Source organism: Oncorhynchus mykiss, chromosome 6, assembly GCF_057628025.1.
Source record: "Oncorhynchus mykiss isolate SJ-2025 chromosome 6, ASM5762802v1, whole genome shotgun sequence".
NCBI classification, from domain to species: domain Eukaryota; kingdom Metazoa; phylum Chordata; class Actinopteri; order Salmoniformes; family Salmonidae; genus Oncorhynchus; species Oncorhynchus mykiss.
The window spans coordinates 24,069,078-24,180,630 of record NC_143027.1 but is presented as its reverse complement, the minus strand read 5'-3'; the positions used below and the strand labels follow the sequence as shown (position 1 = coordinate 24,180,630).

General features: G+C 42.7%; 6 protein-coding genes and 1 pseudogene across 12 annotated transcripts; 4 read left to right on the top strand and 3 right to left on the bottom strand.

Annotated features, from left to right (window-relative positions):
- Window positions 1-3,676: 3,676 nt before the first annotated feature.
- On the bottom strand, window positions 3,677-42,196 carry LOC110525573 (rasGAP-activating-like protein 1). The gene is made up of 21 exons (XM_021605789.3): window positions 42,057-42,196; window positions 41,688-41,744; window positions 39,686-39,799; window positions 39,171-39,232; window positions 32,787-32,916; window positions 30,956-31,037; window positions 30,692-30,832; window positions 30,423-30,514; window positions 29,656-29,773; window positions 29,068-29,221; window positions 26,382-26,446; window positions 26,016-26,128; window positions 21,541-21,733; window positions 21,239-21,376; window positions 20,582-20,720; window positions 16,116-16,291; window positions 11,967-12,104; window positions 11,667-11,802; window positions 6,528-6,648; window positions 6,137-6,210; window positions 3,677-5,993 (listed from the first exon to the last, which is right to left on the bottom strand). The coding sequence occupies exons 1-21, from the start codon at window positions 42,164-42,166 to the stop codon at window positions 5,845-5,847; spliced, it is 2,502 nt and encodes an 833-aa protein (XP_021461464.2). The 5' UTR covers window positions 42,167-42,196; the 3' UTR covers window positions 3,677-5,844.
- Window positions 42,197-43,414: 1,218 nt separating this feature from the next.
- Window positions 43,415-49,844, top strand: LOC110525317 (protein DGCR6-like; annotated as a pseudogene).
- An 881-nt stretch (window positions 49,845-50,725) lies between these two features.
- Window positions 50,726-62,485, top strand: LOC110525572 (cationic amino acid transporter 4). Its single transcript, XM_021605788.3, has 5 exons — window positions 50,726-50,887; window positions 52,059-53,115; window positions 53,312-54,030; window positions 57,572-57,680; window positions 59,628-62,485. The coding sequence occupies exons 2-5, from the start codon at window positions 52,134-52,136 to the stop codon at window positions 59,843-59,845; spliced, it is 2,028 nt and encodes a 675-aa protein (XP_021461463.2). The 5' UTR covers window positions 50,726-50,887; window positions 52,059-52,133; the 3' UTR covers window positions 59,846-62,485.
- An 18,946-nt stretch (window positions 62,486-81,431) lies between these two features.
- On the bottom strand, window positions 81,432-85,421 carry LOC110525569 (coiled-coil domain-containing protein 157). Of its 4 annotated transcripts, none has more exons than XR_016496572.1 (11): window positions 85,277-85,416; window positions 85,019-85,175; window positions 84,886-84,928; window positions 84,181-84,710; window positions 83,964-84,041; window positions 83,679-83,848; window positions 83,353-83,529; window positions 83,010-83,178; window positions 82,633-82,723; window positions 82,341-82,438; window positions 81,660-82,170 (listed from the first exon to the last, which is right to left on the bottom strand). XR_016496572.1 is itself a non-coding variant. In XM_021605786.3 (11 exons), exons 4-11 carry the CDS (start codon window positions 84,431-84,433, stop codon window positions 81,915-81,917), a joined length of 1,353 nt encoding a protein of 450 aa, XP_021461461.2. In that variant the 5' UTR covers window positions 84,434-84,710; window positions 84,886-84,928; window positions 85,019-85,175; window positions 85,277-85,416; the 3' UTR covers window positions 81,660-81,914. The 4 variants fall into 4 exon arrangements, 3 of the variants coding, with proteins under 3 accessions (XP_090093454.1, XP_021461461.2, XP_090093455.1); XM_021605786.3 differs by having other exon boundaries at window positions 82,633-82,784; XM_090237329.1 differs by having other exon boundaries at window positions 82,633-82,784; window positions 83,010-83,157.
- LOC110525570 (coiled-coil domain-containing protein 157) lies at window positions 85,273-85,524 on the bottom strand. Its single transcript, XM_021605787.3, has one exon. It carries the CDS (start codon window positions 85,522-85,524, stop codon window positions 85,273-85,275), a length of 252 nt encoding a protein of 83 aa, XP_021461462.1.
- A 168-nt stretch (window positions 85,525-85,692) lies between these two features.
- Window positions 85,693-95,511, top strand: LOC110525567 (splicing factor 3A subunit 1). 2 transcript variants are annotated; one of them, XM_021605784.3, is made up of 15 exons: window positions 85,693-85,953; window positions 90,892-91,001; window positions 91,099-91,306; window positions 91,451-91,702; window positions 92,063-92,137; window positions 92,245-92,395; window positions 92,528-92,727; window positions 92,895-93,009; window positions 93,149-93,456; window positions 93,615-93,866; window positions 93,974-94,181; window positions 94,337-94,491; window positions 94,652-94,753; window positions 94,889-94,960; window positions 95,061-95,511. In XM_021605784.3, the coding sequence occupies exons 1-15, from the start codon at window positions 85,906-85,908 to the stop codon at window positions 95,160-95,162; spliced, it is 2,358 nt and encodes a 785-aa protein (XP_021461459.1). In that variant the 5' UTR covers window positions 85,693-85,905; the 3' UTR covers window positions 95,163-95,511. The 2 variants fall into 2 exon arrangements, with proteins under 2 accessions (XP_021461459.1, XP_021461458.1); XM_021605783.3 differs by having other exon boundaries at window positions 85,696-85,953; window positions 91,445-91,702.
- Window positions 95,512-95,540: 29 nt separating this feature from the next.
- On the top strand, window positions 95,541-108,927 carry LOC110525568 (TBC1 domain family member 10A). Of its 3 annotated transcripts, none has more exons than XM_021605785.3 (9): window positions 95,541-96,385; window positions 98,522-98,621; window positions 99,846-99,953; window positions 100,040-100,146; window positions 100,286-100,400; window positions 100,642-100,707; window positions 100,837-101,026; window positions 101,239-101,393; window positions 102,164-108,927. In XM_021605785.3, exons 1-9 carry the CDS (start codon window positions 96,204-96,206, stop codon window positions 102,791-102,793), a joined length of 1,653 nt encoding a protein of 550 aa, XP_021461460.3. In that variant the 5' UTR covers window positions 95,541-96,203; the 3' UTR covers window positions 102,794-108,927. The 3 variants fall into 3 exon arrangements, with proteins under 3 accessions (XP_021461460.3, XP_090093459.1, XP_090093458.1); XM_090237333.1 differs by having other exon boundaries at window positions 101,239-101,439; window positions 102,164-102,400; XM_090237332.1 differs by lacking the exon at window positions 95,541-96,385 and adding an exon at window positions 97,156-97,292.
- The last annotated feature ends 2,626 nt before the right edge of the window (window positions 108,928-111,553 follow it).

The window sequence follows — 111,553 nt, the reverse complement described above, 5'->3', positions numbered from 1 at the left end:
TGCACTTCAATTAAAGGTGTGCCTCTGGGATATGTGACGCTAGCGTCCCACCTGGCCAAAAGCCAGTGAAAATGCAGAGCGCCAAATTCAATAAATTACTATACAAATCAAACTTTCATGAAATCCCCCATGCAAGATAGCAAATTAAAGCAACACTTGTTGTGAATAGTGCCAACACAAATGGTCCTTTTGTTCGATTAATCCCGTCGATATATATCCAAAATGTCCATTTATTTGGCGCGTTTGATCCAGAAAAACACCAGTTCCAACTTGCGCAACGTGACTACAAAATATCTCAAAAGTTACCTGTAAACTTTGCCAAAACATTTCAAACTACTTTTTTATTACAACTTTAGGTATTTTTTAATGTAAATAATCAATAAAATTGAAGATGGGATGATCTGTGTTCAATACAGGAGGAAAACAAACTGTAGCTAGCTTTCTGGTCACGCGCCTCTATCTAACAGTACACTTCAAGTTACTTCAAGTTACCCTCGTTCAAGATGGCCGTACTTCTTCATTACACAAAGGAAAAACCTCAACCAATTTATAAAGACTGTTGACATCCAGTGGAAGCGATAGGAACTGCAAGAAGGTCCCTTAGAAATCTGGATTCCCAATGAAAAACCATTGAAATGAGTGACCTCAAAAAACAAAATCTGAATGGTTTGTCCTCTGGGTTTCAGTGTTTACAGTTTTAGTGTTTCCTATCCAGATCTACTAATACTATGCATATCTTATCTTCTGGGGATGAGTAGCAGGCAGTTGAATTTGGGCATGCATTTCATCCAAAATTCCGAATGCTGCCCCCTATCCTAGAGAAGTTAAAAGGTAATATGTGACATGTATTTCCTTCTTAATGCTTTTGAGCCAATCAGTTGTGTTGTGGCAAGGTAGGGGTGGTATACAGAAGATAGCCCTATTTTGTAAAAGACCAAGTTCATATTATGGCAAGAACAGCTCAAATAAGCAAAGAGAAATGACAGTCCATCCTTACTTTTGGACATTAAGGTCAGTCAATCCGGAAAATTTCCTTACCTTTGCTGCAGAGGATAAGTTCATTAGTGTTATCAGCCTTAGAAATTGCAGCCCAAATAAATGCTTCACAGAGTTCAAGTAACAGACATCTCAACATTAACTGTTCAGAGGAGGCTGCGTGAATCAAGCCTTCATGGTTGAATTGCTGCAAAGAATTGCTGCAAAGAAGCCACATTAGTGGAACACCAATAATAAGAAGAGACTTGTTTGGGCAAAGAAACATAAGCTTTGGAAATTAGATCGGTGGAAATCTGTCCTTTGGTCTGATAAATCCAAATTTGAGATTTTTGGTTCCAACCGCCTTGTCTTTGTGAGACGCAGAGTAGGCGAACGGATTATCTCCGCACGTGTGGTTCCTACCATGAAGCATGGAGGAGGAGGTGTGATAGTGTGGGGGTGCTTTGCTGGTGACACTGTCAGTGATTTATTTAGAATTCAAGGCACACTTAACACTTAAACAGCATGGCTACCACATCATTCTGCAGCGATACACATCCCATCTGGTTTGCGCTTAGTGGGACTATCATTGTTTTTCAACAGGACAATGACCCAACACACCTCCAGGCTGTGTAAGGGCTATTTGATCAAGAAGGAGAGTGATGGAGTGCTGCATCAGATGACCTGGCCTCCACAATCACCCGACCTCATCCTAATTGAGATGGGACGAGTTGGACAACAATGTGAAGGAAAAGCAGCCAACAAGTGCTCATCATATGTGGGAACAACTTCAAGACTGTTGGAAAAGAATTCAAGGTGAATCTGGTTGAGAGAATGCCAAGAGTGTGAAAACCTGTCATCAAGCTGTCATTTTTTGCTAAACAGGTAGGGCTCAAAACAGGTGGGCCTGCCCTGAATGACGGGTTGCACTGAGGCTAATTCAATCGTTATGGAGAGGGGAGCGCAGACCAAGTTGTAACAGTCTGAACCCGATTCATGGTGCAATACTTGACTGCGTCATCACACAGTTCCATGGTTAGTGCAGGGTATAGTCTACTATAGCCTACTTTTGTACACCATTCTCCCTATTATAATTATATGTACACTAATCTTCCAACATTACCATGGGTTAAAGAACAATGTGGGAATTATCAGAATGAATCAAACCACAGTTTTCTTTCTTTCTCTGTAAAGTTTTTCCAAACCTGTTTTTCTTATGATTCATAAGTACTTTCCTAACCCTAAATAATATCAGAGGATTTTTTATATATCCCAATTGGTGCTGAAACGGAGACGAATAAGCGTATACAGTATTCTTTTGAGTCTGTCGACAAAATTCTATCTAAGAGGTACACCATATTTAAAGGGATGGCTTAAGATACATTTACAGAAAACCCTATTGAATTAAAACTAATCTGCTGGGAAGATTTTCAGCAGGTGAATTACATTTATTCAGCGTGAACAAGGGAACAGTGCCTGCAAAGCATCATCAAAACGTAAGCCTGAATACCAACTACTGAGAAGTGTGTGTGAAGGAAAGGCGTAACTTCCTAAATCGGAATCAGGTCCATAGAATATTAGCTAAAAAGTATTGTGGAGCTCTGCACCTAAATATAAACAGTACTGGCACCCAAAATGAGTACCGGCACCTATTTCAGTCCAAGTCAAGCACTGAGTATCTCCAGACCCTCCAAAACCTCTTATAAAAACACGACTGATTGTAAATTCAAAAGGTTTTTCAGTGTATGCATGAACACAGATTCAAACTAAGTCGTAGCGGTAACATTACATTTTACTCAATATTTCCAATACAGTTCACAGTAATACAGCTGATGTTACCACCACCATCTGTAACCATCCGCTTTGTGCATGCAATCATTTTGTGTCAGCAATATAAAATGTAAGCTCATTTTCTAAATTTGCAGCCCTCATTCAGCAAATAACAAGTCAACGAGCAACAATCAATATTTGTCTGGATTTGAACTTGAGAGGCTGCTTAATGAAATTCAGCGGAATTCAACAGTGGTCTATAATAACCTTCTAAAGATAGCCAGCCAAGTTAAATACAATTTACTAAACAGATTACAATAATAGGTCAATAATCTACTCGGATATCAGTAACATATAATTTGATAACAGTGTAATTGTAACAATCCAATACGCTTGGCTTTTCTTTCTTGAATCGACAAGACTGATCAAAAAAACAAAAAAAACTTCCTTGTCACTAATTTAAAGAAAGTACTACTAAATTAAAGACAGTACACAACTTACCATGGCAACAAATGCAGTTTAGCATTTGAAACATCTCCCACACATTTTCAATGGTGCACTCCATTCCACGCAACTCAACTCACACACTTGGAGTTTGACAACTCAGCAATGTGCAAGAACACACATCTCTACTCCTCTGAGCTTAGCTCAAAACCAGCAAACTGAATTTGGTCAAAATTGTAGGAAATACATACATGTATACAAAATATAAGGTATGGCTAAGACAGGATATGCTCAAACGGCTGAGTCGACATCATTAGCTCTCTACAGAGGGTGATGGGACCCTAACTAGAGTAGAACAGAAATGATCTACACATGTTCAATTCCATTAATTACAAAAGAATGACAGTTACTGTATGACACATCACTCAAAATCAGCTGTCTTAAAATGACTTCAAATACAATGACCTGAGAACAGTAAACATGCCACTTGATCTACTGTTTAATATTGTCAGTAGTACTGCTTCAAATACATGTTTTTACCAATTAACTAATCAACTGTGGACCATGTAAAATATGTTTTTCATATCAAAGCCACAAATTTGAGTTTGAGTTACTTCCCATAAATCCACGGAGCAACAGCACCAAACACAAGCTTCACTATGGCAACAGTGAAAACAATATACTAATAGCAAACAAGTGACTGTTCAAGCAATTATGGCGTGTGTGTCATTGTATTAATAAAAACCACTTACTTAGAAATCTCACAGGGCATTACCCTCATTAATATGAACACCAGCACAATCTTACTACAACATTGTGGATGTTATCAATTGAAATATATAAATTAGAGAGTAAAAAACCCATAAATAAAAGCAATATCAAAATAGCATACATTCAGGTAGATCCATCTAAAACTAGAGTAGATTGCATAATCGTCCTCCAAGGTATGGGTCGTTACATGAAAACAGTGCCTTTTGGATCCCCTTGATATTCTAATTAGAAATTGTGCACCAATATTGAATTTAAAAGCCTATTATATTAAATGAAGTACCATTTAATATAGACCACATGGATAATTCAATAAATCCTATTTGTTTTATATGAATAAATACTTGCTAAAGTGCCAAAATTCAGCACTTTGGCATGTCCCTCCGTGCACCCTCTGTGACTTCTATGGAGGTCCCTCCGTGCACCCTCTGTGACTTCTATGGAGGTCCCTCCGTGCACCCTGTGTGACTTCTATGGAGGTCCCTCCGTGCACCCTCTGTGACTTCTATGGAGGTCCCTCCGTGCACCCTCTGTGACTTCTATGGAGGTCCCTCCGTGCACCCTCTGTGACTTCTATGGAGGTCCCTCCGTGCACCCTCTGTGACTTCTATGGAGGTCCCTCCGTGCACCCTGTGTGACTTCTATGGAGGTCCCTCCGTGCACCCTCTGTGACTTCTATGGAGGTCCCTCCGTGCACCCTCTGTGACTTCTATGGAGGTCCCTCCGTGCACCCTCTGTGACTTCTATGGAGGTCCCTCCGTGCACCCTCTGTGACTTCTATGGAGGTCCCTCCGTGCACCCTCTGTGACTTCTATGGAGGTCCCTCCGTGCACCCTCTGTAAATCCTATGGAGGTCCCTCCGTGCACCCTCTGTGACTTCTATGGAGGTCCCTCCGTGCACCCTCTGTGACTTCGAGGAAGTTTTTTACCCACTTAACCCCAACATTTCTCCACATATTCACCATCATTGTAAAGCCCTAGTTATTGTTGCTCTGAAAATGTCATTTCTGAAGATGATTATTTATTAGTGTTACCCATAGATAGGCTAGAAATGTTGTAACAACAAATACATACAAATGGGAAGCCTGCATTCAATTGCCACTCCCTGTTCCATTCCCCCTGTCAAAAGGGGATTTATGGCTGATTTTAAGATGAAATTCGCAACCCTGTTACTTTATTTGACATTTAAAAGGCACTTACTATAGTAATTGTTTTAATTGAACCTCTTGAGATGGGAAAACGTGTGCTCTTTATGACAGAATGCTAAAATGAGGTGAAATCCAAAGTTTTTTTTTTTTTTTTACCAAGTTACACTTCTTAAAAGGCACCGAATTGCTGGAACGACCCATATAATGATTTGAATATAAACAAAATTATTCACATTTAACAGACGCTGGATGCAGGGCATGCACTGCATTCCTTGATAGCCATACAATAATGCAGTACCACGGAATGACACACTCCATGCGTGCCCCTGCTTCAGCTCAGTTCCACATAACAGTTTGTTTCCTGCTCAATCAATAAGAACCCAAGCTTTGGGAGAGTAGCAGAAGTTTATGTGGCAGTTCATCTGAATGCAAGACCTGTGGCAATCAGTTATTTCACTAGATAACTTCTCCGCCACAGCTGAAAACCAGTGTGTGTGATATCAAACATCCCAGGAAAAGGATGTTACAGAATGGGTATCCTCTTCATTCTGGCTTATGAAGAAGTGATCTGGATGAGAAGAGAGTTCCTCTAGACATCACATGTAACAGACAACATGACAGGGAGCAGGGAGAGGCTGCCTTCCTTCTGTGGTCGCTTAGTTTTCCTACTCCATTGAGTCTGATACAGGACGCTGCTCTCCCCTTCAGACCCGGGCTCAGGCCCCAGGGAAGGCCCAATCTAGGGGGTCAGGATGAGGCTACCAGCCTCCACTCTTTCCTGCCGCTGGAAGGTGGCATGGGCCTGCTCCAGATCCAGAACCACTCCAAGTAGCCGAACCGCTGCAGCTTGCCTGTGCTTCAGGAGCTCCACGCTACAGTCTGCTCCATCTGGGGGAGAGAGAGAGATTTGAAGCAACGTGAATGCTTTAAATGACAGTACAAATGTCTAGGGAACCAACCTCTCTGACAGCTAAGGTGTTAAAACTGATCGAACTGCATATTAAAAAGGCACTGCTTTGACAGTCTCTCACCAGGGAGCAGCCCAGAGTTCACTCTATTCTCTTCCTCTGTGGTCATCTCAGCCTCCACCTCCACATACTGTTTCCTGTTAGCACACAGCACAGGACAGCACAGGGCACAGCACAGCACACTCACATTAACACACTGATCAACATGTTTAACAAAGTATGAAAGCATTGTGTGAGAGAGGCAGAACATAATCCACACTGATGTGTTCCTGAGTGACAGGCTATATTCTAATGAATAAGAGTAGTCCTAGTGTTACAATGTAGACCCCTTATGACAAGTAAATGAACTGCACCCTGTCTGTCTGTCTGTCTGTCTGTCTGTCTGTCTGTCTGTCTGTCTGAGAAGGTTTATCATAGCCTCCAAATGTCTCATGTCAAAGTGTATTCCACTGACCTGAGCTTGTCTCTTCCCTGAAGAAGCTGTTTGTAGATGGTCTGGGTCTCTGCGTCTGGATCTAATGGGTCACTCCAGTCGCCCAGAGTCACTGCAGAGTGAGTGCGACTGCAACCTGAAGCTGAACAAAAGAGAAGGGCCATACAGTGTATTCACTTTTCTAATTTCATATATAAAATGTTTCACCTTTATTTAACCAGGTAGATCAGTTGAGAACAAGTTCTCATTTACAACTGCGACCTGGCCAAGATAAAGCAAAGCAGTGTGACAAAAACAACAACACAGAGTTACACATAAACAAACGTACAGTCAATAACACAACAGAAGAATATATGTACAGTGTGTGCAAATTTAGAATAGTAGGCAGGTAAGGCAATAAATAGGCCATAGAGGTGAAATAATTACAATTTAGCATTAACACTGGAGTGATAGATGTGCAGATGATGATGTTCAAGTAGAGGGTGCAAAAGAGCAAGAGGATAAGTAACAATATGGGAATGAGATAGTTCGGTGTGCTATTTACAAATTGGCTGTGTACAGGTACAGTGATCGGTAAGCTGCTCTGACAGCTGATGCTTAAAGTTAGAGAGGGAGATATAAGACTCTCCAGCTTCAGTGATTTTTGCAATTCATTCAAGTCATTGGCAGCAGAGAACTGGAAGGAAAGGAAGTGTTGGCTTTGAGGATGACCAGTGAAATATACCTGCTGGAGCGCGTCCTATGGGTGGGTGCTGCTATGGTGACCAGTGAGCTGAGATAAGGCGGGGCTTTACCTAGCAAAGACTTATAGATGACCTGGTGCCAGTGGGTTTGGCGATGAATATGTAGTGAGGGCCAGCCAACGACAGCGTACAGGTCACAGTGGTGGGTAGTATATGGGGCTTTGGTGACAAAACTGATGGAACTGTGATAGACTGCGTCCAGTTTGCTGAGTAGAGTGTTGAAGGCTATTTTGTAAATGACATCGCCGAAGTCAAGGATCAGTAAGATAGTCAGTTTTACGAGGGTATGTTTGGAAGCATGAGTGAAGGAGGCTTTGTTGCGAAATAGAAAGCCGATTCTAGATTTAATTTTGGATTGGAATGCTTAATGTGAGTCTGGAAGGAGAGTTTACCATCTAACCAGACACCTAGGTATTTGTAGTTGTTCACATATTCTAAGTCAGAACCGTCCAGAGTAGTGATGCTAGTTGGGCGGGCGGCTGCGGGCAACAATTGGTTGAAGAATATGCATTTAGTTTTACGAGCATTTAAAAGCAGTTGGAAGCCACGAAAGGAGTGTTGTATGGCATATGGATCGTTTGGAGGTTTGTTAACACAGTGTCCAAAGAAGGGCCAGATGTAAACAGAATGGTGTCGTCTGCGTAGAGGTGGATCAGACAATCACCAGCAGCAAGAGCGACATTATTGATATATACAGAGAAAAGTATCGGCCCGAGAATTGAACCCTGTGGCACCCCCACAGAGACTTCCAGAGGTCCGGACAACAGGCCCTCCGATTTGACACACTGAACTCTATCTGAGAAGTAGTTGATGAACCAGGCGAGGCAGTCATTTGAGAAACCAAGGATATTGAGTCTGCCGATAAGAATGCGGTGATTGACAAGAGTCGAAAGCCTTGGCCAGGTCGATGAAAACGGCTGCACAGTACTGTCTTTTATCAATGCCGGTTATGATATCGTTTAGGACCTTGAGCGTGGCTGAGGTGCACCCATGACCAGCTCAGAAACCAGATTGGATAGTGGAGATGGTACGGTGGGATTCTAAATGGTTGGTGATCTGTTTATTAACTTGGCTTTCAAAGATTTTAGAAAGGCAGGGCAGGATGGATATTGGTCTATAACAGTTTGGTTCTAGAGTGTCACCCCCTTTGAAGATGGGGATTACCGCGGCATCTTTCTGATCTTTGGGGATCTCAGACGATACGAAAAAGAGGTTGAACGGGCTAGTAATTGGGGTTGCAACAATTCCAGGGGATAATTTTAGAAAGAGAGGGTCCATATTGTCTACGCTAGCTGATTCTTTCAGAATATCAGCTGTCTGGATTTGGGTGAAGGAGAAGCGGGGGGGGGGGGTTCTTGGGCAATTGCTGCAGGGGGTGCTGAGCTGTTGGCCGGGGTAGGGGAAGCCAGGTGGAAAGCATGGCCAGCCGAAGAAAAATGCTCAATGACATGATTGATTATTGTACATTTATCGGTGGTGACAGTGCATCCTATCGGTGGTGACAGGAGGTGCTCATATTCTCCATGGACTTTACAGTGTCCCAAAACTTTTGGGAATTAGTGCTACAGGATGCAAATTTCTGTTTGAAAAAGCTAGCCTTAGCTGACTGAGTACAGTGCCTTGCGAAAGTATTCGTCCCCCTTGAACTTTGCGACCTTTTGCCACATTTCAGGCTTCAAACATAAAGATATAAAACTGTATTTTTTTGCGAAGAATTTGACAAGTGGGACACAATCATGAAGTGGAACGACATTTATTGGATATTTCAAACTTTTTTAACAAATCAAAAACTGAAATATTGGGCGTGCAAAATGATTCAGTCCCCTTAAGTTAATACTTTGTAGCGCCACCTTTTGCTGCGATTACAGCTGTAAGTCGCTTGGGGTATGTCTCTATCAGTTTTGCACATCGAGAGACTGACATTTTTTCCCATTACTCATTGCAAAACAGCTCGAGCTCAGTGAGGTTGGATGGAGAGCATTTGTGAACAGCAGTTTTCAGTTCTTTCAACAGATTCTCGATTGGATTCAGGTCTGGACTTTGACTTGGCCATTCTAACACCTGGATATGTTTATTTTTGAACCATTCCATTGTAGATTTTGCTTTATGTTTTGGATCATTGTCTTGTTGGAAGACAAATCTCCGTCCCAGTCTCAGGTCTTTTGCAGACTCCATCAGGTTTTCTTCCAGAATGGTCCTGTATTTGGCTCCATCCATCTTCCCATCAATTTTAACCATCTTCCCTGTCCCTGCTGAAGAAAAGCAGGCCCAAACCATGATGCTGCCACCACCATGTTTGACAGTGGGGATGGTGTGTTCAGTGTGATGAGCTGTGTTGCTTTTACGCCAAACATAACGTTTTGCATTGTTGCCAAAAAGTTCAATTTTTGTTTCATCTGACCAGAGCACCTTCTTCCACATGTTTGGTGTGTCTCCCAGGTGGCTTGTGGCAAACTTTAAACGACACTTTTTATGGATATCTTTAAGAAATGGCTTTCTTCTTGCCACTCTTCCATAAAGACCAGATTTGTGCAATATACGACTGATTGTTGTCCTATGGACAGAGTCTCCCACCTCAGCTGTAGATCTCTGCAGTTCATCCAGAGTGATCATGGGCCTCTTGGCTGCATCTCTGATCAGTCTTCTCCTTGTATGAGCTGAAAGTTTAGAGGGACGGCCAGGTCTTGGTAGATTTGCAGTGGTCTGATACTCCTTCCATTTCAATATTATCGCTTGCACAGTGCTCCTTGGGATGTTTAAAGCTTGGGAAATATTTTTGTATCCAAATCCGGCTTTAAACTTCTTCACAACAGTATCTCGGACCTGCCTGGTGTGCACGCCCAATTTTTCAGTTTTTGATTTGTTAAAAAAGTTTGAAATATCTAATAAATGTCGTTCCACTTCAAGATTGTGTCCCACTTGTTGTTGATTCTTCACAAAAAAATACAGTTTTATATCTTTATGTTTGAAGCCTGAAATGTGGCAAAAGGTCGCAAAGATCAAGGGGGCCGAATACTTTCGCAAGGCACTGTATATTGGTTCCTGACTTCCCTGAAAAGTTGCATATCGCGGGGGCTATTCAATGCTAATGCAGAATGCCACAGGATGTTTTTGTGCTGGTCAAAGGCAGTCAAGTCTGAGGTGAACCAAGGGCTATATATGTTCTTAGTTCTCAATTTTTTGAATGGGGCATGCTTATTTAAGATGGTGAGGAAAGCACTTTTAAAGAGCAACCAGGCATCCTCTACTGATGTCCTCTACTGATGGGATGAGGTCAATATCCTTCCAGGATACCCGGGCCAGGTCGATTAGAAAGGCCTGCTTGCTGAAGTGTTTTAGGGAGCATTTGACAGTGATGAGGGGTAGTCGTTTGACCGCGGACCCATTACACATGCAGGCAATGAGGCAGTGATCGCTGAGATCCTGGTTGAAGACAGCAGAGTTGTATTTAGAGGGCAAGTTGGTCAGGATGATATCTAAGAGGGTGCCCATGGTTACGGATTTAGGGTTGTACCTGGTAGGTTCCTTAATAATTTGTGTGAGATTGGGGGCATCTAGTTTAGATTGTAGGATGGCCGGGGTGTTAAGCATATCCCAGTTTAGGTCACCTAACAGTACGAACTCTGAAGATAGACCGGGGGCAATTAAAACACATATGGTGTCCAGGGCACAGCTGGGGGCTGAAGGGGGTCTATAACAAGTGGCAATGGTGAGAGACTTGTTTCTGGAAAGGTGGATTTTAAAAGTAGAAGACAAAACTGTTTGGGCACAGACCCGGATAGCATGACAGAACTCTGCAGGCTATCTCTGCAGTAGATTGCAACTCCGCCCCGTTTGGCAGTTCTATCTTGTCGGAAGATGTTATAGTTAGGGATGGAAATTTCAGGATTTTTGGTGGCCTTCCTAAGCCAGGATTCAGACATGACTAGGAAATCAGGGTTGGTGGAGTGTGCTAAAGCAGTGAATAAAACAAACTTAGGGAGGAGGCTTCTAATGTTAACATGCCTGAAACCAAGGCTTTTACGGTTACAGAAGTCAACAAATGAGAGCGCCTGGGGAATGGGAGTGGTGCTGGGGGCTGCAGGGTTAACCTCTACATCACCAGAGGAACAGAGGAGGAGTAGGATAAGAGTACGGTAGAGACTATAAGAACTGGTCGTCTAGTGCGTTCAGAACAGAGAGTAAAAGTAGAAGATTTCTGGGCTCGGAAGAATAGATTCAAGGCATAATGTACAGACAAGGGTATGGTAATCTGTCTGTGAGATTCTAAGTCTCAGTGAGCAAATAAATATGTGCTGGTGTTAATAGTGCACATAAATGTGAGATAAAAAGATAATTATGAAGTGTTAAGGAAGCACTAACATGTTAAGTGTGGTACTTCAACAAAGATTCCTACATAAGTCAATGTTTTAATTACTTGCGCGATCAGCCTGTAGGCAGCAGGTCCACTTGCCACTTCGGTACACCCCTGGGTGGAAGGAGGGCAGCATGCGCCTGTTGTAGATACTGGCCTTCCTGATGGCTGACAGCCACTGGTTCAACTCATTCACATTCTGCAGACACAGACAGAGAGACACAACACTCAGGTCAGTCCCAGCATACGCACAAACCACAAAGAACAGTGATGAAAAGAAAGCACCACAAAGTCAACCCAGTCAAGGGTCAGTAGTGCTGTGGTCAGTAATAGTGTGGTCAGTGACTGGAGGTCTGTCAATACCTTGCACTGGGTATAGATGGTGTGCATCTGTCCATCGTTGTCCTGGGTGACGACCTGCAACACATGCTGCTGTTGGAAGGCATTCTCATCCACTCTCTCCACAGCACACACACACTGGATGGGGATGGAGGAGCGCACCTGCAGGATGCACAGATAACACAGTATCAGTATGCACACTAGAGGTCGACCAATTAATCGGAATGGCCGATTAATTAGGGCCGATTTCAAGTTTTCAGAACAATTGGAAATCGTTATTTATGGAGGCCGATTTTGCCGATTAAAAAAATATACAGATTTTTTTACACCTTTATTTAACTAGGCAAGTCAGTTAAGAACACATTCTTATTTTCAATGACGGCCTAGGAACGGTGGGTTAACTGCCTTGTTCAGGGGCAGAATGACAGATTTTTACCCTGTCAGCTAAGGGATTCAATCTTGCAACCTTACGGTTAACTAGTCCAACGCTCTAACCACCTGCCTCACGAGGAGCCTGCCTGTTACGCGAATGCAGTAAGAAGCCAAGGTAAGTTGCTAGCTAGCATTAAACTTATCTTATAAAAAACAATCAATCATAATCACTAGTTACATGGTTGATGATATTACTAGTTTATCTAGCGTGTCCTATGTTGCATATAATTGATGCGGTGCGCATTCGTGAAAAAGGGCTGTCGTTGCTCCAACGTGTACCTAACCATAAACATCAATGCCTTTCTTAAAATCAATACACAGAAGTAAATATTTTTAAACCTGCATATTTAGCTAAAAGAAATCAAGGTTAGCAGGCAATATTGACCAGGTGAAATTGTGTCACTTCTCTTGCGTTTATTGCATACAGAGTCAGGGTATATGCAACAGTTTGGGCCACCTGGCTCTTTGCGAACTAATTTGCCAGAATTTTTGAATTATGACATAACATTGAAGGTTGTGCAATGTAACAGCAATATTTAGACTTATGGATGCCACCCGTTAGATAAAATACGGAACGGTTCCGTATTTCACTGAAATAATAAACTTGTTTTCGAAATTATAGTTTCCGGATTCGACCATGTTAATGACCTGTGTGTTATTATGTTATAACTAAGTCTATGATTTGATAGAGCAGTCTGACTGAGCGATGGTAGGCACCAGCAGGCTCGTATTTCTGTGTGTTATTATGTAATAATTAAGTCTATGATTTGATAGAGCAGTCTGACTGAGCGATGGTAGGCACCAGCAGGCTCGTATTTCTGTGTGTTATTATGTTATAACTAAGTCTATGATTTGATAGAGCAGTCTGACTGAGCGATGGTAGGCACCAGCAGGCTCGTATTTCTGTGTGTTATCATGTTATAACTAAGTCTATGATTTGATAGAGCAGTCTGACTGAGCGATGGTAGACACCAGCAGGCCGGTAAGCATTCCTTCAAACAGCACTTTTGTGCGTTTTGCCAGCAGCTCTTCGCAATGCTTCAAGCATTGCGCTGTTTATGACTTCAAGCCTATCAACTCCCGAGATTAGGCTGGTGTAACCGATGTGAAATGGCTAGCTAGTTAGCAGGGAGTGCGCTAATAGCGTTTCAAACGTCACACCCTCTGAGACTTGGAGTAGTTGTTTCCCTTGCTCTGCATGGGTAACGCTGCTTCGAGGGTGGCTCTTGTCAATGTGTTCCTGGTTCGAGCCCAGGTAGCGGCAAGGAGAGGGATGGAAGCTATACTGTTACACTGGCAATACTTAAGTGCCTATAAGAACATCCAATAGTCAAAGGTATATGAAATACAAATTGTATAGAGAGAAATGGTCCTATAATTCCTATAATAACTACAACCTAAAACTTCTTACCTGGGAATATTGAAGACTCATGTTAAAAGGAACCACCAGCTTTCATATGTTCTCATGTTCTGAGCAAGGAACTTAAACGTTAGCTTTCTTACATGGCAACAAATTGCACTTTTACTTCCTTCTCCAACACTTTGCTTTTGCATTATTTAAACCAAATTGAACATGTTTCATTATTTATTTGAGGCTAAATTGATTTTATTGAAGTATTATATTAAGTTATAAGTGTTCATTCAGTATTGTTGTAATTGTCATTATTACAAGAAAAGAAAAGAAATTGGCTGATTAATCGGTATCGGCTTTTTTGGTCCTCCAATAATCTGTGTCGAAAAATCATAATCGGTCTAACTCTAAAGCACACAGCTCCAAATCAAATCAAATCAAATTTTATTTGTCACATACACATGGTTAGCAGATGTTAATGCGAGTGTAGCGAAATGCTTGTGCTTCTAGTTCCGACAATGCAGTAATAACAAGTAATCTAACTAACAATTACAAAACTACTGTCTTGTACACAGTGTAAGGGGATAAAGAATATGTACATAAGGATATATGAATGAGTGATGGTACAGAGCAGCATAGGCAAGATACAGTAGATGGTATCGAGTACAGTATGTACAAATGAGATGAGTATGTAAACAAAGTGGCATAGTTTAAAGTGGCTAGTGATACATGTATTACATAAGGATACAGTCGATGATATAGAGTACAGTATATACGTATGCATATGAGATGAATAATGTAGGGTAAGTAACATTATATAAGGTAGCATTGTTTAAAGTGGCTAGTGATATATTTACATCATTTCCCATCAATTCCCATTATTAAAGTGGCTGGAGTTGAGTCAGTGTCAGTGTGTTGGCAGCAGCCACTCAGTGTTAGTGGTGGCTGTTTAACAGTCTGATGGCCTTGAGATAGAAGCTGTTTTTCAGTCTCTCGGTCCCAGCTTTGATGCACCTGTACTGACCTCGCCTTCTGGATGATAGCGGGGTGAACAGGCAGTGGCTCGGGTGGTTGATGTCCTTGATGATCTTTATGGCCTTCCTGTGACATCGGGTGGTGTAGGTGTCCTGGAGGGCAGGTAGTTTGCCCCCGGTGATGCGTTGTGCAGACCTCACTACCCTCTGGAGAGCCTTACGGTTGAGGGCGGTGCAGTTGCCATACCAGGCGGTGATACAGCACGCCAGGATGCTCTCGATTGTGCATCTGTAGAAGTTTGTGAGTGCTTTTGGTGACAAGCCAAATTTCTTCAGCCTCCTGAGGTTGAAGAGGCGCTGCTGTGCCTTCTTCACGATGCTGTCTGTGTGAGTGGACCAATTCAGTTTGTCTGTGATGTTGCACTCCTGTATTACTCTTTGTAGGCAATTTTCTGATGCAGGCAAATACACATCAAAGGAATCATTCAGTTATCAGCTATTCCTCAGGGGAGTTTAGGCCCGGCTTCAAGTGCCACCCTTATGGGTACAGTAGATAGAGTATGTCTGCTTTCATCCTTCCTCTACTTTTTATTGAGCATTAAGCAATTCAAGACCATTTCACAAAGAAAAAGGACTGAAGAGAAAAGAGTGGTGGAGAGATGGAGAAGAAAGTGGGAGAAAGCAGGGCAGGAGAAAAATGTCAGAAAGGCTGCTATAACGTACAGGTATAAATCAGCCGCTTCCATGGGAAGCCTGCCTCACTCAGGCTAGAGCACAGTGGGAGGGGATATGGTCCACAGTTGGATTTGCAATGTTAGTATGAATATCCACAGCCTTCAATGAACCTAGCATTTATTCCAGCCACACAAAGGAAGAAGTCCGCTCAAAGAGAACCCTCTTTCACTGGCCTTTTCTCCACATCTCTCTTCCTCTGACCCCCCCCCCCCCCCCCCCCCTATTTCTATCCCTCTCTTTCGTGCCCCCCCCCTCTCTCGTTCTCTTTCTCGCTCGCTCTCTGCCCCTCTCTCTTCCTTCCCCTTCTACCCCCTATCATTCTCTCTCCCTAATCCCCACTCCTGTCCTGGACTGGCTAGGCAAATGAGAGAAGCTCATTATCAAAAGACTGGGCATCACATGATAATAGCCTCCCTACTAATGATGTTCTCATACAGAGAGAAACACAAATAAGGCAGACGAGTGATTCAAAGGCTTTTTTTCATGAGGCAGGATGACGATCAAACACCCTTTGAAGGGTACAGGAGCCAATTCATCACCAGAGGAAATGGTGTTACCTTGTTATAATGAGTTACTTTCAGAGGACTTAATGTTTTCTTGTTTGTCTTTATCTGATGTAAAAGAATGGAGGAATTGCCAATAGAGCTGGTTATGGGTAGGATTGTGTATGTATGGTCAGACCTGCCAGGGATCCGGGGTCTTGGCATAGGACAGTGTCTCACTGCTCAGCCAGAAGTATCGCTTCTTGAAGGAAAAGCGGGACAGGAGCTGGGGGCTTTCGGCCTTGTGCTTCTGGAGATAGCCCTCCTTCACTGTCACTGAGGGAAGGAACACAGCCCTCTGGGGCACCTCTGACACTGCAGACAGACAGAGGGAGAAAGAGAAAAGAGAGGGGAAGGAGAGGAAGAAAAATATGGAACAGGAACAGTGATGGAGGGGAAGAGAGTGAGAGAAAGGAAGAGAGAAATAAGATGGGTGAAAAGGGGAGCACAGAAACAGAAGTTCTACGTTTTATCGATATGTCCACAAGGTAGAGCTGTAGCAGTACAGTTATGGTTAATGTGTACATATTGTTGAATTACATTACAGCACATGATGCATTATCTCGTTGTACATCATTGTTTGTGTCATCTTGCCTCCCTTGTCACCCTTGTGTTCAGCACACCCGTGTTCATTTTGTCAAAAATAGTGATAAAAATGCTTGGACTGAAACAGGTGCTGGTACTCATGTTGGGTACCGGTACTGTTCATATTTAGGTGCAGGAGCTCCACAATACTATTGAGCTAATATTATATTAGGTGAAACAGGAGCTCGCGCAGTAGAACATTTGAGGTGCAGGTGCCAGATCCCCCCTTTGCGTGAACACGCACACACTCAATTCTTCATTGCTGCGACTTGCTAGTTGAGATTTCTGCTCTTCACCCCGTTGTCAGTTTAGCCTACATTTCACTGATCTTAGTAACACATAGCATTTTTTATTTGTGTCCTTCAAGGCAGCCATCAATGATCACGTTAGTCTGCATTTCATTATTTATTTTTTTGGCGGTTTGATCGAGGGGTAGGCAACAGTAATGTCTGCAGTTTTCAGGTTGGCTATTTGTTTCAAATGCATTAGTCTATCAATAAATATCTTTGCCAAAATTCGTCATCTCTCCCATGTCTTATTCGACTAGTAGTTGTTCTGAAATGTTTAATGCTTGCCTACATTTTACTCCCTCCTCTATGTTTAATATAACACACACACATTCATTATTAATTCCGGTTGCCTATCCTGACGTGAAGTTGGTTCTGTAGAAAGTATTTGACTCTGATGTGTGCCACAGAAAGTATTTGACTCTGATGTGTGCCACAGAAAGTATTTGACTCTGATGTGTGCCACAGAAAGTATTTGACTCTGATGTGTGCCACAGAAAGTATTTGATTCTTGTCAGAAAGTTAATTAAGGAAATTAGAAAGGTTAGGGTTCGGCAAGGCCATTTTCTTGCCTGATGAAATGTAGGCAAGCAATAAACATTTCAGAACAACAAGTTGAATAAGGCATGGGATAGATGACGAATTTTGGCAAAGATGTTTATTTATAGACTAATACACTTGGAACAAAGACTATTACTGACTAAATATACACAGAATAAACTATAAAAAAAAAAATTCTTCAGTTGACTAAAATGAGACGAGACAAAAAATATCTCTGTGACTAAAATCAGACTCCTAAGTGGACTGGACAATAATATTTGGAGAAATTGAGAGCTTTTCAGTGATAAGCACAAGGAATATTAGCAGCACAGATGCGCCGCGCAGTTCTGTTCAACAATGGGAGGACCGCACACATCAGCTGCTTAGGAGCAAGCGATGTGTGGGAAGACAGGCAGACAGGCTCTGCTCCTGCTCCGATTATACACATCGCGCAGGCGACTCTCTTGCTTCCCTATAGATAACTAGTCACCACCAGCCTTCTAGTCAGCTACCCATTGCCTGGTTGGGAAAAGCTGCTTTAAGTGAGGGTTGAACATATGCTTGGCCTATCATGAGGGTGTCTGTGTGTGTTAGAAGTAACATTAGCGGAAAGGCTATGGCTAACCTTGGGTATAGGCAGTTATCATGAGTTGTGGGGGACACATATAGAACGTGGTGTAGCAAAACAGACTGTCTTTGTTGGAACTCAAACTTAGCAATAATAGGAACCAGATGTGTGATAACGGTATCTAGGGTACGAGTACATAGATATTCTACACAGCAACAGTTACATCTATCAATTGGAGCGTCAAGAGGCTGGGACCAGCCTGTGTGCCAACGATAGGCTGAGTAAGTTTAAACCACACTTGGTCTCTACTCTGACAGGCCAGCTCGGAAGCAGGAACTACTTCTGTCAAAGTATTAAAGAAGATACCGTTAGGGTGTTGTCCAGTTCTCTGTTTGCCCTGCGAGGTGTGACAGAGAGCCCGTATATACGAAATCCGCATTTACCATTTATTGCTTGAGTTAAATAAATACTTGAAGGAAAATTGATGACTCTGAATTACACTTTATCCCGATACCAGATTAGATTGACGCAACCCTTTACATTTAAGAAATTAAAAACCACACTGGGTTTAATAGTAAAACAACAGTCTATGTTTTTCTATCCCTTGAGTATCCCACTTTCCCCACTGAATTTCATAGCCAGGTTCTGTAACCAACGTAGCAAAGTCTCCCTCTTTTCCTCAGAGAAAACGGCTTGATTCTAGCCCTTACCATTCAAACGATATGACCCATAATATCAACGCTATGATTTTTTTCTTTCTATCGTGCATTGGAGAGCCGTATTTTACATCCATTAAGCACATTGCAGGCTGTTCTAAACGAGGCTACTTCCGGACCGGACTGTTAATAATTTGTTTAGGCTACACCTTGTTCAGTCATGTTACCTCATTAGCTAGCTATGGCCAACCTGGGACACGTTCAGCAGGACTCAACCTTTTGGAACGTTCAGATATCGTATCTCTATATAGAACAAACATGCCTCTAATATGTTGAATATGGAATAACTCTATTCATGGGTTTTATCTGGCCCTGTAACATTACTAGTAGCCTATATGTAAACATTTGGAGGCACAGAAAGAAAAGGGATAGCAAACAATTGATTGACTAAATTCCTCTTGCCACTACACTATATCTGACTGGGTAAATAACTTTATTTAGATTTAATGTTAACCCAGTGACTCAAACCTGAACACTTGGACCAGGACTCGAGCACTGGGACTTGGACTTAGGGATTTAGGGACTTCGGGAGCACAGGCGTCTTGAGACTTGATTCGGACTTGAGGTTCAGTGACTACTACATCACTGGGCAAAACAGTCATTATCTCCCATTTTACTTGTGGACACCAATGTGGCTGCAGTGTCTGTGGAACCTTGATAACAATGGCAATGACGTGACTGAATGACGGAGGTGCAACCCATCCGGACGAAGGTGCAATCCTTCGGCAATACTTTGCGGAACCATCTGGTGATTGTGCAGCTCTTTTTCTGCACTTGCTTGTGTCTGTTTGTTTTGTATGTAATGTGCAATATCTATTTACTATGAATTATTTCATACAGTATTTCTGCTGTTGGGAAGAGAATAGGAAGTTATGCAGAAAAAAACATGTTGGTAGGACAAGGCTATGTATGTTTTTGCCACTATAGGTTGAGGCAAATGTGTTGTGACTAAAATTAAAGGGCATTTTGTTGAATAAAATGGCCGACTATTTTAGTCATTTTAACAATAACTAATAACTAACAATAACAATTATTCAAATTACAAAAATGTGACTTAATGATATTTTAGTCAAAATGACTAAGACTAGACTAAATCTAAAACAGAGTGCCAAAATGAACACGGGCACACCCTCAGACAGATGGAACGATACAAATCCACTCCTGCATAACACATTCACATCAAGTGTATTAAATGTCAAAGTGGCCTTTTAGGGAGAGCCCAGTGGCTGAGATGACATGGAGATTGGAATATGATATTCCAGAGGGATAAGATGGATCACAACAACAGACTCGCTGACAAGCGACGTTTAAAAAAGTGCATAGGTGTGCTATGTATACAGTGTGGTGTGTAGGGGTGGCGAGGGCTCCACAGTTCAACGCGCAGCCCACCGCTCTCCATTTTAGTCCCAGTATCAGCTCCCAGCTGCCTATGAATATTTCACCACTGGGTTTATTGTATCTATTGATACCAGCAATAACTGGCCTTGCCATATTGGCACCTGGCAGGTTAGCCTGCCAGGATAGGAGCCCAGCCAAGCTCTGCTCCCCCCCTCCCCCCAGTGGCTCTACCTTATCGCTGATCTCTACGGTTATCTGCTTGCTCTTCAGCAGGCTACTGATACATTACTACTAGGGCCTAGAGTTTCCCCCTGGTAAGGTGACATGGTGAGGAAAAACTCCAGGTCTTATGGGGACGCAGGTAGTCTAGTGGTTAGAGCATTGGGCCAGTAACCGAAATGTCGATAAATCAAATCCCCGAGCTGACAAGGTAAAAATCTGTCATGCTGCCCCTGAACAAGGCAGTTAACCCACTGTTCCTAGGCCGTCATTGTAAATAAGAATTTGTTCTTAATTGACTTGCCTAGTTAAATAAAGGCTGAATAAACAGTGTCCTGCTGGTGCTTCTTACCGCTATCAATGTCGATGAGCTTGTCCAGGAAGTCTTTAACAGAGGCCACGCTATAAAGGATGATGGGATGCAAGGGCTCCATCCACAGCTCCTTACCGTGGCCCAGCTGCAAACCCAGGTTCCCCACACTCTGCACTGCCTGGCGCATAGAGAAACACAGCCATGTTCACCCACCACTCTCTACTGTAACCATAACTTACCATCTGTGTCAAATGGGCAGGGAGTGCCGTTATCAATTCTGATATTAAATGAGCAGCACAGTATCATCAGGATGTGCTTATGGTTCCTGTAACAGACTACTACACCTCTCTCTCTCTATGTGTCTCTGAGTAACATCAAACATCCCAGTGAGCAGGCTTGCTGTGAGGCCCTCTTTGTCCTGCCCACACCTGGCATGGGAACCTCTCTGAAGGACCCCTCTCTGAAGCTCTGCTTTGAACCCAAGCCTGGCCGCACACAGATGTAAAAATAGACCATTCTCTGTAGAGGACCCATAGCAACAGGACTTCAGCACCACGGACAGCAACTCTATTCTCCACAGCTGTTTCACTGTGCGGGACTGTGTGGCACTGTTGTAGGATAAAAACTGTTTGTGCATGTGTGTGCGTATGCGTGTGTGTGTGTCCGTATGAGTGTGTGCGTGCAAGGGCACAGTACCTTGGCCAGTAGTAACAGTGTCCTGCTGGTGCGTGTATCTGCATGCTGGTCCCTCAGGTGAAAGAGCTTGGGTGTGAGGATAGCAGGGGCAAGGAAACGCAGGAAGAAAAACCCACTGATGGCCAGATACTTCACATCCTAAGGGGAGAGGGCCAGGAGGGAAGGTGTGCAACAGAGATGAATAAAATAAATGCACTGACAACATCCCCATGTCTATTCACTATCCAGCAATGAAAACACGTCTTCATCTAGGTGACCTTTGTAGCTGAATTTGACCCTTGACCTCTGGGTTTGAAACAGACCTCATTTTCTGACTCAGGGAACTGCTCCTCCACCCTCTTGTGCAGCTGTTTGAAGGCCACCCTCATGACAGGTGGACACTGGGTAACTGACCCAATGATGGACTCCACGATGTTAGACAGATAGCCCTGCAGCATCTCCACACTGCTCTCCCTCACCTCAGCCTCAGACACCGCACCTTTAAATGAGATACGCCTCCAGAGAGAGAGGGGTCAGTGTTACATTGAACTTAAATGTATACTGACAATTCAAAAGAGCTCTGAAACACAAAGGCCTGCGGGAACCATACTGTGAACATTGTCACTAATTATGAAGTCTGTGCACTGGCCAAATCAATACATCAACATCTATCAAATCAAATAACATGTTATTGATCACATACACATGGTTAGCAGATGTTATTGCGAGTGTAGCGAAATGCTTGTGCTTCTAGATCCGACAGTGCAGCAGTAACTAACAGGCAATATCTAATAATTCCACAACAAAACCTAAAACACACAATCTTGTAAAGGAATGGGATAAGATTATATAAGTATAAAATATATGGATGAGCAGTGACAGAGCAGCTAAAATGCAATAGATAGTAAGAATAGATAGTGAAGGATACAGTATACAGTATATACATATGAGATGAGTAATGTGAGATATGTAAACATTCTTAAAATGGCATTATTAAAGTGACTAGTGTTCCATTTTTTTAAGTGGCCAATGATATCAGTCTGTAGGAAGGCAGCCGCCTCTCTGTGCTGTTAGCTGTTTAACAATCTGATGTCCTTGAGATAGAAGCTGTTTTTCAATCTCTCTGTCCCAGCTTTGATGCACCTCTACTGACCTCGCCTTCTGGATGGAAGCTGGGTGAACATGCAGTGGCTCGGATGGTTATTGTCCTTGATCTTTTTTTCCTTCCTGTGACATCGGGTGTTGTAGGTGTCCTGGAGGGCAGGTAGTTTTCCCCTGGTGATGCGTTGTGCAGACCGCACCACACTCTGGAGAGCGCTGCGGTTGTGGGCGGTGCAGTTGCTGTACCAGGCGGTGATACAGCCCGACAGGATGCTCTCAATTGTGCACCTGCAAAAGTTAGTGAGGGTTTTCGGTGACAAGCCACATTTTTTCAGCCTCCTGAAGTTGCGCATTCTTCGCAAAACACTGTCTGTGTGCGTTGACCATTTCAGTTTGTCGGTGATATGTATATCGAGGAACTTTCCACCTTCTCCACTGCTGTCCCATAAATGTGGCTAGAGGAGTGCTACCTTTGATGTTTCCTGAAGTCCACGATCATCTCTTTTGTATTGCTGACATTGAGTGAGAGGTTATTTCCTTGACACCACACTCCGTGGGCCCTCACCTCCTCCCTGTAGGCTGTCTCGTCGTAATGGTCATCATGCCTACCACTGTTGTGTCGTCTGCAAACTTGATGATTGAGTTGGAGGCGTGCATGGCCACACAGTCGTGAGTGAACAGGGAATACAGGAGGGGGCTGAGAACGCACCCTTGTGGGGCCCCAGTGTTGAGGATCAGCGGAGTGGAGATGTTGTTTCCTACTTTCACCACCTGGGGACGGCCCGTCAGGAAGTCTAGGACCCAGTTGCACAGGGCGGGGTCGAGACCCAGGGTCTCGAGCTTAATGAAGAGTTTGGAGGGTACTGTAGTGTTGAATGCTGAGCTGTAGTCAATGAACAGCATGCTTACATAGGTATTCCTCTTGTCCAGATGGGATAGGGCAGTGTGCAGTGTGATGGTGATTGCATCGTCTGTGGACCGATTGGGGGCGGTAAGCAAATTGGACTAAGTCTAGGGTGGCAGGTAGGGTGGAGTTGATATGATCCTTGACTAGTCTCTCAAATCACTTTAAGATGACAGAAGTGAGTGCTACGGGGCGACAGTAATTTATTTAAGTTACCTTAGCTTTCTTGGGAACAGGAGCAATGGTGGCTATCTTTAAGCATGTGGGGACAGCAGACTGGGATAGGGATGGATTGAACATGTCCGTAAACACACCAGCCAGCTGGTCTGCGCATGCTCTGAGAACGCAGCTAGGGATGCCGTCTGGGCCGGCAGTCATGCAAGGGTTAACACGTTTAAATGTTTTACTCACGTTGGCCATGGAGGAGAGCCCACAGTTTTTGGTAGCGGGCCGCATCGGTGGCACTGTATTGTCCTCAAAGCGCGCAAAGAAGTTGTTTAATTTGTCTGGAAGCAAGACGTCGATGTCCACGACGGGGCTGGTTTTCTTTTTGTAATCTGTGATTGTCTGTAGACCCTGCCACATACGTCTCGTGTTTGAGCCGTTGAATTGCGACTCTTTGTCTCTATACTGACACTTTGCTTGTTTGATTGCCTTATGGAGGGAATAACTACACTGTTTGTATTGGGCCATATTTCCAGTCGCCTTGCCATGATTAAATGCGGTGGTACGTGCTTTCAGTTTTGCACAAACGCTGCCATGAATCCACGGTTTCTGATTAGGGAAGGTTAGGGAAGTTTCTGGTTAGGGAAAGTACAACATCTTCTATACACTTCCTTATAAACTTGCTCACCGAGTCAGAGTATACGTCAATGTTATTTTCTGAGGCTACCCGGAACATATCCCAGTCCACATAATCAAAGCAATCTTGAGCGTGGAATCTGATTGGTCAGACCAGCGTTGGATAGACCTAAGCACGGGCGCTTCCTGCCTATAGGAGGGGAGCAACAAGATGGAGTCACAGTCAGATTTGCCAAAGAAGGGGCGGGGGAGGGCCTTGTATGCATCGCAGAAGTTAGAGTAGCAACGGTCGAGCGTGTTACTCGCTCGTGTAATGCAATCGATATGCAGATAGAATTTAGGTATCCTTGTTCTCAAATTAGCTTTGCTAAAATCCCCAGCTACAAAAAATGCAGCCTCAGGATATATGGTTTCCAGTTTGCATAAAGTCCAGTGAAGTTCCTTGATGGCCGTCTTGGTATCCAATTTCAGGGGGATATACACGCTGTGACGATAACTGAGGGAGAGTTCTCTTGGGAGATAATACTGTCAGCATTTGATTGTGAGGGATTCTACGTCAGGTGAACAAAAAGACTTGAGTTCTTGTATGTTGTTACAATTACACCATGAGACGTTAATCATGAAACATACACCCCGCCCTTCTTCTTACCGGAGAGATGTTTGTTCCTGTCAGCACGATGCACTGAAAATCCCGTTGGCTGTACAGACTCCGACAGCATGTCCCCAGCTAGCCATATCTCCGTGAAACAGAGTATGTTCCAATCCCGGATATGTCTTTGGAAAGCAACTCTTGCTCTGATTTTGTAGATTTTGTTAACTAGGGACTGGACATCAGCGAGTAATATACTCGGAAGCGGTGGGTGGTGTGCTCGCATCCGAAGCCTCACTAAAAGACCGCTCTGGCACCCTCTCCTCCGTTTTGGGTCAGCCTCTGGAATCAGTTCAAATGCCCTGGGGAGGTGCAGACAAAGGATCCGCTTTGGGAATGTCGTATTCCTGGTCGTAGTGCTGGTTGTGCTGGTAAGTTGACGTCTCTGTCACGCCTTGACCATAGAGAACCTTTTTATTGTCTATTTTGGTTAGGTCGGACTGTGACTAGGGTGGGTAATCTAGGTTGTTTTATTTCTATGTTGGCCTGGTATGGTTCCCAATCAGAGGCAGCTGTTTAGCGTTGTCTCTGATTGGGGATCATATTTAGGCAGCCATTTTCCCACTGGGTTTTTGTGGGATCTTGTTTTGAGTTAGTGCATGTAGCACCTCTGATGTTACGGTTCGTTGTTTGTTTCTTTTTTGGTTTGGAAGTTTCGCTTGAATAAATATGTGGAACTTTAATTACGCTGCGCGTTGATCCGTCTCTCCACACAACCGGGACAGTGTCTCTGATATCCGATCGTTCTTCCCAGCTGTATGTAATAACACTTAAGGTTTTCTGGGCTAATAATGTAAGTAAATGTAAATAACACATACAAAAAAATACTTCATAGTTTCCTAAGGACTAGAAGCGAAGCTGCCATCTCTATCGGCGCCATCTTGTCAATCAGGCGCCATCTTGTCAATCAGGTGCCATCTTATACATATCATGTCTCAATAGATCCCTCAGTGTTATTACGTCTGTGGAAACTTGAGCACTAATGTGGTACAGTAGATAGCAGGTTAAGTCTAATGAGATGTAGGATCAGTCTGTGTAAATGATCAGGTCTGGTCTGGGCAGATATAGGGATGATATATACTGGATATGGGTGGGTGTCAGAGATAGGCATCTCAGGGGGTTCTCTCTGGTTGCCAGGCAACAAACTTCCCCCATTTTTATATTCCTTTTTCATGTCTTGATGTTGTCGTCTCCAGTCACACTGTGGAGGAGGTGGGGATTATGCTATGATGCAAGTCTCATATACTGTAGATGTTATGGGTTGTTATCCAGGAAACTAGTGTATCTCTGAGGGTGTAAACAATCATCACACCTGTATTTCGACACCAGTATTTTCTGTTTACCTGGTTCTGTTCAGGTCAATTTTACACGGGTCCAGCTCAATGTACTTCTTCTCCTCAAAGATGCGGTTAATGATGGGCTTCAGGACCTCATGAAGGTACAGCATCCCCACAGCCTGCCAGTGCACAATACCTCACATTTAGAAAACATCCATTCAAAGCTATTTTATATATATCCAGTCAGTTTACACAGCTAATGCCAGTTATTCAGAACAACAATGGTTCTTAGATTTAAGTCATTCCCATGTCTTTAGGACTAGGCTATAGTGCTTTACTGTGAGACCGGGAAGAGCAAAGTGAGAATCCAGCTAACACGTTGGATTGACAGAGGGAGCATGCCCAGACAATATGATTAGAATTCCTACTCACCTTCATGAACTGTTCCATGGCCTTAGAAGCTAGAGAGTTGGACCGGAACAGGGTGTTTGGATCCACTGTCAGAGAGATACATTAAAGAGTAGAGGAATGTAGGCTATACATTTCAGGGACATCATATTTCTAAACCACTGTGTATGGGGCCAAGAGGAGTAATAAACCAAATACTGATCTTGGTCAACTAGGGCTACTTCAATACTAGCGCTAATCTAATTTCAAAGAGGACTTTCATTGACCCCATTTGCAACCGAAGTTACCTTTATCCTTGGAGGGAGGAACAATGATGTAGTCATAGTGATATGACCTATTGCCGGGCAAAATGTTTTATACTGAACAAAAATATAAACGCAATGTAAAGATCCCAGAAAATGTCCATAAGCACAAAAAGCTTATTTCTCTCAGATGTTGTGCACACATTTGTTTACACATTTGTTAGTGAGCATTTCTCCTTTGCCAAGATAATCCATCCACCTGTCAGGTGTGGCATATCAAGAAGCTGAATAAACAGCATGATCATTACACAGGTGTACCTTGTGAAGGGGACAATAAAAGGCCACTGTTTTGAGGGAGCATGCAATTGGCATGCTGACTGCAGGAATGTCCAGCAGAGTTGTTGCCAGATAATTGATTGTTAATTTCTCTACCATAAGTCGCCTTCAACATCATTTTAGAGAATTTGGAAGTACGTCCAACCGACCTCACAACGCTTACGATCACATGTAACCACGTCAGCCCAGGACCTCCACATCCGGTTCTTCACCTGCGGGATTGTCTGAGACCATTCACCTGGACTGCTGATGAAAGTGTGGTATGCACAACCAAATAATTTCTGCACAAACTGTCAGCTCATCTGCATGCTCGTTGTTCTCACCAGGGTCTTGACCTGACTGCAGTTTGGCGTCGTACCTGACTTCAGTGGGGAAATGCTCACCTTTGATGGCCACTGGCACACAGGAGAAGTGTGCTCTTCACGGATTAATCCTGGTTTCAACTGTACTGGGCAGATGGCAGACAGCATATTGGGTAGTTTGCTGATGTCAACGTTGTGAACAGAGCGCCCCATGATGGCGGTAGGGGTATGGTATCGGCAGGCATAAGCTACGAACAATGAACATAATTGCATTTTATCGATGGCAATTTGAATAGACAGAGATTCCAAATCCTGAGCCCCATTGTCGTGCCATTCATCCGCCACCATCACCTCATGTTTCAGCATAGTAATGCACATCCCCCATGTTGCAAGGATCTGTACACAATTCCTGGAAGCTGAATATGTCCCAGTTCTTCCATGGTCTGCATACTCACCAGACATGTCACCCATTGAGCATGTTTGGGATGCTCTGGATCAATGTGTACGACAGTGTGTTCCAGTTCCCGCCAATATCCAGATACTTCACACAGCCATTGTAGAGGAGTGGGACAGCATTCCACAGGCCACAATCAACAGCATGATCAACTCTATGCAAAGGAGATGTGTCGTGCTGCATGAGGCAAATGGTGGTCACACCAGATACTGACTGGTTTTCTGATCCATGCCCCTACCCTTTTAAGCTATTTGTGACCAACAGATGAATATCTGTATTCCCTGTCATGTGAAATCCATTGATTAGGGCCTAATGAATTTATTTAAATTGTCTGATATTCTTACATGAACTGTAACAATAGTAAAATCTTTGAAATTGTTGCATATTGTGTAAATATTTTTGATCAGTGTAGTTGTAGGCCAGAAGCTCATTTGTGAGAAGAGAAGAGCTGCCTGCTCTTTTATGATATTAAAAAGGATGTTAAAAGTTTGTTCCACCACACTTCAGCATAAATTCATTTCTAGTTTTTTTTCTTACATATTTTTCTGTCACATTTTTCTACTCCCCAATATCTATTTTGATCTTATGATCAGCGAGCTCCATTTTTAGATCGTGTGGAGTTGCTATGGAAACTTTGCTTGTTATCACAAGCCACACTAACAGAAAGTGAAACAAAAAGAAGAGCACAACTAAACTCCTTATGACTTAGCCTGGGGACCCGAGTGGAGACAGGAACATAATTAATGAACACCCAGAATTTGTCAAACAACTGTAAGGATGAATAATTGCTGGATGTCTGATTAATATAATGCTGCACCGCCCGCCCACACAGACAGACTGACCGTGGCTACTGCTGCGATTAGAGAGAGAGCGTCAAATCAGAGTTAAATACCAGCATTGCTTAGAGCCTCTGCAGGATACGCAGGAACAAGAGCAGGTGATCAACTGGGCTCTTTTTTAATCTGCCTAGCACATATACACTCAAAGTTCCTTCCAACACTGTCCACTACCTTAACCTACACACTGTCTGGTTGTTCACAGCTGCAAGATCCTTCCAACACTGTACACTACCTTAACCTACACACTGTCTGGTTGTTCACAGCTGCAAGATCCTTCCAACACTGTACACTACCTTAACCTACACAGTGTCTGGTTGTTCACAGCCACAAGCTCCTTCCAAAACTGCCCATTACCTTAACCTACACAGTGTCTGGTTGTTCACAGCTACACATGGATTTTTTTCACTACATCCAAGAGTCATATAAGAGTGGTCATATAACCATGATTTTTGACAAGAGCATCTAGAAAAGCATTACGCTCAGGAATATGACTTTCCTGTCCTATGTTAAATTCCCCAGACAGCCAGTACATCTTACAGGTGTGGTTGACCTCGCGGGTGTTTAGGTAGTCCAGAAAGGGCACCACCAGGCCCCGCCCCAGGTAGATCTTGACCAGGGTCATGGCCACGTCCTGCCGGCTCTCCACTGTGGTCACCTCCTCCAACATGGTCAGGGGGCTGCCGTCCTCCACCTGGGGTGGGTCAGAGGGTGGAGACAGTCAGGGTCTATTAGCCAGGTGTTAATTTATGAGAGGAAGCTGGCTATGTGTCTGTCAGCCATGAGGCACAGTAGGCTCTATATACTGTATAAACTCTGTGGTGAAAGGATGTGGTATATTGTAAGACATCTAAAGAAGTAAATATATTTTCATAGAAAGGAATCACGCACCATGGTATCTGTCGTTCTGCCACTGAACAATGCAGTTAACTCACTGTTCCCCGGTAGGCTATCATTGTAAATAAGAATTTGTTCTTAACTAACTTGCCAAGTTAAATAAAGATTAAATTTAACATTAAAAATGGCATGGAAAATGTAATACATTAGTTGTTCAACAAATCAGAAAAATATCCTGTAGAATTAGTTAATAACAATGGGTTGTGTATGTGACAGCAGTGTGATGTTGACCTCAGCAGGAGAGATGACTGACTGCACCAGCAGGTCAATGAGAGGCTGGTAGTACATGGAGGGAAGAATATGGTCCTCCACCAGACGCACCTTCAGTCGCAGCGCACCCAGCTTACCTCTGTGGACAGCGAGAGCAAGAGGCCTCAGAGACACTACAGTCATGACACTCTTAATTAAACAATACTCACAAGAAGTCCGCTTAGCACAAGAATGTTATAGCACAGGTAGTGCTGAGCATTACCAAGGGAATGTGCCCACACTATATTAGGTTTGGTGGCTTGATGTGCGACAACCACCCTGTAATGGTTATTTTTTTATAGTTTCCTGTCCCCTAACATATTGGGAATGACAGGCCTCTCTTCTGATAGTACCTTTTCATTCCTTCCCAAACAAGCACTCCCCCACTCTGTGTGTGTGTGTGTGTGTGTGTGTGTGTGTGTGTGTGTGTGTGTGTGTGTGTGTGTGTGTGTGTGTGTGTGTGCGTGCGTGTGCGTTTGTGCGTGTGTGTGCACGCACGTTGAAAAGGGAAATAGTAAAGAAAACATAAATAAAAATACATCTCGGACAGGACACCAGACAAACAACTGACGTCAATCGTGGCCTCTGGCATTAGAGGGGGACCAATATGTCCTCAAGTCATTCTTAAAGTCACAAGCGACGTTTCAGATGAAGAAATATACATTAAAAAACACCCCCTCCCTCTCTCTCTTACACACACAAACCGATACACATCCACACAACTACACTAACACCCACACACTCCTTACCCAGCATCATCCTCATTGTTTCCCAGGGGCATCAGACGAAACCAACCCTGTACCAGAGGTGTCTTGTGCAGGCAAGCAAAAGGGATTTCCACCTGAACATGAAAACAGATAACCAATACATCATACACTAAACTGAAAAGGTATTATACCACCAAATATTTGTATTTGTAAAAGTATGAATGATTCTATATAGTAGAAATAAGTATACCGTGTCCTCACAGATTAACAACAGTATGAGGGATTGGACTTTAGGAACATAACCACTTCACCTTTCCCAGGAAGTCATTTTTGCCCACCATGTCCCAGTCCCAGACCTCCACTGTGACTGTCCCTCCCTCAGACAGCTCCTCTGTCTCAAGCTCCAACTCCAGGGTCTCACCCCAGTGTGGGTAACGAGTCTTTTTAATGATCTGACAGACAAACACAGAAGAAAAACATTTAATATACTATTTAACATAATCAGTCTTTGTCTCCGCTAAAGTTGATGATTCATTCAGACATGTACACGTTATTCAGCTCATCTCCCTCCTCACCGAAGTCTCTGCACTGTGGTTATTGAAGAGGATTCTGGCAAAGGGATCAGAGGTTCCAGAAATGTCTCTTGGTGCCAAGTCTCTAAGAGGTCAACAAACAGAAACACATCAGTGCATGAGCAACCCCTGACCTTTTACAGGGTGCTAGAATTATTCAATGAGTGGGGTGATATATGCATATATCATTCTCCTACATTTTACATTAGTCTGCCAAATCTAAAGATGAAAGATCTTTGAGGGGCTGTATAGTTGTAATAGTGAGATGGTAAGTGTAGTGAGATAGTAAATGTAGTCAGAAAGTGAGATAGTAAGTGTAGTGAGACAGTGAGATAGTAAGGACAGTGAGATAGTAAGTGTAGTGAGATAGTAAGGATAGTGAGATAGTAAGTGTAGTGAGATAATGAGATAGTAAGTGTGGTGAGATATTAAGTGTAGTGAGTTGTGTAGAGACAGTGTAGTGAGATAGTAAGTATAACGTGGTAGTGAGATATTAAGTGTAGTGTCAGAAAATCAGTAAGGATAGTGAGAACTGTAGAGAGTGAGATAGTAAGGGTAGTGAGATATTAAATGTAGTAAGATAGAAAGTGCGGTGAGATCGTAAGTGTAGTGAGATAGTGAAAAAGTATGTGTTGAGACTGAGATAGGGAGATAAAGTGTAGTGAGATAGTAAGTGTAGTGAGACAGTGAGATTAGTGAGAGAGTGTAGTGAGATAATGACTAGTGAGATAAAGAGATAGTACGTGTAGTGAAATAGTAAGTGTAGTGAGAAAGTTGGTGTGGTGAGATAGTGAGTGTAGTGAGAGTGAGTGTAGTGAAATAGTGAGTATAGTGGGATAGTGAGATAGTAAGCGTAGTGAGATTATATATTTAGTGAGACTGAGATAGTGAGTGTAGTGAGTGAGATAGTAATTGTAGTGACAATAAGTGTAGTGAGATGGTGAGACAGTCAGTGAAGTAAGTGTAGTGAGCTAGTGAGTGTAGCGAGATAGTAAGTGTAGTGAGAAAGTGAGTGTGTGGGGGGGGGGGGGGGGCTTGTCTACAGGACACAAAGGCAAAGGAGCACCAGACATTCTAAAATCTGCTGTTTGATGCTATGTTTTCCATGCGGTGCTCTGCTTCCAAGAGAGAAAACAAAGTTGCTTCAACCCCTAATCTCAATTCTCTGGAACACTATGCTCATTGTTCTTGGTTGTCACCCTCTGTGCAGAGGTTAGCTGGAAGACTTCAGTGGAAAAATGTTAGGATTTCTTAGTAGAAAATAAATAAACTGAACCCCCTAATTTTAAACGTATGGCAGTGCTGAGAGAAGGCCAGATCTAGTTGGAAGCCCTCCTTCAGAGGGTATTGAGAATGTTACCAATGATTGCATAAAGCCTTCAGAAACAGCCAAGATGGATGGCGGCCATGCTCACAGTGCTCAGTCTCCATCCTCTTACTGAAGCCCTCTCAGGGACCTCTCTGCCTCTTATTTCTTATGGATGTCTCTGTGGCACGTTCCTTTTGCTAAATGAAATTAGCTTATCCTCCTCAAAATCTGCTTTCTGTAACTCTTTGGCTTTGGTGGCTGCTGACACTTCAACAGGCAGGTAAACACAATATCCTCTAGGGCTTGTATTTACTTTAAGAATAAAGGCGACAACAATAACATTGATTGCTGAGCATTGCAGATATTGTGAATTCATCCACAACACATTAGTCACTGTATGATGATCTGTCAAAGAGGATGAGCATTTTGCCAATCTTTTGAGATTGAAGAAGCAGTTATACATTTCAACAAGAGACCATAACAGCTTAAAGTCGCATCAATTAACCAATAAAGTATGTGTCTTACCTGGCCTCTATGAAATGGCATCGTAGTCCTATACCTTTGGCATCTCTGAGAAGCTCCAGACCAAAGTGGATCTCCCCCTGCACCTCCTCATCCGGGTCCACCCGGGTCAGATTCAGCCAGTTATCCAGCCCTGGACACAGGGGACATTACAACACATACAGTGCCTTCAGAAAGTGTTCACACCCTTTGACTCTTTCCACATTCTGTTGTGTTAAATTGAGATTTTTTTTGTCACTTGCCTACACACAATACCCCATAAAGTCAAAATGGAATTATATTTTTAGAAAAAAACTATTCAAATTAATAAAAAATGAAAAGCTGAAATGTCTTGGGTCAATAAGTATTCAACCCCTTTCAACCCCAAGCCTAAATAGTTCAGGAGTAAAATGTGCTTAACAAGTCACATAGACTCACTTTGTGCAATAACAATGTTTAACATGATTTTTGAATAACTTTTTATTTAACTAGGCAAGTCAGTTGAGAACAAATTCTTATTTACAATGACAGCCTTGGAAGAGTGGATTAACTTTGATCCACCAATCTTTCGGTTACTGGCCCAACACTCTAACCACTAGGCTAACTGCCACTCTTACCACTAGGCTAACTACCTCATCTCTGTACACAACACATAAACTCAGCAAAAAAAAAGAAACGTCCCCTTTTTCAGGACCCTGTCTTTCAAAGATAATTCATAAAAATCCAAATAACTTCACAGATCTTCATTGTAAAGGGTTTAATTAACTTATTATGGCTTGAGGGCAGTATTGAGTAGCTTGGGTGAATAAGGTGCCCAGAGTAAACTGCCTGCAACCAAGGCCCAGAAGCTAAGATATGCATATTATTCGATTTGGATAGAAAACACTCTGAAGTTTCGAAAACTGTTTGAATGATGTCTGTGAGTATAACAGAACTCATATGGCAGGCAAAAACCTGAGAAGAATTCCAACCAGGAAGTGGGAAATCTGAGGTTTGTAGTTTTTCAACTCTTTGCCTATCCAAGATACAGTTTAAATTTGGTCCGATTGCACTTCCTAAGGCTTCCAGTAGATTTCAACAGTCTTTAGAACCTTTTTTAGGCTTCTACTGTGAAGGAGGAGAAAATGAGAGCTGATTGAGTAAGAGGTCTGCCAGAGTGCCATGAGCTCATTTAGGCGCGCTCCCGTGAGAGCGTGAGAGCGCGCCTGCATTTCTAAAGACAAAGGAATTCTCTGGTTGAAACATTATTGAAGATTTATGTTAAAAACATTCTAAAGATTGATTCTATACATCGTTTGACATGTTTCTACGAACTGTAATGGAATTGTTTGACTTTTCGTCTGGCCTGCGAGTTTGTGAATTTGGATTTGTGAACTCAAGGCGCGAACAAAAAGGAGGTATTTGGACATAAATTATGGATTTTATCAAACAAAACAAACATTTATTGTGGAATTGGGATTCCTGGGAGTACCTTCTGATGAAGATCATCAAAGATAAGTGAATATTTATAATGCTATTTCTGACTTCTGTTGACTCCACAACATGGCGGATATCTGTATGGCTTGTTTTTGTGTCTGAGAGCCGTAGTCAGATTATTGCATGGTGTGCTTTTTCGGTAAAGCTTTTTTGAAATCTGACACAGCAGTTGCATTAAGGAGAAGTTTATCTAAAGTTCCATGCATAACACTTGTATTTTCATCACATTTATGATGAGTATTTCTGTAAATTGATGTGGCTCTCTGCAAAATCACCGGATGTTTTGGAAGCAAAACATTACTGAACGTAAAGCGCCAATGTAAACTGAGATTTTTGGATATAAATATGAACTATATCGAACAAAACATAAATGTATTGTGTAACATGAAGTCCTATGAGTGTCATCTGATGAAGATCATCAAAGGTTAGTGATTCATTTTATCTCTATTTCTGCTTTTTGTGGCTCCTCTCTTTGGCTGGAAAAATGGCTGTGTTTTTCTGTGACTAGGTACTGACCTAACATAATCGTTTAGTGTGCTTTCGTCGTAAAGCCTTTTTGAAATCGGACACTGTGGTGGGATTAACAACAAGTTTACCTTTAAAATTGTGTAAAATACTTGTATGTATGAGGAATTTTAATTATGAGATTTCTGTTGTTTGAATTTGGTGCCCTGCACTTTCACTGGCTGTTATCATATCGATCCTGTTTTTAAACACACCATGCTTGTTCAATGAACCATAAACAATTAATGGACATGCACCTGTGGAACAATCATTAAGACACTAACATCTTACAGACGGTAGGCAATTAAGGTCACAGTTAAAACTTATGACACTAAAGAGGCCTTTCTACAGACTCTGAAAAACACAAAAGAAAGATGCCCAGGGTCCCTGCTCATCTGCGTGAACGTGCCTTAGGCATGCTGCAAGGAGGCATGAGGACTGCAGATGTGGCCAGGGCAATAAATTGCAATGTCCGTACTGTGAGACGCCTAAGACAGCGCTACAGGGAGACAAGACGGACAGCTGATTATCCTCGCAGTGGCAGACCACGTTTAACAACAACTGCACAGGATCGGTACATCCGAACATCACACCTGCGGGACAGGTACAGGATGGCAACAACTGCCCGAGTTGCACAAGGAATGCACAATCCCTCCATCAGCGCTCAGACTGTCCGAAATAGGCTGAGAGAGGCTGGACTGAGGGCTTGTAGGCCTGTTGTAAGGCAGGTCCTCACCAGACATCACCGGCAACAACGTTGCCTATGGGCACAAACCAACCATCGCTGGACCAGACAGGACCGGCAAAAAGTGCTCTTCACTGACGAGTCATGGTTTTGTCTCACCAGGGTTGATGGTCGTATTCGCGTCCTCCTCCCTGATGTGGTACCCTTCCTGCAGGTTTTTCCTGACATGACACACCAGCATGACAATGCCACCAGCCATACTGCTCGTTCTGTGCGTGATTTCCTGCAAAGAGCGAAGAGCCCGGATCTCAATCCCATTGAGCACGTCTGGGACCTGTTGGATCGGAGGGTGAGGGCCAGGGCCATTCCCCCCAGAAATGTCCTTGAACTTGCAGGTGCCTTGGTGGAAGAGTGGGGTAACATCTCACAGCAAGAACTGGTAAATCTGGTGCAGTCCATGAGGAGGAGATGCACTGCAGTACTTAATGCTGCTTGTGGCCACACCAGTTATTGACTGTTACTTTTGATTTTGACCCCCCTTTGTTCAGGGACACATTATTCCATTTCTGTTAGTTACATGTCTGTGGAACATGTTCAGTTTATGTCTCAGTTGTTGAATCTTGTTATGTTCATATAAATATTTACACGTTAAATTTGCTGAAAATAAACGCAGTTGACAGTGAGGGGACGTTTCTTTTTTTGCTGAGTTTATAATTATCTGTCCGGCCCCTTAGTCGAGCAGTGAATTTCAAACACATATTCAACCACAAAGACCAGGGAGGTTTTCCAGTGCCTCGCAAAGAAGGGCACCTATTGGTAGATGGGTAAACATTTAAAAAGCAGAAATTGAATATCCCTTTGAGCATGGTGAAGTTATTATTTACAATTCGGATGGTGTATCAATACACCCAGCCACTACAAAGATACAGATTGTCTTTCCTAATTCAGTTGCTGGAGAGGAAGGAAACCGCTCAGGGATGTTACCATGAGGCTAATGGGGACTTTAAAACAGTTACGGAGTTTAATGGCTGTGATAGGAGAAAACTGAGGATGGATCAACAACATTGTAGTTATTCCACAATACTAACCTAATCGACAGCGTGAAAAGAAGGAAGCCTGTACAGAATAAAAAATATTGCAAACAGAATGTTGAAAGAATAATGTGCAAATATTGTACAATCCAAGTGTGCAAAGCTCTTACAGATTTAACCAGAAAGACTCACAGCTGTAGTTACTGCCAAAGGTGATTCTAACATGTATTGACTCAGGGGGTTGAATACTTATGTAATCAAGATATAATTAGTGTTTGACATCAAAAAAATATATATATATTTTGTAACAACAACTTTGTAACAACAAAATGTGGAAAAAGTCAATGGGTGTGAATTCTTTCTGAAGGCACTGTATGTGGCATTTAATAAAGCCTATCAGGGAAATTGTTGAAAACAGACAGCCTAGTACTATACCAATAATGCCTAGTGTCTCTAACGGGCAGTGCCATGCATGGCTCTGTTATTGTGAACATTTACTCAAACCTTAAACACATTCCCACTGATAAGTCCTCCCCTGGATAAATGTCTGGTACATATACAACATGATCAAAGGTATGTGGACACCTACTCATCGAATATCTCATTCCAAAATCATGGGCATTAATATGGAGTTGGTCCCCCCTTGGCTGTTGTAACAGCCTCCACTTTTCTGGGAAGGCATTCCACTAGATGCTGGAACATTGCTTCAGGAACTTACTTCCATTCAGCCACAAGAGCATTAGTGAGGTCAGGGCTCTGTGCAGGCCAGTCAAGTTCTTCCACACCGATCTCGACAAACCATTTCTGTATGGATCTCACTTTGTGCTTTGGCGCATTGTCATACTGAAACAGGAAAGGGCCTTCCCCAAATTGTTGCCACAAAGTTGGAAGCACAAAATCTTGTAGAATGTTATTGTATGCTGTAGCGTTAAGATTTCCCTTCACTGGAACTAAGGGGCCTAGCCCAAACCATGACAAACAGCCCCAGACCATTATTCATCATCCACCAAACTTTACAATTGGCACTATGCATTGGGCAGGTAGCGTTCTCCTGGCATCCGCCAAACCCAGATTCGTCCGTCGGACTGCCAGATGGTGAAACGTGATTCATCACTCCAGAGAACGCAGTGCCACGGCTCCAGAGTCCAATGGCGGTGAGCTTTACACCACTCTAGCTGACGCTTGGCATGAAATGGAAACCCATTTCATGAAGGTCCCGGCGAACAGTTATTGTGCTGACATTACTTCCAGAGGCAGTTTAGAACTCGTTAGTGAGTGGTGCACCCGAGGACAGAAGATTTTTACACGCTATGTGCTTCAGCACACAGCGGTCCCATTCTGTGAGCTTGTGTGGCCTACCACTTCACCTCTGAGCCGTTGTTGCTCCTAGATGTTTCCACTTCACAATAACAGCACTTACAGTTGACTGGGACAGCTCAAGCAGGGCAGAAATTTGAAAGGTGTCATCCTTTGACGGTGCAACATTGAAAGTCACTGAGCTCTTCAGAAAGGCCATTCCACTGCCAATGTTGTCTATGGAGATTGCATGGATGTGTGCTGGATTGTATAAACCTGTCAGCAACGGGTGTGGCTGAAATAGCCGAATCCACTAATTTTAAGGTGTGTCCACATACTTTTGTATATATAGTATCAAAAGACAAGAGGATTGTTTGTGTGTGATAATATGAGGACTGGTGCTGACATTTCTGGTTGAGATACAAGGTGGTGAGGGCAGTAACTTCAGTTTCACAGCCAAAAGAGGAGAGAATTCCTAAGATCCTGTGAAGGAGTTGTTGACTCAGTGGCAACATGTTGCAGTGAATCAGGACTGAATGCAGAATGTTCCCTGGAGCGAGACATTGGTATAAGACACTAACTAACAGAGAAAGTGTCACATTTGCTTTTGTGTAGTGTCAAAACACATTCAAAGTAACAATATCATTCTTATTCCCGGTTGCCATGGATAAGGAAAAGCACAGCAAAGACATGATTGCTATATATTCGAACTAATTCCCACATTAAAAGTTACTGTAGGAGAGTCAGGTGTGCTGTGGTGAAGGAAGGCGCAGGCTGGCTGTTTGAAAAGCTTTCGGTTGCTTCTCACAGACTACAGTGGTGTTTTAAACAAAAGGACAGCTGCACTGTACAATGCATGATCCTGGAGTTGATGCAAACCCTGACTCAAGAAGCAATCCTGCAAACAAATGTAACCATGTACAGGCCATTCTCTCCCTGTTTGTACGCTGTCCAATGAGAAGGAAGCTGTTTGGCTCATAGGGACGAATCAGTAGGGAAGAGTATGTGATAGTATGTGTATATAGTATGTAATAGTATGTGTATATCAAACTAACAAGCATAGCAGTCAGAAAATGAATCTCTAAATTAACCTATGGATTTGTGAGAACACACTGGCAACCTTTCCCAGCAACAGGATCTAAAAAAGACCCAGCTCTTCAATCACAGTGACCTACATGGCAGAGCCTTACTCGGAGTCATGGGAATAACCCCTCTCTGATGACCCTTTGCTCTTTTGGTTTACCCTCTCTAGCATGGCACAGACAGAGAAGTAGACCCACAACCGTAGCGTGACAATTCTATAAATCAATAAGCATTTAGATGTGTTTCTGTGCTGGTAGTTTTTCCCATCATCTCAGTGCCACCCACTCATTTAAAGCCACAAACAGTATTGTGACATATAGTGATCAGGTTTACCTTTAACCTTGGCCCCGATGGTGTCTTTGCTCAGCGATATCTTTCCAATGATGTCATCATGGCTAGGGCAAAAAAAAGGGAGAACATATGTCACAATTAACAAAAATGTCTAATTGAAAATAAGGGTGTTCACATAAGGTATTTCTCAAAAAAGGACTTAACATCCTATAAAGTGACCTCATAATACAGTAAGAATATATGCATAGACTGAGGAGGTTGTTGATCAGGAGACTGAGATAGTATTTCATTTCTCAATCTGTGGTACCATCTGTATGTTGATGTTTGTTTATTGAAAGCTTTCAGGTTTTTCCAAAACACACATCCATGATTCTTCACCCAGTCAGTCTGGATACAAAACTCTAAAATCACAGCCTCTGGTAAACAAGCCAACACTGTTCAATTACAAAACTATGATAACTCTACCGGTTATACCCTGTTTATACACAATTATCAACGAACTTGTCGACACAAACACTACAATAATTCTCTCTGACAGCTGTTGAAGACCATCTTACCCAATGGTGTCCTCATCCATGACATAGAAGGAGAGCGAGTGGAACCCCGTCGGGAGGTGCAGGGTGTATTCTTCTCCCCAGAAAGGGTTGAGGTTCTTCCACACTGTGGCTGTCCTGCAAGATAACATTGCAAATAATAGGGACCGTAACCACAGCAAGTACTACATGACCCTTATTTCTTATTCATAACCATAATCCCTTTCATTGTGAATGTCAGTAACAATGAAAGACAACAATCTACAATGAAGGCTGTGTGCGGAATATTGTGAAGTGTTGAAAGTAATGATACGGTGACAGAATAACAATGCAATAACTTCAAAAGGCAGTGTGTGGAATAACAAAATACAAGTCTATATGCAATCATTTTTAAATCTGCCTTTTCATTATGAAACATTAACTACTGCAAATGCTCTAACCATAAACTGGAGATTGCAAACCTGCTGTCTAGACATGAAATTGAGGAATGACTTCAACATCATGTCCTCTATGCCAATGGGTAGCAGGAAGGTCTATTTTCATCAGTAATGTGCATCCCTTTATTACAATGAAACTCTGTTTTTCCAGACACCATTACCCCACAGCAGGGTCAAAGCACCAAGGTGTCCAGAAAGCACACAGTCAATGAGTCAGTGAGCTGATAATGAGCCAGCCAGAGACTGATGCAGATATCTGCAGTCAGTCAACCCTCCAACTCCTCTCATTGTGGGAGAGGAAACAACTAAATGAAAAGACAAAACAAATGCATTTTATCAACCGCTGAAACATCAGTTTGTCAGAAAAGAGATGTTGGGAGTCTTGATTAGCCGGGGGTTCTTTTTATTTATTTTTTTACCCCCTTTTTCATGGTATCCAATTGTTAATAGTTACTGTCTTGTCTCGTCGCTACAACTCCCGTACGGGCTCTGGAGAGACGAAGGTCGAGAGTCATGCGTCCTCCGAAACACAACCAAACCAAGCCGCACTGCTTCTTAACACAGCGCGCATCCAACCCGGAAGCCAGCCGCACCAATGTGTCGGAGGAAACACCGTACACCTAGCGAACTGGTTAGTGTGCACTGCGCCCGGACCGCCACAGGAGTCGCTAGCGCGCGATGAGACAAGGATATCCCTACCGGCCAAACCCTCCCTAACCCGGACGACGCTAGGCCAATTGTGCGTCGCCCCATGGACCTCCCGGTCGCGGGCGGCTGCGACAGAGCCTGGGCTCGAACCCACAGTCTCTGGTGGCACAGCTAGATCACTGCGCCACCCGGGAGGCCTTAGCCGGGAGCTTTGATTAACTCGTTAGTCATTCCACATGAGGACAATGCGACAGGTAATGAACCAGGGAACATAGTTCCCAAAAGACAACAAATGAAACATATGGGACATTTATATACAGAGTATACTTGTGTGAACACACACACAGCCAAACCCAGGGCAATGCACGGCATGAACCATCAGCCTTCCATGCCCCTGCCTGGAGCCGGGAATGGGAACGGGAGCTCCCTGCAATAATTCATGCCCCCTCTCCATGGTTACCTACTGGTGTCTTAAAGGCCAGCCCTGGATCAGGTTCAATTGCACTTGGGGGGCTCAACCTAAGAACACCACAGTCCTTATCAGTGATCACACACCTAGCCTACTATACCACACTCCTGCCATGCTAGCCTGTATAAAACATAGCGGGGTACCCAAAGTCCAGCAACCGACTCCTTCATTATACATCCTGTTCCTATCCTGTTCTGAATTCAACATGTGTGAGAGCAATCAGAGGTTTGGCATAGAGTAAAGACAACATGATAGGATACAACACTGTTTCCTATGAACTGATAAATATGTTTTGCCATTGTATTAACAGTAGGGCCCTATCAGTTTTAACGTTTTTGGCAGCCGCATGCCACTTGCTGTCACATACAATTCTGAAGTAAACATTTAGCCCATTTATCAATCACATTTGAAAAACAGTCAAATTAAGCAGCAAACAAAACAAGAATGCATATGACTGATATGATGGACTCACCTGGCCACAACTTCATTGTCAACTTTTACAATGCAGTATGGGTCACTGGTCCCAGAGCTTGACAGATAAAAAATATATATATGTTTAAAGATGGAATGAAGGTAGCAGAGGAATCCTACAGATATGCTATTCCCTTATCATTTGCGAAATACATTATTGATAGAAATATCTTAAACACCTGTCAAGTCTAGGCTACTTGGAGTCACATTTTACCACCAATATCTCAATAAGTGCTGTAAAACAAAGGTATTCTAAACTTCCAAACAAGTGTACATCCTAGTATACGAGTACTTCACATAACGAGAAACATAAATAAGCAAATAGGAGTAATTGCTGCCTGTGGAATAAGTACAATGAAGACATACTTACACGTCTTTGACTGGTAGGCTCCTGCCCTCTACAATACGGAAATATAGGGATGTGTTTTTGGCCATTTTTGACAAATGAGAATGGTTTTGCCACTTATTTAATCTGCACATCCGTGATCCTTTCAACGGTGCTCCCTATGGTGCTCGCCTCCTCCGCAACTGGGTCCTCTTCATTTCTGGCACCTTTTGCGCATGACGGCGTATCGTGCCTATGTTATAATCAATGATCTATCTTTTTCAATGTACAGTAGGCTTATTTGATACAGAATTAACAGCAAGGTTGCAAATTTATAAGAGTACGGTAAGTAAAGTAAGCAAACAATGTTATAAAATGTTTGGGTGGAAACAACCCAAGGAAAAACAAAATATGTAAAGTATAGTGCCAATTACTAATTACTGCCATTTACTTTCCTAATTTGGGTCATTTGAAGAAAATAATCATCCCATGCGTTCTTTTTTCATTTCCAGATGAAATTGGCATTTGTAGCCTATATCATACTACTATTTTACAACAAAAAATGCAGTGGCTACTTTTAAAAACATTACATCTTTAGGCGTCATTGCCTTCTCATCAATCTACACACGATTTGCCGAAATGACACGACACGATCAACCTGTGGAAACTGTGGAATCTTCGCTCGATTGACAGTGTACAGCGCGCGCCATCTGGCGGACGAATTTAGCTCCTGCTAGTTCTCGCGACCCCTACACTTGCTTTTGTCGCATATTTCCATTTAACGTATCTTTGCTAATATGATAAATACCACGAATGATGACAAAACTGCAATTAAATAAAAGTAATAAATAAAGTCTAAAATATTAATTACAAGCAGGTATCTTATAGATAACAAACCCTTCCATGGGTAGTGCTAATATGAATCCTTGGCCCTACTCTAAACCATAACCCTAACCGCTACCCTTACCCTAACATTAACCATTTTAAATGTCAACTTCAACGGGGTTATGTCAGAGTTGAGACCTCCCAAGCACAGGAGGTTGGTGGCACCTTCATTGGGGAGGACAGGCTTGTTTGTGGTAATAGCTGGAGCAGAATTAGTGAGATGAACATAGTTTCCATGTGTTTGATGCCATTCCATTTGCTCTGTTCCAGCCATTATTATGAACCGTCATCCTCTCAGCAGTCTTCTGTGGTTCCAAGGATTTGGTTTAGACTTTTTTGTCCTTTCACAGGCAGAGCACCCGAGCATCAGTCGCTAGCCTCCAACTACAGCAGGAATGCACACTATTTTGTGTATACTGCATTTTGATGAACTTCTAAAGATAACTGTAGCTAGGTACCTATGTGGTTCCTCAAAGCTTTTACAGTAAAGGGTTTGCTAAATGCTAATAACCTATGCTATGGCTGAGAGTAAAGCTAGCTAGCTAGCAAGCATGTTTGATTGCTAGCACGGATCTAGCTGAGAAAACTAAACTCCCATACATCAGAACTACAAACACTTATCAAAGATTTGCCCAGGTAACCATCCCAACCCAGCATCATTGGAGAATCTCAATTGCATTTCCTTCATTTCTCGCTTCCTCTCTCCTCGCCGCCTCCACATTTTAAAACCCATTGGATGAGAAGGTCAGATGTCCCTTCCCATAGACTTTTTGCTTTGAGAAGGTGAGGAGAGAGGGCACGAGGAATCAAGAAAATTCAATTGAGATTCTCCCTGTGTCTTACGTGCGTTCATGGTTCCTAACTATTTACAGTTGTTAGATGTCAGAAGCATGTCAGAATTTTTTTATTGGACAAGTTTAGGTAGAACCACGCCATTTCGGTCGTTTTGGTTCCTAGTGAATAGGGAGTTACAGAAACGTGACTTGACCTCTGTTTCCAGGTCCAGGAAGTAATCTCTGTTTATTGTTTTTACCCCCATGTCCAGCTCCTTCCAGCAGCGCCTATCCTACACCACACTGAGTGACCTGGCTCTGAGACTCATAGACGGAACAGTGTATGATATAGTTTAGGGACTCCTGGAAGTCCAGCACCTGAATCTGTACAACCAGAGACAAAATCTGCACTGTGAGCATCAAGGTCTCTCTGTCTTTAGGTTTCACATGTTCTCTGTCTTATCATAAAACACTTGAGTGTATGTTAGTGTGGCATTATACAAGGGATCTGAGGGATTTCACCATTACAATGTCTCAATATTATCTTCCTCATGCCCAGTACTCAAGCAGGATTTGATTCGTAAGCATAAAGAAACCCTGCAGGTTTGCAAGTCACATTGTAGTTATGAAAACAAATAGACAAGGAGAAACAGGAGTATGGAATTGACAAAGCATCATACCATTATTAAAATTCAGTTTGTGGACTGACTGCAAACACATGTTATTGATGTGCTGTTAAATGATCCCAAACATCCTTCTATATCACAGCCACAGAACTGATTTCTATTGTTCATGTCTGAGGACATCATTGTCGCTATCAGGCTCTGGAGATTCAAGTGAGAGAGGAACAGATGATGGATGACAAGATTTTGGTGGAGATGGACCAAAAGGTTATAAACCAGCAGAACACCAGGGTTCTAAGTAACCACCAATCCCCAGTTGAATCAACACTTTGTAAATGTACATTCTAGTGCATATGGCAGATACATGAACACAATGATGCAATGTCCTTGTGTGCCTCTGTAACAGATACCCAGCAAAGACAAGAAGACTGGTCTCTGCATCAGTGTAACAGATGTGATCGTACTTCGTAACTGTCATGCGCTGTGTTTTTAAAGAATGGACTGTCCAGCCAGTGATCCCAGGTGATTGTTGTTTATTCTGACAATAGACACAAGACAATGATTTATCAATGACCCAAGCCCAGCTCAGATAATCCCTAACATTGTGACGCAGTGTGGTCATAATGCTTCTGCAAATGTACATTACACCAGAGGTGTCGGTAGACACAATGTAAGTAACATCATGTATGTTCCTCTAACTGTTCTGAGTGCCTCTGCTGATCCTACAGCTACTGTATGCAGTAATCATGTGCCTACGAACCCTATTTATACTGTTAGCACTGAGCCGGTGTGCCCTAAGAGGAAATCCACTGTGTGCAGCTCACCCTGCACTAGCATGAAGAACATGAGCACATCTACTGCTGCTAAGCTTCCGAGTAAAGCAATAAAAACAAGTAAGCATCCCAGAAGAAAAGTGCTCAAAATAGCCCATGATAACAAATTTAGCTTAAGCTCAATAAGTTGCTAGTAACAGATGACATTCATATTCTGACTATCTCTGAAACTCATTTAGATAATACCTTTGATGACACAGCGGTAGCAATACAAGGTTATAACATTTACAGAAAATATAGAAATGCCAATGGTGGAGGTGTTGCTGTATATATTCAGAACCACATTCCTGTAACAATTAGAGAGGATCTCATGTCAAATACCAATGAAGTAATATGGCAGCGGGTTCATCTGCATCACCTAAAGCCCATTCTGGTGCGAAGGTGCTACAGACCATCAAGTGCTAACAGTCAGTATCTGGATAACATGTGTGCAATGCCTGATAATGTATGTGATGTCAATAAAGAGCTTAACTTTCTGGGTGATTTAAATATTGACTAGCTTTCACCAGGCTGCCCACTCAAGAGAAAGCTTCAAACTGTAACTAGTGCCTACATCCTGGTTCAGGTTATCAATCAACCTACCAGAGTAGTTACAAACAGTACAGGAATTAAATCATCAACATGTATTGATCACATCTTTACTAATGCTGCAGAGATTTGTTTGAAAGCAGTAACCAAATCCATTGGATGTAGTGATCACAATATAGTAGCCATATCTAGGAAAACCAATGTTCCAGAGGCTGGGTCTAATATTGTGTACAAGAGGTCGGTAGACACAAGTTTTGTAGTGATTCCTATATTGTTTATGTAAAGAATATTTGTTAGTCTGTGGTGTGTAAAGAGTAGCAAACAGACACTGCACTTGACACATTTATGAAATTGCTTATTCCAGTTACTAATAAGCATGCACACATTAAGAGAATGACTGTAAAAACTGTTAAATCCCTGTGGATTGATGAGGATATATAAAATTGTATGGTTGAGAGGGATGAGGCAAAAGGAATGGCAAATAAGTCTGGCTGCACAACCGATTGGCAAATGTATTGCAAATTGAGAAATCATGTGACTAAACTGAATTAAAAGAAGAAGAAACTACACTATGAAACAAAGATAAATGACATAAAGAATGATAGAAAAAAAGCTTTGGAGCACCTTAAATTAAATTTTGTGGAAAAAAGCAAACTCAGCTCCATCAAACTTAGCGATGCCATGCCAGCAACAAATGCTGACACTACACATCCAAGTATACAGTATCTGACCAAATTATGAAAGACAAGCATTGTAATTTTGCATTCCATAAAGTAAAATACACCTTATGGAACAGCGGGGACTGTGAAGCAACACAAACAGGCACAGACACATGCATACACACACACACACACGATAACATGCGCACTAGATTGTACTGTAGATATGTGGTAATGGTGGAGTAGGGGCCTGATGGCACACAGTGTGTTGTGAAATCTGTGAATGTATTGTTATGTTTTTAAAGCTGTATGAACTTTCCTGGACCCCAGGAAAAGGTTAGCTGCTGGCAGCAACTAATGGGGATCCATAATAAATACAAATACATTAGATGTGCAGGACAACACTATGTTGATGGCTGTAGATTCGTGATTCGCCTGTTAGCATGGAAATAACTGAATTAGCAGGGGCTAATGCGACATTACATCTCAAGCATGCTAGCTAACTCGCTCTTACACAACAACATACAAAGGCACATCTGTCACGTTCTGACCTTAGTTCCTTTGTTTTGTCTTTGTTTTAGTATGGTCAGGGCGTGAGTTGGGGTGGGCAGTCTATGTTCTTTTTTCTATGATTTGGGATTTCTGTGTTTGGCCTGGTATGGTTCTCAATCAGAGGCAGCTGTCAATCGTTGTCCCTGATTGAGAACCATACTTAGGTAGCCTGTTTTCACCCTTGAGTTGTGGGTGATTATTTTCTGTTTTGTGTATTCACCGTACAAGACTGGTTCGTTTCGTTCGTTGTCACTTTATTGTTTTGTTTCAGTGTTCGATTGTTCTATTAAATCAATATGGACACTTACCACGCTGCGCTTTGGTCCTCCGATCCTTCCTACTACTCCTCCTCGTCAGAAATGTGTTTACATCCCTGTCAGTGAACATTTTATCCTTCAACAAGAAAATCCATCCACCTAACAGGTGTGTCATATCAAAAAGCTGATTAAACGGCATGATCATTACACAGGTGCACCTTGTGCTGGGGCCAATAAAAGGCCTCTCTAAAATGTGCCATTTTGTCACACAACACAATGCCATAGATGTCTCAAGTTTTGTAGGAGCATGCAATTAGCATGCTGACTACAAGAATGTCCACTAGAGCTGTTGACAGAGAATTTAATGTTAATTTCTCTACCATAATCCGCCTCCAATGTCATTTTTGAGAATTTGGCAGTATGTCCAACCGACCTTCACAACCGCAGACCACATGAATGGCGTCGTGTGGGCGAACAGCTTGCTGATGTCAAAGTTGTGAACAATGAGCCCCATGTTACAGACAATGAACACATTTACATTTTATTGATGTCATTTTGAATGCACAGAGATACCGTGACGAGACCCTGAGGCCCATTGTCGTGCCGTTAATCAGCCGCCATCCCCTCATGTTTCAGCATGATATTGCACGGCCCCATGTCGCAAGGATCTGTACACAATTCCTGGAAGGAGAAAATGTCTCAGTTCTTCCATGGCACGTGTACTCACCAGACATGTCACCCATTAAACATGTTTTGGATGCTCTGGATCGATGTGTACAACATTCATTCATTCCTTGTGCTGTTGGACTACTAAATGCAAAGTAAATTGTAACCGGTATATGTACTTATCTATCTAGTGCAGTTGGGACAGTGGTTGTTTGTGAGTGAATCAATTAATGTCCTCTATGTTGTTAGTGTATGCAACATGATGGACTGACTGGTTTAAATGTGTATGATGTTAGAATGTATGTATATGTGATTATTTTAATGGAGGTGATGCCAAACAAATGTCCATCCTAGATGGACAATGAAGTTTTATTCTATTCTATTCTACTCTCGCCAATATCCAGCAACTTCACACAGCCATTATAGAGGAGCGGGACAACATTTTACAGGCCACAATCAACAGCCTGATCAACTCTATGTGAAGGAGACGTGTTGCGCTGCATGAGGCAAATGGTGGTCACACCAAACACTGACTGGTTTTCTGATCCACCGCCCCTACCTTTAGTTAAAGGTATTTGTGACCAACAGATGCATATCTGTACTTCCAGTCTTGTGAAATCTTGTCCAGTCTTGTGAAATCCATAGATTAGGGCCTAATGAATGTATTTAAATTGACTGAATGTATTTAAATAAACTGAAACTCAGTAAAATCTTTGAAATTGTTGCATGTTGTGTTTATATTTTTTTCAGTATGCATATAGAGTACCAGTCACAAGTTTGGACACATCTACTCATTCAAGGGTTTTTCTGCAAAGGATTAGTTCATTACCAGCCCAAATAAATGCTTCACAGAGTTCAAGTAACAGACACATCTCAACATCGACTGTTCAGAGGAGACTACGTGAATCAGGCCTTCATGGTCGAATTGCTGCAATGTTTTGTGAGACGCATAGTAGGTGAACGGATGATCTCTGCATGTGTGGTTCCCACGATGAAGTATGGAAGAGGTGTGATAATGTGGGGGTGCTTTGCTGGTGACACTGCAATGATTTTGATTTATTTAGAATTCAATGCACACTTAACCAGCATGGCTACCACAACATTTTGCAGCGATATGCCATCCCGTCAAGAAGGAGAGTGATCAAATGACCTGGCCTCCACAATCACCTGATCTCAACCCAATTGAGATGGTTTTGGATAAGTTGAACTGCAGAGTGAAGAAAAAAGCATCCAATAAGTGCTCAGAATATGTGGGAACTTCTTCAAGACGGTTGGAAAAGCACTCCAGGTGAAGCTGGTTGAGAGACTGCCAAGAGTGTGCAAATCTGTCATCCTGGCAAAGGCTGGATAAATATAAAATATATTTTGATTTGTTTAACACTTGTTTGGTTACTACATGATTCCATATGTGTTATTTCATAGTTTTGGTGTTTTCACTATTACCCTACAATGTATAAAATATTAAAAATGAAGAAAAACCAGTGAATGAGTTGTGTCCAAACTTTTGACTGGTACATTTCCTACATAAGCTCATACTCATAACCAGATGTCTATTCTACCAAATATGATAGATGTAGTTTGTTATCATTCTAATGTTGAAGTAATCTTGATTTTTTTTAGTGAAATATGTTCCTTGAGTCCTAAAGAGAAAGGATTTGTAGTTTAAAGTGTTGTAAGCTAAGTGCACTGCCAGCGGGGTCAAGGGGTGAAACACAGATTGCAGTGTAGGAAAATGTCCAATAGATGGTGGTAGAGTCTCTCTGTCTCCACAATTGAAATAGCCTTGCTACACTACAGGATTAGCCAAAGAATACCATTATTGTAGGGTTTAAGCTGTTTCACTGGAAGCATATCCTAGAGGCAGTAGAGTGCAAGCCACTTTTAAGTGTTGTTGGGCGTGCGCCATGTGTAGAATTCTTCTTCTTGCAGAACTGCGCTGCTCGTTGACAATAATGGCTCGGAGGTTTCATGTTCCCTTCTTGTCATTTGAGGAGTTGACAATGCAGATGAACCGGCTCAAAGGGATACTTAAACTTCTACAGAAAGAGTCCCAGTAAGGAGGCCTGTCCTGAGAGATAGACAGACAGATAGACAGGGTCTGATTGTGTGAAAGCACTGGAATCTATGTAGAAATGACTGGTTATGGATGACAATGGGGCTGTGAAGAGAGTGCAGGAATTTGAAGAATCACTGAAGGCTGTAGATACTTTTGCATTTGTGTTGCCACTCAGTCACACAGATGCTAAATGGAAATAAGTAATCTTATCCATCCAACTTATCATGTTTGTGATATTTTTTTTTACAAAGATGTTATTCATGTTTACCATGATTTTGCCCTCTGTAAAATGTGATCATGAAGTAAAAGGTATTTATTTGATTGTGACTCATTGTTTCATTATTAGTCTAGTTGAGTGACAATAGGCAAAACATTGGGTAAAGGGTATTTAAATGTACTAGTACTATACAATCGTAGATGATTTGAATGTCATTTGTATGCTAATACTGTAGCATCCAGTTATTGTTATTATGGTAGATGAAAACCAACCCTTTTGACAACTTTACTTTAGGCATATGTTACCGTGCAGTCAAAAACGTGATTGTCCTGTGTTTTATATATTTCCACTCTAAAATAATACTGTGAAATTGTGATAATGATAATGCTCGTTTAGCATAAGAGCTGTTTGCAATTTCAGCCTGATTTGTGGGATGGAGTTTTGGCCATCAGGCTTGCCCTCCCACTCAGACCACTACCAGACAGTCTTAGCTAAATTCTTGCTTGGGAAATTGCTCTTTGCTAAAAAGCTATTGAAAACAATCACAGTAAGGTACTTCATTGTTACCCAGAAATTATTTGAAATTAAGATAAAAACGTCTGCATCGGACCTTTAAACGCTGGCCTTGTGGGTGACCTTATCTGATGGCTGATCCCGTCGTCATCAGATGAACAATAAACTCGTACTGTGCCTTTAAGAATCGAGAGCTCAGCTTTCTATCCTCTCGTTCTCCATCTCCACCTTTCTCCCTGTCTGTCGTTGAGGGTTTCAAAGGATATCAACCGGGCCTGAGATAGGCTACTCATAAGCGATATTCAGCATTTAAGGTAAACAAATGTTTTTATTTGTTACCATATTAGAACGTTTTTTAAATCAAATAAATTAGACTATATATGCAGAATAGCAGTAATGGTAGAGTTTCTCCCCTGGCTTTTGCCATAATCTACCTATTACAACACCTTGTTCGTGCCATAATAAAAAAGATATATAAAACGCAGACAAGTACAATTTCATAGAATAATCAGCCATCGCCATCGCTTTATTGAAATAGCCTCTCATTAATAACATTTGTATGAGTTTCCATTTTGTTATAAATTATTAATATGGCTGGCTTTTGTAAAAACGACGCACTTAAAGCGATTCATTCTCGCCATGACTCCACAATTATTACACGAATCACAGTTATTATGGAGAACGGATGTATGGTCGTTTCACTTTGTATCAGTGTTTATTTCAGTAGGGAATAAAAGCTTTACGTAATGTATTTCTTGCATTAAGGGCGGCAGAACTCGCCATATGCCTGCCGTACGCAGTAATTGGAAACGGCACATCAAAAAGAGTCGGATCCCGGGCTGGTCCCATTCTATCGCATAAAGCGTAGCCTTTGATGATTGATTTTGGCTCCACAGCGTTTAACCTACCCAAATAGTTGTGTGTTCGGTGGGGTACTTTTATTTGCTGAGATATCGGACACTTTTAGTCTTCGCAGGATGAAAGCGGAATATAGCCTTACATAGGCTACAATAGGATATTACCTTCAACATTAGTCTTCAAGTGAAAAGAAGACGTGTCAAACAGTCAGAGCAGATCAAACAGATCTCTTTTTCATGGGCAGTTATTAACCAGTAATAGACAAAATTATATCTTTCAAAACATGTATTAAATTGCAGAATTTATAGATATGCCTATTTATAGATTTTACATTACTCAGATAGTCCTAACTGAAATGTATCAAGCTATCCTAATAAGCCAAGTTGAAGAATATTAGTCTTCAATTCTAAAAATAGAAAAGCAATAGTTTCCACCTTCCACTTAGTAAGGGCAGAGGTGTAATACAGCATGCTCAGAGATAGGCAGCAGTGGTGAGGGGATGGAGTCATTCAGATAAAGGTTAGATGAAGCCCTCATTAGGATGAGTTGCTTTTGTCTACCTGCTCTGCAGTCACAGGCTTTGTCCCTCCCTGTATGATGGTATGTATTTGTATTTTTGTCTCTCAGGTCAATTGATCAGGAGGAGAATGGATCCAGTTTGAGCATCTTGACTGATAAGTTGCCGAGTGTGATCCTGTAACCATGGCGACCTGTGGGCGTGGTTGCGTCCCGGCAGTGCGTTTCTGCCAAAGGCTGAACCGACTGAAGACCCTGGATGATGATTTGATGGTGACATCAATGAAGCGCTGCCTGACCATGGTGGACCTGGCCCTGCTGGGTGTTGGGGGCATGGTGGGCTCTGGTCTCTACGTCCTGACAGGCACTGTGGCCAAGGACACCGCAGGACCTGCCGTGGTCCTCTCCTTCCTCATAGCAGGCATCGCCTCCCTGATGGCCGCGCTCTGCTATGCTGAGTTCGGAGCTCGCGTGCCCAGAACGGGCTCAGCCTACATGTTCACCTATGTTTCTTGTGGAGAAATATGGGCCTTTCTCATTGGCTGGAACGTAGTGTTGGAGTACATGATTGGTGGGGCCGCGGTGGCGCGGGCGTGGAGTGGTTACCTGGACTCCATGTTTAACCACACTATCCAGAACTACACAGAGAACCACATAATGAAGTGGAATGTTCCCTATATCGCCCACTACCCTGACCTGCTGGCCGCCGGGATTCTAGTGGTTGCCACCATCTTCATAACCTTCGGAGTGCGAGTCTCTTCTTGGCTCAACCACATCTTCTCCGCTGTTAGTCTGGTTGTCATACTCTTCATCTTGGTGTTTGGCTTCGTGCTGGCAGATCCAGTCAACTGGAGCCAGAAAGAAGGAGGTTTTGCACCATTCGGTGTGTCTGGGGTTATGGCAGGCACAGCCACCTGCTTTTACGCATTTGTTGGCTTCGATGTGATTGCAGCCTCCAGCGAGGAGGCTAAGAACCCCCAGCGAGCCATTCCTATGGCCACAGCCATCTCCTTGTGCATGGCAGCCACAGCCTACATCCTGGTCTCCACTGTCCTCACTCTCATGGTGCCCTGGCACTCCCTCGATCCAAACTCAGCTCTGTCTGACGCCTTCTTCCGCCGAGGCTACAGCTGGGCTGGCTACATCGTGGCAGTAGGGTCCATCTGTGGTAAGTGTCTCTTGAAATACTTAACCACTGTAACAACACCAATGTATCATGTCATTGAGTTTCTTTGGGTCAGTTGATGATATAATTGATTGAAGGGCAAATGTGTATGACTTTTATTTTGCTTGACTTCATACAGTAGCTCTCTGTTTTGATTGCATTGATGATCATGTGACTCTCTGTCCATCCCCTCTTCCAGCCATGAACACAGTGCTCCTCAGCAACCTCTTCTCCCTCCCTCGGATTGTTTACGCTATGGCGGAGGATGGCCTCTTCTTCGCCTTCTTTGCCAAGGTCAACCCTGTCACCAAGGTCCCTGTGAATGCCATCTTGGTGTTTGGCCTCCTCATGGCCGTCATGGCCCTCATCTTTGACCTGGAGGCCCTGGTCCAGTTCCTGTCCATCGGCACCCTCCTGGCCTACACCTTTGTGGCAGCCAGTGTCATTGTGCTGCGCTTCCAGCCTGAGAAGGAGAAGACCAGTTCCAAGGCTAACTCCACTACCTCCCCTAACACCAACTACAACCCAGCGCCCTCACCCGAAGCCTCCGAGTCCCAGATCATAGCTCAGGACAGCGGGGAGCTGAAGGAGTATGAGTCCTTCTCAGACAAGCTACAGCTGGTGGAGATGCAGAAGACCAGGGAACGCAGCGCACCAGGGGTGTTGAAGGCTCGCTGGGAGCCCTACCTGGGCAGGTTGCTAGGGGACTTTGAGCCGGGGGAGGTGGTGGCCTTCTCTGTGCTGGCTGTGATGGTGAGCTCTGTGTCCCTCTGTGCCGTTTTTGTGTTTGGGAGTAACCAGCTGCAGCTGCCTACGTGGAGCTTCGCCGTGCTAATAGTCGTGTTTGGCTCAACCTTCCTCCTCAGCCTGCTCGTCATATATGCCCATGAACCACATATCAACACCAAAACCTTCCAGGTGAGCCAAACAAATTCTCAGTTTTTCATTTTATGCCCAATGTGTAAATGCAAAGCAGCAACTTTGTTGACTTTTACTTTATTGTATATGCCTACACATAAAGTTAGGGAAGCAGAACTAAACCCTCGCCTTAGAATTATTAGTTGTATAACGTTGTCTGCCTGCAGAGTTTCAAGCAGACCACCATAGTCCCTATGCTCAAGAATGCCAAGGTAACCTGTCTAAATGACTATCGCCCCATAGCACTCACATCTGTAGCCATGAAATGCTTTGAAAGGCTGGTCATGACTCACATCAATACCATCATCAAATCAATCAATCAAATGTATTTATAAAGCCTTTCTTACATCAGCTGATGTCACAAAGTTCTGTAAAGAAACCCAGCCTAAAACCCCAAACAGCAAGCAATGCAGGTGTAGAAGCACGGTGGCTAGGAAAAACTCCCTAGAAAGGCCAGAACCTAGGAAGAAACCTAGAGAGGAACCAGGCTATGAGGGGTGGCCAGTCCTCTTCTGGCTGTGCCGGGGGGAGATTATAACAGAACATGGGCAAGATGTTCAAATGTTCATAGATGACCAGCTGGGTCAAAAAATAATCACAGTGTTTGTAGAGGGTGCGAAAGGTCCGCACCTCAGGAGTAAATGTCAGTTAGCTTTTCATAGCCGATCATTCAGACTATCTCTACTAGAGGTCGACCGATTATGATTTCTCAACCGATAATTGGAGGACCAAAAAAGCAGATACCGATTAATCGGACGATTTAAAAAAAATATATGTATTTGTAATAATGACAATTACAACAATACTGAATTAACTTATTTTAACTTAATATAATACATCAATAAAATCAATTTAGCCTCAAGTAGATAATGAAACATGTTCAATTTGGTTTAAATAAGGGCAAAAACAAAGTGTTGGAGAAGAATGTAAAAGTGCAATATGTGCTATGTAAGAAAGCTAATGTTTCAGTTCCTTGCTCAGAACATGAGAACATATGAAAGCTGGTGGTTCCTTTTAACATGAGTCTTCAATATTCCCAGGTAAGAAGTTTTAGGTTGTAGTTATTATAGGACTATTTCCCTCTATAGCATTTGTATTTCATTAACCTTTGACTATTGGATGTTCTTATAGGCACTTTAGTATTGCCAGTGTAACAGTATAGCTTCCGTCCCTCCCCTCGCTTCTCCCTGGGCTCGAACCAGCAACACAACGACAACAGCCACCACATCGAAGCGTTACCCATGCAAAGCAAGGGAAACAAGCACCCCAAGGCTCAGAGCAAGTGAACTTTGAAACGCTATTAGTGCGCACTAACTAGCCAGCCATTTCACTTCGGTCACACCAGCCCGGGAGTTGATAGGTTTGAAGTCATAAACAGCGCAATGCTTGACGCACAAGGAAGAGCCGCTGGCAAAACACACAGAAAGTGCTGTTTGAATGAATGTTTACACTCCTGCTTCTGCCTACCACCGCTCAGTCAGATACTTAGATACTTGTATACTCAGTCAGATTATATGCAACACAGGACACGCTAGATAATATCTAGTAATATCAACAACCATGTGTAGTTAACTAGTGATTATGATTGATTGTTTTTTATAAGATACGTTTAATGCTAGCTAGCAACTTACCTTGGTTTACTGCATTTGCGTAACAGGAAATCTCCTTGTGGAGTGCAATGAGAGAGAGGCAGGTCATTATTGCATTGGACTAGTTAACTGTAAGGTTGCAAGATTGGTTCCCCCGAGCTGACAAGGTGAAAATCTGTCTTTCTGCCCCTGAACGAGGCAGTTAACCCACCGTTCCTAGGCCGTCATTGAAAATAAGAATGTGTTACAGGTCTGTGAGAGCCAGAAATCTTGCTTGTTTGTAGGTGACCAAAAACTTATTTTCCACCATAATTTGCAAATAAATGTATAAAAAATCCTACAATGTGATTTTCTGTATTTTTTTTCTCTCATTTTGTCTGTCATAGTTGAAGTGTACCTATGATGACAGTCCTCTCTCATCTTTTTAAGTGGGAGAACTTGCACAATTGGTGGCTGACTAAATACTTTTTTGCCCCACTGTATATATTTATAAAATCGGCAAATCGGCGCCCAAAAATACCGATTTCCGATTGTTATGAAAACTTGAAATCGGCCCTAATTAATCGGCCATTCGGAACAGCATCTTCACAAGGTCCTTTGCTGTTGTTCTGGGATTGATTTGCACTTTTCGCACCAAAGTACGTTCATCTCTAGGAGAAAGAACGCGTCTCCTTCCTGAACGGTAACTATCTGCATTGACCCTTTTTTAATTGACTTTTTTTACACATACGCTGTTACTACTGTTTAATATCTGTCACTTTATTCCCAGTTATATGTACATATCTACCTCAAATACCTTGTACCCCTGCACATCAGCTCAGTACTGGTACCCTGTGTACACTGACTATACAAAACATTCAGAGCACCTGCTCTTTCCATGATACAGACTGACCAGGTGAATCCAGATGAAAGCTATGATCCATTATTGATGTCACTTGTTAAATCCACTTCAGTCAGTGTAGATGAAGTGGAGGAGACAGGTTAAAGAAGCATTTTTAAGCCTATATACAATCGAGACATGGATTGTGTATGTGTGCCATTCAGAGTGTGAATGGGCAAGACAAAAAATGTAAGTGCCTTTATGGTAGTAGATGCCAGGCGCACCAGTTTGTCAAGAACTGCAACGCTGCTGGGTTTTTCACACTCAACATTTTCCCATGTGTATCAACAATGTTCCACCACCCAACATGGGCCATCATTCCTGTGGAACGCGTTCAACACCTTGTAGAGTTCATGCCCTGAAGTTGTTCCTAATGTTTGGTATACTCAGTGTATATAGCCAAGTTAACGTTACTCATTGCATATTTACTGTTACTTTTCTATTATTTATCTATTCTCTTTCTCTCTGCATTGTTGGGAAGGGCCCGTAAGTAAGCACTTCACTGTTAGTTTACTCCTGAAGTTTACGAAGCATGTGACAAATAGCATTTTATTTGTGCCTGTTATATTTCCCTAAGTCTTTATGTAGTTATGATAAACTAAGAATACTCTGTGTGTTTTAAGACTTTTTTGTAGCTGTCTCTCCACCTTTAGATATGCTAAATTCTACTCCGTCTGACTCGAGCCCAGTAGATAGGAACTGCAACATTTAATGTGACATTTTCACCCAGCTCTGAAGCTGAGTCACAGCAGACACTCACTCTCTGCCGTGTGGTTGATCTGCTCTTCATACAAAATAAAAGCTGTTTCTGTGAGCTGAAGCAGGGCCCACGTTCCCTCTGGAACCAACCTAATATAAAATCTTGTCATGAAGACCTGATCATTCTTTTGAATTATATTAAGTACTCCTATTGGGACTTTTAATATTTTAGTCAAGACTAGTGGTTTTTTAGGCTCTCCAACCTCCTTTTCTTCCACGACAAACACTTATTGAATTAAGGAAGGCATTGATTATTTGACACATTTTAATACATATCAGAATGATGGTTGTTTGCTGTTGTAATTTTTCCTAGGTACCCTTGGTCCCATTCATCCCTGGTGCAAGCATCCTCATGAATGTGTTCCTAATGCTGAAGCTCAGCCCAATGACCTGGATCCGCTTTACCGTATGGGTGGCTGCAGGTAAGATTACTTCCACTAATGGCACAAATGTGTGTTGTGTGAGGACCATGTGCTATGTAGCGCAGACACGTCCTGTAAACCAAACATCATGTCAGACAGAACTGGAACTGTTGCCTTCAGTGGTTGAAATACTGTGCCTCTTAACCTAAATGATGGACAAATAGTATGGATACTTATTACTGGTTGATCATAGACAACAGGATATGAAACAGGGTTTTATTAAATTATTAGTACATAGCACATGTTTGTATTAAAACATATGCAGGTTACTTTGTGTTTACAGAGAGTAAACCTACCAAGTAAGTCAACTGGAGTGAGTTAACCCTTTCCTAGCCTGCGCCTGTTGCAGTTAGAAGATATTTAAGCTACATAGTGCATTGATGTGAATCACACTGCTGCTCTCTAATTTATTTGCGCCTTACATATTGTGGTTGTTGTGGATGGCTGTTCACAAATGTATATACTGTGTATTTTAACCCAATAATGGTTCAATTGAAGAAGTTTAAACTGCTTATCAATCATTGTTTTTGCGGTCAGGAGTGTATTCATTACGGAAACCATTTACTGTTTAAGAACCAAATGGAAGCAAACAGAGCAAAACTAGAGTTTCTGTTGGTAGGCAGGTAGGTCCCGCCCCGTTTTGTTCCGTTTGCTTCTGTTTAAGAAACGTTTTGCAACAGAATCGGAGTAATGAATATGCCCCAGTGGACAGCCAGTGAAAAAAGCACTCTTGCAACAGCTGCAGTGCAGATCCTAGCCTATGGAATAAAAGTTTGAGTTCATCCCTTCTAAACTGCCCCGTGGTATTGTGCTCCATTATTGTAAAAACAAGTTTAATTTAAGAAGACCACTAGTGGGACTTTTATTCTCTTCATGGAAAATGACCATCTGGTTTTTCACATGCAAATAAGCACTTAGTGCTCAAAGCACGCTATTCCGAGGGCTGCATTTTGTTGCAGTTCAAAGCAATGGGCCTTATCAGACCTCCATGACAACAAAATCAAAAACAACAGATTAGGCTGATTAGTCCTTAGTTTTGGGGTTATGCTCAGATAAAACAATTTGGCTGATCTATATTTTCATCTTTTCAATTCATATTCTTGAAGATCAATGGGTATTAAATTAATTGAAATGACTGGAAATCTGGCAGACCCAGTTAGATTTTTTTTAAATTTAAAGATATAGCCTAATCGTATTATCTGTAGTAGAAAGCGATGGGTTAGAAGAAGCCTACTGTACATAACCAACCCATAAAGAAAACTGCAACATCCATTTATGGCCAGCTATGTAAACTCTAACATTGATTTATCCTGCAATAAAGGTCATTCATTTTTGTCTTTTTCTAATGCTTCTTAAACAGGTTGATATTTATTGGGACGAGTCTTGTTCTTGAGGCAAAACGGAGCAATTTCTCCTAGATGGGTCAAGCTGCAAATTCAAAATTGGCTATATTGTAAAAATCTTGCATTTTGGTCTTCATTTAAGGTTAGGGCTAGGCATTAGGGTTATCAATGTGGTTAAGTTTAGGTTTTAAATCTCATTTTATGACTTTGTGCCAGCTACTAACCTGTGCCTCTTAAGGGGAAAGTAATCTAAAAGTAACAAAGTAATCTGATTACATTACTGAGTTTGGGAAATCCAGACATTACGTTACTGATTGCAATTTTGTTCAGGTAGGCCTAACTAATAACTGTAATGGATTACGTTTAGAAAGTAACCTACCCAACCCTGCCTGTCTGCCTACAGAGGCTTCACAGGGAATATTGAACATGAAAGGGGCTGGGCCATGTCTAAGTAATCAATTCCTAGCACCATATTCCCGCTATAGCTGTGTCTTCTCAATGGATAAGCACATACAGTATGACAGTATAACAATAACAACAACATATTTGTGTGATTCTGTAAGCATGTGTTTTGGTCCTAACAGTATATGTTGCACCTCTCTAGGTCTACTGGTGTATTTTGGCTATGGGATATGGCACAGTAAGGAGGGCCTGAGGGAGCTGCAGCCCAAGGACATGGCTGCCAGGTACGTGGTGCTCCCTAGTGGCAGCCTGGTAGAGACAGTCCAGTCAGTGCAGCCGAACGGACACGGGGACGCCAGCGCCCTCCACACCACCCCCTCCCCCGCCCAGTCTGCTGAAGAGCAGCAGGCAAAGAGATGATGTGTGGGAACTAGGAAGGGAGCCATCTTTATTTCAGTGGGCCGTTTATCATCTATCTGCTCCTACTCATACATTACCTCACTCTCTTCTCCTCTGACTTCCCTCTCGTGACTGGCCTCATACAATCAGTGTGTACTGCCACAAGGCTGTGTTTCTCTGCGTTAGTAAGTACACATCACACAATGAGATTTACGCTCTCTCATTATGAAACATATTTATATTTATTTTTACATATTGTATCTCTTAATATGGGAACATAGTAATAAAGCTATCTAGCATTGTTTAGGATATTGCTATTGGTTATAATCACTGTATTTACAAAAAAAAATGGTAGATAAACCAGCACAGGTGTTATTTCCTTGTTAGCATTTCTCTCAACTCCTCAATTGATCCGCTTTTTAATGTCTCTCAGTCACTCACAATTGAATGTGTTTGGAAGTAGGATGGTGCTTTTGGTCATAGCATACATTGAGTCATGTTGATAAGCTGCATTTTTCATTTTGTAAGCACTGGAATGAATAGACCTTTGTTTACACACACCCATGTACAAACACATATTCACATTTGCTTTCTCTCGCACGCACGCACACACACACACACACACACACACACACACACACACACACACACACACACACACACACACACGCACACACACACACACACACACACACAAGCATTATTCTTGCCTGAGGAGAGACTAGGTTCTGTCAGTGGGTCATGTGGGTCCACTTACAACCCCTGGGACCACCTCAAGATCCCCCTCATTCCCCCGCACTAGTGGCTGCTCAGCCAAACGCAAATCATTTACATACATTTTCTATTTTAATGATTATTTCGGACTTGTTTCATGTAGTTTCTGAGCTGTGAAACAGTCTATTTTATCATTTTAATTTTGCATTTCACTGATGGCATATCACACACATATTATGTTCTGTTTTGGGATGTTTTTGTACCTCGCTTCGTATCATAATGACCCGACTCCACTTGTTAATGTTCTCTGTCTCCATCACATGAGATTGTCACTCTCTTCTTCTAAGGCGGAGTTGGCCTTTCAACCTCTCACTTAATCCACTGACTCCCATCCAATGACCTCACTCACTCTTATGTGTCCCAGATTTTGCAATCAGCCTAATATCTACTAAGAATGGTTATTCCCCCAATGCACAAGAACTAGACAGCGACCCATTCCCCTTCTGTGTGCTAGCATGAGATTAGTTTATACAACCATCTAATATAAAAGCACCTGGATTATTTTAGCTATGGTTTTGTTCTCATTTCTCCTCATACACAACAGTGATAATGCGAGACGAGAGTTATAAACATGTGTTTTAATATATGCTTTTTGTAAGGCAAGCACAAACCCAGTTCATGATGTACCTGAACAGGGTATTTGGTGCTGCTGTTTAGAAGCATATTAACAAACAGGGATTGAGCGTTTTGTCAGACTATGCCAGCCATAGGACATCTTTTATCCTCATGAGACCTCTGTAATCCGACAGATTTGCAGCAGTCCCTGCGGTTGACCAATAGCTTGATCTAGATTACATACACGCACAGATCACTCTCACTCGCAGTGCTGGATTACACTGACCTCCTCAGAGAGGGATTGCACTCTCACACCCAGTTACTCACTACCCTGTCTGATAGCACAGTGTTCGAGAGGGCAGTAAGATGTCATGACAATGTAACGTTGTCTCAACGTGATAATCATAACATTCCCATAGCTAAAGTTTTCAGTCAAGTCCTGAGAACGGATTATTTTGTTACCTATAAGGTGTATATTTGTTTGTCACGTTTGGAGATTGCGGTAAAACGTCTACGATTTATCTGTATAATAATAATGTAACTACAGCATTGCCTTGATGTTATTAGCGTTTTCTATATATCACAGTCCTTAGAATGATGACAAATAAGCATGAGTCCCTCACTACCGGCTACCAACCTCACACGTGTCTGTAGCTCACCTTAGTGTTGTACTCAAAAAGATGTTTGTTTTAAAAGTCTCTTATTTATCACTATTTATTAGTTATTGTAAACATACATTTGTATATGTAAATATATGACACAAGCAACCAATGGCCTTAAAGATGTTTTCATGAGTACAGAATGATTCCCAAAGCTTACGTGAAATCTAAACAACTTGTTGTTCAGGTAGCTTTTCACCTCTATCCAAGTAGTTTACCCTGTTATAATCTCAGTATTTATTCATAGGATATTATATTGTAAACTACTATATTCCATTCAATTGATTTCAACAACAGATACAGCCTTTGAAGTAATCAAATGTTGGTGGATGTGGGGATAACAAAATATTAAATTGATTTTTGTACAACTTTGCACATAGTTTAAGATTTTAACTGCAAACGACTGTATGTGTCTCTCTACCAGTGTGTCTCTGTTTTTCCTGCGTGGGCAAGTGACAGGTGTTGACACTATGGTGCTTTTGGCAAGCTGAACATTTCCTCACCTCGATGAGTTACGCTCTCTGTCTTGTGTGGCAGTAAGCACAATGCGCTATGGGCTCTGACTGTACCTATGTACTCTGTACTTACACATTCAAATTCTAAGTATTTTTTGTTGTATAAAGTCTAAAAGAAGCTGTGTTATTTCGTGACAAATAAATGTTTTGAAGCAGCATTCTGAATATTGTTATTATTACAGGGTTTCTTGCCCATACTATTAACGTAACAAAATGGATTATACACTGTCCATTTAGCTTTTCGAGATAAGTACTGTGTGTTAACAATTAGGCTAAATCAGTCTGTCAAGCAAGAGACAAGCATACCACAGGCAACATTAAAGACACACTCCAGCTACAGTATTTATTTTACTTTTTCCATTGAAAAATTATATTACAAGTATAAATAGAGTAAATTACACACACTTAAGGGTAAACAATTGTGTTTTTCTAGACACAATTGTGAGGCAATTGAAGGAGTTGGCCTGATGGGTGCTCTCTAATATCATCCCCCCCCCCCCCCCCCCCCCCCCAATAGAGCACAACAGAGGCCACCCACCTACTTGTGCCATGTTATTTGGTATTTGGTATTTTATTAGGATCTCCATTAGTTGTTGCAAAGGCAGCAGCTACTCTTCCTGGAGTCCACACAAAACATGAAACGTAATACAGAATAACATAATAGAGAACATCATTAGACAAGAACAGCTCAAGCATAGAACTACATACATTTTTAAAAAGGCACACGTAGCCTACATATCAATGCATACACACAAACTATCTAGGTCAAATAGGGGAGAGGTGCTGTGCCGTGAGGTGTTGCTCTATCTGTTTTTTGAAACCAGGTTTGCTGTTTATTTGAGCAATATGAGATGGAAGGAAGTTCCATGCAATAAGGGTTCTATATAATACTGTACTTTTTCTTGAATTTGTTCTGGATTTGGGGGCTATGAAAAGACCCCTGGTGGCATGTCTGGTGGGATAAGTAGTGTGTCAGAGCTGTGTGTAAGTTGACTATGCAAATAATTTGGGATTTTCAACACATTGATGTTTCTTAAAAAATAAGAAGTGAATCAGTCAGTCTCTCTTAGCCAAGAGAGACTGGCATGCATAGTATTTATATCAGCCCTCTGAATACAATTAAGAGCAAAACATGCCGCTCTGTTATTGGCCAGCTGCAGCTTAACTAGGTGTTTCCTTGCAGCACTGGACCACACGACTGGACAATAATCAAGATTAGACAAAACTAGAGCCTGCAGAACTTGCTTTTTGAAGTGTGAGAGCATCTCTTTATTACGGCTAGACCTCTCCCCATCTTTGCAACCATTCGATCTATATGTTTTGACCATGACCATTTACAATCTAAGGTAACGCCAAGTAATTTAGTCTCCTCAACTTGTTCAACCGCCACACTATTCATTACCAGATTCAGCTGAGGTCAAGCACTTAAGGAATGATATGTACCAAATACAATGCTCTTAGTTTTAGAGATGTTCAGAACCAGTTTACTACTGGCCACCCATTCCAAAACAGACTGCAACTCTTTGTTAAGGGTTTCAGTGACTTCATTAGCTGTGGTTGCTGATGCGTATATGGTTGAATCATCAGCATACATGGACACACATGCTTTGTTTAAAGCCAGTGGCAGATCATTGGTAAAAAAAAAATAGAAAAGAGTATAGGGACTAGAGAGCTGCCCTGCGGTACACCACATTTTACATGTTTGACATTAGAGACGCTTCCATTAAAGAAAACCCTTTGAGTTCTATTAGATAGATAGCTCTGAATCCCCGATATAGCAGAGGTTGAAAAGCCATAGCACTTAAGTTCTCAACATCAGGTTATGGTCAATAATATAAAAGGCTGCACTGAAATCTAACAGTACAGCTCCCACAAACTTCTTATTATCAATTTCTTTCAACCAATTATCAGTAATTTGTGTCAGTGCAGTACATGTTGAGTGCCCTTCTCTATAAGAATGCTGAAAGTCTGTTGTTAATTTGTTTGTTTTGTCAAACACAATTTTCCCCCAACAGTTTTCTAAGAGCTATACCAACTGAAACTGAAGTCCCGGGAATCAAGGCTGCTGATAGGCTGAATAGGGTGTGGTGATAAGTGTTTGGCGTGACCTTGACCAATAAGACACTAACAAAAGGTGGGGTCCTCTGAATAGGCACCCGATACAATTGCAATCAGTCGATATAATCGACAACTATCATCAGAAATCAAGCGATATGAATCAGACAGAGGGGCGCCGCCTGACCCACTAGTTGGTCAGAAGTTTCAAATCATGGTGTAAATGTACTATAGATAGAATAGCACTCAAGAAATGTTCCTCCCAACTATGGATCATATTAGCGGGCTATCCAACACTTAAAAGAAACACTCTCGCAAGGGAAGTTTGCAACTTAAGCCCCCCACGTTTACTCTTAAATTCGGTTGATTTAAGATTAAAATTAACCAGGGCCAAGGATGAGTTTTGTCGGATGTCTGCCCAAGACGGTGACTTTAGTTTAAAAGTGTTGAGGGCAATGCTTTTTATATAAAAAAAGTATCTGTGGGGCTCTTTGACTCTATCTTGAAGGAAGGAGGAGCACCCAAGAAAGTGCAGACTGATGGTGGAAAATAATGTTTTTATAATACTTTTCAGAAACTCATGAAGAAGCACAATATCGTACATTTTGCTACAGGCTCGGATTTGAAAGCTTCAGTTGTTGAACGCTTTAATATAACGTTGAAGGAGAGGATGTGGAAATACTTTACGGCTTACAACACACATAGATACAGTGCCTTGCAAAAGTATTCGGCCCCCTTGAACTTTGCGACCTTTTGCCACATTTCAGGCTTCAAACATAAAGATATAAAACTGTATGTTTTTGTGAAGAATCAACAACAAGTGGGACACAATCATGAAGTGGAACGACATTTATTGGATATTTCAAACTTTTTTAACAAATCAAAAACTGAAAAATTGGGCGTGCAAAATTATTCAGCCCCCTTAAGTTAATACTTTGTAGCGTCACCTTTTGCTGCGATTACAGCTGTAAGTCGCTTGGGGTATGTCTCGACAGGAGTTGAACGAACTCCTAACCCTGAACAATATGGAAATACTCTTGATCTATAACCCTATTCATAAATGTGTACAAATCTCAGGGTCTGCTGATGGGGGTATAAAGACCAGCGGAAATTTAGCCTACATGTTTGGGATGGGTGCCAAAAAATGGACGTATGTGAAAGATAAATTATTCCCATTCCCTGCAGATATACATGTTTTACAACATATTTCTGTATACCGACATCATATCCTATCAAAGGGTAGGAGACAGTTATGTGCCCCTCCTGAGAACAGTTCATATAGAGGGAAAGGATGGTGATGTAGTCACTGTTAACTATGACAAGCCACACTATGTACCTGTAAGCAAGAAATATATTGAAAACATTCTGGTTGAGCTTCAAACGGATCAGAACGAAAACATAGAATTTACTTATGGTAAAACGATTGTAAAACTCCACTTTAGACACACCAAAACCTCTCTACATATCTAATAAATTATTAGTATTATATAAATATTTTTATAAACATAATACTAATAAATTAAAATGGTTATGGAACACAACCACCATCTTGACCCTAACCGTTATGTCTCATACTATGTTGATCAAGTGGGTAATGGATTACCCGGCTATTATGGATCCCCGACCATGTACGGTTCGGGGATAGGCGCTATATTTCGTAACCTCTTTAGGAGGGTTTTACCGTTTATGAAGAGAGGCCTCAGCATAGCCAAACCACATTTAAAATCAGTGGCTAAAAATGTTGTAAGTGAGGTTGTAGCCAATGCTATGACCAGAAGGGCATCATCAGATGCCGAGCATCAAGAAGGCTCGGGGCTTATGCTGTTGTCTCGAAGACCAGAAAAGAGAACTCCAGCTATAAGTCGCAGGCCAGCCCCTAAAAAGCGGAGGTTAATTATTAAAAGAAACTCAGTAAGTCAAAGACGAGGTAAAGTGTGGAGGTTTGGACCAAAAATGTCTAAAAGAATACTCTGAAGTATTTTCTAAAAGAACAAGCAACATGGCTCTTTTACACCGCATGTCCTCTGAAGCTATAAAGACAGAGCTCGATCTTTTCACGGCTCCCTTAACCCAACATTCAATAGAGAGGTCAAGTTATGTGGAGATAGCCCCACTCTCCGCCATTACAGACAACGGTCCTATAGAGGGTTTCTCCTTAACCCAACATTCAATAGAGAGGTCCAGTTATGTGGAGATAGCCCCACTCTCCGCCATTACAGACAACGGTCCTATAGAATTTTTCATACCAGGCCACGGTGACAACTATATGGACCTCAACAACACCTTGGTGCATTTACGTCTCAAAGTGACCAAAAGAGATGGTACTAATATTGCAAACGATGCCAAAGTGAGTCTCATTAATTACCCCTTGGCGACCATCTTCTCCCAAGTGGATGTGACTTTGGGTGAACGCCTTATCAGTCAAAACAGTGCCACCTACCCTTATAGGGCTATCCTGGAATGTTTACCAAACTACTCCGAAACACTCTCAAGACACAATTCAACGCCGGGCTGTTTAGCAAGGATACGGCAGGAGTCTCTATGGAATCGATAGACCCTTCCACCGGTGCAAACAAAGGACTGGAGGCACGTGCTCGCTACTGTGCCGAATCTCGAGAGATTCATCTGCTAGGCGGTGACTTTAGTTTAAAAGTGTTGAGGGCAACGCTTTTTATATTTAAAAAAGTATCTGTATCTCCGGCCGTTCGTCTGGGTCATTCACAGGCTTTGATGAAAGGAAATGCCCTTTACCCTCTACAAAGAATTACCATGGAAACCTTTAGCATACCGGTGGGCAGTAGAATCTGTAGTCAAGAAAACCTTTTTCTAGGCCCTTTACCCCGCTACATGGTTATAGGCTTGGTTGATCACACCTCTAATACGGGCAGCTTACATTAAAAAAAAACTTACATTTTCAACATTTCAATGCAGAGTATGTAGCTCTCTGACAGGACGGACGTCAGTCCCCTGCTAAGGCTTTCCAACCACAATTTAATAACAACATATCTGTGCGAGAATTTTACAATCTATTCCTGGCTACCGGGAGGCATCTAAAAGATCTCTCTTTACCTATTGACAGAAATGATTTTGCAGAGGGTTACACATTGTATGCTTTCAATTTATCACCTGATGATGACACCTCAGGATATCTCTGTGGTGTCCCAAGGTAACCTCAGGCTGGAAATGCGTTTCCGTACACCTTTAGCCTGCACAGTTAGCATGATTGTTTATGCATGCTCTGATTCAATCTTGGAAGTGAATGCCCGAAGACAAGTCTTAGTGGATTATTATTAAGGAATATTGAGCAAAGACATGAATACCCAAGAGCTAGAAGGGCTCATGAGCCGCTTGATTGGAAAACAATTTTGTGGAGTGTGGGTTTGTGATGAATTACCTATTGAGAAATGGCCATGTGTATTGTCAATACCCATCCTAAACACATGCCAGGTGAACATTGGCAAGCTGTGACATTAGAAGACGAAGGAGGAAGAAAAATATAAACTTTTTTTTATTCCTACGGCTTTCCCCCCAGATTTTCACATTTCCCCAAATCTATTAAACAGTTTTTGACCAAAAATGGTTCAAAGATCTACTATAGCATCAAACAAGTACAAGATAACCTTTCCACTACATGTGGTCAACGCTGTGTATTCTACCTATGCCAAAGAGCCTGTGGAGTTTCTTTTGAAGATGTTATGTCTCTTTATAATGATGATTTAAGAAGTAATGATAGCGTTGTAGCTTGTTTTGTTAGAAAGTATCAAAAGTGTTCAAGTATGTGTCCTTTAAGACCCTGTAATCAAGGCGTATGCTCACGTCAAATGTTTCAAGAATGTCACATATTGCATATTGTATATTTTATCAAATAAAGTTTATTGAATTGAATCATAGTCATTCAAAAGTCATTCAAAAGTCTAACCCCCCTGAGAGATCAGATTATGAAGAGGTCCGGAGACGTTCAGGGGTGTAAATGAGTTATCATCAGTCCTTTCAAAGGGGGGAGGGGTTGTTAAGACATCTTTAGTAGCTCGTTGAAGGTTTTTGTTTTAAAGTTTGAATCTGTTGATGAAGCTTATAGTTGGGTACACCCGAGAGGGGAATGTTGAGGATTGCCAGGGCTTTAAGAAACTGACGCCACCCAGGAGGTCTTCTGTCATCAGTAACCTTGTGGGCTGTTGTGGTACTTTTAAGCAAATCCATCATTATCTGAACCCTTGACAACAGTGCCCTGAAAGATAAACTCTCCTTTGTCATTCCAAGTAGCGGCCCCCTTTGAGTCTTTTATCTTGTTCATAATAAACAGTGCCTTGCGAAAGTATTCGGCCCCCTTGAACTTTGCGACCTTTTGCCACATTTCAGGCTTCAAACATAAAGATATAAAACTGTATTTTTTTGTGAAGAATCAACAACAAGTGGGACACAATCATGAAGTGGAACGACATTTATTGGATATTTCAAACTTTTTTAACAAATCAAAAACTGAAAAATTGGGCGTGCAAAATTATTCAGCCCCTTAACAGGACTACTTGCATATGCATATCCTAGCTTCTGGGCCTGAGTAGCAGGTAGTTTACTTTGGGTACCTCAGTCATCCAAACATTCGTATAGTGCCCCCTATCCCTAACAAGTTAAAGGTTTTGTAAGTTGTAACAGGTCTCATTCAGCAGTCTAGAGATCGGATAAAAAAGGGCCTCATCTAAGGAATGCCCCACTTACTAAAAGCAATCTCTTGTCATAGACCATCTTGCCCTTTGGCTACTGACTTATGTTACAAGCCCCATGTGTCTTAAAGCTTAAGATATAATGTCTGCTGTAGAACATGTATTATCTCAGAAACCTGACAATATTGTGTGGTGTTATTCATGTTATCAACCTTTGTATGATGAGCTGTTGAAGAAAATAAAAATCAAGTTTGTTGAAGGAATACCCGCATTCCTGTCTGATGATGAACTTTTACCTCCTCATAAAAACAATCTGGTTTTGGACGATATGCTATTTGCAGGTAGCGAACATCCTGGAATTGCACAAGCTTTTACCCAATATAGTCATCATAGAAACCTTTCCGTGCTTTACTTGGTGCAGAATGTGTTTCACCAAGGTAAAAATAGCCGTACCATTAGTTTGGACGCCAATTACATGGTTTGGTTCAAAAACCCTAGAGACAAACTACAAATTAACACTCTAGCTCAGCAGATGTACCCGGGAAGGAAATCCTACTTCATGGAGAGCTATGAGGACGCTACCAAAGCGCCATTTTCTTATTTAAGTGTGGATTTACAATCAAATACTCCAGAACACCTGAGGCTCAGAAGCAGCGTGTTCCTGTGGGAGTGGCCGGCTGCGTACATTCCTAAAAAGTAACCGCTATGTCTCTGCGTTTAAAAAGAAACCTGCCCCTCTTGAGAAGCCTAGTTGGGGCTACCGCTCAAGAACGGAAAGCCGTCTTGGGTCACTGTTCTTCAGATCTCATATTATCCCTATGTGAGATTGCTTTGAATCTTCTCAAAGGCCGCATTCCACTCACCCTGACCAAATGTAAAAAAATTAAGAGACAAAAGACTCTTTGCCAGTCTTTAAAAGAAAAGACATAGCATACAACAGTCTGGGGGTTTTCTTCTACCTTTACTAAGTATAGCCGTGCCCTTCATCACCAGCCTTATTGCTGCCAGACATGGGGGTTGAACAACGAGTGTGATGGCAAATAATATGTACTTGGTGCCTCAACAAGAGTTGGATAGACTTAAAAAGCAATTACAGGGTTCTGAAAATATCAGACAAACAGCGGGAAATTATTTGGATACGGCCATGAAGGATATTTTGAACTGAAAAGGATTGAACGCCTATGATAAGGTAAAAAAATACACAAACCTCTTGCAAAGGTATTTGGCCTTGGTAAAACAAGGTGAGAGAGAGACCAACCATTTATCGCTTTCCCTTCCGGACCATTTAAAAGATGACTCTCCTAGAGAAAGCCAAGCCCCTGTAATGCCTGTACCTGCGATCTTACCGGCTGAAGATCATATGCCTGTTGAAGATAACGTTATGCATGTCATGTTGACACATGTTCCTGCCCGTAACAGGAAAAATGTTATATACAGTGCCTTGCGAAAGTATTCGGCCCCCTTGAACTTTGCGACCTTTTGCCACATTTCAGGCTTCAAACATGAAGATATAAAATTTTATTTTTTTGTGAAGAATCAACAACAAGTGGGACACAATCATGAAGTGGAACGACATTTATTGGATATTTCAAACTTTTTTAACAAATCAAAAACTGAAAAATTGGGCGTGCAAAATTATTCAGCCCCTTTACTTTCAGTGCAGCAACCTCTCTCCAGAAGTTCAGTGAGGATCTCTGAATGATCCAATGTTGACCTAAATGACTAATGATGATAAATACAATCCACCTGTGTGTAATCAAGTCTCCGTATAAATGCACCTGCACTGTGATAGTCTCAGAGGTCCGTTAAAAGCGCAGAGAGCATCATAAAGAACAAGGAACACACAAGGCAGGTCCGAGATACTGTTGCGAAGAAGTTTAAAGCCGGATTTGGATACAAAAATATTTCCCAAGCTTTAAACATCCCAAGGAGCACTGTGCAAGCGATAATATTGAAATGGAAGGAGTATCAGACCACTGCAAATCTACCAAGACCTGGCCGTCCCTCTAAACTTTCAGCTCATACAAGGAGAAGACTGATCAGAGATGCAGCCAAGAGGCCCATGATCACTCTGGATGAACTGCAGAGATCTACAGCTGAGGTGGGAGACTCTGTCCATAGGACAACAATCAGTCGTATATTGCACAAATCTGGCCTTTATGGAAGAGTGGCAAGAAGAAAGCCATTTCTTAAAGATATCCATAAAAAGTGTAGTTTAAAGTTTGCCACAAGCCACCTGGGAGACACACCAAACATGTGGAAGAAGGTGCTCTGGTCAGATGAAACCAAAATTGAACTTTTTGGCAACAATGCAAAACGTTATGTTTGGCGTAAAAGCAACACAGCTGAACACACCATCCCCACTGTCAAACATGGTGGTGGCAGCATCATGGTTTGGGCCTGCTTTTCTTCAGCAGGGACAGGGAAGATGGTTAAAATTGATGGGAAGATGGATGGAGCCAAATACAGGACCATTCTGGAAGAAAACCTGATGGAGTCTGCAAAAGACCTGAGACTGGGACGGAGATTTGTCTTCCAACAAGACAATGATCCAAAACATAAAGCAAAATCTACAATGGAATGGTTCAAAAATAAACATATCCAGGTGTTAGAATGGCCAAGTCAAAGTCCAGACCTGAATCCAATCGAGAATCTGTGGAAAGAACTGAAAACTGCTGTTCACAAATGTTCTCCATCCAACCTCACTGAGCTCGAGCTGTTTTGCAAGGAGGAATGGGAAAAAAATTCAGTTTCTCGATGTGCAAAACTGATAGAGACATACCCCAAGCGACTTACAGCTGTAATCGCAGCAAAAGGTGGCGCTACAAAGTATTAACTTAAGGGGGCTGAATAATTTTGCACGCCCAATTTTTCAGTTTTTGATTTGTTAAAAAAGTTTGAAATATCCAATAAATGTCGTTCCACTTCATGATTGTGTCCCACTTGTTGTTGATTCTTCACAAACAAATACAGTTTTATATCTTTATGTTTGAAGCCTGAAATGTGGCAAAAGGTCGCAAAGTTCAAGGGGGCCGAATAATTTCGCAAGGCACTGTATATGTGATTCAATGATAAATACACAGGCACCGCATTGATTATATGCAACGCAGGACAAGCTAGTTAAACTAGTAATATCGTCAACCATGTGTAGTTAACTAGTGATTATGTAAAGATTGATTGTTTTTTATAAGATAAGTTTAATGCTAGCTAGATACTTACCTTGGCTCCTTTCTGGACTCGAATAACAGGTGGTCAGCCTGCCACGCAGTCTACTGCAATGTAATCGTCCATAATCAGCGTCCAAAAATACAGATTACCGATTGTTATGAAAACTTCAAATCGTCCCGAATTAATCAGCCATGCCGATTAATTGGTCGGCCTATAGTTCAGGTCTGGAGTTTGGGCTGGCCATGACAGGGTCTTGATCTGGTGGCTGTGTGGAATGGAGCATTGTCCTGCTGGAAAAACCAATCCTCAGAGTTGGGGAACATTGTCAGAGCAGAAGGAAGCAAGTTTTCTTCCAGGGCAACCTTGTACATGACTTGATTCATGCGTCCTTCACAAAGACAAATCTGCCCGATTCCAGCCTTGCTGAAGCAGATCATCACTGATCCTCCACCAAATTTCACAGTGCGTGTGAGACACTGTGGCTTGTAGGCCTCTCCAGGTCTTGCACTCACTGTGAAACTTGGTGGAGGATTTTTTTCCAGAGTTGTGTGTATATTTACTTGGATAAATCCAGTATATATAAACACTGCAAACACTCTACTCGACTGCTCGGAGGCGTCCGCATGGTCCTAATGCACACCATGGTCTCGTTTTGTATCACATGCCAATGATAAAACTGTGGGGGGGAGACAAAAATGCCATTTCAATATGTAGGGGGGACATGACCAGACGTGACGCTTGGCATTCAGGCTAAAGAGTTCAATCTTGGTTTCATCAGACGAGAGAATCTTGTTTCTCATGGTCTGAGAGTCTTTAGGTGCCTTTTGGCAAACTCCAAGTGGGCTGTCATGTGCCTTTTACTGAGGAATGGCTTCCGTCTGGCCACTCTGGCGCCCGGAGAGGATGGCTGCCATTTCATGGGCTCTTAACCAAGCATGCTATTTTGTTTCTTTTTTCAAATTTTTTGTAACTTATTTTGTACATAATGTCTCTTATGATCGAAAAGATCTTCTGGAAAACAGAACAGCGATTACTCACCTTGAACTGGACGAAGAATTTCTCTTTAATGAGTCCTGTCATTCGCAGGAGAAAGAGATGGAAAAGATATCGCAGGAAGAGATCGGGGTGCCTTGTGAGGATCCGCCGACGAGTGGCTAATCTGCTCTTGCCATCCGTACAACTGGCCAAAGTACAATCGCTGGAAAATAAATTGGACGAGCTAAAAGCATATATATCCTACCAACGGGATATTAAAAACTGTCATATCTTATGTTTCACCGAGTCGTGGCTGAACGACGACATGAATAACATACAGCTGGCGGGTTATACACTGCATCGGCAGTATAGAACAGCAGCCTCTGGAAAGACATGGGTTGGCGGTCTATATACAGTGCCTTGCGAAAGTATTCGGCCCCCTTGAACTTTGCAACCTTTTGCCACATTTCAGGCTTCAAACATAAAGATATAAAACTGTATTTTTTTGTGAAGAATCAACAACAAGTGGGACACAATCATGAAGTGGAACGACATTTATTGGATATTTCAAACTTTTTTAACAAATCAAAAACTGAAAAATTGGGCGTGCAAAATTATTCAGCCCCTTTACTTTCAGTGCAGCAAACTCTCTCCAGAAGTTCAGTGAGGATCTCTGAATGATCCAATGTTGACCTAAATGACTAATGATGATAAATACAATCCACCTGTGTGTAATCAAGTCTCCGTATAAATGCACCTGCACTGTGATAGTCTCAGAGGTCCGTTAAAAGCGCAGAGAGCATCATGAAGAACAAGGAACACACCAGGCAGGTCCGAGATACTGTTGTGAAGAAGTTTAAAGCCGGATTTGGATACAAAAATATTTCCCAAGCTTTAAACATCCCAAGGAGCACTGTGCAAGCGATAATATTGAAATGGAAGGAGTATCAGACCACTGCAAATCTACCAAGACCTGGCCGTTCCTCTAAACTTTCAGCTCATACAAGGAGAAGACTGATCAGAGATGCAGCCAAGAGGCCCATGATCACTCTGGATGAACTGCAGAGATCTACAGCTGAGGTGGGAGACTCTGTCCATAGGACAACAATCAGTCGTATATTGCACAAATCTGGCCTTTATGGAAGAGTGGCAAGAAGAAAGCCATTTCTTAAAGATATCCATAAAAAGTGTAGTTTAAAGTTTGCCACAAGCCACCTGGGAGACACACCAAACATGTGGAAGAAGGTGCTCTGGTCAGATGAAACCAAAATTGAACTTTTTGGCAACAATGCAAAACGTTATGTTTGGCGTAAAAGCAACACCCTGAACACACCATCCCCACTGTCAAACATGGTGGTGGCAGCATCATGGTTTGGGCCTGCTTTTCTTCAGCAGGGACAGGGAAGATGGTTAAAATTGATGGGAAGATGGATGGAGCCAAATACAGGACCATTCTGGAAGAAAATCTGATGGAGTCTGCAAAAGACCTGAGACTGGGACGGAGATTTGTCTTCCAACAAGACAATGATCCAAAACATAAAGCAAAATCTACAATGGAATGGTTCAAAAATAAACATATCCAGGTGTTAGAATGGCCAAGTCAAAGTCCAGACCTGAATCCAATCGAGAATCTGTGGAAAGAACTGAAAACTGCTGTTCACAAATGCTCTCCATCCAACCTCACTGAGCTCGAGCTGTTTTGCAAGGAGGAATGGGAAAAAATGTCAGTCTCTCGATGTGCAAAAGTGATAGAGACATACCCCAAGCGACTTACAGCTGTAATCGCAGCAAAAGGTGGCGCTACAAAGTATTAACTTAAGGGGGCTGAATAATTTTGCACGCCCAGTTTTTCAGTTTTTGATTTGTTAAAAAAGTTTGAAATATCCAATAAATGTCATTCCACTTCATGATTGTGTCCCACTTGTTGTTGATTCTTCACAAAAAAATACAGTTTTATATCTTTATGTTTGAAGCCTGAAATGTGGCAAAAGGTCGCAAAGTTCAAGGGGGCTGAATACTTTCACAAGGCACTGGATATTTATAAACAACAGCTGGTGCACGATATCTAAGGAAGTCTTGAGCTATTGCTCGCCTGAGGTGGAGTATCTCATGATAAACTATAGACCACATTATCTACCTAGAGAGTTTTCATCTGTATTTTTCATAGCAGTCTACATACCACCAAGACAGCACTCAATGAGCTGTATACCGTCATAAGCAAACAGGAAAGCGCTCATCCAGAGGTGGCGACATCCGCACTGAACTAAAGGACAGAGCTGCCGCTTTCAAGGAGCGGGACTCTAACCCGGAAGCTTGTAAGAAATCCCCCTATGCCCTCTGACAAACCATTTAACAGGCAAAGCATCAATACAGGACAAATATTGAATCATACTACACCGGCTCCGATGCTCGTCAGATGTGGCAGGGCTTACAAACTATTACAGACGACAAAGGGAAGCACAGACGAGAGCTGCCCAGTGACACGAGCCTACCAGACAAGCTAAATTACTTATATGCTTGCTTTGAGACAAGTAACACTGAAACATGCATGAGAGCACCAGCTGTTCCGGACAACTGTGTGATCACACTCTCCGCAGCCGATGTAAGTAAGACCTTTAAACAGGTCAACATTCACAAGGCCGCAGGGCCAGACGGATTACCAGGATGTGTACTGCGAGCATGCGCTGACCAACTGGCAAGTGTCTTCACTGACATTTTAAACCTTTCCCTGTCTGAGTCTGTAATACCAAACTGTTTCAAGCAGACTAACGTAGTCCCTGTGCCCAAGACCACTATGGTAACCTGCCTAAATGACTACCGACCCGTAATACTCACGTCTGTAGCCATGAAGTGCTTCGAAAGGCTGGTCATGGCTCACATCAACACCATTATCCCAGAAACCCTAGTCCCACTCCAATTTGAATACCACCCCAACAGATCCAGAGATGATGCAATCTCTATTGCACTCCAAACTGCCCTTTCATACCTGGTCAAAAGAAACACCTATGTGAGAATGCTGTTCATTGACTACAGCTCAGTGTTCAACACCATAGTGCCCTCAAAGCTCATCACTAAGATAAGGACCCTGGGAATAAACACCTCCCTCTGCAACTGGATCGTGGACTTCCTGATGGGCCGACCCCAGGTGGTAAGGGTAGTTAACAACACATCTGCCACGCTGATCCTTAACGCGGGGGTCCCTCGTTGTGTGCTCAGTCCCCTCCTGTACTCATGACTGCATGGTCAGCCATGACTCCAACACCATCATTACATTTGCCGATGACACAACAGTGGTAACCCTGATCACCAACAATGATGAGACAGCATATAGGGAGGAGGTCAGAGACCTGGCCGTGTGGTGCCAGGACAACAACGTTTCCCTCAACGTGATCAAGACAAAGGAGATGATTGTGGACTACAGGAAAAGGAGGACCGAGCACACACCCATTCTCATCGATGGGGCTGTAGTGGAGCAGGTTGAGAGCTTCAAATTCCTTGGTGTCCACATCACCAACAAACTAACATGGTCCAAGCACACCAAGACAGTCGTGAAGAGGGCACAACAAAACCTATTCCCCCTCAGGAGACTGAAAAGATTTGGCATGGGTCCTCAGATCCTCAAAAGGTTCTACAGCTGCACCATCGAGAGCATCCTGACTGTTTGTATCTCTGCCTGGTATGGCAACTGCTCAGCCTCCGACTGCAAGGCACTACAGAGGGCAGTGCGAACGGCCCAGTACATCACTGGGCCAAGCTTCCTGCCATCAAGGACCTCTATACCAGGCTGTGTCAGAGGAAGGCCCTAAAAATTGTCAAAGACTCCAGCCACCCTAGCCATAGACTGTTCCCTTTGCTACTGCACGGCAAGCGGTACCAGAGTGCCAAGTCTAGTTCCAAGTGGCTTCTAAACAGCTTTTACCCCCAGGCCATAATACTACTGAACATCTAATCAAATGGCTGCCCAGACTACTTTCATTACCCCCTCTACCTTTTATGCTGCTGCTACTCTCTGTTATTATCTATGCATAAGTCAACTCTACCCACATGTATATATTACCTCAATTACCTCAACTAACCGGTGCCTTTGCACATTGCACTCTGTACCGGTACCCCCTGTATATAGCCTCGCTATTGTTATTTTACTGCTGCTCTTTAATTATTTGTTACTTTATTTCTTATTTTTTTAGGTATTTTTTCTTAAAACTCTATTGTTGGTTAAGGGCTTGTAAGTAAGCATTTCACATGCATTCGACGCATGTGACAAATTAAAATTTGATTTGATTGACCATAAATGCCTGATTGGTGGAGTGCTGCAGAGATGGTTGTCCTTCTGGAAGGTTCTCCCATCTCCACAGAGGAAGTCTGGAGCTCTGTCAGAGTGACCATCGGGTTCTTGGTCAACTCCCTGACCAAGGCCCTTCACCCCCGATTGCTCAGTTTGGCCGGGCAGCCAGCTCTAGGAAAGGTCTTGGTGGTTCCAAACTTCTTCCATTTAAGAATGATGGCGGCCACTGTGTTCTTGGGGACGTTCAATGCTGCAGTATTGTTTTGGTACCCTTCCCCAGATCTGTGCCTCGACACAGTTCTGTCTCGGAGCTCTACAGACAATTCCTTTTATCTTGTGGCTTGGTTTTTGCTCTGACATCACAGTGCCATCCGTTTTGTCACCAAAGCCCCATATACTACCCACTGCTGCGACCTGTGTACTCTTGTTGGCTGGCCGTCACTTCATATTCGTCGCCAAATCCACTGGTTCCAGGTCATCTATAAGTCTTTTCTAGGTAAAGCCCTGCCTTATCTCAGCTCACTGGTCACCATAGCAGCACCCACCCGTAGCACGCGCTCCAGCAGGTATATTTCACTGGTCACCCCCAAAGCCTATTCCTCCTTTGGCCGCCTTTCCTTCCAGTTCTGTGCAGCCAATGACTGGAACGAATTGCAAAAATCACTGAGCTGGAGACTCATATCTCCCTCACTAACTTTAAGTATCAGCTGTCAAAGCAGCTCACAGATCATTGCACCTGTACATAGTTAATCTGTAAATAGCCCATCCAACTACCTCATCCCCATATTGTTGTTTATTATTTTGCTCCTTTGCACCCCAGTATCTCTACCTGCACATTAATCTTCTGCACATCTATCACTCCAGTGTTTAATTGCTAATTTGTAATTACTTTGCCACTTTGGCCTATTTATTGCCTTACCTCCCTAATCTTACCTCATTTGCACACACCGTATATAGATTTTTTTCTATTGTATCTTGACCGTACGTTTGTTTATTCCATGTGTAACTCTGTGTTGTTGTTTGTGTCACACTGCTTAGCTTTATCTTGGCCAGGTCGCAGTTGTGAATGAGAACTTGTTCTCAACTGGCTTACCTGGTTAAATAAAGGTGAAATGTAAAAAATATATATGTAGACAGGTGTGTGAGTTGTAGAAACATCTCAAGGATGATCAATGGAAACAGGATGCACCTGAGCTCAATTTCGAATCTTATTGTAAAGGGTCTGAATACTTATGTAAATAAGGTATATGTTTTTTATTTTGTATTATTTGAAAAAAATTCTAAACCTGATTTTGCTTTGTCATTATGGGGTAATGTGTGTAGATTGATGATAATTTATATTCATTTAATCCATTTTAGAATAAGGCTATAACACAACAAAATGTGGAAACTACCCAAGGGGTCTGAATACTTTCCGAATGCACTGTATGCACCACACATGCTGCAACACAAACACAGAGTTCCTTCAGAAAGTATTCACACCGCAGGACAATAACCTAAAACACAAGATCAAATCTACACTGGAGTTGCATAACAAGGAAGTGAATGTTCTTGAGTGGCCGAGTTACAGTTGTGACTTAAATCTACTTGAAAATCTATAGCATGACCTGAAAATGGTTATCTAGTAAAGATCAACAACCAATTTGACAGAGCTTAAAGAATGGGCAAATGTTCCACAATTCAGGTGCGGACAGCTCTTAGAGACTTACCCATAAAGACTCACAGCCAGTGGCGACCTGTCATTCATGGCATGTGAGGCAGAGCTTTTTTTTAGTTGCCTGTTTTGCAAGTTATTTTGGCATTAATACGTGTCACATATCAGTGAGCAAACAATTTTAAAAAACGATAACATTGAGTTAATAAAGCCGAATACAAACATGTTCTCTTTTTTGCTTTCTTGAGTAAGGCAGCTCCAAAATGTAGGTTTCAGCCTAGCTCAGCGCTTTCTGTGGTGGTAGGGCAGCCAGCGTTATCTAGTTGCGCCGTGATTGGCTCAGAGTTCTGTTACTCATGGGGAAACTACGTCACCCGAAAATCTACTGGGAGAGCTCGACAATTCAAGCCCCTTGGGTGCTGCCATAGCGTTACATTAGAAGTTCCCATCCAAGAAGGCTCAAGGTCATTGGCCACAGATAAAATTACATCAAATCACGTTATATCTACAGTAACTTTGATTGAACTGATCATGTCAACATCATACTTTCAACTGCATACTTTCATTCTCCATCTGAGGATATGATGGAGCCAAGTGACTTGGTGTATAGAGAGAAGAGGGCCTAGAGGCAAGTCCTCTGGGACACCAGTAGTGAGAAGACGTGGTGCAGACACAGATCCTCTGCACATCAACTGCTATGAGCAGCCTGCAGGTAGGATGCAATCCAAGAGTGTGCAGAGCCTGAGATGCCCAGCCCTGAGAGGGTGGAGAGGAGGATCAGATGGTTGATAGTGTCGAAGGCAGCAGATAGATCTAGGATGAGAACAGAAGAGAGCCAGCATTGGCAGGGCGAAAAACCTCCGTGACAACGAGAAGAGCTGTCTAGGTTGAGTGACCTGTCTTGAAGCCTGACGGGTTAGGGTCAAGAAGATCGTTCTAAGAGAGATAGCGAGACAGTTGGTCAGTGACAGCACACTCAAATGTTTTGTAAAAAAGTGATACCGGCTTTAGAAGGCCTTATGGTGCTTTCAAGACAACTGGGAAATCAAAAAACTAAATCGAATCATGACGTCAGTGATTTTCAGGTTGGAATGTCGGAGCTCCAACCTCCAACCAAAAATGAGTTTCCGACTTGGAATTCCGAGTTGGATGACCGTTCAAAAATATATCCCAGACGGAGCACGTATTTTTCCCAATCAGAGTTCCCAGTCAGGTAAACACACAGAGCCACACCAGGTTGTCACCATGACTTGTCTTTTACCTAGGAGGCCTCTCCCTGTTTTAGACTGACAATTTTAAGGTATTTAAAATTATTTTTGCAGGTTGTGCTTGAGCACATTCTTTATTGATGAGTTTAAATAATTGATGGGCTTTAATGGGCTTGTTATGCTCAGTTTATTATTGCTTTACCTTCCAAACCAGATAACTGTTTCACTACCTCCTTGTGGATAATTGTGCTAAGTGCTTTTGGGAGAAGTCAGCATATACAAATTTGTGATTCAAACAGTGTTGGGGAAACTACTCTGAAAATATAGTTTACCAAGCTACCAATTACTTCACAATGGTATAAGTTAATCTACACTAAAGCTACCCTTTAGAAAAATATAGTTTACTTAACTATTTTTTCAAAGTAGCTTTAGTTATGTTCAAAAGGCTGTGAATTATTTTAGTTAATCACATCAGTAATGTTAGTTAGTCATATCAGAGCTGTAGCTCCGCCCACCGGTGAAGTGGAGCAGAGCATGCTGGGTGATCTCCAGCTCAGAGATCAGCTCGAGAGTAGTCAAGTGAGAGAAAGTTCCAGCCATCCTTGTCTCTTCCCACCAGTTAGCTTTCAATGTGTTAGCCAAGGCCAGTGTGTGTCCTTGTTGACATACCACACACACACACACACACACTTTGGTTGAAGCAAGTTGCCAGATCACTAAGTGCCTTAGCCCATCTATACTACATACACTGTGCGGTGCAGTTTCGTGCCTGTGCATCGTCAGTGTTATTTAACCACCTCAACTGGAATCCTACCTGTCTGTCATCTGTGCCCTTACCTTCACACGGTAGCGAACACATAAAGTAAAACCTAACCTAAAGAATATACAGTCCACCAAGTCCTCACTTACAAGTTAACTACATCCAAACTACTTTGTGATAAATTATCATATCTAAATTTGAAATGTCATAAGACGACAAATTGCAAGAACAGATCACTCTAGTCAGATGTTAACAGAATTTGTAATTTAGCCAATTAAACACAAACTGTGTTTCAAGTGAGAATTAGGAAGGTCTGATGCCGAAAAAGTAGAAAATTGTCTACTTCACCCATAGTTTATTTTTGCAAAAAAGTTGTGGGTAGTTCCAGTAGTTAGCTACACCGCTACATGGGGGGAAAAGTTAAATACTACTTAAAACACTACCAAGATTAGAATTTAGTTCAACTACCACCAAGCTACTACAAAATGCACTACTCCCCAACACTGGATTCAGTGCAGAAAAAATGATTAACACAACAGTTCAAGAAATAAAAAACATGACACCACAGTTGTATTGTGTATGAATGCAAATTAATTTTCAAGTGAATAGTGACTTCAAGCCAGATCAATGTTGACAAAGATCCTGAACTCTACAGCTTAGCTGTATTGTTTCTCTACCCAAATCATCTGTGTCTTATCACAGTCTACTTATGGAGATGCCTGACATACACTTTAAACAACAGCCTCTTTCAGCCCCCGCCTCTTTGAGCATTGTTATGCTCAAAAAACTGTCACCATGATGTTGATCACCAAGTGCTGGATTCACTTCTTCCTCTGGTGCATGCAAACAGAGCGGGTTCTGGATGCCTGGCGTATCCTTGTGTAGGTTCTGGCTGCACTGGTGTCTGGGGAGAGCCGGAGGGTCTGCTGGTGCACCAGAGATGTAGTGGAGGTGGCAGAGAGTGGCGAGGTAGCGGTGGACAAGTGATCCCGAGGCCTCATCTCCATAGGGACGGCCCCTTCATCTGCTCCCTTCTTCCTCACTCCATGTTTGAACAATCCTGCACTGGAGGTCTGACTGGGATGGACAGAATGAGAGAACAGATAAAGAGTCTGTCAGGATGTATTTATGAAAACACTACTAGAATTAATAATACAACCTACATGCTAAGGTAGGATTCCATTTTTGTTGTCCCTGTATTATCTGCAAACATAAATGGATATGTTATTTATGTGGTGTTGACTTACAAAGGGCTGTGTTGTACATAGGGGGTGGGTTTTAGCTGGCTCTCGCTGGGTGTGTCAGGCAGAGACTGGGTGAATCCACAGCTGCTGGGGCAGGTAATCTGTAGAGATTGCAATGTGTTTAATGTTTACAACTGCCCTTATCATTGTTCAAATCAGGTGTATTCAATGGATCACAACATGCAGTAGTTCTCCAGCAGCAGTTTTGAAGTATTAGCCCCTTAGCCCCTTTCATCAGTTTCCACGGTCAACACACTTTACACTAAAGGAGTAGAACTGTCCCCTGGACTCCTACCTTGGACTCCACCATGGAGGCCCCTAGTTGGGCTCTATCCCTCAGTTTCACCAGGCTACTGTGCAGGGTGCTATTCTCCTGCTCCAGAACCCTAATCCGAACATAGTTAGCCTGTAACTGTTGCTCCATATCCCCCAACACATCCCCTGTGCCTGAGACAGAGTCAAGTCTTAGATTAGAATATGCACAGAGCTGTGACAGGCAGCTTGACATGGTGATAGCATAGTCAACATACTGTAATTGTAACCAGGTCTGTGTGGTAACTATTCAAAACCAAATGTAAGTAAACCCACACTGGCAAACAATACAGAAGTCAACAAAGTCAACATGGTGGATCAACACGGAAAACACTGGGTTATTTAGGGAAATGAACGTACTCTGTGGAGATCCCTGAGGCAGGGGGTTGAGCTCCGGGAACGCCACCAGCAGCCTCTGCCTCTGGGCTAACTCCTGCACCTCTCTTCTCAACTGATTCACACTGTCTTTCAGCTCACTCACGTGACTCTCCAGTCTCTGCTTCTCCTGCTGAAGCTCAGAACACAAGGCCTCAGGGAATGCAGAGGCAAGGCAGTTAGTTATACACAAATGATTGTTCTTTGGAAATGAAATAAGGTAATATATATGCTATGCTGAAATATGTATCTGCCCAATGTATGCAAGCAGCACTATAAAATGAACTATATGAAACATTGCATTGCGGGCTGTCAGGTAGTAATATACCTGTTCTTGGGTGAGCTGGGTTTCAAGTTGGTCCTTCTCCTCTGAGATGTGTGTCAGTCGTTCCTGTAGGTCTGTCTGTCGGTCCTCACTCTTCCCCAACTGTTCCTGAAGCTCCTCACACTCCTGGTCCAGAGCATCCACTCGCTCCAGCAGAGACCTCTGCTTGGCCTGCAGTGACTGTTGAAGACAGAGTGAGACTGTGCAGTAACAACTCACTTAAAAGACACAAATCAGAGTCTTTAGAACATTTACTAGTACTGCCCCAGGTCTGGTTTTCAAGACTGCCCCCATGAGTACCCAACTCCATACATGATTGTTATACTGACCTCCTGTTGGCGACAAGCATTCTGGTACTTGGATTTCTCCTTGTCAAGTAAGAGCTGAGTAGTGGACAGTTGAGCCTCCAGCACTTGTGTCTTCTCCTCTAATTTACTCCGTGCCTCTTCCTCTACCTGCATGGTTTTCACTTCCTGATGTAGCTCATCTCTCTCACACTCTGACAAAGAAAGGACAATGTTTCGCAGTTTTTCTGTTCACAACAATTAGATAACTTGGGCTCTCTCCTTCTGCTCCTAAAACATCAGACATGGTGTGGGGGTGTATGTCCTTACCAAGTTTGTGTAACCTTTCTTTTTGCAAACTAATCCCTGCCTTCAGTTTGGAGTTGCTATCCTCCAGGGACACGGTGCCTAAAAGGGACACATTTATATTGTGAATATGATGAAAGCACCTTTACTCTTGAAATGTCCTATTATTTTTGTCTCCCTTCAAATATATTGTTGTCAGCAAGGTTTCCTCTCTGTCCTCACTTGTTGAGTACTACTGTACCTCTCCTTAGCTCCTCATGTTCTTCCTGCAGTCTCCTCTCTGTCTCCTCCCTGGATACCTGGGCCTCCTGCAGTTTTTGCTCCAGCTGTTTTTTGCTGGCTTGGTGTGTTGCCCTTTCACGCTTCAGTTCCTCTTGTGCTCTACCGAGCTGAGCCCTGAACTCCTCCCGTTCCCTTTCCGCTGCCTGAAGGCTGTTTCTGAGAGGCTGCACTGTGGACCGCACCTCCAGCAGATGCTTACCCACCCGGCCCATGTCCCTGCGCTGCTCTATGGACCACTGGGACACATCTCCTGCAGTCAGACGGCCCTGTTCCAGGGTGTCATCCACAGCCACCAGAAGGCGCTGCAGAGAGGAGGGAAGGCCCTCACTCCGACACAGCTCCACAAGAGCATCACCAGTCTCCCTCAAACTGGACTGGACCTGAGCACAGGCATCACAGGGGACAAGGGATGACACTACTGTCTGGCAACTTACATTACGAGTGTCCGTGGATATAAGGGGAAGGCAGGAGGGGATGCTGCTTGAAGTTCTGTGAGTGGGACAGGAGAGGGAGCCATTTAATATTTTCTGTGGAGGACACAATGGAGTGCTTGCTGCTGTTCTTGAGGTACAGTGCTGAGACACTATTGATGGAGACTGTGAACAAAGATCACTTTTTGTGTTCAGAAGTGAGGATTCTGAAGAAAAAGTTGTATTTTCCTCACATTTTGGAGCTTTGATCACTTCTTGAATATCTTGCTTCATGCACTGAATAGGAGAGGGAAACAACATGGTCATAAGATATGCATTTAGCTATTGTATGTGAAAAATAAACACCAGGTGTGCTTTAAAACTCACCGCCCTCAGGTTGCCAACCTGGATCAAGTTATTCCAATAGTGTCTGACTACAAGGCCAATTGATACACATGGACCTTTTTGCTGAATGTGTTCTCTCTTCTGTCCTAACTTCAACTGCTCTGCATGGGCATTGAAACTTTGCAGCAGGAGCAGCAATCTAGGGGAAATAAATGGATTACAGTCATGTATAATCATTTCCAACTATTCCCTATAGCCACATCAGATCTTTACAATAAGCCATAATGTACAATAACTTACCTGTCAATCACCAACTCCAGCAAAACAATATGTGAATGCTGATTGAATTCCTCTTCCCCATCAACAAAGTCGTATTGTTCTAATAGCGACACCAGGTCCAGATTGCATGAAAGCTTATCTGGGAACTTCCAGGAGGGGAATCGAACTGGGCCTGTCCGAGAGAAGACATCGAGAACAGCACCTTGAAGATCTATTAAATCTCTCCGGAGACTTTCAACGCAGTCCTGACGTCCTAAGAGATGTGTCATATTGACAAACCTTAGTATCTTGCACTCTTTCTCTCATGGATTGTCTCAAGGCACTTGTTGTTGTTGTGCCTTCAGGAAGATGCTGTGACAGAGAGCAGTGCTGAGTTGGATGTTGTCACTTTATTTCCATAGCGACCTGGTAGTAAAACTGCAAATCCCATAATGCTTAGATGTGTTTCCGGAAGTAAAATACCTCCATTCCAGGCAGGTCAACTGACGAACAACGGTCCTATTTGGAAATAGTTTTGTGCAATTAAATCAGTTTCTAGACAAAGCTATAGTACCACAACAAGACTTGTTACTTAGTAGTGTAATTGTGAAGAGAACGAACCTCACTTTTTACGTTTTAACAGATAAGCCAAGCAAGGAATTAGCGCAGCCATGCCGCCTGGGCCTGTACAAATGGTTCAACTGGAGCCCAACAACAGGGTAAGATCTGGTACATTCAATATATCTTTATCAAATCAAAGTGTATTGGTTGCATACACAATTTAGCAGATGTTATAGCGGGAACCGCGTAATGCTTATGTTACTGCTCCTAACAATGCATTACAATGTCAATCGAGTACACAAAAATAATACTAAATAAATAAAGATCAAGAAACGTCTGCACTAATCTAGCTACGTTAGCTAATCAACAACCCAAATAGCACTAACAGTAATCCGAATGGAATCAATAAGCATGTACACCGGATGAGTTTACACAAATTGTACTAAGAATGGTACTGGTATGAACATGGCAACTGAACAGCAGTAGATGAGTTTAACAGGAGACATTCTCCAATCCCAGCAAGCAGTCATTCAACTTGCCATTCACCAGCTTTTCAAGCTTAATAATATAAAAATACGTTCGGTACTTACAAAGAGTTTTGCTGAGCAACTACTGACGTCCCGGCTGGTACTTCCAAAAAGTAAAACAAATATATATATATATATATATATACAATAGATTATTTCCAGACAAGGCATTTTTTCGGTTGCCTTGTCTGGAAATAATCTATTGTTTATCTAAAGTATTGTTTTTTTAGCAAGTGCGCATGCACCTCTAATGCACCTCCTGCGATATTATAAATGTAATTAAAATACACGAAGGCTTTTATAGAAATATTACAATCACTGTAAAAAACACTGTATTGTCTAGTTAATCTACTTACATTAAATATTATTGCATTCTGTGTAGAGCTTGTGAAACAACAGATTGATATGATGTTCATATGCTCAGTAGTGGAAAAAGTACTCAATTGTCATACTTGAGTAAAAGTAAAGGTACCTTAACAGAAAATGACTCAAGTGAAAGTTACCCAGTAAAATACTGCTTGGAGTAAAAGTCTAAAAGTATCTGGTTTTAAATGTACTCAAGTACAGTGGTAGACACAGTTCTCAATTGTCATACTTCAGTAAAAGTAAATGCTATACATGAAATTCCTTATATTAAGCAAACCAGACGGCACCATTTGCATGTTATTTTTTTTTATTACAGACAGAGGCCAATCAAATTGTATTTGTCACATACACATGGTTCCACTACAACTACTTTATACACACAAGTGTAAAGGGATAAAGAATATGTACATAAAGATATATGAATGATATATGAGTGATGGTACAGAACGGCATAGGCAAGATGCAGTAGATGGTATCGAGTACAGTATATACATATGAGATGAGTAATGTAGGGTATGTAAACATTATATTAAGTGGCATTGTTTAAAGTGACTAGTGATACATTTTTTACATAAATTTTCCATTATTAAAGTGGCTGGAGTTGAGTCAGTATGTTGTCAGCAGCCACTCAATGTTAGTGGTGGCTGTTTAACAGTCTGATGGCCTTGAGATGGAAGCTGTTTTTCAGTCTCTCGGTCCCTGCTTTGATGCACCTGTACTGACATCGCCTTCTGGGTGATAGCGGGGTGAACAGGCAGGGGCTCGGGTGGTTGTTGTCCTTGATGATTTTTATGGCCTTCCTGTGACATCGGTGGTGTAGGTGTCCTGGAGGGCAGGTAGTTTGCCCTCGGTGATGCGTTGTGCAGACCTCACTACCCTCTGGAGAGCCTTACGGTTGTGGGTGGAACAGTTGCCATACCGGGCAGTTGCCATTGAGTGCTTTTGGTGACAAGCCAAATTTCTTCAGCCTCCTGAGGTTGAATAGGCACTGCTGCGCCGCCTTCACCACGCTGTCTGTGTGGGTGGACCAATTCAGTTTGTCCGTGATGTGTACGCCGAGGAACTTAAAACTTTCTACCCTCTCCACTACTGTCCCGTCGATGTGGATAGGGGGCTGCTCCCTCTGCTGTTTCCTGAAGTCCACGATCATCTCCTTTGTTTTGTTGACGTTGAGTGTGACACACATCACACTCTGAGGGCCCTCACCTCCTCCCTGTTGGCCGTCTCGACATTGTTGGTAATCAAGCCTACCACTGTAGTGTCGTCCGCAAACTTGATGATTGAGTTGGAGGCGTGCATGGCCACGCAGTCGTGGGTGAACAGGGAGTACAGAAGAGGGCTCAGAACGCACCCTTGTGGGGCCCCAGTGTTGAGGATCAGCGGGGTGGAGATGTTGTTACCTACCCTCACCACCTGGGGGCGGCCCGTCAGGAAGTCCAGTACCCAGTTGCACAGGGCGTGGTCGAGACCCAGGGCCTCGAGCTTGATGACGAGTTTGGAGGGTACTATGGTGTTAAATGCTGAACTGTAGTCGATGAACAGCATTCTCACATAGGTCTTCCTCTTGTCCAGATGGGTTAGGGCAGTGTGGTTGCGAATGCGTCGTCTGTGTACCTATTGGGGCGGTAAGCAAATTGGAGTGGGTCTAGTGTGTCAGGTAGGGTGGAGGTGATATGGTCCTTGACTAGTCTCTCAAAGCACTTCATGATGACGGAAGTGAGTGCTACGGGGCGGTAGTCGTTTAGCTCAGTTACCTTAGCTTTCTTGGGAACAGGAACAATGGTGGCCCTCTTGAAGCATGTGGGAACAGCAGACTGGGATAAGGATTGATTGAATATGTCCGTAAACACACCAGCCAGCTGGTCTGCGCATGCTCTGAGGACGCAGCTGGGGATGCTGTCTGGGCCTGCTGCCTTGCGAGGGTTTTATTCACGTCGGCTGCAGTGAAGGAGAGTCCGCAGGTTTTGGTAGCGGGCCGTGTCAGTGGCACTGTATTGTCCTCAAAGCGAGCAAAGAAGTTGTTTAGTCTGTCTGGGAGCAAGACATCGTGGTCCGCGACGGGGCTGGTTTTCTTTTTGTAATCCGTGATTGACTGTAGACCCTGCCACATACCTCTTGTGTCTGAGCCGTTGAGTTGCGACTCTACTTTGTCTCTATACTGACGCTTAGCTTGTTTGATTGCCTTGCGGAGGGAATAGCTGCACTGTTTGTATTATGTCATGTTTCCGGTCACCTTGCCCTGGTTAAAACCAGTTGTTCGCGCTTTCAGTTTTGTGCGAATGCTGCCATCAATCCACGGTTTCTGGTTTGGGAATGTTTTAATAGTTGCTGTGGGTACGACATCGCCAATGCACTTGCTAATGAACTCGCTCACCGAATCAGCGTATTCGTCAATGTTGTTGTTGGACGCAATGCAGAACTTATCCCAATCCACGTGATCGAAGCAATCTTGAAGCGTGGAATCAGATTGTTCGGACCAGCGTTGAACAGACCTGAGAGCGGGAGCTTCCGTTTTAGTCTCTGTCTATAGGCTGGGAGCAACGAAATGGAGTCGTGGGCCGCTTTTCCGAAAGGAGTGCGGGGGAGGGCCTTATATGCGCCGCGGAAGTTAGAATAACAATGATCCAGGGTTTTACCAGCCCTGGTAGCACAATCGATATGCTGATAGAATTTAGGGAGTCTTGTTTTCAGATTAGCCTTGTTAAAATCCCTAATACAATGAATGCAGCCTCAGGATATGTGATTTCCAGTTTACATAGAGTCAAATAAAGTTAGTTCAGGGCCATCGATGTGTCTGCTTGGGGGGGAATATATGAGGCTGTGATTATTATCGAAGAGAATTCTCTTGGTAGAAAATGCGGTCGACATTTGATTGTAAGGAATTCTAAGTCAGGTGAACAGAAGGATTTGAGTTCCTGTATGTTGTTATGATCACACCATGTCTCTTTAATCATAAGGCATACCCCCCCCCCCCCCCCCCCCCCGCCCTTCTTCTTACCAGAAAGATGCTTGTTTCTGTCGGCGCGATGCGTGAAGAAACCAGTTGGCTGTACCGACTCCGATAGCGTGTCTTGAGTGTCGGCGCGATGCGTGAAGAAACCAGTTGGCTGTACCGACTCCGATAGCGTGTCTTGAGTGAGCCATGTTTCCTTGAAGCAAAGAATGTTACAGTCTCTGATGTCTCTCTGGAATGCTACCCTTGCTCGGATTTCATCAACCTTGTTGTCAAGAGACTGGGCATTGGCGAGTAGTATGCTAGGGAGTGGTGCGCGATGTGCCCGTCTCCGGAGCCTGACCAGAAGACCGCTTCGTTTGTCCCTTTTACGGCGACATTGTTTTGGTTCACCGGCTGGGATCCGATCCGTTGTCCTAGGTGGTGGGCAAAACACAGGATCCGCTTCGGGAAAGTCGTATTCCTGGTCGTAATGATGGTGAGTTAAAGAATGCTCTTATATTCAGTAGTTCCTCCTGACTATGTAATGAAACCTAAGATTACATGGGGTACCAATGTAAGAAATAACACTTAAAAAAACTAAATACTGCATAGTTTCCTAGGAACGTGAAGTGAGGCGGCCATCTCTGTCGGAACACTCCAACAATCAGACATAATTTGCTAACACAGTATTTGTGTTTCGTGAGTCCGCAAGATCAGAGGCAGTAGGGATGACAACGCATTATATGACAGGAGCCATAATTCTGTCCTGCTTTAGCATTCAAAATGTAACGAGTACATTTTGGTGTCAGGGAAAATGTATGGAGTAAAAAGTACATAATTTTCTTTAGGAATGTAGTGGAGTAAAAGTAGAAGTTGTCAAATATAAATGGTAAAGTACATATACCCCAAAAAACTAAACTTAAATTATTTTTACTTAAGTACTTTACACCACTGCATATGCTGTGATAAAATCACTTACCTTTCCTGCTGCTGGATCAGCCGACCTGTGCAAGGCAGCAGAAAGGAAGGGGTGAACCTCTCGCCAAAATCTGTCTAAAATAAGCCTAATGTGTTTTCTATGGGCTTATTTTGGACCTAAGTTTGTTGCCCGCCTTTGGGACAATGACTCATGTTTAGATTGGAGACATGGTCATCTCATTATAAATACATCTCTCTAATAAGCCAGGTAGCCTAGGAAGCCTCAACATGACAATGTTTGTAAAGCCTCACGAGACAGGTAATTTCTGCATTATATATTGTTTCAACAGGCAGATGAGTCAACAGAGGAAACCCCAGCAACAAAACCCATAGTTGGGATCATCTATCCACCTCCTGAGGTCCGAAACATCGTCGACAAGACTGCCAGTTTTGTAGCCAGGTTGGTTTTTCAGTCTCATTCTCAGTCGTGTTTTTATAAAATTGTATGACCTCGTATTGCAATGGTCATGCATCCTTTTCCTTCCATTAATTCTCAGGAATGGACCAGAGTTCGAGGCAAGGATCCGTCAGAATGAGATCAACAACCCAAAGTTTAACTTCCTGAACCCTAACGACCCATACCATGCTTACTACCGCCACAAAGTCAATGAATTCAAGGAGGGCAAGGGCCAGGAGCCGTCTGCGGCCGTACCAAAGGTCATGCAGCAGCAGGCCCTGCAGAACTCACAGCAGCTTCCTCAAAAGGTGTGCCTTCCTAGGCATTCGCTGGTTTTTTATCTATCGATTTATAAATCACTGATTGTCATTTGTTCACTGTAAAGTGTAAGACATGATTGATGCCTAAAAAGAGCTATTCTAAGTTATGGTTTCCTTTACCGGTAGGTGCAGGCTCAAGTGATTCATGAGACAGTGGTGCCAAAGGAGCCTCCACCTGAGTTTGAGTTCATTGCTGATCCTCCTTCAATCTCAGCATTCGACCTGGATGTTGTCAAGCTGACTGCCCAGTTTGTTGCTCGCAACGGGCGCCAGTTCCTCACACAGCTCATGCAGAAAGAACAGCGAAACTACCAGTTTGACTTCCTGCGACCTCAACACAGCCTCTTCAACTACTTCACCAAGCTGGTGGAGCAGTACACTAAGGTACAGCGTCATACCAATTATTATTGATTGTGGCATATACCTTGTTGAAATATATCATTACATTTTATTTTTATTTTTTTTACCTTTATTTAACTTGGCAAGTCAGTTAAGAACAAATTCCTATTTTCAATGACGGCCTAGGAAACAGTGGGTTAACTGCCTTGTTCAGGGGCAGAACGACAGATTTTTACCTTGTCAGCTCGGGGATTCGATCTTGCACCCTTTCGGATACATGTCCAACGCTCTAACCACTAGGCTACCTGCCGCCCATCATATAATAATTTGGCTTGTTTGTAGGATAACATGTCTTCAGCTGGTTGTGTTGTGATGCCCACCCGTCTTGGGTCTTTTCCCACCTAGATTCTGATCCCTCCCAAGGGACTTCTGATAAAGCTGAAAAGAGAGTCTGAGAACCCCAGGGAGGTGCTGGACCAGGTATGTCCCTGAAGCTTTGATGTAGGGTTTACAGACCATAAGCTCTTAAAATGGCCATAGTCTATAATTCAATGCATTAACAGTTTATCGCCTGGCTTTACCAACAGGTGAGGTACCGTGTTGAATGGGCGAAGTTCCAGGAACGTGAAAGGAAGAAGGAGGAGGAGGAGCGGGAGAAAGAACGTGTGTCCTACGCCCAAATTGACTGGCATGACTTTGTAGTGGTGGAGACCGTGGACTTTCAGCCTAATGAACAAGGTAGAGAAATGAACTGTCAGCCAGACAAATTAATATGAATAGATAGTTCATTTTCGGGTTCCTGAGAGATTGTTTTCCACCGCCTGTGTCACTAGTTTTGTAATGATGGTGTTATGACTTGTATTCCAACAGGCCACTTCCCCCCACCCACCACACCTGAGGAGCTGGGAGCTCGCATCCTGACCCAGGAGCGTTATGACAAGTTTGGAGAGAGTGAGGAGGTGGAGATGGAGGTTGAAAGTGAGGATGAGGAGGACGATGAGCGGGAGGAGCGGGATGATGGGCGTCCCACACAGCCTGATCAGGACACACAGCTGCAAGACATGGATGAGGTTAGTAGACAGACCTGTTTCAGTATACACACACAACAGTAGGATGTCATTAACAGCTTATTACTCCTTAACAGAGTTACTGATTGAACATGAATGTAATATTACTATTATTAGGAAATAGTGTAATCAATGTAGAGTCACATGAGTCTTTGATGCCTTCTGCCCAGGGTTCTGATGATGAGGAAGATGGCAAGGCACCATTGCCCCCAGACAACCCCATGCCACCCCCACTGCCCCCTACTCCAGACCAGGTCATTATCCGCAAGGACTATGACCCCAAAGGTGAGAGAGATTCCATCATCAGGACCTAAACACCCCTTATGCTAGATGTTTTAATATCATGTATGACAATAAAGGTCAGGAAAATACATGCATGTTCTTCATTTGCCCTTACATTTGATACATTTTTCTTGCCCTGTAGCCTCCAAGCCACAGCCTCCAGCCAAGACTCTGGATGAGTACCTCATCTCTCCCATCACGGGTGAGAGGATCCAAGCCAGTAAGATGCAGGAGCACATGCGCATTGGGCTACTGGATCCCCGCTGGCTGGAGCAGAGGGACCGGGGCATCAGAGAGAGGCAAATCGAGGACGAGGTTTACGCCCCTGGCATGGACATTGAGAGCAGCCTGAAACAGTTGGCTGAGAGGCGTACTGATATCTTTGGCGTGGAGGAGACAGCCATCGGTAAAAAGATTGGAGAAGAGGAGATCCAGAAGCCTGAGGAGAAGGTGAGTGCAAGTGGAGAGGGAATAGCCATTTGTTTTCTTTTTGTGTAAAATAAATGTCTAAGAGGAATCGATTACTAGTCATTAGGTTATAATCTCTAACTTAATTTAGTTGTCATTATGTGGTCAGAGTTTTTACTTAACGCACCTTCCTTTCTTAGGTGACCTGGGATGGGCACTCTGGCAGCATGGCACGTACTCAGCAAGCAGCACAGGCCAACATCACCCTACAGGAGCAGATTGAGGCCATTCACAAGGCCAAGGGACTGGTGCAGGAGGATGAAAGCAAAGAGAAGATTGGACCGAGCAAGCCTGAGCTTTACCATCATCATCAATCACCCCTCATCTCCTCTGCCCCCCTTCTGCCCAAACCCAGCCCTCCAATGAACACGATGGCTCGGGCCCCTCCTTCCGCAAGTTGCTTTCTTGTTCAATAGAAGTGTTAAATCATTTATTTTATGTAACATGAATTTGTCAATATATAAGGTTGACTGTATATTCTTCCTTGTGAATCATGCAGATGCTGCCCCCTGTACGCACCACTCTCCTGTCAGCTGTGCCTGTGATTCCACGGCCCCCCATGGCCCCTGTGCAGATGCGCCTGGCCCCAGGGCAGGTTCTAACACCCATGCCTCCCATGATGCATGCTCCCCGCATCAACGTGGTACCCATGCCCCAACCACCTCACATGATGGCCCCCAGACCACCCCCCATGGTGGTACCAACTTGTAAGAGATCCATTACTATACTATTCTCACAGTGTTAAATACTTTGAAATCCAATGAATGACTTCAGAAATATGCAGTGCAACAAATTACTTTATTTACTATTTTTAAGCATGTTATTGATAGATTGACTGACTTTAATCTTCTTTCCTGTCCAGCATTTGTCCCTGCCCCTCCTGTCCCGCAGCCCCCCCGCCCTGACCCTCAGCCACCTTCCCACCCACCCCCACGCCATGATGATGAGCCTGCCACCAAGAAGATGAAGACAGAGGACAACCTTATACCAGAGGAGGATTTCCTCCGCATATACAAGGTTTGTTGGCCTATTAAATATCATGGACTAATGGCAAAATGCGGTAGTGTGAATGATCCACGGCTGTATTTTTATATGCCATGTTGGTCATCCTATGCTTGCTGTTGGTAGTTCTGTATATTGACATGTACGGGTTATTCTACTGTATATTATTTTATAGGGTTCGGTGTCGGTCAAAGTACAAGTTCCCAACATGCAGGACAAGACGGAATGGAAGCTAAGTGGACAAGCGCTCAACTTCACTGTCCCACTCACAGATCAGGTATGTTAGTAGTTCACCTACCATTCCACTCTCCCTTTTACCAATACAGTATATATTCTCATGAGTGCACATCCATGAAGTCAAATTTTCTGGAATATTTCACATTTCTGAACTTCCCATTCTATCTCACCACAGGTATCTGTTATTAAAGTCAAAATCCATGAAGCCACTGGCATGCCAGCTGGAAAACAAAAGCTACAGTATGAGGTAAGCATTGTTGTTTCCATTTAAATAATTGTATGTGTAAATGTAAACTGACGTGACTGGTTATCATTGGAGTCATTTACATCTATCACTTCTATTACAGGGAATTTTCATCAAAGATTCCAACTCGCTGGCCTACTACAACATGAACAACGGTTCAGTCATACACCTGGCACTGAAGGAGAGAGGTGGGAGAAAGAAGTGAACATCCCCCCAACAGGTTTCTCTGCCATACACAGCCAGTTTGCGACATTTTGTAATTTACCCCCAAGTAATTATTATAATGTCAGAAAAATGGGGGTAAATTAGCAACTTTACCAGAGCAGCTCTTTCAAATGATTTATGTCCTTTGTTGGTCATACCAATTATAAAGAATGCTTGAGGCGTAGTCTATACATAACCTATAATTAGTTTTGGTTTCGTATTTTAAGCCTTGATTCTTTTCTAAATGTTAATTGTATTATTTAAGGGGATTGTATGCATGCAGGTGGTTTCTGTCCAGATTTTCCAGCCCATGTCAGTCCATCAAATAAAGTAATAAAATGTCACCATTATGTCATTTGAGTGTGTTCAGTATTTTGAATGGGGCATACTGTCATGGTGTGCAACTGGGATATGCAGCTCAAAATATTGAGTAAGCAGATGTTCAAGAGAGTGAGGCAGCTGATGTGACTACCAATGGGGAAAGCAAGTTGCAACCACTGCGCTAGATGAGAGCGCAGGCAGGACATCCGAACTTCTCAACTTGCCTTGACAAGGAAACAGAATACATGGACCAAGAGGAAGGAAGGAACGACACAAACTGTCTTTTAGCTTGCTTCACCAACATGACATAACCAACAAATACACATTTGTGGTGAATTGTGCTACCTAGTTAGCTAGCTGGCTAACTTTCTAGCTAACTAATTCATTGCCACATTACAAGCTAGCTAGGCTAGCCAGATTCGTTTACGATCATTAACGCACACACGGCAGCTAGCTGATGTTACTGTCTGAAAAGGCTGGGACGTCAACATCACACGGGAAAACGTGGGGTGTTTACTAACATTTCGCTCGCTCAGTTACGAATTTTGTTGTTAATAACTAGATGAAATAGCTAGCTACATACCAGACGCTAGCTAGTCCTGACAGCTATCGTTAGCTAGCTACGTATTCCATGACATTAGTTTTGTTTGTAAACGTTCGCCTGGTTACATACTGTTGGTTGTGACAGTGCCAAATAAATAGATGTATTATTGAGAGAATCATGGCTAAAATAGGGAATGGTCGCCAGTCGGCCGACTCGAGAAGTATTAGGACCATTAGTAGCAGTCATATGGACGACGAGAGCTCCCTTGGCTCAGACTCCGAGATGAACGGCTTTACCAACGACAGGCACACTGATAAATATGGATTTATTGGAGGGGCGCAACAGTATTCAGAAGAATCGTAAGTAACGTTGGTGTTCTGCTCACATTGTCCCATATAATTTGTAAGCTTGCACACTCCTATAGTTACTTGGGTGTGTGAAATGTGACTACATCAAATGTGTGTTTTTAAAGGGTTGTCTCTTCTCTAGTCCCATCTATGAAAAAAGGCATGCCTCCAGTATCAACCTCCCAATTAATGTGAATGGGGCCATTTGGGGTGTACTTGGCATAAACGCACTGTTCTTACCGAATGTGACTTATTTCTCTAACTAAGTTGTTTAAATACCCTGTACTATTTTAAGATATGTGAACCAATTTACTAAAACTGCGGACTAGCATAAAGTCTCTGTAAGCAGAGACCCTCCCTTGAAGCCACCAGTCTGTGCTGAAGTTCTGGGAAGGCCCCTGATTGTTTACATACAGTGTTTGGTCTTGCCTAGGATGATAAGAACCGAACACCCTGAAAGGGGGAACTGAGAATAAACCTTTAGGTGTGAAGGGCGACACTGACCAGCTTTATCATCTTAGTCTCCTTTCCTGTTCATCTCCCTCTTTTGTGGTGTCTTTGAATCACAATGCCTTATGGACACTGACGTCATATTAACTTTTGGACTATGCAGCTGACAGCATGGGGACTCAAATGCTCCCTGTCATGATTGGAGGGACACCAGGCTTTGTTTTCTTCCTTTTACACTTGGTTCAGCACATGTTTTTCATGACTGACTTGTCTCTTTTCTTTTAATAGTAGGCTTACATTAAGTTGAAATCTTAGGATGCATAGTTAGAGTACTGCAACTGGGATATGCATTGATTACACATTGATTTTCTCAATGCACCCTTCTCCTTCCAAATAATTTAATATGTCAACAATATTATGTATTTTATTCCAATTTCCTCTTTTATGGTTTTGCCAGAGGCAACAAGAGGTAAGTCTCTCTAATTGTGAGAAGTCTTTGTTCTTGTGCTTATGTCCATGCCCTGCAGTGTAGCACACTGCAAATGGAAGGAATGAGTGAAATATGTGCAAGCACTATCTGTCTGGGAGCTTCCTGTGTTCTGTAGTGTTGGCTGGCCTTGTGCAACATCTCTGGTGCCCCATTGTTGGAGTGCCTCTTCTGGCTCAGGGTTTTATAGGGAATGGGAGACAAATATTTTTTTAAATTAAGATTTCTATGTGATGAACAAAATTCTACTTAAGTACAGCAGAGTCTATTTATTTTCATTTGTGTAAGGTGGTAGGCAAACTGGCAAAGGAAGATAAATATTTGTATCTTAGCTTTGGGGATTGGAGTGAATAGAATTACTGCTAGAATCCTTAATTGAAACAATAGGAAAGAGTTTCCCACCCCCATTTTTCTGAAAAGGCAAGAGATGGGGCTGGAGAAATGTAACCGCTCTCAAATTCATAGACAATACATGTGATATCATGTCCAGTCCTTGTATCCATAGCTCTGTTTTTACCAGGCTTTGAAGCTAAACAGTTCTTGTTTACATTTGACTTTGTTTACTAACATTTTGGTAAACTATTTTGTGTTCTGATGAGGTACTACAGTTGAACTGAGCACATGAGGCATTTATATGTTATATTCTTCAACAATCAATGGGTATAGATCAATCATTCAGAAGAGAAAAAGTGGATGCAGCAACTAAGGCTTCTAGCTTTAAGAGGAAAGAGGGTTGTCAAAATTTAAAGGCCTCTCTTTGAAGACTTCTTATATCCCATGATTACAAGGTTGTGCTGATGATTACATGCTGCTTGAGCGCCATCAAGCCAAGCTATAAGAAAACGTTAGGCCTATATATTTTCTCATGCTCAGTTCCATTTCTTGGATGGAGGCATGGAGCCAAACTTACCACATTATAGCATTACCTAATCTCTTTTCTGGTTCTGCACAAGGCCCACCCTGCCTGTGTACGTAGAGGGAAAATCAAATGCCTCCCAGATACCTGTTTTACCCTTTCCTCCCTCTGAATTTCTTATCTTTAATGCTTCAAAACCTGTTTATTTGCATTCTAGTTCTACACTTTTTTTTTTTTATAAAACAATTTGAAACTCTAGAAAGCTATAACAGATTTTTATCAAATGAATTCTATCATTTTGTTTAGATTTAGGAAGTTCTAACATGTCCTCCTTGTTCTTCTGTCTCTCCCTCAGGGCTCAGGATGTCCCTCCAGAGGTGCTGAGGCAGCGAGAGGTCAAGTGGCTAGACATGCTGAGCAACTGGGACAAATGGATGGTCAAGAGACACAAAAAGGTCAGAGAGTTGCTGAGAGTTGGAACATTCATAGGGCTGACAACTTAATTTGTTGCCGTGTCTAGACTGTTGTGACACTGTCTCTTACCATCTGGTGGTCTTAATTATTCCTTAAACGATCCTAAATAAGTTCTTGCACAGTATGTGGCAACTCCTTATTATGTTATTAGCCAACCAGGGCCTAGTTAGTTCTTGCATCTTGATAGCACTCTGCCCTGGTTTTGTAAATCTAAGTATTGCTTCCATGCCATCCTCTGTCCAGGCATGTTGGGGGTTTGGGCTGTATTGTAATGGCTGCTACAGCACAGTTACTGTTAGAACAACAACACTGTTTGTGTTCCCTAATAATTCAGACAAGCCAGTGATTAACCTGCATGTCAGACACTGACTTGTTTCTTCCCCAGTAAACTTTAATGGTTGGAAGAAGTGTAAAGCTTTGGATAGTTTCCTTCATGGAGGTTGTTCAGGGCTTTGGCTTCTCAGGCCGGTTGGTTTCCATCTCAAGTTGCCTAGCCAGTTCTACCCGTGTGTCTAACGTTAACTATTAAACTTCAGCCTAATCGCAATTCCATGAGTCAGCAGCAGGGCATAACACAACCCATCCCTTTATTTCCCTCACCAACTCCATGTTGGAACACGTGACCGAGCAAGACTCTGGGTGGGGGTAACATCACATGACCCATCCCTGTAACAAAGTTAGGGTGGAGATTGCAGGTTTGACAGCGACTAGCTTGTTCTCACTGCAAACTCAAGTATGCCTTGGTTAAGGGTATTACCACATGAAACGCACTGAAGTGCACGCACTTAAATAAACACAAAAATGATCAGTAAGCAATGTTTCCTCTGGCTGCTATGCTGGTTGATCCCAGAGTTCACTCAGGAGTCATAGTGTCTCTGTTTCCCCTTCTCTACTTTGCTGTTCCATGACTTCCTCCAATGGCTGTTCATACTCTTCTGGAAAGAGTGGCAGTAGCTTATGATCTCTGTAAAAAGAAATGGACTGAGTAGAAGTGTGAATGAGTTATTCAACTGAACGCATAGAGTATTGTATAGGTCCAACGGCTTGTTTTGTTTCCATGATTACAGGGTCCCTCCAGTTCAGTCAACGATACTGACTCTATAATGCTCTAGTATAACAACTCTCTTGTAATGCAGCTGGATTTTTTACAGTCTTTGGAACAATCTTTGGTTGGTAATAAATACATTTTTCTGTCTCTTTAACAGGTGAGACTGCGGTGCCAGAAAGGAATCCCTCCCTCACTGCGAGGCCGTGCTTGGCTCTACCTGTCAGGAGGAAAAGTGAAGAGGGAACAGAACCGGGGGAAGTTCGAGGTTGGTTATGTTCTTTCTCTTGCTCACGCTCTCTGTTTGTTTTTCCTGTGTGGGACTGAGGTTGATTCTCCCTAGTGTTGTTTCAGGAGCTGGACAGTCAGGCTGGAGACCCAAAAGAGCTGGATGTGATTGAGAAAGACCTGCACAGACAGTTCCCCTTCCATGAGATGTTTGTATCACGAGGGGGCCACGGGTTAGTTGTCTCACACAATAGGATCGTTTATCCTCACTCAGGGACTAATGTTTGACATTTAGTCTTGTCTGACCTTTGTCCGTGTGTGTGTTCATTGCTGTGTTCATGGGTTTGTGTGTGTGTTTGTTTACCCACACAGACAGAAGGACCTGTTCCGTGTTCTGAAGGCCTACACGCTGTACAGGCCAGAGGAAGGCTACTGTCAAGCCCAGGCCCCCATTGCTGCTGTGCTGCTCATGCACATGCCTGCTGAGGTGAACCCTGTGCCTCTTGTGCTGTGGTTCTCTCACAATGACTCCCTGACCTGTGGTTTAGCTAAGTGAATAGTGCTCTCGACCAGCTTCCTTCCTTTTGTGACCCTTGTTACAATGGAATTGTTTATGTACGCTACACCTATAGCTAGCCTGCCGTAACTTTGTGCTTTAGTTGTTTCCCTCTAAAGGTATGGTTCCAGTCACAATTTCCTAACACCATCATCTGTATGTTTTTCCACAGGATGCATTCTGGGGGCTGGTCCAAATTTGTGAGAAGTACCTCCCTGGATACTACAGTGCAGGGCTGGTAAGACATGTACCCTTCACTAATGCACTACAAGATAAGGCCCATAGAGTAAGGTAGACCACACAAGATGTGTTTTGTTCTCCTGTCAGGATGAAACTATGTACTTCTCTCTCTCCTCTGTCCCTGCAGGAGGCCATCCAGTTAGATGGAGAGATCCTGTATGCTTTGATGCGGCGTGTCTCCCCCATAACCTACCGCCACCTGGAGAAACATAAAATAGAGCCCATTCTCTACATGACAGAGTGGTTCATGTGTGCCTTCTCCCGCACCCTGCCCTGGGCCTCAGTTCTCCGTGTCTGGGACATGTTCCTCTGTGACGGTTCGTTAGTTGCAGAAACTCCCACACAAACATCTGTCTTGGATTCATTCAGTTACAACCTCCAATTTATACACTGGAGATCGGCACTATTGTTGATCACCCATTGAGATAATCAGTAAAGTTCCGGTGATGCTTGCAATTGTGGATGTTAAACTCTGGAATCATCCCTCATGTCCAGTTAGTGACTGTGTGACCTATTACCTCTCCCCCAGGTGTAAAGATAATTTTCCGGGTGGGCCTGGTGCTGCTGAAGTGCATGCTGGGTACCCGTGAGAAGCTGAATGCGTGTCAGGGCCAGTATGAGACCATGGAGCTGCTGAGGGCCATAGAGCCACGCTACATGCAGGAGGGCTTCCTCGTCCGGGAGGTAAGGGCTTCCTCGTCCGGGAGGTAAGGGCTTCCTCGTCCGGGAGGTAAGGGCTTCCTCGCCCGGGAGGTAAGGGCTTCCTCGCCCGGGAGGTAAGGGCTTCCTTGCCCGGGAGGTAAGGGCTTCCTCGCCCGGGAGGTAAGGGCTTCCTCGCCCGGGAGGTAAGGGCTTCACTAGCAGGGAGTCAACGACTATAGAGATACACAGGACTTACACAATAATAAACACCGGAGAAGTATCGTCTTCAAGCACACTGGGATACATCTAGCTGCTGAGTCCGGTTAGATAGCGATTAGAATGACACCCCTATTTTACCCAGAGTGGAAATATCATCTGTGCCTGGCTAAAGAGAGCTGTTCAAAAATGTAGTAATACAGTGGAAATGTAGAGTTCAGAGTGGAAGTTAAAGTGATTCACAGTTCTGACTGGTCAGTGTCTAGTCCCTCTCTGGCTTTGTGTGGGTGTCTCTTCACTTTGACAATAGCCTCTCTGATAGTGTTGACCATCCTCACTGTGAGTGACTATGAAGCTCCTTTAGCCTCAGGCAGTTTGACATTTACTAACAAGGTTAAGATAAGGACTGGAATGTCTCACCACCTAACAAACCTTTTCTCCTCTTGGCCATTAGCACTATACTTTTTGAATCACATTTCCTACAAGATAGCCTAAACCAATTGAGTATTTTCATACATAAGTTTCCCAGTGTACTGCATGCCTATAATCTATCAGTGACCAGCAGTAACCTCTCTCTCTTTCTTCTCCTCCCTCAGGTTCTGGATGTGCCCATCTCAGAGCGGGACGTTGAGAGCGAGCACCATGTTCAGCTGAAGCGCTGGAGGAAGAACCGCGGTGAGCTGCACTGGAAGTCTCCTCCCAGAATGCACGGTGCCAGGGCTATCATGGCCTCGGAGCCTCCCAGTCGCCAGGACCTTCGTCAGAACCCCACCATCATCGTCGAGTCGCCCCTGCCTGCCCCTCAGCTGCAGAAGGGAGAGAAGAAGGGCAAAGAGGAGAAGAAGAGCATTAAGAAAGGAAGTATGAAGAAAACCCCTCCTCCTGTCACGGAGATCCCCAACCCTTATAATTTACCTGGTGACCCTAAGCTTCCACTCAGAGATCCTCAGCTTCCACTCAGATATCCTCTGCCTCAGCTTCCACTCAGAGATCCTCAGCCTACTCTGAGAGACTCACCAGTACAGAAGCCCCTCGTCAATGGCACACACCTCCCAAACACACCTAAAGACTCTCACCTACCCCAACAACCAGCCCTTAATGACCAACCAGCCCTCAACGACCAACCAGTCTTTAACGACCAGTCTCTTCTCAAAGAGTCGCCCCTCCAGATGTCCAGACAGAGCCTGAGTAGCACAGAGGCAGATCATCAGGACACATACCTGTAGCTCTCGCTGTAGGCAGAAGGTGGAACTGCATGTGTGAAACTGGGCCTGATGGTGAGTGAGAGAAGAACTGGAACAACCCCTGTTTTATCCTGGACAGTTCTCATTCACTCGCTCACTCACTCTCAGGCCCTCTGCATGCCAACCAAGCCCTCTGTCTCTTTATCAGGCACTAGCACAGCTCAGCCATATACCAGCAACTGGGTGTACCATGGCCAATGTCACTGCAGCCCAACTATGGGCGACAATTGTATATTTTTCATATATTTTTCATTTTTATTCTGCCTGCTTTTAAGACACCGTATTGCCTAGAGCAAGCACACAGTCAGCAGCATACACTAATGCATCACTGCCAAGTGTTATAATACTTTCATCCTTATGTTACCTCTTCATGCTTCTTCACTCTGACTGTTAGTGATGTGCAAGGGAGATGGTGTTCTTTGTGCAAGGGAGATGGTGTTCTTTGTGCAAGGGAGATGGTGTTCTTTGTGCAAGGGAGATGGTGTTCTTTGTGCAAGGGAGATGGTGTTCTTTGTGCAAGGGAGATGGTGTTCTTTGTGCAAGGGAGATGATGTTCTTTGTGCAAGGGAGATGATGTTCTTTGTGCAAGGGAGATGGTGTTCTTTGTGCAAGGGAGATGGTGTTCTTTGTGAAGGGAGATGGTGTTCTTTGTGCAAGGGAGATGGTGTTCTTTGTGAAGGGAGATGGTGTTCTTTGTGAAGGGAGATGGTGTCCTTTGTGCAAGGGAGATGGTGTTCTTTGTGCAAGGGAGATGGTGTTCTTTGTGCAAGGGAGATGGTGTCCTTTGTGCAAGGGAGATGGTGTTCTTTGTGCAAGGGAGATGATGTTCTTTGTGCAAGGGAGATGGTGTTCTTTGTGCAAGGGAGATGATGTTCTTTGTGCAAGGGAGATGATGTTCTTTGTGCAAGGGAGATGGTGTTCTTTGTGCAAGGGAGATGATGTTCTTTGTGCAAGGGAGATGATGTTCTTTGTGCAAGGGAGATGATGTTCTTTGTGCAAGGGAGATGGTGTTCTTTGTGCAAGGGAGATAGTGTTCTTTGTGCAAGGGAGATGGTGTTCTTTGTGCAAGGGAGATGGTGTTCTTTGTGCAAGGGAGATGATGTTCTTTGTGCAAGGGAGATGGTGTTCTTTGTGCAAGGGAGATGATGTTCTTTGTGCAAGGGAGATGATGTTCTTTGTGCAAGGGAGATGGTGTTCTTTGTGCAAGGGAGATGGTGTTCTTTGTGCAAGGGAGATGGTGTTCTTTGTGCAAGGGAGATGGTGTTCTTTGTGCAAGGGAGATGGTGTTCTTTGTGCAAGGTAGATGGTGTTCTTTGTGCAAGGGAGATGGTGTTCTTTGTGCAAGGGAGATGGTGTTCTTTGTGCAAGGGAGATGGTGTTCTTTGTGCAAGGGAGATGGTGTTCTTTGTGAAGGGAGATGGTGTTCTTTGTGCAGAGATGGTGTTCTTTGTGCAAGGGAGATGATGTTCTTTGTGCAAGGGAGATGATGTTCTTTGTGCAAGGGAGATGGTGTTCTTTGTGCAAGGGAGATGATGTTCTTTGTGCAAGGGAGATGATGTTCTTTGTGCAAGGGAGATGATGTTCTTTGTGCAAGGGAGATGATGTTCTTTGTGCAAGGGAGATGGTGTTCTTTGTGCAAGGGAGATGGTGTTCTTTGTGCAAGGGAGATGGTGTTCTTTGTGCAAGGGAGATGGTGTTCTTTGTGCAAGGGAGATGGTGTTCTTTGTGCAAGGTAGATGGTGTTCTTTGTGCAAGGGAGATGGTGTTCTTTGTGCAAGGGAGATGGTGTTCTTTGTGCAAGGGAGATGATGTTCTTTGTGCAAGGGAGATGGTGTTCTTTGTGAAGGGAGATGGTGTTCTTTGTGCAGAGATGGTGTTCTTTGTGCAAGGGAGATGGTGTTCTTTGTGAAGGGAGACATGCTACTGATTTATTGGTTGTGTAGTTGTATACATAAAACAATCATCACCTAATAGACTATCTGATTCTAGGGTTTAAAAAGAGACTTGATTAAATCAATCTGCCTTCATTCGCACAAAATGGGAGTGTTTAAAATATAAAATATATCATTCAAATCTCCCAACCACCTGTGGTTTGTAGGTAATAGAAATTGGAAATATTAACTTTTTTTGAACTAAGCTATACTACTATTGATACTTAAAAAAAAAAAAAAATTATTTAATGTAAACACTTGCCATTTCATTTTGAATAATGCTTAAGAAAGAGCTGGGTAAATATTGTTTCAAGTCAGGTTGGTTGAGTCAAATTCCCAGTTGGCCTTATCGATAAGTAAAGAGCTTCCATCCTTCACCACCAGAGAGCAGTCTTGGTGTGTTTTCCTGTATATTCTGTTATCCCAGATGCTAACTTCCCCTTCCTAAAAAGGAACTCCGAGCACTCTTGTCTCGAATTTACACTCATTACATGTCAATTCCTTACTTTCAAAGGAAATTGCAAGCTTGTTTTACTATACAGTAAAAAGTGACATATGACATGTGCCTTGCACAACTTGTGTATAAATCTTCGACCTCCATGGCCTGTGGCTATCTATTGTCCCTGCCAGGTGGTAATGGACCTGATGTCTGGAGACCAGACACAAAGCCTTACTGTGCTAGGCAATTCCAGTTACTATGTAGCATTTAACTCATGTAAGGTATGCAAGAAGGAGAGAGGACTGGACATTCCTCACAATGATTTGACACATTCCTGCCCTTGGGTTTCTTAAAAGCCTATATGTCTTGTTTGTCTGGCATGCTACATGTACAGTATTCATGCATGTTCATATTTCATAGCAGTTAGCTGGATTGTTCCACCAATTCGGTGCCTTTTGAAAGTGTAACTTGGTCAACATAATTTGATTTCACCTAATTTTAACATTGTCATAAAAAGCACTTTTCTTTTACCCTCTCGAGGTTAAATAATAATAATAATAAAAAGACTAAGTGCCAAATAAAGTAACAGGGTTGACTGTAACAAGGTTGGTGATTTAATCTTAAATACCCTTGTGAATCTTCAAAATGACTTTGTCAAAGCAACAAAATAACTTTAGAATGATGGTGAAAATGTTAGGGTTAAGTGGGTTAAAAAATCTTCCTAGAAGTCAGCACGGAGGAGCATGTCAAAATGCTGAATTTAGTTAATTAAATATGTGGTCTTTATTAAAAGGGCACTTCATTTAATATAACACACGGTTAATATTCAATATTGGTGCACAATTTCTACTTAAAGTATCAATGGGACGCAAAAGGCACTCTTTGTGGAACGGCCCAGCTGTATAGTGCTAACCTCTGCTCCTCTGCACAGGTGCTGGGTGATGTGGACCTTGCAGGCTAGATACTTTTGTGTATATAGTGTATGTGGACACGCCTTCAAATTAGCGGATTCGGACATTCCAACCACATCCGTTGCTGACAGGTATATAAAATTGAGCACACCGCCATGCAATCTCCAAAGACATACATTGGCAGCAGAATGGCCTTAATGAAGAGCTCAGTGACTTTCAATATGGCGCCGTCATGGGATGCCAACTTTCCAACAAGTCAGTTTGTCAAATTTCTGCCCTGCTAGAGCTGCCCTGGTCAACTGTATGTGCTGTTATTGTGAAGTGGAAATGTCTAGGAGCCACAACTGCTCAGCCATGAAGTGGTAGGCCAAACAAGCTCACAGGACGGGACCGCTAAAGCATGTAGCGCGTAAAAATCGTCTGTCCTCGGCTGCAACACTCACTACTGAGTTCCAAACTACCTCTGGAAGCAACGTCAGCACAAGAATGATTCGTCAGGAGCTTCATGAAATGGGTTTCCATGACCGAGCAGCCGCACACAAGTCTAAGATCACCATTCTCAATGCCAAGCTTCTCCTGGAGTGGTGTAAAGCTCGCCGCCATTCTCTGGAGGGATGAATCACGCTTCACCATCGGGCAGTCCAACAGACGAATCTGGGTTTGGCGGATGCCAGGAGAACGCTACCTACCCCAATGCATAGTGCCAACTGTAAAGTTTGGTGGAGGAGGAATAATGGTCTGGTGCTGTTTTTCATGATTGGGACTAGGCCCCTTAGTTCCAGTGAAGGGAAATCTTAACGGAACATTCTAGGCAAATTCTTTGCTTCCAACTTTGTGGCAACAGTTTGGGGAAGGCTTCCTGTTTCAGAATGGCAGTGCCCCATGCACAAAGTGAAGTCCATACAAAAATGGTTTGTCGAGATTGGTGTGGAAGAACTTGACTGACCTGTACAGAGCTCTGACCTCAACCCCATCGAACACCTTTGAGACTAATTGGAACGCCGACTGCGAGCCACTTATGCTCTTGTGGCAGAATGGAACCAAGTCCGCGCAGCAATGTTCCAATATCTAGTGGAAAGCCTTCCCAGAAGAGTGGAGGATGTTATAGCAGCAAAGGGGGGACCAACTCCATATTCATGCCTGTGATTTTGTAATGAAATGTTCGACAATCAGGTGTCCACATACTTTTGGTCATGTAGTGTGGCTCTGTAAAGACATGGATCAGCTTATTGCTACACTGAGTGACAGGTCCAGATATATGGTGATCAAAACCAAATAACAATGTGATAAGGATCATCGGATTGATCCATTGCCTGTTACTATGGATGCTTATGGATGCTTAGGCGAAGGGATTACTTTTGGGATATCTTTGAGTTTTCATCTTTTGGGTTAACGTTGAAGCCTTTCCATTTAAAAATGTTATATTCATTTGGGAAAATCATGAGGCCTGTTGGGATAAAGATCCGGCCTTTGCTTTGGGAAAATAATGGACAGTCTGACCAAAGCCTTTTTTTCAAGTTTAGAGGCAACTCAAGGTTTGTAGTCAGATGTGTCAAAGGTTTTTAACTATTATGTTGTAGGCACTTTAGGAAATTATTCAGTAGAGATTAAGACGTAATCGATGCACAACACTTATTATTGCTACAATATATCATTCCACTGAATGCTGCATGTTTGTTGTACAGGTCACCTCTTAAGACCTCACTAAAAAGCAATAAAAGGTGAATGGAGGTCAAGTAAACAAAAACATATTAGATTTTTTTATTTAACCTGGCAAGACCATTAAGAACAAATTCTTATTTACAATGACGGCTTAACCCGGACGACGCTGGGCCAATTGTGCGCTGCCATATGGGACTCCCAATCATGGCCGGTTGTGATACAGCCTGAAATCGAACCTGGGTCTGTAGTGAGGCCTCTAGCACTGATGCAGTGCTTGGAACACTGCGCCACTCGGGAGCCACATAGCCTTTCTCCACCCAAGTGTATAGTGGCCTGTATCACATATTTCCCATTTTGCAGCAATTCTAGTTTAATTTAATGCTTAAAATGTGTATATAAGACTAATTTGTAAAACGTCATTTTGTAAATAATTTTTTTTTTTGTGTGTGTGTGTACACATCCATATTTGATGATCATAATCCACCATTAGCCATAAATCATGGTAGAAACTGAATCTATATTTTAGCTAGACAATCTTGACACTAACTTTACAGTTTAAAAAGCAAACATATGCAATGCTTTCTTCCCTAGAAATATTCATGTCTTCTCAGCACAATGGTTTTAATTTAGTTTATTCAGAGAGGCCTTTGGTATTTCTATGTTTTTATTTATTTTGTATTTCACCTTTATTTAACCAGGTAGGCTAGTTGAGAACAAGTTCTCATTTACAACTGTGACCTGGCCAAGATAAAGCATAGCAGTGTGAACAGACAACAACACAGAGTTACACATGGAGTAAACAATAAACAAGTCAATAACACAGTAGAAAAAAAGAGTCTATATACATTGTGTGCAAAAGGCATGAGGAGGTAGGCAACTAATTATAATTTTGCAGATTAACACTGGAGTAATGAATGATCAGATGGTCATGTGCAGGTAGAGATACTGGTGTGCAAAAGAGCAGAAAAGTAAATAAATAAAAACAGTATGGGGATGAGGTAGGTAAATTGGGTGGGCTATTTACTGATGGACTATGTACAGCTGCAGCGATCGGTTAGCTACTCAGATAGCAGATGTTTAAAGTTGTCAACTATCAACAAATATGTATTTATCTCAGAAGTTGTTTCATATTGTCATTTTTGTTTTTACAAATAAAATCACTTTGATCAACAACAGCTGACATTGCGTTTGTGTATTGGAAATGTGTTATTATTTTGTATAGTAATGAATAGGCAAAAGCCTACTAATAAAGTAGCTTTGTGGTGTGAGTTTACTTTATAGCAGCAGAGGGAGCAGTAGAGCTGTAAAAGACCCCTACTTGTCTTCCCCACTTGTGATTCTAAATGTTTTGAAGAAAAAAACGCCATGTAAAACAACACGTGTGACAATAGTTTTAAAAATATTTTTTAAACACAATTAAGGAAATATTTGACCTCTGTCCATTTTTTTTTAGCGTTCCTCTTTTCGGCGACGGTGTAACCTACTCAAGGTGAGGTAATCCAAGGTGACTACTTACAGGCGGTTTTGTTTTTCACAATTTTCTGTTTTGTGAGATAATTGGAGTGAAGAGCAACACTTTTCCCCTCTGAAAAACGAGTTCAACGCAAGTTGCTACATTTGCGCCCCAAAAAAACCCAATCGAAGATCAGACAATTAGGTAAACTACCGGTGTCTCCGAGCAGCAGGCAATTTTTAAGTCCCCGAGGTCAGTTAGCAATAATCATTTTAACCATTTGTATTGGTCTTTTTCTGTGAAAAATGAACAAATAAATGCAAGTCAAGATTTAGAAGTTACCAAAGAATTTGAATTGCTTGTATGCCATTGTTTTATTTGGCACTGATTGCCCAAAATTTTGAAAAATACTGAGTACACTATTGTGCATGATTTCACAACAGTTTGATAATGTCTGTTTGGTTGGTTGCATGCGGCCTTGCGAAACCTTGCTGAAGAGTACCAAGATTTGTTAATGGTCTCGTTTGTATTGCCTCTTGCTCTTGATTTGTGGTCTAACCTGCTAGAGGTATGTTTGTTAATAGTTTAGGAATCCGTGCACCCACCTCTTCACCACCTCACACACTCCCTCTCAGCAGTGGACACCTGCCCCTCTTTCAGTGTCATTTACATCTCAAAGGGGACATCAAGAAGACCCTTTCTGTGCTCTCCAGCAATGATCAGATTTATCTCCTCATCAACGGAAATATACGCTTTTAGAAATGCATCCGTCCTTTCTTTTCCTCCGCTAATAGAAATGGGGAGAAGGAGCAGTAAAAGAGAGACTTGTGATCCTCTGTGTGATCTTTCGACCTAACAGACCCCTGTCACAGTGGCTGATTCATGCGATGCGGGTGACTTTCTCCCATCTCCCATGGCTCTATGTGTTCAGGAACAGGGGCTTGGCATAGTGCAAAGCAAAAGGCACCTGTGTTTCTGAGGTATCCGATTCCCATGTTTGATGGAGCATAACAGGTTGACTCAGGTTAAATGAAATGGCAGAGGTCAAACATGTGTATGGAGACCTTGTAATAGGCCCAGCAGGTGAGCTTTTCAATGCAGGGTGAAGTAAAAATGTAATTCATCTCACCCAGGGAAAACATGAGTGGTTGTGTGAGGAGCCTCACTCAGCAAGGGGTTCAGTCAGGTCTGATCATTGAGTCATCCCAGTGTTTTTCCATTTGGAGTTCTCATCTTCAACTGTCAAAAGGGAAGCTCTACACGTTGATGTCATTCCTTCCATATCAGGACGTAGTTACCTGTATCAGCCTCTGTACAACATTTGGTATTACATTGGTTATACACCATATGTCTATGTTTACATACTGTATGTACAGTGGAAAGTTGTGCTTACACTGCACTTACTTCCAGACCCTTACTCTATTCAGACATTGCGTGTCTCAGGTGCCCTTGTAAATATTCCCCACACTCATGCATTCCCAACCATTCCAAACAGAGGCTGCCGTTAAACAATGTTATTATTATGTCTGTTAATGTTTTCAGTCTTGGGTTTTGCCTGTGGGCCCCAGTACGGCACCATATAGCCTCCTGAGTAGAGGCTCTTGAAAACATGTGGGACTGTAATTTTGGCACCTATTCTATATTTCCATGTTATTATAATCCTCTTATATGGGGTCTAAGTATATACTTAATTCTAAGGTGGTAAATGTAACTTATGATAACAAGCAAGAATGCCCAAGGGTATGTTTAAAGTGATCTGAAATACTTAGAACGTCATCATGGTCTTTACTCCAGTTACCCCCAGTTGACATACGGCCCGTGGCTATAGACAAGTAAACTAAAGCGATTAAATAGTCTGAGAACTAAACTCAGCCTGCCAATCAGTAGACTCTTATCTGATGAACAATAGAGGCTATGTGTGCCTTGTGAGATTCAGTAAAGTGCGGGTGAATGGTGCAAAAATAAGTGAAGCGTACTAAATGTCTGTGCTAATCACCCGCTTGGTGCTAAGCCCACAGGACACTGAGCAGAAAGAGATGATGGGTGTGTGGGGGTAATGTGGGGGTAAGTGCTGTACACCTGTGTGCCCTTCATAGGCTGTCACAATCCAGAGCGTTGAGGCATTTCATTTAATCTTACACAGCCCCTCTACCCCGACCCCTCTAACCCACCTCATCCTCCAGCTCAGCAGTGCCAGAGGCATGCTCAATTAGAGCTGTGGAGTCTTGTCAAGCAAATGAACCATGAGCGACACCCACATTCTCACCCTGAAACTCATGAACTTTGGCTCAGTTAGGTTAGTGTCTTGCTTGATTGTCTCAGTAGCTTACTGGATTTTTAACTAAT

Coding starts and splice junctions, on each gene's coding strand:
- LOC110525573 (XM_021605789.3), bottom strand. CDS start 42,166: ATGTGCAGATTAAATAAGTGGCAAAACCATTCTCATTTGTCAAAAATG. Junction 30,515..30,691: donor AAAATGACTTCCTGGGAAAG/GTGAAGTGGTTA, acceptor TTTCATGTTCAG/GTGGAAATCCCTTTTGCTTG. Junction 21,377..21,540: donor TCCCTGAGTCAGAAAATGAG/GTCTGTTTCAAA, acceptor CTCTCCCCTTAG/GATGTGAAGTATCTGGCCAT.
- LOC110525572 (XM_021605788.3), top strand. CDS start 52,134: ATGGCGACCTGTGGGCGTGGTTGCGTCCCGGCAGTGCGTTTCTGCCAA. Junction 54,031..57,571: donor TCAACACCAAAACCTTCCAG/GTGAGCCAAACA, acceptor AATTTTTCCTAG/GTACCCTTGGTCCCATTCAT. Junction 57,681..59,627: donor TACCGTATGGGTGGCTGCAG/GTAAGATTACTT, acceptor GCACCTCTCTAG/GTCTACTGGTGTATTTTGGC.
- LOC110525569 (XM_090237328.1), bottom strand. CDS start 84,925: ATGAAGCAAGATATTCAAGAAGTGATCAAAGCTCCAAAATGTGAGGAA. Junction 83,849..83,963: donor AGAAAGGTTACACAAACTTG/GTAAGGACATAC, acceptor TTTCTTTGTCAG/AGTGTGAGAGAGATGAGCTA. Junction 83,179..83,352: donor CCCAGCTCACCCAAGAACAG/GTATATTACTAC, acceptor GCATTCCCTGAG/GCCTTGTGTTCTGAGCTTCA.
- LOC110525570 (XM_021605787.3), bottom strand. CDS start 85,524: ATGACACATCTCTTAGGACGTCAGGACTGCGTTGAAAGTCTCCGGAGA.
- LOC110525567 (XM_021605783.3), top strand. CDS start 85,906: ATGCCGCCTGGGCCTGTACAAATGGTTCAACTGGAGCCCAACAACAGG. Junction 91,307..91,444: donor CACAGCAGCTTCCTCAAAAG/GTGTGCCTTCCT, acceptor CTTTACCGGTAG/GTGCAGGCTCAAGTGATTCA. Junction 92,138..92,244: donor CCAGGGAGGTGCTGGACCAG/GTATGTCCCTGA, acceptor CTTTACCAACAG/GTGAGGTACCGTGTTGAATG.
- LOC110525568 (XM_021605785.3), top strand. CDS start 96,204: ATGGCTAAAATAGGGAATGGTCGCCAGTCGGCCGACTCGAGAAGTATT. Junction 98,622..99,845: donor TGGTCAAGAGACACAAAAAG/GTCAGAGAGTTG, acceptor TCTCTTTAACAG/GTGAGACTGCGGTGCCAGAA. Junction 101,394..102,163: donor AGGGCTTCCTCGTCCGGGAG/GTAAGGGCTTCC, acceptor CTCCTCCCTCAG/GTTCTGGATGTGCCCATCTC.